At 43.2% G+C, this 131,701-nt stretch overlaps 3 protein-coding genes across 10 annotated transcripts; all 3 read right to left on the bottom strand.

The window, feature by feature from the left end:
• Positions 1 to 18,192: 18,192 nt before the first annotated feature.
• Positions 18,193 to 44,635, bottom strand: HPRT1 (hypoxanthine phosphoribosyltransferase 1). Of its 2 annotated transcripts, XM_050964443.1 has the most exons (9): positions 44,534 to 44,635; positions 40,677 to 40,783; positions 38,869 to 39,052; positions 30,550 to 30,615; positions 29,173 to 29,190; positions 25,543 to 25,625; positions 22,824 to 22,870; positions 19,970 to 20,046; positions 18,193 to 19,349 (listed from the first exon to the last, which is right to left on the bottom strand). In XM_050964443.1, the coding sequence occupies exons 1-9, from the start codon at positions 44,558 to 44,560 to the stop codon at positions 19,302 to 19,304; spliced, it is 657 nt and encodes a 218-aa protein (XP_050820400.1). In that variant the 5' UTR covers positions 44,561 to 44,635; the 3' UTR covers positions 18,193 to 19,301. The 2 variants fall into 2 exon arrangements, with proteins under 2 accessions (XP_050820400.1, XP_050820401.1); XM_050964444.1 differs by lacking the exon at positions 18,193 to 19,349 and having other exon boundaries at positions 19,990 to 20,079.
• Positions 44,636 to 59,598: 14,963 nt separating this feature from the next.
• Positions 59,599 to 98,474, bottom strand: PHF6 (PHD finger protein 6). 3 transcript variants are annotated; one of them, XM_050964433.1, is made up of 12 exons: positions 98,333 to 98,474; positions 93,925 to 93,995; positions 91,958 to 92,140; positions 91,638 to 91,739; positions 87,411 to 87,544; positions 87,094 to 87,137; positions 72,276 to 72,442; positions 71,969 to 72,112; positions 68,143 to 68,247; positions 66,768 to 66,901; positions 64,307 to 64,436; positions 59,599 to 64,020 (listed from the first exon to the last, which is right to left on the bottom strand). In XM_050964433.1, the coding sequence occupies exons 3-11, from the start codon at positions 92,093 to 92,095 to the stop codon at positions 64,307 to 64,309; spliced, it is 1,098 nt and encodes a 365-aa protein (XP_050820390.1). In that variant the 5' UTR covers positions 92,096 to 92,140; positions 93,925 to 93,995; positions 98,333 to 98,474; the 3' UTR covers positions 59,599 to 64,020. The 3 variants fall into 3 exon arrangements, with proteins under 3 accessions (XP_050820390.1, XP_050820389.1, XP_050820391.1); XM_050964432.1 differs by lacking the exon at positions 93,925 to 93,995; XM_050964434.1 differs by lacking the exon at positions 93,925 to 93,995 and having other exon boundaries at positions 72,276 to 72,439; positions 98,333 to 98,473.
• A 23,277-nt stretch (positions 98,475 to 121,751) lies between these two features.
• Positions 121,752 to 129,286, bottom strand: CCDC160 (coiled-coil domain containing 160). Of its 5 annotated transcripts, none has more exons than XM_050964426.1 (3): positions 129,000 to 129,286; positions 127,343 to 127,517; positions 121,752 to 124,729 (listed from the first exon to the last, which is right to left on the bottom strand). In XM_050964426.1, exons 2-3 carry the CDS (start codon positions 127,451 to 127,453, stop codon positions 123,740 to 123,742), a joined length of 1,101 nt encoding a protein of 366 aa, XP_050820383.1. In that variant the 5' UTR covers positions 127,454 to 127,517; positions 129,000 to 129,286; the 3' UTR covers positions 121,752 to 123,739. The 5 variants fall into 5 exon arrangements, with proteins under 5 accessions (XP_050820383.1, XP_050820384.1, XP_050820385.1 ...); XM_050964427.1 differs by having other exon boundaries at positions 121,752 to 124,804; positions 127,343 to 127,398; XM_050964428.1 differs by having other exon boundaries at positions 127,343 to 127,398.
• Between the last annotated feature and the right edge of the window lie 2,415 nt (positions 129,287 to 131,701).

Below are 131,701 nucleotides of genomic sequence, written 5' to 3'. Positions count from 1 at the left end.
GGAGTGTAGTAGAGCCTGTTCTCTTGGGTAGCTACCACCCTCTATGAGGTGGGGAGCTGAGCCCCAGAGCTGTGCTAAGGGCCAAACAAAGACACCAGCCAGCTGCCTATGGGCTCAGTTTGTTCCCCGAGGGGCCGGGGGGGCAGACGCTGTCTGTGGTTCCCAGGCAGCCTCGGGCTCAGGGGCCTGGTCCGCTGGGGAAGGTATCCGGGAAAACGAGGCTGCGAGCTCCCCGGGAGCCGCGGGGCCCCAGCAAGCTGCTAACGCTACATGCCCCGAGCGGAGGGGGCGGCTGCTGCGCCCCCGCCCGGCCTCCCTGTAACAGCAGCGCCGCCGGTCGCTCGGAGGGGCCCTGCAGCGCAGCCCGAAGCCGCCAGGAGGCCCCGCGGGTAGGGGAGCGAGCACGTGTCCCCGGGATCCCGGCCCGTCCTCCCCCGAGCTGCCGGCTGCACCGCCGCTGGCTGAGTGCCCGGGGGGGGGTCTAGCCTGCTCCGTCCATCCGCCGTCCCTGGGGGAGGAAGGGGGGCGCTGCTCCCTTCGGGCGGCACCTGCACGGGTCCTGCCCCGGGGGCTCTCGGCCAAAGCCTGGCCCCGCTCCCGAAGAAGCCGGAGCCCAACCCCGGCAAAGGCTCCGGCCGGGGCGCCCCGCGCTGCAGTCGGGGTTTGGGCGGCTGCGCAGAGCCCATGGCCCCAGGTTGAGCGGGCCCCGACCCGGCCTCTGGCCCCTGCTCCCCGCGGCATGGGGGGAAACGCAGCGGGGCCCCGGGGCCTCCCCGCGCTTGCAGCAGCGATGCGGGCGGGGCTCGGATCCGCTTCCCGCCCGTTCACACCCGCCACGTGCTCGTTGCCGCCTCGCTTCGGCGCCCAGAGCCGGCGAGGGGGGTCCGCGGGTCTCTGCGGGCGCCCGGGGCTCGAACCAGACCCGACCCGACCCTCCTGCGGGGGAGGCGCCGCTCTCACCCCGGGCCCTGGCGTGGGGGACGCCGCGAGGGACGTGACAGCTGAGCCCCGACAGCAGAGGCGTCGGGCAGGCTCCTGCCCAGGGCGCGCCCCTGGCAGCGTGTAAGGCGGGAAATCCTGAACCCAGCGCCCGAGCCCCAGTGCGCGGGGACTCGCTCCTTGCCCTGGAAGGCTCCGACCCGGCTCCACCGCTCCGAGTGCAGCGCCGCGGGGCGCTCTCGCCTCGCTTCTCCAGCCCCCCGGGGAGCGGCCGGTGCTGGGTGCGCTCCTCGGGGCGCCCCGGGCAGCAGCTGCCCGGCCTGGCTGCAGCCTCCGGAGCGCCGACGGGCGCGGGCTGTTTCCAGAGGAAGAAGGTGGAGAGCAGAGCAGCAGGGGCCGGCGCTGCTGAGGGAGGTGTGGGCGGGGGAAGCCGGGAAGTTTCTGCTCTCAGAGGAGGCGGGAAGCCCGGGGGAGCAGCGCATCCGAAAGAAAAGGCGGGAACCTCCTCCCAAGTGTGACCCCTCAATCGCGGCCGGGGTGCTCAGTGCCGCTGAAAAGCGGGACACCTCGGAGGGACCCGGATTTCACAATTTGGCCAAAGCGTCCAGTCCTGAGCGCCTGTGTGGCAAACTCCTATTGAAATGAATGGACCGCTCTACTGCCGTGGTAAGGCAAGAGTAGAGAAGAACTCAGCTTGGCTTTCGGGTGCCGGGTAATATTTGCTGGGCTGGTAGAAAAATATCGTTTTTCACAGGGAGTTTATCGGATCTGGAGCCTGATTCTGCAACCTGCCTTCTCAAGCCCTGTTTTTGTAGCTATTTTTTGAAGCACACCAGCCACTCACCTTTCAGGAGCAACTTGTGGCACTTTCACCTTCAAGCTACCACTGCCTTGCCCAGCACCTCTCAACCCTCCACGTTCCTAGGCTTCCCATCTGGCATGGTGCTTTTACCTGTAGCCAGGGGGCAGCGTCTGAGCACTTCCCAGGAGTGCATTAAGCAATCTGAGTAGCACCTGTTACTGGTGGTTCTTTCCCATCCTGCCTGGTGGCCAGTGGTTGGTCACAAGAGGAGCTGGTCCCCTTGGTGGTTTGTGGCTCTGAGAAGGGATCTCCCCTTGCTAGGGTGGGGAAAACCACAGCTAGCTCTTTAACCTCCGGGCTGGTGTCAGCAGGCAGATAGATACCCGTGAGAAGTTTCTGCAGCTACAGTCGTCGCCCACTTGTCCTCAACTACATCGTTCATTGATCAGAGAAATGTTTCCCGCATCTTTGCTGCAGCGTGGGTACATCATTCCAGCAGAGCAGCTTTGCCATTCTAACCGCTCACACTTCAGCCATTTCTTTCTCAGGCTTTAAAATGGGTTGGGTAAGTTCTAGCTTTGCATATTAACATGAGAAAGAGAACAGGGATTTTCTAAACCTCCTGCAGCTTCCAACAAACACACACACACATATGACAGTTTTGTAACTTCTCTTTGTTTTTTCCTTTAGTCATTTCTGAAGAAACCTAGTCACATACTAATCATGAAAGTCAAGGTAAGCAATGCAGTGGGTTCCATAAGTGAAATTGTTAGGGCTGTTGAATATTCATACTTTCTTGATATGTACCACAGTAGCACCCAGAGGCCACCATCAGGATTGGGGCTTCATTGTAGTTGATATTGTACTGACATACAAAAGAAAGCAAGCCCCTGCCCTGAAGAGCTTACGCGGTCTAATCTTTCCTTCTGGATTTAGATCTGTTATCCACAATTTACATTTGGGTCCCTCTGCAGAATACATCCCTGCCGCTGCAGGGAGCAGTTATATCCCTTCAGCCAGCCAAATAACCCATTCCTCCAAATGATTCCTATTTATATTCAGGACACCAGGAACGCAGAGCCTGCAGTATAACTGAGAGCTAGCTGGTGATGTTACCCCCCAAAGGAAATGGTGATTAGCTCAGGGTCCTCTTTTGTGGGAGGGTAGCTGGCTCACAATCTGAGGGGCTTGTCAGATCTCCAAATCCTACGCACCGACTAGCATTTTCTGGAGCTGCTCTTTAATCACGTGCATCTGGAAAGGAGGTTGCAGCTTTTTCCTTCAGATGCAGCCCTCAGATGCACCAGAGCCCCACCTGCTGCTTGTCCAGGAAGGGAGGATGGGGAAAGTAAACAGGGGAGGGGGCAGAACAGAGATGGTTGGCGCCACAGTCTGGTTGCTAGGGCCCCTTCTAAGTATGGGTCTGGCGCCACTGTAAACCCAGTACTGGGTCAGGTGAAAGGCCCCGAGGTATGGGTGAAGTAAACATCTGTGGGCTTGTGAGATCAGATCTGCGTGGGGCAGGAGTGGCAGCAGGGGCTCTGCTGCCAAGTGTAGTAGCCTGCGGAACCAGTGCACGCGGCATGGAATAGTTAACTTTCATGTGTCCAGTAGTTCTGACTGTACTGCTGATATTCCACTCCTGGAGAATAGCTCTGGAAAGTAAGAGATAAATAGAAGAATTTTCAAAGGCATAAAGGGCAGGTAAGCACCCATCTCCCATTTTTTTTTTAGTCAGTTTTAAACCCATTTAATGTGTGCCATGTTAATTTTATATCATTTTAGTTTTTTAAGCCAAATGTCATGTGGTTCTAAGTCAAAACACTTACAGAAGTCTTAATATATTATTTCAACACTATTACCTTTATCAACCAAACTTCTAATCTCATAAAAAAAAAAGTTAGTTTACAGGATCTATTTTCCATATACCCGTATTGATTTAATTAAATTAACCTCCTTTAGTACTTTATTAATTGCATCCCATATCAGTCACTCCATTATCTTGCCCAGGATCAATGTCATGCTGACAGCCCTATAATTACCAAATCATCCCAATTATCTTTTTTAAAAATATATATATATATTGCAATAGCAGGGAATTGATTAGGTAAGGTGTACTCAGATGATCCCGGCAGGCAAACCACATCACTTGCTTCTGGGGAAAGCAGGACAAAAGAAAGTCCTTGCCAATCTGACCCATGGGAAAATTCCTTCCCAACTTCAAATAAGGGAGTGAGTCTGACCCTAAACATGTGAGCAAGACACACAGCCAGGCATCTAGAAAGAGAATCTTTTGTGCCACCTTAGACCACTGGTCCACCCTGAATGATGTTCCAGTTCTAGCTGTAGCCAATCTAGCCAGCTATAACATCAGGGGAAATAATTCCGGCCTGATCACTGCAGGAAATGCTGAAGTCCTAAAGCATGAGATTTAATTATATAGAGCTGCAAGTGTTATGAGCATCATGAGCACACAATTATGAAGTGTAGCAACATAGCTTCCATATCCATCTCCCATTAGAAGGCAGTGGGATCTAGCCACCTTACCCTTCTGTGACTTTTGAAAATTCCCTTTCAGTCTACGATTAGGGCAAAGTTGTGGTATTAATGTACCCCTATAATGATGATTGATTATTAATTAGAAACTGAGAGCTGCTGTAATATAATCAGTACGTGCAAGGCTTTCATATGAAAGCAACATCTTGATTCTTCTGCATAACATCCACCTCTCAGGGTACAATTACAGGGGGGTAGTTAAGAAGTGCTTGTGAGAGTCTAAATATTGTATGTTCTGTAGAATAAAGTTGAAAAATGCAAGTAGTTCAAACTGGAAGACCACAATTACTAGACACTTTAGCAATTAAAATTCAACATTTCAAACACTGGGTGAAAGCTATGTTGATAACTTTAGAATCCAGTTTCAAAGGCAGAAAATGGGCTAGGAGACATGGCAGGTACTATTATGGTAAGAGATCTGTAAGAGTAGTAGAGCTTTTGGCAGTAGGTGAATCATGCCATAAAGATAAGGGGTTGAATCTTTCTCACAGTGCACATGGGAGAAGTCAGTAGGATTACTTGCATGAAGCAAGCAGTCTTTGGTCCAGGCTGTAGTAATCTTTAGATGTATTTCCCTACTAAGATTTGTGGTTGAAGGGAAATAGCTTATTCTCTACATACAATGACTGACAGAAATATCACAATACTACATTCATTATTTAAAAGCTTTAGTTTAAAGCTTGTAAATTACCACCCTAAAACACTTTTCAAATATTTGGCATAGCATTAATAAATCAAGTTAAATAATGGATAAACAGAAACCTTCATAACAGTAAGGGGGAATGTAATCTTCTTCTTTACACACACACTCTCCAAGTATAATTTAGATTAACTCTTTCACTTTACATTGCTAGTCTCAGTACTATTGAGTGCAAATTTTGTTAATACCACAAAGCCGTAAGTATTACATATAATATGAAAGAGAATCAAAATAAATGCACACAGTTGGGACTTGATTTTAAAGAGGCCTTACTTGACAATTTTACATGCAGAGTTTTGTGCCCAAAATTAGTTATAGGTACAAATTGTAGTGTTGGGACATCTAGCTACCTGATTGCAAGAGCAAATCAGGCAGGTATGTACAGCCTTTAATTTGCAAGTAAGAAACTTCTGGAAAATCAGGTCCTTAATCACTGTGAAAAACTTATTTCCCTGCTAGTCATTTCACTTGAACATAGCAAACAATCAGAACTGACCATTTAAAAGTGGAATTTGTCAGAAAAGTGATTACATAATTCTGAATTTCCATATTTCTTCACTCCATCAGATTTGTTTGGTTTTCAAGTCAAAGGATGTTTTGAATTAGCAGTCCTACCTATTGGGTCTGGATTTCTTAAATAATCATCCCCTGATAAGGCAGGGAGAGAGAGCTCAGTGGTTTGAGCATTAGCCTGCTAAACCCAGGGTTGTGAGTTCAATCCTTGAGGTGACCATTTGGGGATCTGGGGCAAAAATCTGTCTGGGGATTGGTCCTGCTTTGAGCAACAGATTGGACTAGCTGCGGTCCCTTGTAACCCTGATATTCTGCAATCAGAACTTGTCAATTTTGTTCAAGATATAGGAGGCAAAATCCACTTTAGTCTTCCAGAGCTGTAGTTGTTTCACAGCATTAACTCAAGCAACAAATTTATCAGTACAGGAAGCAACTGTGACGAACACAGGGAATAGTGTGGTGTCACGTTTCTGACCATGACCAAACTTTAACTGGCAAACTGAAGCTTTACATTTTAGGGTTATACACATTGAGTCTAAAAGTTACAAAATATAAGGGTCCTGTTAGCTCACTGAGTCCACTCGCTGCAAACAATCAATGTAGTGTGCTCAAAGGGGATATTACAGGTTTAATATGATATTACACTTGTGCTGATCAAAAAGGATAAGAAGCTGCAAGAACTCTGAACAAGCAGGTAATTTTAGTGGATAAATCAAGCCAACAGGAAATGCCGTACCATAGTTAGTACAATACAGCCCTCATAAAAACCAGTTTAATGGAACATATTTACCCAATTAATATGAACATCTCTATCTAAAAGACTAGAGCATAATCAAGTGGACGCATGATTTGTCATGAGCCACTGCGCCATTGTTTCAGAAATTGGATGTCAGATAGGTATTGTCAGACCCGTGGTGCGAGCCCCCGACATGAGCGCAGCGAATCAGGAGAACTGTTAGCGCAAGATAGCTCCCTGACTGGTATTTATATACTTGTAACTTCACCATGAACTAGGCACTGTACAAACACATAGGACTATATGTAGTACCTGCTTCAAAGAACTGAGGGTATTTCTAAGCATAAGAATATTTGTGCAGTCACAGCAAGGAGAACGTAAGGATGTTTCTGTGCCTTTGGTCTGTTGAAAGGGATGGATTGGCAGGGGGCCATGGGGCTCCATGTGCTGCCCCCGTCCTGAGCACTGGCTCTGCACTCCTATTGGCCAGTTCCCAGCCAATGAGAACTAGGAGGAAGGAGGGGGGCCTGCAGACAAGAATGTGGAGTCGCGTGGTCTGCAGTGCACCCTGGCTGAGCCACCAGAGGTACGTCTGTGCCCGCATCTCAATCCCCTGCCCCAGACCTGAGCCCCTGTTAACCCAGAGCACCTCCTGCACCCAACCCCTCATCCCCAGCCCAGAGCCCTGACACCCTCCTGCACCCCAACCCCCAGCCCTGAGCCCCCCCCCTCAACCCAGAACCCCTTTCTGCACCCCAAACCACTCATCTCTGGCCCCACCCCAGAGCCTGCACCCCCAGCCCAGAGCCACCTCCCACACCGTGAACTCCTCACCCCCACACCCCAACCCTTTGCTCTAGCCCTGAGCCCCACCCAAACCCTTCATCCCCAGCTCCATGGGGTCACGGGCATCAACAATTTTCTTCAACTGGGTCCCCAGAAAAAATGTTTGAAAACCACTGCTCTAAAACATAACCCTTCCTCCTACAAAACATTAGCAAATTCGCCTCAGGTCAGTATTCCAACAGTCTGCTTGACAGCAACACCTCCAGTCCAATAACAATGACTCGTTTTTTAAAAGGTTAAACCAGGGGTTGGTTACCTTGCAGAAGTGGTGTGCTGAGTCTTCACTTATTCACTGTAATTTAAGGTTTTGCATGCCAGTAATACATTTTAACGTTTTTAGAAGGTCTCTTTCTATAAGTCTATAATATATAACTAAACTATTGTTGCATGTAAAGTAAATAAGGTTTTAAAAATGTTTAAGAAGCTTCATTTAAAATTAAAATGCAGAGCCCCCCGGACCAGTGGCCAGGCAGTGTGAGTGCCACTGAAAATTAGCTCGTGTGCTGCCTTCGGCACCTGTGCCATAGATTGCCTATTCCCGGGTTAAGCCAATAAAATAGCGTGAGAGTTGATCCAGCATCATGTTTATGAAGAGCTGATGGTCACAGTGTACTGCACCAGACTGATCTTATATAAGAAAATGTGTTGCTACGGGGATCTTTGGTTTTATATTTATTTTGTTTTCAATACTTGTCTTTGATTTTAATGAGTGTATGTGCATTAATCAGGTGAAGCAGTCCCAATACAGGTTTACAAAAAATAGGTAAGTCTGATGCCATGGAAACATCAAAGTCGTGCGATTTTATGGCTGTGGAATAAGATTCTTTAATTTGTCTTAATGATCAGTTTATAAAGTTGCAACCTTGAGGTACTTTATGATAGGTTAATGTACATCCCACTATGTTGCTTCCATTTAATTGCTGGGTTTAGGATGTAGGGTCCAGACAAGACAATTACCATGCATGGTTTCACTAGTCTTTGATCCAGACTGAAAATCAAGAGACTCCTTCCCCTCAACTTCTTATTTTAACAAGGTAATATTATGAGATCCATGTCAGATCTTCCCCCCATCTGCCAAGCTGTCTCATTGTCCTCCAACTCCTTTCATAAGACTCTCCTTTGCTGGAGTACCTATAACACCCCACCCCCCCGCACACACACACTTGACTATGGTCAGGCTGCTGGTGTGCTGCTACCATTGTCTATCATACTGGCCTATCTTGTCTCATTGCATTCCCCATCTACCTGTCTATATTCATCTGTTATCTTGTCTTATACGTAAGCTCTTGGGGACAGAAGCTGTCTTTTTGTTCTGTGCCTGTGCAGCACCTAGGATGCTAGGAACCTGGTCCCTGACTAGGGCTAGTTGGCAATATGGGAACACAAATAATGATTATTAATTGGGCCTTATTCCTTGCACCAGTGGGTCTGGGAGTGCTGCAAAAGTACTTGGAAAGAGTGAGAATGCAAGAAGTACCTCCTCTTACTAACTGCTGTGTCATAAACAGATAGTTAAGGGTTAATGTCTCTTTTACCTGTAAAGGGTTAACAAACAGGGAACCAAAAAAAAACACCTGACCAGAGGATCAATTAGGAAACAAGATACTTTCAAATCTCGGTGGAGGGAAGCCTTTGTTTGTAGTTTTTGGGTTTTCCATCTCGGCTGTACCTCTCTATTTCCTCAGGAACACCATCTAAGAACTGCTCCATTTGTATCAGGAGGTGCAGCTCGTCCATATTGTTAATCTTTGTTTCTGATATCCAGGCCTCATAATTCTTTGCAATGTGGTAGGTGTGTCGGGGGAATGACACATCTGGGTTCCATTTTAGGGTTCTGAACCGCCGACGGGCATGTTCAGGTGTTATCCCCATTTTGTATCTGGCCTTGGTTTGAAAAAGTTTATAGTCGTTCATGTTCTCCTTAGGCATTTCAGCCGCCACCTCTGCTAAGGGGCCACTGAGCTGTGGCCTCACCTCTACCATGTACTGGTCTTCAGAGATGTTGTACCCAAGGCAGGCCCTTTCAGAATTTTCTAAGAAGGCCTCAGTGTCATCACCTGCCTTGTAGGTGGGAAATTTCTTGTGATGTGGAACAATCATTGGCGCAGGGTTGTTAGGACTGGCTGGAGCATCCTGCCTGGCCTGCACCAAGTCCATTTCATGCTCTCTCTCTTTTTCCCTCTCTTCACTCTGTTTTTGTTGTTTTTCCAGTTCTTGGTAGTGTTTCTCCCTCTCTCGTTGGTGGGCTTCCTCTTTGGCTGCTTGCTCTCTTTTGTAGGCTTCCTCTTTGATTTTGTCTTCTCTTTCTCTCAGCTCCACCTCTTTTTCTCTTATTTCTATTTCTTTTTGTTTTCTTTCCATGTCTCACTTGTGGTCGGTGTCTCTGATGTGTTCCTCTGCATCCAGTCTTGCCAGTTCCTGTTTCAGGTCCTTGGTAGTCATGGTTCCTGCTTTCTTGTGTTGGGGTGCCCTCTGGTGTTTTACTGCCTGAACTACTGCTTCTTTGTTGCCTAGCAACAATGCCTTTCTAACTGGCCTTCCTGGATAAAACTAGAACAAAAAGAAACTCTTCATTTGCATGTGTGTTGCCTGTCCCAAAGTCCAAAAAACAGGTCCAATCCTTCATAGGCTTGGCTGGGTATTACAGGCGATTTGTACCACACTACAGCCAAATCGCTGCCCCACTGACCGACCTGACCAAAAAGACCCAGGCGAATGCAGTCAAGTGGACTAATGAGTGTTAAAAAGCCTTAACCCAACTTAACGCAACGCTCATGTTGGACCCTGTGCTAAGGGCCCTGGACTTTGACAAACCATTCCTAGTAACCACAGATGCATCTGAGCATGGTATAGGAGCAGTTCTCATGCAGGAAGGACCAGATCACAACTTCCATCCTGTCGTGTTTCTCAGCAAGAAACTGAGAGGGAAAGTCACTGGTCAGTCAGTGAAAAGGAATGCTGCGCCATCGTGTATGCCCTGGAAAAGCTACGCCCATACATTTGGGGACGGCGGTTCCAGCTACAAACCGACCATGCTGCACTAAAGTGGCTTCATTCTGCCAAGGGGAACAACAAAAAACTGCTTCGATGGAGTTTAGCTCTCCAAGATTTTGATTTTGAAATTCAACACATTTCAGGAGCTTCTAACAAAGTAGCTGATGCACTCTCTCGTGAAAGTTTCCCAGAATCCACTGGTTGAAATTTGTCCTTGACATGTAGAAAGTCTTGTAGTTTACACACGTAGTAGATATGTAAAGGTGCATGTGTTGTATTAATCTGTTTATTCTAAAGTTCTAGGAAGAAATCACGGCCAGTGAGGTTCCCCACTGTCTGCGATTTGGGGGGCGTGTCATAAACAGATAGTTAAGGGTTAATGTCTCTTTTACCTGTAAAGGGTTAACAATGAGGGAACCAAAAACAACACTGACCAGAGGACCAATTAGGAAACAAGATACTTTCAAATCTCAGTGGAGGGAAGTCTTTGTTTGTAGTTTTTGGGTTTTGCTTTGTTCTCTCTAGGCTCTGAGAGTGACCACACATACCTACAGGCTCTCTAATCTTCTGTTCCAATTTTGTAAGTACAAAAGTAGAAAGACAGTTTAATTGTTTTTCTGTATTTGCAACTGTGTATCTGGCTGGTAGAGTTTTAATGTGTATTGTGGTGAAAGTATTTTAAATTGTATTTCTGCTGGAGAAAGGTTTCTTTCTATTGTCTATAAGCTGAAAGACCCTGTAACTTTTTACCATCTAAATTGCAGAGATAAACCTTTTACTTTTTTTCCTTTCTTTTTTATTAAAAGTTTTGCTTTAAGACCTGTCTGATTTTTTTCTCCTAGTTAAGGCTCAAAGGAATTGAGTCTGTACTTTACAGGGAAGGAGAAGGGGGGCGAGAAGGGTGGAATCCTTTTGTTTTAGATTCACGGAGCTTGAATCTGGATTGCCTCTGGGGGAAGGTATCATTCCTCTTTGTGTAGTGATTCAAGGAATTGAATCACGGTAATCTCCTAGTGTACCCAGGCAGGAAAGATCTGGGAGGAGGTAAAGGTTTATTTCCCTTTGTTGTGAGACTCAAGGAATTTGGGTCTTGTGGTCCCCAGGGAAAGTTTGGGGAGACCAGAGTTTATCAGGTACTCAGAATCCTGATTGGTGGCAGCCTATCAGATCTAAGCTGGTAATTAAGCTTAGGGGAATTCATGCTAGTACCCATATTTTGGACACTAAGGTACAGATTTGGGAATTATACTATAACATGCTGCCTCTGCTTAAGTAAGATACCAACATGGCTGAGACCAAGAGGGCATCCTATTATGCCAGTTATATCAGCTGGAATGACTGTGTCCATGACATGCCACCATGAGAGCTGCAAAGTGAGATACAGCATCACGGCTTAAAGATGTGGAAGGCACACAAGCATCTAGCAAACCAGAATCCAAGTCAGAGCTTGTAACAATAAAGCTGAGCCCTCTACAGCAAGACTCCAATGACCTATTCAGAGAGTAAGTGGTGAAGGGTCTCCTGGATGCAGTGAAGACTGCAGGGGTCTTGGAAATTAACTCGCTGTAAGAAAAAAAAAGTACAACTTTAAATCTTACTTTTCTGGATTGAAAACTGCCAAGTATCATGAAAGCAGCAGACTGCACTTACCTTACAGAGTCTCACATGCATAAGCGAATGGTTTTCATGCTCAAACAACAAAGGAGGGTATTAAAAACTACTCAAGATACAATTCAATATTCAAGTTCAATATAAGTCTCTATATAAAAACTATCCAATATCTCAGGTCTCAATCTATGCTGTGCCAAACCAAATCAGAGCACACCTATGGCCTTACCCCATAAAATGAAAACAAATTACCTTTGAATGTGCATAACTGGCAGGAGGTGTATCAGACATGCAGAGAGGGGTGTGTGGAAGATACACAAAGGCTGGTGCTCTGTAGCAGACAGAAAAGCTAACTAACTTGTGCTGTCATATACCGCACATGACATTTCTAATACTAAATAAGTTTTCTTATCAAATCCCTATAAGTAATTTTTGGTGTGTTTGGGAAAGAGAGGGAGGAGAGAAGGAGGAAATGCCAAGAAGAGATGTTTAATGGACAAATGTCTGATAAATATATTGCAACATTTTTTAAAGGCGACCCTTAGTGAGCACCTGAGTCTGCCTGAGAGTTTGCAGTGCACAATGAAGCCTGCTTGTCTCAGGGTGGCAGCAACAGCTTCTAAAATGGAGTGGTTAGACACCAAATTGAAAATGACTTGGCAGCCAGTGTTATGTGGGGGAGAATCATTCTTTGGAAGGTAAATAGCCTCTGTTTTGCCCTAATGCTCTTTGCAGTTGTACACTGAAGATGGGCTTTTCAGAAGGGCTTAGTGAAGTCAATGGGAGTTTTACACTATCTGGAGCAGCCTTAGGCTGGCACCGAGCCCTGTGAAAATCATGCCCAAATGCGTGAGCATGTTTACAACAGGCACTGTCCAGCAGAGGGCGATCTCCTCTACCAAAGGCAGGGTCAAGATGAAAACCTCCTGAGACCCGGGGTCGGCAACCTTTCAAAGAAGAGGAGCCATTTTTTTTGTTTTTGTCTTTCACCAAAATATTTTGAGAGCCGCATCATATGCAAAGCTACTTGTAGAGTTAGAATTTAACAACTAATCATAATTGAACATATTAAAGTTATTACTACTCACCAACACTTGTTTTGATTGAAGGTATTTAACTGATCTATTTTATTTCTGACATTAAGACTTTTTCAAACCGCTGGACGTTGGAACATACTAGTAAATGCAGAGCACATCTGCTCTTTCACAAGAAATTCCAAGAGTTTGATTGGTAGACAACAGTTGCCTTGGTAATGAGCTGTTCGAATCTGAGTATAAAACGGGAGAGGGCTCCGGGCTGGGGCAGAGGGTGCAGGGTCTGGGAGGAGTTTGGGTTCAGAAGGGGCTTCTGACCTGGGGTATGGGGTTGGGGGGTGAGAAGGGGTGTGAGGTGCAGGCTCTGGCCAAGAGGCACGGTTCAGGCTGCCTGCCTGCTCGGGCCCCACACCGCTCCCAGAAGCGGGCGGCTACTGGCGGGGGTGGGAGGCAGCTCCACGTGCTGCCCCCATCCCCAGTGCCGTCCTCACAGTTTGAATTGTCTGGGAACCAGCCGATGGGAGCTGCAGCGGTGGTGCTTGCAGGCACAGGCAGCACACTGAGACCCGCTGCCCCCTTCCCCCCAAGGGGCATGCAGAGACGTGCCAGCGGTGTGGGGCTAAGGCAGCCAGGCAGCCTGCCTGAGCTCTTCTGCGCTGCCGGCTGGGAGCTGCCTGTGGTAAGCGCCTGCACCTTGCATCCCTCAAAAAACGGCTGCCAGCAAGGGGGCAGCCGGAGCCGCAGGTTGCCAACCCCGTCCTAGACCCTAAACAGCAAGGTTCAAAAAGTTAACAGCATTTACTGCACCCACACAATTTAATAGACTCTGGAGTAAAGGCATTTAAACATGTCATATAAAATAGAAAAAGCTACCACAGAAATAATAAACATTCTGATGGAAACTGGTGACTTTGGTTACTATTGACGGAGCAAGTATAAAGAAAAAGAAATTGGGCCAAATTCTGACCCCACTGACACCCTGTGGCAATCACAACAACAGAAGGTGTAAACTGGGCAGTGGGCAGATCGGGAGCTAATTACCTAATTGCAGAGGCCAATGTACCATGGACATGTGAGTTAAAAGTTGGACATAGACGTGGAGTTAAAAAGGGACCCAGCAGGACACTGCTGTTTATTTGGTTATTTTTCTGCTGCAGTTGTGAAAGGGCGGGAGGGTAATCAACACTGTGTGCTCTCACAGGAAGTGGCTAACTCCTGGGAAGAGGCCTTTTCTAAAGCCACGGTTTATCATTCACAAATAGGCAACTGATTGTCTGCAAACTGAAGACACTCAAAAATCACAGGCAAGTGTTTTTCTGATTGTAGCTGGAAAGGAAGAAGCCAAGAATCACAATAGCAATTGCAAGGAAGGGGAGGATTCAGCTACATCTGAACTAACAAGATGCTGACGGCCTGCTGCCAGACCTGCGTTCATTTTAGTGTAATACTAGAGAGGTTTTTCAGCATCAGAGAACTCAGAGCGGAGTCAAGTTAAAGAAACCTGTTCACCCTAGCCATCCCAAGTAGCTTTTTCTTCACCCGCCTGACAGTGGCAGCAGATACTTTTGTTACCCGACCACTGCTAGTATGTTCCCTCCCTCAGCAGCTCCCCTAATAAAAGACTCCCTCACCTTTACCTCTGTTCTTTTCTTCCCCCCACTCTTCACATGGCTCCTGATGTGCTTCAAGAACTAGTGTCTTTATTTTCAGGCATGCAACAGTTGTAAGCGTGGTGGATCCTGGTGCCTTAACAGAATCAGGAAACTCTCTCACAAACAAAAGTGCTTCCCCCACCTTTTTGCCTGTGAAATAAAGTGATTTTCAGACCCTCATAAGGGTTTATGATGGTAGAGGGGAAAAAAAGGAGTGACAACTGCGTAAGAACATTGTACCTTCTCCTTTCACTAACAAAAGTGTGTGCACACACTTTCGAAACCTGATCCTGCGAGATGCAAATGGAATGAGCAGTTTGCACCAAACAAGAACAGTCCTCTGGTGAACCCTGGGCACCTACTTACTTACCAGGAGTGTCAGATTGCACCGTTGATCTACTATAGAAACGTAAAGGGACTTTAGAGCATAATTTAAGATGCAATGCAACTAATGTCTAGTTAATCAGTTAAATGTACAATTACAAGGCAATTTAAATGTGTTTGTTCGGCTGGATCCTCAGACAGTAAATTTTCTATTGCAATCGTATCCAAAGATGAAACTGAACGAACTGCAAGCACTCAAACTGTATCAAGACTTTTAGTCAAGCTTCATCAATGTGTTCTCTAGAATACTTTTTCAGTTCAGCCTCATTAATGCTTCATTGATCTTGAATACTTTAAGCTTCACTTTATAACAAAGACTGGAATTTTTGTTTTTTTCACACACAACAGAATTGTAATTTGTAGATCTCAGGCAGCTAAAATAAATGTGTTCCATGGTTTGAATTATCCAGTATAAAATTATAGATGCATCAGGGATTGTGTATCACCTGTAAGCATTCAAAACCAAGCATTCCCCCCCTCCCTCGCCCATATGCATGGCTCCTGTAAATGAAGCAGGTTGAGTGCCCCTGTGCCAGAACAGGTGCTCCCAATTTGGTCAATTCAAGAGGATGGGGCAGCATCTGGGGCCATAATAAAAATCAGGGAGATCTGGAGAGTCAGGGCTTTCTGAGGGTCAAGTCAAGAAAAAGGTAGTGATAGCTGCCTGGGAGTGAGCAGTTGGCAGGTGAGAGCTGCCAGAGCCAGTATGTGGCTCCTAGGGGAAAACAAGAGAGCAGCAAGGGGCATTTCCAGCTGACCTCCCCGATCCAGGGCCAGAGCAGCAGAGGGAGTTACCTGCTGTTGTCTAAGCCAGAGAGCCAAAGCTGCAGGCCAGAGAAAGTGAAAGGCAGGGGAGCAGCAAAGGGGCATTCCTGCTGCCACCTCCACACTGGAAAGGTAGCACCAGGGGAATGAGGGATGCAAGCACTGAGACGGGTGGGGGTTTCCCCACTGGGAAAAGTGGGGATTTTAAGGACTACATACACTGGCTGTGAGAAATGGCCTTTTGCTGGAGATTATTTGAACTATGTGTTGGGAATAAACCAGCCCCAAGGAGGGGTATTAAGCAAGAGAGCCTGAAGTGGAATCACTGGGAACAAACTGGAATCTGACGCAGCTGAGCCTGCTGTACCACAGCCACCCATAGGAGGGCGCTCAAGGCAAGGCTACCCTATGACAAATCTCTATTTGGGTTACAGAAAGAGAGAGTTTAACCTAAAAAAAATGCCACTCAACCCCCAGCCCTTTATACCACACAACAAAGTAAATTATTTTCTATTTCTTTTCAGGCTATGACTATGTCATTTGTATCTATGTGGTACATTTTAATGTTTAAAATTAGACAGCAATAATTCAGAAGTGTTCTACCTAGGACAAAATAGTGTACAATGAAGTTTCTTATTATGAACAATATTTTTATATCAATAAACTTTTAAATCAGAGCCCTGCTTCCTAAGGATGAACAAAGTTCATCTATGATGTATACACAATTTTATATATGAAGTGCAAAAAAGAAGGGTCTCTTGCTTCCCAGAATTCTATATACTGAGAAACTAAACAAAACAGATTCAGAACAAAATGTTTCACAACTGTTATAATTTATCAGTCCACGCATGACACTGTTTTTTTAAAGCCTACAGGCTGTTTGACCCTACAAAAGAATGGAAGAACGGTTTTGTGGTTAAGCCAGTTTCATGGAACTCAAGAGATTAGAGTAATTCCCAGTTTTTCCACACCTCCTGCATGACCATGAGCACGGCACTTAAGACACATCTACGCTGCAACCAAGGGTGTAGCTGTACCCAGGCTTGCTTTAACCCAGCTACCTTGCTAAAAAGAGTTGGGAGGGTCAGCTTGCTTGACTCTCTCTGGATACGTACCTGTTTATGCAGCTTGCGCCACCATATCCTCACTGCTATTTCCAGGGAGCTAGCTGGATTAAAGCCAGCGCAGGTACGTCAACATGAGCTGCAAATCACAGTCCTGGCTGTAGTACAGGCATACCCTTCATCTTCCTCTGGCTCCGTTCCCCATCTGTTACGGGTATTGGGGGGATAGTAGATTCATTTGTTCGAGACACTCAGACAGCACAGTGATGGGGTACGTGCAAGGACCTAGAGAAGAATACTTCAGGACACAGACTGCTTATGGGCCTAATCCTACAATGTGCTAAACGTCCCTGACTCTCATTTTTTGTCTTTTACCTAAGTAGGTACATACATTTTCCCCTCCAGCCCACCACTGTAGTATCTGAAGGCCTTAGAAACATTAATGGATTTACTCTCAGAGCATCCCTGGTGAAGTAGGGAACCATTACTCAAGTCAGTGGGTCCTAGGTATTTTGAAGGATCAGGCCCTAAATGAAGCCAGGACTAAGGCTTTGTCTACACTAGCACTTTTGTCAGTCATGGGTGTGAAAAAACTCCCCAAATGGGCATAAATTTCACCAACAAAAGTGCCGCTGTGGACAGCGCTATGTCAGTGGGAGCCACTCTCATGCCAAACATAGCTGCCGCCGCTCCTTGCGGCTGGTTTAATTATGCCGCTAGGAGAGTTCTCTCCTGCTGGCTTAGAGAGGCTACACGGGAAACCTTACAGCGGTGCAGCTGCAGCGGTACAACTGTGTCACTGTCAAGTCCATGGTGCAGACATAGCCTAAGTCAAAGGCCAACTAGGTGAACTGATTTTGGAGGGTTTTATGCATTTCTCTCTTCAAATATTTATTTTGCTCCTAGTCTCCTTTTCTTGGCATTGCCAAGTATACTGGATACCACATATACTCAGCAGTTGAAGGGCCAATGCCTGACCTTGAAAAGACATATGCAAACACCATTTTAGATCCTAAGACAAAATGCTAAATAGTCAGCTACTGCATAGTGGATTTAGAGGAACTCTTTGGAATATTAAATATAAAACTCATACCACTAAAAACATTTAAAAATGCAGTTCAGTCACACATGACCTGTATACTATTCCGGAATGACTAGATTCACAAACAAAAGCCTTCTATTGATTATGACCATTAAGACTAAACTACATTTTGTAAATAATGCATGTTGTACTTATGCCAATTACCATACAGCTGTACCAGAGCACACTAGGCATGGACAATATATCTCAGAGAATGTGCACTACTAGGAAAAATTATGGAAACAAGTTACACTTCAAAAAGGAAAACAAAATGATCCAACATATGCTAAAACATTTAGTGGATCTTGCCTGGAAAGAAAACAATATGTATTATGCCCTGAATTATGTAAAGTCCTGAAAAACAAGGAAGGAATCTAAGTATGTTGTACAGGAACTGTGAATGTCAAGAGACTAAAAAAAGTGACCGAGATGGACTCTGTACATCCAGAATAATACCAGTATTCTTCAAGGTTTCTCCAGGGCATAGACAAGTCAACAAGACAAAACATAAGGATCACTCACAAAGTATTTGTATATTTCCATATGAATGTGTTTAATAAGCAATTATCTTCACTATTTACCTTGTCAAAGCAGACCAAACAACAGTGTTTAAACACCATATTCTGTGAATCTAGTTTGGTGTAGCACATGGAAGCATTTCTATGTTCCCCCCCAGTGCTATATTTTTTCTATATATGGTATACTAGAATTAACTGATGTCTTTGAGAAACTACCAAAGGCAGAGAGTCTGCCTTCCTGCTGGAAAGACTTAGGACCAAATATAATTAGCAAAAGAAAGCACATTTCAAGAGCATTTTAATGTATACAATGAGGGTGTAGGTGAATAGGTTTTATTTTAAAGAAACAGTCTTTAATTTAAAGTACTTTGCTCTGTGGATCTTATAAATATTACCATATTTTTTCACAAATGTAAAATATATTATAGCTGTTTAGATTTAAAAGGCAATTCCCACTGGGTGATAAATATTTTTAAAAAAATATTAACCTACAAGAAAAGGGCAGCTCGGTGAGAACTAGTTTTTAAACCTTCAGTTGTCAGTCCAACTGGCCCAAGCTGACATTTTTCACTCAGCCTTCCTTTAATGGCAATAAGGCTACTTTGCAAGCCGTGGCAATTATAGACACTGTAACGGGCTGCTCCTCATGCTAACACCCCAAGAGTGCACTTATCAATAATCACAACTGCGCAGTAAAATAAAATTTACACATTTCAAAATATTGTTAATAGACATCTCTATCTTAAAATGGCTTCCATTAACAGGACTTTGAATTATTTCAGCTGTGTGTTGATTAGGTTTAAGCAATTCACCACTTCACGAGTGCAGCTCACAAACAACACAACCCACCAAGGGGTAGCGATAGTCAATAGGATTCATAGTGCAAATGAAAATCAGAATTGCTCTAAATTATCTGACATTTCAAAAATATAAATGAACAAGACAAGTTTCTTATACTGTACACGCAATAAGCTATAGTGAGCATACGAAAATGAGGCTGGGACATTCTACACAGTTAGCTGGTGTTCCAGACTTGAATCTGTTCAAAGACAGGACTCAGTAAATAAAATGTTGCAAAGCAATGTTGTTATAGCACTTGAACTATGCTCTCAAGCTTTGTATTTCTGTTTCCCAGTCTCACTAATCACACAAATATGCTGAAACAAAACAGAAAGCTCATGTTAGAAAACTAACATCTATGAGTCAAAGAGTGAAGTTTCACACATTTATTCAATAATGCAATTCGGGGGGGGGGGGAGTGCATCACACATTTCCATGTTATTAATCACTAATTTAATGAGTTGATTTATATAGAATAATTTTAAAGTCTTGTTTTTGTATCAAAATGTTAATTCCCCCATAGCCCACCTGATCCCTGCCAAGAGACTTGCGCCACCCAGAGAACAAGACTCAGGAATGGGCAGGAACTCAAGGGCAGTTCATTCTTTATTCCAGATTGTCCTTTTGTTGTTAATTGTGAAAAAACCTGCTAAGACAAGAAACCCCCCACTACAGCTGTTCCATTCTTTCCCATCTCGTCAATAAGGAGCATGTAAGGCTCCTTTCTCCAGAGCTAAGCAGAAGATCCATGTTGGCCTGACTAATGAGAGTTGAATGGCTGCTCTCCTGCTAATGTTTTCCCCTGGTCACTATATTACTAACAAAGTGATCAGGCTTGTACATGAAAGTACAGTTGAAGTAGGAAAAAACTGAATTATCCTATTTCCTCCTCCCTAGTTTTGAAAGAGTAAAAAGTATTAACAAAAACATTACTTACATTCAAATCTCGAAAGTATTCATTATAATCAAGGGCATAACCCACAACAAACTTGTCCGGCACTTCAAATCCAACAACTGAAAAGGACCATAATTCATCATTTTGTTAGACTTCATGTACCAGTATTTAAAAAAACAAACAAACAAAAAAAACAAACTGTCAGTTTAGCATATATATTTTTAAAAACCCAAATGTCCTTATTTTCTCCTCAAGCATCCTCAGTTTCTAAACGATTTAACAAATTTAATTGACTTTTCACTATCTAGTCCATTAACTTCATTCATTTCACTCATCTTAGAAATAAAAACAAACTAGATAATTTCATTTTCTGGTTTTCATGCAGTAGCACAATGCTGCAATGTATAGCTTACAAATGTTTGCTCCAAATAAAAATCTATTTGTACTGAAATTCATGAATGCATTTCTACTAACCTAGGTTTTATTTTAAGTTTCATACACAAAAGTTACTTACTCTATAGTAACCATGGTCCTTCAAGATGTGTTGGCCACATGGATTCTACTTCTGGTGCACATGCACCCTGTGCAGACAAGATCAGATTTTTTTGAACAGCAGACTCTGCTGAGGCCATGCCTGTAACCCTGCACCCAAGGGCATAAAAGGCAGAGTGGGTCAAACTGACCCTCAATTCCTTCGCCAGGACAGAATGCAGGTAACTACAGGATTCCATTGTGGTGGGAAAGAAGGGTGGGTCATGGAATACATGAGGTCAACACATCTCAAAGAACCACAATTACTGTACAGTAAGTGACCGTTTTTTCCTCCTCAGGCAACAGTCCATGTGCAGCCCACTTCTTGTGATTCAAGCGGTGCCATGGTAGATAGGAAATGGACGCTTGAATTGCATCTGAATACAGACTACTGGGAAACGCTGCCAAAGTGGGCATCAGATCTTGATGCCTCCACTTTGTAAAACCATAGACTTTTCCTGCACTACTTCTACAAGGATCTCAAGAGTGTCTGCCATTCAGCGCAGAAATTCCTGGAACATCTTATGGTTGTCAGGCTGTGAAGATGTAAAGGGCACTACTGCCTTGTCTGGTGAGGACAAGGAGATAGCTGCGGTTCTTCATTTTCATGGTCCTGCTGCTGACAGCGTGAGACACCTGTGCCTTTGCACAGCCCTAGGGGATCTTGTAGCGGAGGGAGACGTAGCCTTAGAGAGAGCAGTAGAAGTTGGCTTTCTTGTTGCCTGTGCCTCAAGGGGCCCATGCAGAGCCAGGAATGACCCTGTAAGAGCGAGGGCAAGGGGCTACAGGGGTGGGCACCACGAAGAATGCTCTTCCCTAGATCCCCTCGGTTTGTGTGTGCAAGAATAGGTCCTAGGTGCCCTGTCTGACAAATAGGGGTCATACGAACAGGACCATGGTAGGAGGGCGGAGGACGCCTCCCTGCTGTGCTCAGAAGCTGAGGAAGCGAGTACCCCTCTTCTAGATGTGGGATGGCTTTAACAAGGTTCCCAGGGTGAGCTATGGGCTCTGCTCTTGCCAGGATCAAGAAAGTGCTCGGTACTGTAATGGCACTAGCGGTCAGCACCGCAGAAGGCACTCGCACCACTGAAGACAGTAGTGGTGATTCAGGCTGAGCAATCAGTCAGATCACCTGCTACCAAAACTGGCTTCAGTGTCTAGGTCAGTACCGAGAAGAGCTGTACCGCAGTCATCAGCACGGGAGTCGTAGGTGCTGAGGCTGTCAGCACCAGGTGCACCGAGGTAAGCGCTGGGCGAAGCACAGAGCTCTGCTTGAGATGGTACTCTTGCCTGGTGCCTGGTCTCTGTGATGGATGTCAGAGGGATCCCTTCTGGGCCATAACCTATCCTTTGAGGAAGCAGGCTGAGGTGATCTCCGCCTCCTGCTACTAGGTCCCTCTGAAGGGGACCTAGACCTGTGCTCTCTAGAGGAACCACGTTCTTCCCTACCCCTCTCAGATGACTTTGCTACTTTGTTGGTCTTGGCTGACGCCTTCTTAGATCAGCGAGATCTAAGATCTGCAAGATGACGGCTGTTCAAACCCAGCAGGGCCTTTTTTCTCCAGATAGAAGGAGATTGTTCTAACCACAGGCAAGTCTCTTGCCTTTTGTGTTCTTTTATGGAAAAATGGCAGATAATACACAATACAGCAGATATACGCCTCCCTGAGGCACAAAGACACCTCAGGTGTCCATCCTTCAGTGGAATAGCTGCATTGCAAAAGAGGCAAGTTTTGAAGCTGTGCTAGATCCCTGTACTTGATAAATCCCTATCTCGAAGATTTTTTTGTTGCTTTGTCTGTCTTATAGTCCACAGGTATCAAATACTAGTACTAACTCCACTAAACTGTCACTACCCTGTCTATATTAACATGCTCATTATTTATAAAATAAGTCAGGTTTTAGGTTGCACAGTATGCAAGAAAAGCAGAACCTATCTAGGGGTCTGGCTTATGGCTACAGGCACTAGGCAAGAATTGAGGGAGGTTTGGACCTACTCTGCCCTATCCCAACAGACACTGCTGGCCAAAATAATCCAATCTTGTGTGCATTGGGAACGTGTGCATCAGAAGTAGAATCTATTCGGACAATCACTGGAAGAACCACCTGTATTTTGGACATACCTACTAGACAATGTCCCTTTAACATAAAGTGTGTCACAATAAGGTACATTCTGCCAACATGTAGTGTAATGCACTAAATAAATCAGAGTACATTACCCAAGAATTATCAGAAAAAAGTGAACTGCAGACAAACATTCCAAATATTCTTACAGTTTGACTATAACATTTCTCTATACTTTGATAACATATTTCTTGGTTAATTTTAAAATATTTATTGATGATTGGCAGAAAGGGTCACTTACAGTCAGGCCGATATCCCACACTTCGAGGAGTTCTTTTTACCAACAAGCTGTCAATTAAAACCAGTAGAAAATTGAAATATGGAAATCAGCAGCCAGAAGGTGTTCAAAAAAACTAGACAGAGAATTAATTACTAAAAACCAAGCCAGTCTTGGACTTCACTGACACTGAATGGGTGTAACTGAAGGCAGAATTTCATCTATTAAATACATCCTGCACTGATCGGATCAAGACTTCTGGTTGAATCACAAACAGTTGACAATCTAGCTAAAAGGACAAGAGTCAAACATGTGCCTGAGGCAGAGAGTAGACAAGTCAGCCAGGAGTTATGGTAAAATTCAGTTCTGAAAAGTGATTCTGTAAACTGACATAATGAGGCTCCATGTTCACTCTGTCTAAGAAACCTCAGCTACAATGCTCTGCTCACAAGAAAAGAGACAGCTTTTCTAGTTATCACACCTGCAAATTCAGCCTGTGAGCTGAGAGCCAAACTGGGTTCCTTCCTTCTTATGTACCATCACTGGTAAATAGAAGTTCTGCAGGCCAAATTGCATCCACCTTTACAACAGTACGTCTTCAACAAGTTTGCACACGTGCTCCTGATTATCTCTGTTAGTGGAATTTAATAAACATTCCTGTTGATGAGGCACATCGAGGCATGGAATCCAGCTCCCCCTTTCTCAGCTGCGGTGACTCTGCAGAGCTAACAGTATTGTCACTAAAGTCAGCAGATGTAACCGAATCCAAACATGGCGCAGATTTGCCAAGACCAGATAGTGACATTTTTACTGTCACTTTTCAGAACAAAAAGGCACTTTCCAGGAAGTAGAGAGAAAGGAGAACAGAGTGAGTGTTCTCATACTTTTTGCTCATCATCATATATTGCGGTACTATTTCAGTGACTCAGGGTAGTCCATGGACGCTCCTACACCCACATAAAGGGCCATTGTGGTGTCTGGTATTTAGTTGCAATTGTTTGGGGAAGGCTTGTGGGGAGAAAAGAAAAGAGAAAGTCCCGTGTCTGATGGATGAACACTGGAGACAGCTCAAGCTGATTATGTACTCAAAAGTGTCACCTACTTCAGGGAAGAGGCTCTCTCAGAAGAAGATGGAAGAAGAGGCCCTGCTAAGCCCCATGACCTGGTATCATGATGCCTTTTGTCCTTTCTCTCAGGGATACTTGCCCTCTGGTCAACTTTTCACAAACCTCTCTGTATTCCCCCATACGCCTTTTCCTACCTGCAAGTCAGCTACATTCCTTAAGGGTGGAAGAGGATCTGCCATTGCCTATCAACATAACACTAAATCCCTTTGTATCTCTGAACCCAGCGTTCAGCTGGGTTTCTGAAAACTTGTCAGCTTTCAGACTTTGTTGACATTTGAGGTTTATAGAAGTTTTGGCTGGATGACTTAATTTTTGAAGGCTGTTATCAGTTTGGGATTTGACCAAGGAACCTCAAATCCAACTTGAGATGTGTTGGAATCTCTGCACAACATCTGCATCACACAGCAATGCAAAACACACAAACAGGCAAGTGTTTACAGGTATAAAATGTAAAACATCTTCACCTTTATGCCATCTCTGGTATTTCCATATTTATGGCTTAGATGTTTTGACAAATTTTCAGTATTACAAAAAGCTTTCTTCTCTTTTTTCAAAGTTATATGATGTGACCAGAATGTAGTTTACTATTACACTATATGTATATGATGTAAAATGTAACGGCAGGGCCCATGGGGCCTTCTTAAAAGGGCTTATCAGGCACACTCTTCAAACTCCTCAACATGTTGTCATGACCTCAGAGATAACGAACCAATAAGAAGTCTGTACCCATCTCACCCTCAACATGTCACTCCAAGATTACCAGCAAAAGAGGCTACCTGAGACACGTCTAACTGCCTGACTAGATGCCACCTCCACCCCTCAGTTATCTACAATTCCTATCAGTCAATATACCTTTATTGTGAAATGCATATAAGACTCAGTTTGACAATGAAAGAGAGCAAGCGATCTGAAATGTAAAAACCATTAGGCTTGACAGCTACTTTGTTAGTAACATTAAATTATCATCAGTTTTGGTTGTTTAGTCATAAGTTTTTTAAACAAAATAAGTCTTAAAAATATTTTGACTAAAAATTTAAAAATCCTAAAAAGTAAAACCCAGCAGATGATATGGCCTGATTATTCTTGGGCATTTGATTGTTATAGCCAAATTACACACAGTTACTGCAGGCTAACGGCAATTTTAAAAATTGCTAACCAGGGTTCCAATTTTGCAATCAGATCCATGTGCACAGGTTTGCATCCAACAACATTAAAAAAAAACCCTTAAGATTAATGAGAAAGCCCAGAGCAGAAACATTAGGAGGCTTTTAAAAAAAATCCTAGGGTAATCAAGATAAAATGCATGCCCAACACACTCATACACACAGACCCAGTCCGTACATCCTTCTTTACTATTAAATCTCGTAAGCAGTAGGAATACAAATAATAGAAAAGTGCTCCTCTCAGTCTAAATAAATGCACCTTTTCACAATGAACAGACCCTATACTAGAAAAAGTGAGACCATGCACAATACCATGAAAGGTGTTTTCATCTTTGTGTCATGGGGAAAAAAAAATTCCCTTCAAATATAAAAGCATTCTATAATCCTATTTCATTATTTTTATAGTTCTTTAAAAAGTAATACATAACGCGAGCAGCCATAATCACAACTCACCTGACTACTTTCACCATCTTTGGATTGTACTGCTTCAGCAGAGACAGCAATGTTTTCATTGTTTTACCAGTGTCAATTATATCCTGATGATAAAAAAGCCACGTCAGAAAACTATATAAAAGTTGTTAAAGTAGCACTTCCAGATTCTAATCATAGAGCCCATGTCATATTGAGTTGCGCTGACATGAAAATAACTTGTGAAGTGGAAATCAGGCTTTTCCTGCACATAAACAAATATAGGTGTTATTCCCTACTGCACTGTTGTGGCCATCCTTTATGTGTAATAGTTAATTTCTATCAGCAATAACCATCTATTTCTATCATATTAATAACCATTGCAATGAAAGTGTTACCACTGAAGCATCAGAATCACTCTCCACTTCCTAATTTGGGTTGGATTAACACAAAGCTACGAAGTTCCTCCTAGAGAAACATTCTTCTCTCTGGTCTGAAGTCTGGTGTACATAAAGAAGTAGGTGGCACTGAAGGCAAAACCGATTGCTGCATCTTATCTTTATATAACTTCCCCCTAAAAACCCCCAACCTACCTCAGGATTATGCCAGGTTGTATTTAACTGGCGCTTCAAATCATGGATATTAACACAAGTCTGGGCAAGGGCCCTGGGTGTGCACACTAAACAGATCAATGCATGGACAAAGGTAACCAGGCCTAACTGCCATATCAGTAGCTTTTAAAGTCGAGAGAGAAATCAGCTACATCATTGACCTGTCACTGTTTGACCCTGTGGTTACATATGGCAGATCTGTTTTCTAGAGTCTTTTTTGCCAGCCACAGGAGGCACCATATGAAAAATCAAGGTACTATCATATATAAGGAGATAAGTTATAGTAGAAGTTATTTTTATTGTTTGATTGATTGACAAGCAGAATGGTGATTTGTAATGGTGTTCATATTTTACAAGAATCTGCCATGTAGAAGATATATGTCACTGAACAGATGAGAAACTAATTTATTTAGCTGCCTGGTACTCAAAAGACATAAATTAGTTAATCTGAAATGGGACCCATATAGAATTCAATGTACTTGCCCTTCAGAAGTAAAATCCACTTCAAAAGAGACAATGATCACATATGTGACTGAAATGTTTGTGTGGAACAACAAGCAGGAAAGTAAAAATTGATGCACACATACTTTGGGAATGGGTGCACCAACACAGAATATATAAATGACAGACTAGACCAGCCTTCCTGGATCAAAGCAGGATCCTGTGTAAAAACCCAGGATTCCAAGATAGGAACTTTGGTCTGACAAAAGGAAGTTCTCACTCCCTTGTGTCATAAAAGGATCAGTTTTAGGAAATGGCTCTTAAATGACAATCATCGTTTATTTACGTGAAAAGAAGTTGATATGATTTTAAGTCTCAAAACACTGTTTGTGTATATAGGAAGTTGTTTACTTGTTTATTGCCACTGCTTCTCTATCCTATGGTTAAAAAATAAGGCCCTACTTAATTTGCAATACTGCGTAAATTGCGAATCCCATAATATTAAGCTTCCACTGCAATTTGCCAGCTGTCCGGGGCTGACAGTGGGAGTCCGGGTTGTCAGCCCTGAGCGGCTGGGCAGTCCCGCTATTAGCCTTGTGCATTAATGACTGTAATATAGTTGCAGCAAAATATCTGATCATCAAAAAAATAGCAGGCATAACATAATACTTGAATGTTTATATTGTTCCAGCAAATTTTTCTCAAACAAATAGGTCTTCTTTGGCTTTTCCAAATTCCTGCAATTAATAAAAGGTCCTTGATTACTTTTCTGCGATTTTCCATGTCTTGTCTGCAACTCAGCTGCAATTATTTGATAATCGTTCCACAGTGCAAGTAGGGCCTTAGTTATAAACCTTGTTCAAGAACACTATCTGCAAATAAATCAATATTTGTTCCTGGGGGCATTCTGCACCAAAAAATTAAAAATTCTGCGCACAATATTTTAAAATTCTGCAAATTTTATTTGTCAAAATAACACTACATAATAAACCAGTTTCAATTATTTTGGTAATTTATTTCAAAATACCTGTCAGCAAGTATGTCTGTAACAATACAGAAACATACAAAAATTCCCCCAGGAGAAGAGTGTTAGAAAAACCCTTACAATAACCCAGTCCCTGTTTCTCTATCCTACCCCCCACCCCCCTGAGCCAGACACCCAAGACCCTTCCTTCCCATAGCCCAGCTGCAGCCCTTCCCCTCCCTCCCGAGCCCAGCCACGGGTCCCCCTAAGTGCAGAAACCCACATCCCCTCGCCCCCCCAGAGCCCAGCTGCGGGGCCTCCCCAGGCCCAGATACCCACTCTCTTCCATCCCAGAGCCCAACCAAGACATCCGCCCCCCAAGAGCCCAGGGATCCAGAGGGAGAAACAGCCTGATATGCAATCCCAGTTTTGCATGGAGTTTCCTGCGCACCGTCCTGTCCTTCCCTCAGGGCATGCTGGGAACAGCAGCGGTGTCAGGAACCCTTTAGCTCCCTGCTCCTCCCCCTGGCAGTATCTTCTATGTGCGAGCTGGGCTCTGTTGGGTCCAGCAGCACCTAGAGATGGCCAGCAGCACCGCAACCCATTTCTGTAGGGGAAAGGAAATTCTGTGCGCACAACATTCATTTCTGCAAAATTCTGCACTGCACAGTGGTGCAGAATTCCCCCATGAGTAAATATTGACTGGATAGAACAAGCCTCCGTCCATCAATGAAAGGAGGCATAATATAAGAACTGATTTATCTTAACAGCTAGGAGTCAGATTAAATTATATTCTGCATATTAATGTCCAGTGGTGCATGATGAGCAGTAGGTGAGACTCTTTATGCAACAAAAATGTATTTATTTTTAGTACACAAATGATGCGTGGAAACATCAGGCACTATTGAGTGCTTTATATATTTTCAGATATTCCTAATAAGAATCTTTTATCTATAACTATTGCAGTTTAAATTCTTGTCTGTGCATTAACAAAGTGACAGAGATCCTTAATTTCACTTCGTTCAAGTTCCTTTAGTATATAAACCAGTATGATTAAATAGGATCCCAGCAAACTGAAAGTAACAATAGCAAAACTTTGACATGGACATTCTCTCCCTGCAGCTAAGGGCTCGTCCACACTAGGGGGGGAAAATTGATCTTAGATACGCAACTTCAGCTACGTGAATAACGTAGCTGAAGTCGAATATCTAAGATCGGATTACTCACCCGTCCAGACGGCGCGGGATCGATGTCCACGGCTCTCCGTGTCGATTCCGGAACTCCGTTGGGGTTGATGGAGTTCCGGAATCGATATAAGTGCGCTCGGGGATCGATATATCGCGTCTAGATTAGACGGGATATATCGATCCCCGAGCAATCGATTTTAACCCGCCGATACGGCGGGTACTCTGGACGTACCCTAAGTAAGAGGAGATGGGGCCAACCTGGGGATTCAGATCCAGACTTCACACACTCCTAACTTTGAGGGTATGTGGGTCAGCTCATTATGAAAATTAGGGGCCATTTGCAAAATTCAGACCTAGATTCAGGTTTCACAGCTTGCTGAAATATAGAGGTGTTCACATTCAGGACAATCTCCTGTTAAAATGTTATCACAAATCACACATTACAGAAATCAAAGTGAAACATAATACTTACTTCTACAATCAAGACGTTCTGGGGGGGGAGGAGGGAATAAAAAAATCCATGAATATTTAGTTGGCGATTATGTTGATTTCATTAGCAGTTTTCTGTTAAATTACTTATATTATCAATGCACTGAAATATGCTTATGTCACTATTTACAGAATTTCACATTCTCAATAGCTGTAAACTGTAGAAAAAAAAATCTGCAATATTACACCCAATTCAAAGATATTATGCAACACTGCAAATTCTATTTAGTTAACATTTCTGAAGTGCTGGCAAGAAGATTCTCATTGATAACAGTCTATTGACACATGCAGAATACTAACTGGTCTGTAGAATTCTTAGACTTTGAAAAACAGCATTATAAGTATGCAAAGTTAGATCAAAATATAAGAACCTACACATTTTTGCACGCTTTTAATGAAATATTCATCATTAAAATGGCATCACACTTTTCAAGGGTTTATGATTCTGGCATTAATATCTCCTCTATTTTGAAACTTTGCATGCATTTTCATTTACAACACATACACGTCTTCACGACTGATTTGCTTATATGTCTAGTTGTAGGGGAAAAAATGTGTTTTGACACTCAGAATATTCTAACCTTTTTGGCATTCCACTAATCTGCCAGTTCATTTTTAAATATGAAATTTTGTAGATGATTAAATCCACACACCTTCTGGTTACTAAAAAACACTTTAAAAGAGTGCTATTGCAAACATGGAATAACTGCTTTATAAATGCAAAGTTATGGAACTGTTGTGACAACAATAATGCTAACGCCTCATGATTTCACAACTAGATATTGCATATTGCATATTGTCATGGTAACAGCTTCACAATAGGTAGCAGTATCCTGCTATGGAATATACCATAGTTTTAATCCAGCTACAGTATCAGAGTCTGTGCTGATGTAAAATTAATTATGTAATTAATATGGAGATACACCTGTCTCACAGAGCTGGAAGGAACCTTGAAAGGTCATTAACTCCAGTCCCTGCTTTCACAGCTGGACTAAGTACCATCCCTGACAGATTTTGCCCCAGATCCCTAAGTGGCCCCCTCAAGGATTGAACTCATAACACTGGGTTTAGCAGGCCAATGCTCAAACCACTGAGCTATCCCTGGAAAACTGCTAGGTGATAATCTCTGTCAAAGCCAGAAAACACAGAACTAACTGCCCTTCCAACACATAATATAAAGCAATTATACAGTGGTAACCTTTGGAATGCCATTACCTTAAGTTAGATCATTAGACTAGTACTATATGAACATAGTAAGTCTTAAAAATAAAGCTATCTTGAACAGTTTAATTAGAAAAATGATGCAGAGCAGCTTAAATAGGTGTTATTTACATCTTTTGTTTCACACTAAAAGACATACTTTTCCTGTCAAGGTTGAGAGGTCATCCCCACCAATTACTTTTATCTCTCCAGTTGACTCGTCATTCTAGTTAAAAAGGGAAAAAAACAACAAGTATTAGTGTGATTAGAAATAAATAAAATAGCTAAACATCTAATCGACTATCCAAAGTTGCAAGAGATGGTATTATCCAGTGAACATTATCACACAGAACTATAGCACTTTCAGAGAGAGCATCTATGAGCATCTCTCCACTAACCAGAGAATTACAAGTCACTCTGACATTTAAATTAACATTTCTGATCACACAGAACATATAAAGTAATAGAAATGGACCCACAGCTTTGTCACTCAAGGTTATGGCTTTATGGTAAGTATGAGTGAGGGTGGGTGAATGTGTGTGTTGCGCTAGGAGAGTTGTGTGGATGGTGAATGAAAGATGTGGGCTACGGTGACAAACAGTGTGTGTTTGGGGTTATCATGTATGGTGTTTGTGTCTTGGGGGTTGTACTGGGAGAGTGATGTGAGTGGCAAATGAGGGCTGTGTTTGTCTGCAGTTATTGTGTATGCTGGTTGTGGTGTTGCGTGGCTGTTTGTGTTGATTTGTATCTGTGGGGCTGTGCTTAGTGATTTGTGTTCATTTGTATGGATGGCAATTGGGGACAAGGGTGTGGCAGTTGGGCCAGGTAATACATCATCTGTGCAAGCTTCCTCACACAACTAATTAAATGATTGCATGCAAATAAGCTGTAAGAGTAAGGTGATTGGTTGAGTAACCTCTGGTATCACAATGGTCTAGGACTATGACACCTGCCTTACTGTAGCTGTACGGTGTGTGGGCATGATTTCTAAAGTCAAAATATTGTATCGGAGAACTTAAAAGTTGGACAATAACAGATCACTAAACCCAGTGATGATGCAACCTGGTGATATTGTGAACAAAAAGAGCTCTCAGCCATGCTTGTAGCTACTTCAATCACTTCACACCAACTCAAGACATTTTAGGTTGTGCAGTGACAGGGTGACATTCCGAGCACCTTCTTACATAGATGTCTAGCAGGAGAATTCATATGAACCTATGAACATGCACTGTCCATCACACTATGAAATAGGGATTCACGTGGTCAGGTAGGGGTTAAACTGAGTACACCAAAATAAATGAGAAAAAGTACTTTAATTCCTAAGCTGTATTCTGCCACAAAGGTCTGACAATTTATATTTTAAATGGCAAGACTTTATTTGTAAAGTATTATTCTTAAAGACTAAAGAATTCAAGTTGGTAACCAGGCCAAACCACAAGGGTGGAGACTAGGTATCAAACAATAATTACAACCACAAGTAGTTACAGTGTTTAACATCAGATCCCAGCAATGAAAGCTCCAATAAGAGTTTTGCTTTCTGTAATGAGGTAGAGTGGCCTCATTCCAGCACAGAGGGGGTTAACTCACCCTGTTGGGCTCAGCTAACTCCACCCTATCCATCTGACAAGAAGTGCAGGGGCGGGGCAGGTCATATAAGAGCAGGGCCCTGCCTGCAGCTCAGTTGGAGCCCGACATTCTTCTCAACTGCCAGCAGAACCCACAACTGGCTGTGGCGGGTGATGACCCTCTGCAGCCAGCTTGGAGGGAAGGCAAATCACTGCCCCAGGAGACTGAGAAACCCAACAAGGGAGCGGAGACCTGGCTGCCTGACAAGGAGACTGGGAACCATGCCCCAGCAGCCGTGGAACATCCCCACCACACACTGGTTGGAAGTAGTCAAAGGAAAAGAGATACTGGTCCGGTTGTGTTGCTGGGAGGGCCTGGGCTGGGACCCGGCCATCAAAGGGGGTGCCCTTGGCTCTGAGATTCAGCAATGTTACACTTTCATTGAAACAGTTATTAATATATTGTTAATGGTGATTTAACCGTAACACAGGCTATTGCCATACTAATAAATTACTGAAACAAAATGCCATACAACTGAACCTCAAACTACAAAAAGAACATACAACCCAACATGTAGGGATAAAGTGAGAAAGGCTAAAAGCCAAGTAGAGTTGAACCTTGCAAAGGGAATTAAAACCAATAGTAAAAGGTTCTATAGCCATATAAATAAGAAGAAAACGAAGTGGGACCGCTATACACTGAGGATGGAAAGGAGGTTAAGGATAACCTACGCATGGCCCAATATCTAAATAAGTACTTTGCCTCAGTCTTTAATAAGGCTAATGGGGAGCTTAGGGGTAATGGAAGGATGACAAACGGGAATGAGGATATGGAGGTGGATATTACCACATCTGAGGTAGAAGCCAGACTTGAATAGCTTAATGGGACAAAATCGGAGGGCCCAGACAATCTTCATCCGAGAATATTAAAGGAACTGGAGCATGAAATTGCAAGCCCGTTAGCGAGAATTTTTAATGAATCCGTAAACTCAGGGTTTGTACCGTACGACTGGAGAATTGCTAACGTAGTTCCTATCTTTAAGAAAGGGAGAAAGAGTGATCCAAGTGACTATAGGCCTGTTAGTTTGACATCTGTAGTATGTAAGGTCTTGGAAAAAATTTTGAAGGAGAAAGTAGTTAAGGACATTGAGGTCAATGGTAATTGGGACAAAGTACAACATGGTCTTACTAAAGGTAGATCGTGCCAAATCAACCTGATCTCCTTCTTTGAGAAGGTGACAGACTATTTAGACAAAGGAAATGCGGTAGACCTAATTTACCTCGATTTCAGTAAGGCATTTGACATGGTTCCACATGTGGAATTATTAGTCAAATTGGAAAAGATGGGGATCAATATGAGAATTGAAAGGTGGATAAGGAACTGGTTAAAGGGGAGACTCCAACGGGTCATACTGAAGGGTGAACTGTCAGGCTGGAAGGAGGTTACTAGTGGAGTTCCTCAAGGATTGGTTTTGGGACCAATCTTATTTAACCTTTTTATTACCGACCTTGGCACAAAAAGCGGAAATGTGCTAATAAAATTCGCGGATGACACGAAGCTGGGGGGTATTGCTAACACGGAGAAGGACCGGGATATCATACAGGAAGATCTGGACGACCTTGTAAACTGGAGTAATAGTAATAGGATGAAATTTAATAGTGAAAAGTGCAAGGTCATGCACTTAGGGATTAATAATAAGAACTTTAGATATAGATTGGGGACGCATCAGTCGGAAGCAACAGAGGAGGAGAAGGACCTTGGGGTATTGGTAGATCGCAGGATGACTATGAGCCGCCAATGTGATATGGCCGTTAAAAAAGCTAATGCGGTTTTAGGATGCATCAGGCGAGGTATTTCCAGCAAAGATAAGGAGGTGTTAGTACCGTCATATAAGGCGCTGGTGAGACCCTATCTGGAATACTGTGTGCAGTTCTGGTCTCCCATGTTTAAGAAGGATGAATTCAAACTGGAACAGGTTCAGAGACGGGCTACTAGGATGATCCGAGGAATGGAAAACCTGTCATATGAAAGGAGACTCAAAGAGCTTGGCTTGTTTAGCCTCGCCAAAAGAAGGCTGAGGGGGGATATGCTTGCTCTTTTATCAGAGGGATTAATATCAGGGAGGGAGAGGAATTATTTAAGCTTAGTACCAATGTAGATACAAGAACGAATAGGTATAAACTGGACACTAGAAAGTTTAGACTTGAAATTAGACGAAGGTTTCTAACCATTAGAGGAGTGAAGTTCTGGAACAGCCTTCCAAGGGGAGTAGTGGGGGCAAAAGACATATCTGGCTTTAAGATTAAGCTTGATAAGTTTATGGAAGGGATGGTATGATGGGAGAGCCTAATTTTGGCAACTGATCTTTGGTTATCGTCAGATAGGTATGCCCAGTGGTTGGTGATGGGATGTTGGATGGGATGGGATCTGAGTTACTGCAGAGAATTCTTTTCTGAGTGCTGGCTGGTGAGTCTTGCCCACATGCTCAGGGTTTAGCTGATTGCCATATTTGGGGTCGGGAGGGAATTTTCCTCCAGGGCAGATTGGCAGAGGCCCTGGAGGTTTTTCGCTTTCCCCTGCAGCGTGGGGCATGGGTCACTTGCTGGTGGATTCTCTGCAGCTTGAGGTCTTCAAACCACAATTTGAAGACTTCAATAACTCAGGCATAGGCTAGGGGTTTGTTATAGAAGTGGATGGGTAGGGTTCTGTGGCCTGCTTTGTGCAGGGGGTCGGACTAGATGATCACATTGGTCCCTTCTGACCCTAGAATCTATGAAACATGAAAACTGGCAGGTGCTCAAGAATGAACTTTGAATTTCATTTTAGGCATCCAGCTGACTTTGATCACCTTCAGTTTTCCAGCAGCCAACATTAAGTGTGTGTTATTCCCATTACTGTGTAGACTACAAAACAGACTTGCCATCATAACCAATCACTGGGGGGAGGAGGGAGAGGATGGATAAGGGAACTGAAATAGTAAACATGGCCTTCCCTTTTTACTTTAGTTTTTCCAATAGCTTAAAGAGTTCTTACATACAATTCATCCATCAAAAGAGTATTTGAAAGTTGTAAACCCAAAGGAGGGAAAGTAATTATTTGGGGGACGCACAATGGGTTATATAACTAGAAGTATTGGGATGAAGTTAAGAATGAAGATTATTTGAAAAACGTTCTGACACTAAGATCTGTTAGGCTCTGGAATATTCTCCACAAAAATATTGAAAGTTCAATAGCTGGGGATGTGAGAAATGTGACTGGATGATCTAATAAAATCATCCATCTCTAATTTTTAGGATACAGCCTCAAGCCAAGTAAGAACAGAAATCAGGGCTTTGGAGCGGAGCGCAGAGCTGCTCCAGAGCAGGGGAGCTGCAGGTTTCAAATTGGCAGTATTGGTACCTATAGTTTCAGACTATAAACCAATTTCCAGTCTTCTCCAGTGTTAAGAACTTTGTTACTTAATAATTAAACAAAGAATTTTCATTTCACATAAGGACACTATTTGAGACATTAGTAGCAGCATGGGCCCAGTGATGGACAGTGAATCAGTTTCAATATTGATTTAACATTCAGAAGAGATTTATTCTTTAAGACTGTCCCCAGACTAAACTCCTGCCATTGCCAAATGATAGCAGTATTTTACATGATGGAGGTCACTAGCTAATGGCTCAGAAATAACTTTAATTTTAAACAATTTAAAGTACATGTGCTGTAAAATACTTATCATGAAGTGTTTTTCAGAACAATGCGCTAAGCAGATTGCATTCAGTTTTAAAGCCACTTTAAGCTAAAAGAGGAAGCCCTGACAGTTTTCCTGGAACACTGACTAGTGGTAACGGTAACACCCCTCCCGCCTTTCCTCCCTCCCCCCGAAACATCTAGTGTTTTTGGTTCTTCTTCATGACTATGCAACTTGTTTTTAATTTCTAAATTTAGATAAAGAAGGTTTATGGGAACTGACTTTTGCCAGCGCAGCACAAAATAGTCTGTTAGAAAGGAAGAGTTCTTATTTTGTTCATAAATGCTGTCTTTCCATCCCAGGATGGCATGCCAGCTCACTCTAGAAGCATTCATTTGTAAAAACTGTGAAAGCAGAAGTTGTAAGTGAAGTTTAATTGCAATCACATTATGTTCTTTCTGTTCCAACATTCAGTAGCTGTATATTTCTATACACTGAAGCAGTCAATGAGACATATAAGAAAGTTATCTCACAATTCCAGAATAGTTATACAAAGTTCAGCTGTCTCGCCTAGCTAATCATGGCACTTTGGATTCCTTTTTTCCAGATTATAAAATCTGTATAATGAGGAAGGGCTGTGTGATCTAATAATTGTATGCAAGGCCTCGGTGTCAAGAGACCGCGGTTAAACTCGCAACTCTGCACTAGTTAGTTATGCGACCATGGGGAATCTACAAAGCCATATGCCTCAGTTTCCCCATCAAAATATGGATAGTATTTATTCATTTCTGTATTTGAAATCACTGGAAAAAAGCACTAAGTCCTGAGTAGTGGTAACATTAATAACAGAAAGTCTAGTCAAGCAGTTCCATGGATGTCTGTGTTAGGACAATCTTCTCCAGTCCACAGTGTTTTAATCTAAAGACCCTAGCACTGGATACTAATCACCATCCTACAGTGCCTACAGAAGTAAAATGCTAGTAAATTTTGTACTAATCTTGTGCATCAGTGACCAGACTTCCGCACTGATACAGAGCAGGACATACTTTTTTGTATGGTTGCCTGATAACTCCCACCCCTGTCCCCACCCCATTCCACAAAGAACCAACACCCCAAGAAAGCATTCTGTTTAGAAAGCTTCCCATCCAAGATATTCTCTGTACTTCTCTTCTCTTATTCTTTATTACTAAGAAAATCTGCATAAAAATAGGATCTTTATTTTTTTAAAATTCCTCTCTATGCTTTTCCCCTCTTAATGTCAAAGGACTGATATAGCAGAGGACTAAAATTCTGGAGCAGAAGAAGCAGAGATACTAAATAAATTGATGTAAATATGTCTAATAAACTAGGTAAGTGAAATACAGAAAACACACTACATAAAACCAACCATCTTTCAACAGAAGTTTTCCCAAGTGGTGTTACTGACTCTCGCTTTTTCAACTGCAGTCTTGTTTTTTAAACAAACCACAAAAATGAATTGAAAATGTCCCTTGGACTAAGTGTAAAACATATAGGGTTTGTTGTTTTTTTCTGCTCAGAAGAGCTGAGAATCATTATTTCTTCTTCTTTTATTGTCCTTCTGTAACTCCATCCATTCAAGGAAATTAATTATCATAGGCCGAGTGTGTGTGTGTACACTCCTGTTGGTGGTGGTGGGAGAACTAAAATCTTTCAATGGGCACTGGGAGAAAAGCCTATAAAAGCAGCTTGTACACTACTTCATTCATTAAGGGGCAGGGTGATAAGGAGGCACATCCCTCACTTTCCCCAACCATGCCTCTCCTTTGCTTCACTGGCTGTAGCAGTCCACCATGCCTCATGTTCAGTGAGGGCAAATGCCCTGCCTAATGTTCTGGCAGCCCCCTGCATGTGTGCACAAGGTGGAGGAGGGGGGCAGTGTGCTCTCTCACCCAACTATACAACCGCATGGAGCAAATCCAGAATCAAGCACTTATATCTCGCTTTTTTTAAAACGAGATTTTAATGGACAATACCACATCAGTGTACAAGTTCATAAAGTCCTTCCACAGTCAGAACTCCTAATGTTGCAGTTTAATCTCTGGTTTCATGGTCTAATCAAATGAATGACAAAGTTATGTTTTCAATTTAATAAGCTACATGGATTTTTTTCTTCTTGTTTACTGGAATGGGCTCTCATTCATGATAAACAGTTTGGACTACTAATTGGTTCGTTGGACACAGAGCTAACAGAAAAACCTCCTGAAATAATTTATTTTTAAAATGATTTTCGGAGTTTCATCATTTTATGGTTTTATTTCCACACTAATTGCAGTGGAGTCGACCCAAAAAGCACTTTTTTGATTTATTTTGAAGAAACAAAACCAGGCTTTTGCTAAGTCAGAAAACATCTAGCATTTGTGGATGTAGACTCCTTCCTTAGACCTATGTAGTTTAGTCTTATGCTTTCTAAAGTTTAAACATAACCTTGTGCAGTGCTGCAGTCTCCATTTTCTTATAAACTTAAATGCTTAAATGTCAATAGAAAAACAGTCTTAATAATCACCTACAGCTGGTCTCTAGAGGGTAGAACGCCCTTCACCAGCAATTGATTGCAAATTAAGCCTTATAAGCCTCACGTTTTTCCAAAGCTAAAAATACTACTAGGTTTAGTTCTATTGGTTGATTCGGGTAAATAAAAGATGGGCAGGTAATGTTGTGGCTCTCAGCATATTCAGTGCAAATCAATGGATATCAGATGTAAATATTTTTATAGTTTTCTAATGTTCCCTATCCAGTCAGTAGAGTCCTAGCAATATAAAACTTTCCGTAAACGATGCCATAACTTGAGGAAAGATTATGTTATAATCACGGCTCTAGATTTTGGAGAGAAGCGGGGTGAGGGGGAAGGAAGTTGGATAGCTGGAAGTTACATAAGGAGTCACTTAGCTCTGGAAGATTTTCACGAGCTGGTGTGTTGGAGACAAGGGGGTTGTGTGTAATGGAACATATTTTGTAGCAAGATGTGTGAACAAGTAGCCACATGACCTCATTTTTTTAACTTTCCTCCACCTTACTTCCTATTTCCCCACTGTTACCATGTTGCAATATGTTTAAAGAGACTGAATCTGTAGCTTTAAACACACATAATACCTAGCACGTTTAGGCAATAATAATAATAATAATAATAATAATAGATTTAAAACCACCTTCATTTAATAACTTCAAGTTAATCAATTTTATACAAAGTCATGCTGTGTCAGCAGATATACTTACACAATAGCTCTTCAACCTGATGAAGTCCACGGTCATAGGGATAGATTTGTCACTGTTTCTATTCAGTGCTTTGATATAATCCAGTAAGTCAGCAAAAAACTTATAGCCACCCTTCAGTACGCAGAGGGCTACAATATGATGCTCCCCCATGCTCTTCATAATGTCTCGTGCCAATCTTTCTGTCCTGTAGAAAGAAAAAAGTTACTACTACTCCTCTGTTTTGTTTTTTAACTACAGCAGCAGCATTTGGTATTGGCGCCAACAGGGGGAATACACACACACCAAATTGGAAAACATCTTCCTTGCTCAAGGTAATACCTGCATACCGCTTTACAGCCGATTTTACTGTTTACTGGTCAGCAAGGCTTCTCTCACTTTTCAAGGTTAATGTAACAATAACACTACCAAACTTCCTCAATTTCACAGGTTACCATAGCCAAAGCTAATCTTAATTGATTACTGGATGGCTGCCAGAGATGTGAAGCAGACACTGTTTTGTTTTGTTTTTCAAGTAAGATAGGTTTGGTTTCTCAGACACAGAGCAGTATAAACTTATTTCCTAATACACCTAGCAGATACAGCAAGTCCTAGACAAATCAGGAAAGATCAAGATATTACTCAGATTTTAAACTAGTTCTTTATAGCCAGGTTAAAACACTAGAGAAAAAGACTTTACATTAACTCCAAAAGCAAGGACAATACAAAAAAACCAGATCACATAAATGATACCTTCTTTGAAAAATTACTGCTAAAAGTAATGTAATCTTCATTCCTAATTTATTTTGGAAAGTGCTCTGTATATTTACAGCACACCATCCAGCAACACACTTCCTAGGAAAAGATTATAAATTCAGCACTTCATTTAATAAAATATTACTCAAACAACAGGTATTTTATCTGGATTTTATTTCATATTGGAAGCCCATCAGTAATTAATGTTAATGCTGGAGACAGATATAAAAAAAAAATCCAGTCAAGTCATTGAGAATTCAAAACCACAATGCATACTGTAGGTGCATCCCTATCTTCACTTCAGTCTTTTAAATCAGAAAGATCTTTTCAGAACTACAAAACTACTTATTTAAAAATGGGAATGGGAAATAGATAACAATGCAGTACTCGCTGAAACAAAATGCTTCATAATTATACTACCCCCTTCTCTGATCGGATGCAAGATACAAACTTCATGACCTCACCACGGATTTCAGGAAGTACAGAAATGAAGAACTAGTATTTTGCATTTCACAGCAAGGAGGAGAATGGAGGATGTTAAGTCTGCCTACAATACTAACTTGAAAAAAGATCTGAGACAACAAATGTCTTCAATAACTTACGTTCATGACATTAGATTTATCTTCTGATGAAATTCAGGAGGCTACACCACTTCCACTTTTCAGTCTAAACTAATGTGATAAACATAATGTGCCTTTTACTTAATTCTTTAGACTGCAAAGGGCCCTAGAACTATTCTGAAAGAGGTCATGTACTATATATATTGTACAGGATCTCTTGATAGCTATGCTGTAGTTTTGAAACAGACGACAATAGCAAATGTGCCAATTCCTAGGGTCTGCCATAAGAAAGTAATTTAAATATTTCTTAGTGTTTGCACGTCGCTCTAGAAAGGAACATGTGGGTCCCAATTAAAGGTCTTACATGTGGTCCTGCACTTACACCATCTCCACCACCAGAAATCAAGAGAGCTACAATTCTCTTAACACTTATGACTGTTACGAATAGAAACATTTTAAAAACTATGATTTTCACATAATCAATTTTTGTAGTGTATTATCTGAAGTCAAACTAACCTGTCCATAATAAGCCCGTGAGGAATATAGACTTTTTCCAAATCATCTACATAATGTTTAGGTATGCAGAACAAGTCCAGATCATAACCCTTTTCATCATCACCAATCTAAAAAAAGAAATATAGAAGATGAGATTGGGTACAATGCATAAATCCTTGCAGAAAAAAACATGATCTAGAACCATTCAGGCACTACAATGATCTGGGTAATTTTATCCTTCCCTCACCAAGAAGACACCAATATATTGAACACAATGCAATGTATAGGTTAGTAGTTATCATCTATGGTGCGTAAGAGTCTCCTCAGACATTTCCTGAGTAGTTACTTAATAAAACATCAAACATGGGGAGACATTTATTTAAAATTCTAGCAAAGTTCTCTGGATCAGAGAATAGGAAATGAAACTATACCCCAATTTGGGTCTCAATTCCCTGCAAACCCAAAATCATACCTTTTTGAAAAAAAATTCTTCATTTCTAATAAGTTCAGTATTTCAACTATACAAGCAACGGATCAAGTACTCTTTATAACATGGGAAGCTTCCAAATCCGTACACTACCAAGTCACACCAAATCCAGGACTCAACTTCTAATACACACAAAACAGTTTTATGAATATCACTAGTTATGCTTACACAGAGAAAAAGTTCGACAAGTTTCTAAGGTTCTGCAGGTTCTCAGCGTCTCTCAGGATCAGACCCTAAAGGCCCAATTTAACAAACTGTTTTGCACAGGCAAACTGTTGTATGGTATTGATTAGGATTTGGGATTAGTATATATGTATATCATTAGACCAGACATTGCATTTAGGTTCAGGATATATCCTTATATATTCATCAAGATCTGGGCTTTCATGCATCTTGATGTTAATAAGGTAAAGTTTATTAATCGCCTCATTTTTGTTTTCAAAGTTTAACACCATTATATGTAAAGCACAGGTAGGAGCCTACTGAGAAAACTGAATCCTATTGCTGGTAATTCAACAGTGTATGCATTTGCAGGGTCCATCTTCAGTACTCAGAGTAGCAGCCGTGTTAGACTATATCCGCAAAAAGAAGAACAGGAGTACTTGTGGCACCTTAGAGACTAACAAATTTATTTCAGCATGAGCTTTCGTGAGCTACAGCTCACTTCTTCAGATGCACAGAATGGAACACACAGACAGGAGATATTTATACATACAGAGAACACGAAAAGAGGGAAGTATGCATACCAACAGGAAGAGTCTAATCAATTGAGATGAGCTATCGTCAGCAGGGGAAAAAAAACTTTTGAAGTGATAATTAAGATGACCCATAGAAGGTGTGAGGAGAACTTAACATAGGGAAATAGATTCAATTAGTGTAATGACCCAGCCATTCCCAGTCTCTGTTAAGGCCTGAGTTAATTGTGTCTAATTTGCATATTAATTCGAGTTCAGCAGTCTCTCTTTGGAGTCTGTTTTTGAAGTTTTTTTGTTGCAAAACTGCCACCTTCAAGTCTGTCACTGAGTGGTTAGAGAGGTTGAAGTGTTCTCCTACTGGTTTTTGAATGTTATGATTCCTGATGTCAGATTTGTGTCCATTCATTCTTTTCCAAAGAGACTGTCCGGTTTGGCCAATGTACATGGCAGAGGGGCATTGCTGGCACATGATGCTGAACTCGAATTAATATGCAAATTAGACACAATTAACTTAGGCCTTAACAGAGACTGGGAATGGCTGGGTCATTACACTATTTGAATCTATTTTCCTATGTTAAGTTCTCCTCACACCTTCTATGGGTTATCTTAATTATCACTTCAAAAGTTTTTTTTCCCCTGCTGACGATAGCTCATCTCAATTGATTAGACACTTCCTGTTGGTATGCATACTTCCATCTTTTCACGTTCTCTGTATGTATAAATATCTCCTGTCTGTGTGCAGGACCGGCACTAGCGTTTTTAGCGCCCTAGGCGCACGGCCATTTCGCCGCCCCGCGTGCTGGTCCTGCGGCTCCGGTGGAGCTGCCGCAGCCTTGCCTGTGGGAGGTCCACCAGAGCCGCGGGAGCATCAGACCGTCCGCAGGAATGCCTGTGGCAGGTCCACCGGAGCCACCTGCTGTCTACCCCCCACCCCCGGCAAAATGCCGCCTCCCAATAATCCTGGCGCCCTAGGCGATTGCCTAGGCCACCTAAATGGAAGCACCAGCCCTGTCTGTGTTTCATTCTGTGCTTCTGAAGAAGTGAGTGTAGCTCACGAAAGCTCATGTTGAAATAAATGTGTTAGTCTCTAAGGTGCCACAAGCACTCTTGTTCATCTTCAGTACTGTTATTCCTATGGAATACCCAATAACTTTTCAATGGCAGATCAAGCTCCAAGTTTTTGCTGTGCTACCATTTAAGGATCATTTCACACAGGAATTTGTATTAGTACAGCTTATAAACTACTAGAATTTGTATGACTAACCTGTACAGCAGACTCAACATTTAGTTACTGGATTACAGATCTCTGGAAACAATAGTAAGCCTATCAAGTAGTGAGATAGCTCTCTGAAAACCTACAGACTTTTCCTAGGTTTCAACCCTTGAATTATATTTAACAACGTATTTGACAACCCACTCTTTTTTTTGTATTCAGAGAAAGAATGGGTCATTCCTACAATTTTAGGATGTGGATTCTTACTGAGATAGCAAATTATGTACAGTTGTGGGGGAGGAGTGGTCACAACTCCTACAGTTAAGCAGAATTTTAAAGCATGGAACAAAATACAAGCCGCAAAGTACTGTAGTCATCCATGGACACAAGTGGTTGTCGTTTTTTAAGAATCTGTAATATCCTGAGCAGAAATACATTCTAAACAGACAAGAAACTCCTAGAGCCCCTTCAAAATAAAGTTATTCATTTCTAACTATATTATATCATTGTAAGTAGCACACCACCCTCCAGCATATTATACCATTATATGTTAGTTTCCATATTACAAACAGAGACAGACACCCGACTTTATTTCACTGTATAATTTGGGAAGGAAAGCAGAGTCTGACTATCCTCAGGAGGTTACTCTCATGGGCTTTTTTTAAGGTCTCTAGCAAAACACTTGTCTGTAATTGAAAACAGGGCATTCCTCATGTCAGTGCAGGGTACTGCCATCGCTGGGGCCCCTTTCCCCCCACCAGCCCCAGAGCCCCCCCATCTCCGGGGTCCCCCCCGACACTCTCCATTTCCGGGGTCCCTTTCCCCACACCAGCCCCAGGGCCCCCCCATCTCCGGGGTCCCCCCCGACACTCTCCATTTCCGGGGTCCCTTTCCCCCCCACCAGCCCCAGAGCCCCCCCCCCATCTCCAGGGTCCCCCCCGACACTCTCCATTTCCGGGGTCCCTTTCCCCACACCAGCCCCAGGGCCCCCCCATCTCCGGGGTCCCCCCCGACACTCTCCATTTCCGGGGTCCCTTTCCCCCCCACCAGCCCCAGGGCCCCCCCATCTCCGGGGTCCCCCCCGACACTCTCCATTTCCGGGGTCCCTTTCCCCACACCAGCCCCAGGGCCCCCCCATCTCCAGGGTCCCCCCCAGACACTCCATCTCCGGGCCCCCTTTCCCCCCCCCATCTCCGGGGTCCCCCCCAGACACTCCATCTCCGGGGTCCCTTTCCCCGCACTGGCCCCAGAGCCCCCCCATCTCCGGGGTCCCCCCCAGACACTCCATCTCCGGGCCCCCTTTCCCCCCCCCATCTCCAGGGTCCCCCCCAGACACTCCATCTCCGGGGTCCCTTTCCCCGCACCGGCCCCAGAGCATCACCCCCCCATCTCCCGGGCCCTTTTTCCACCCCAGCTCCCGGGCCCTTCGCACGGCTCCGGGGAGGCACTGGGCAGCCGCCTCGCCCCGTCCCGCCGCACTCACCACGATGTAGGGGCAGGAGGTCGCCATTGAGCGCGGCTCTGCTGCGCCAGCTGCGTGGGGCTGGGGCGGGCGCGGCCCGCGTCGCTCCAGGGAGGGGCCCTGGCGCCGCTTCCCGCCTCCTTCCTCCGCCGGCGGCCAGAGGGGGGTCCGCGCGCCGGCCCCCCGGGGTCACCCCATCCCACGCCGAGTAACGCCCCCCAGGGGTCACCCCACAACAGGTAAATCCCCCCGGGGTCACCCCATCCCACGCCGAGTAACGCCCCCCCGGGGTCACCCCACAACAGGTAAATCCCCCCGGGGTCACCCCATCCCACGCCGGGTAACGCCCTCCCGGGGTCACCCCACAACAGGTAAATCCCCCCGGGGTCACCCCATCCCACGCCGGGTAACGCCCCCCCGGGGTCACCCCACAACAGGGAAATCCCCCCCCAGGGGTCACCCCATCCCACGCCGAGTAACGCCCCCCCGGGGTCACCCCACAACAGGGAAATCCCCCCCCAGGGGTCACCCCATCCCACGCCGGGTAACGCGCCCCCCCCCGGGTCACCCCCCTGGGTATTGTGTAATGTTCCCCCCACACACAGGGGTCACCCCATCCTGGGTATTGGGTAATGTCCCCCTCACACACACACACACACACACACGGGTCCCCCCATCCCCACACGGAGGGGTCACCCCACCCCCATGCTGGGTAATGGCCCCCACACGGCAGGGTCACCCAACACTGGGTAATGGTGCCCCCCCACACACACACAGGGGTCACCCCATCCCACGCCGAGTAACGCCCCCCCGGGGTCACCCCACAACAGGGAAATCCCCCCCGGGGTCACCCCATCCCACGCCGGGTAACGCGCCCCCCCCGGGGTCACCCCATCCCACGCCGGGTAACGCGCCCCCCCCCGGGGTCACCCCATCCCACGCCGGGTAACGCCCCCCCCCGGGGTCACCCCATCCCACGCCGGGTAACGCCCCCCCCCGGGGTCACCCCATCCCACGCCGGGTAACGCCCCCCCCGGGGTCACCCCACAACAGGGAAATCCCCCCCGGGGTCACCCCATCCCACGCCGGGTAACGCGCCTCCCCCCGGGGTCACCCCATCCCACGCCGGGTAACGCGCCCCCCCCGGGTCACCCCCCCGGGTATTGTGTAATGTTCCCCCCACACACAGGGGTCACCCCATCCTGGGTATTGGGTAATGTCCCCCTCACACACACACACACACACGGGTCCCCCCATCCCCACACGGAGGGGTCACCCCACCCCCATGCTGGGTAATGGCCCCCACACGGCAGGGTCACCCAACACTGGGTAATGGTGCCCCCCCACACACACACAGGGGTCACCCCACCCCATGCCAGGTAACAGCCCCCCACATGGAGGGATCACCATACTCCCACCCCTGGTAATGGCCCCCCACACAGAGGGCTAGCCCCACCGGGTAATGGCCACTTATGGAGGGCACCCCTACACCCACTAGATAGTGGCCCCCCACATGAAGGGTGCATCCCTACCCCCACACTGAGTAATGTCTCCCTCATGGAGGGGTCACCCCACCCCCTCATGCAACACCCCCTCACCAGGTAATTCCCCCTCCCAGAGGCGTTACACACCCCGCTGACACTATGGGAGGTACCTGACATGCACATTCCACATGTGCAGGGGGAGAGTTCCACCAGTGTTAGCAATGCTGGGAGCCCTAACATAGGCTACTAGCTGCTGACACTGTTTTAATCACTGGTGAGTAGCCCGGCTTGGAGCAGTGTTACATGCCACTAAAATGGTGAGTGCAGCCCAGCTGCACTAGAAGACCTCCCACTGTTGCTAACACCCTAATGTAGACACAATCCTATATTTTTCACGTAAAGGCAGAAGCGTTACTGTCTCAGGCTTGGTCTACAGTTAAAACCTATATTGGCATAACTATGTCAGTAAGGGCTGCGGGAAAAACATCTTTCCTGGTTTACATTAACCGTTTGTATCTGTGCAGCTACACTTGCTACTGGCCACCAGTGTCTGAAATGAGTCCTAATTCCTAGTGTAGACAAGGCATTGGTTCACATCTTCAAGGTTATTTTCACAACAAGGATAACAAGACAGATAAGGCTTTTTTATTTTATAATAAAAATGTACAATCTGGAACACAATTTTGTAGCAAGGGACAAATTCTATGGCTGCAGAACATAAGTAGTGCCCTATTACATTCACACCATGAAAAACACATCATGGACTGTGAAATCTGATCTTCCCCTGTAAAATCTGGTCTTCTGTGTGCTGTTACCTTATACTATACAGATTTCACGGGGGAAGACCAGCATTTCTCAAATGGAGGGTCTTGACACAATAGTGAGTTGCAGGGGGGTCGCAAGGTTATTTTAGGGGGTTACTGTATTGCCACCCTTACTCCTGGGCTGCCTTCGGAGCTGGGTGGCCAGAGAGCAGCAGCTGTAGGCCAGGTGCTCAGCTCTGAAGGCCGCACCCCACCAGCAGCAGCACAGATTTAAGCCTGACAGTACTATACCAGGCCACCCTTGCTTCTGCACTGCTGCCTTCACAGCTGGGTGGCCGGAGAGTGGTGGCTGCTGACCGAGGGCCCAGCTCTGCAGGTAGCAGCGCAGAAGTAATGGTGGCAATACCATACCATGGCATCCTTCTGCACTGCTGCTGGTGGCAGCTCTGCCTTCAGAGATGGGCTTCCTGCCAGCAGTCACTGCTCTCCAGCTGCTGAGCTCTGAAGACAGTGCTGCTGCCATCAAGCAGTGTGGAAGTAAGGGTAACAGTACCACAACCCTCCCAACAATATCCTTGCAACCCCCGCACAGCTCCTTTTTGAGTCAGGATCCCTACAATTACAACACAGTGAAATTTCAGATTTAAATAGCTGAAATAATGAAATTTACTATTTTAAAAATCCTATGACTGTGAAATTGACCAAAATGGACTATGAATTTGGTTGGGCCTTAAACATAGGGACTGTACCAACATGTAACTATAAATATATGTATTAGATACTGTAAGCCATATAGATGTTTTAGCTACTGCTTGGGTATATGTGTCTCAGATCATTACCTGAGTGACTAAGGTAAGACAATGCCATGGTGGAATGACAGAACTATGGTGGGTTATCCTAGTGCAAAGAGCATGGGGACTTTCGTGTACCCTCAGTACCTCCCCAGTAATACAGGAAATGTCTATGACAGGGCTGGTAGGAAGGATCCCTTGTGAATATCACAACTAATGCTGAATAGAAGGCATAAGTCGTGAGTGAGGCTTCAGATTTTGTTATTGTTCCTAGGATGCAGGCACCCCCGTGTCAGCTCTTTTGCCTTTGAATGGCACTGCATGTCATCTCTTAAATAGCCCGGAGTGAGACACCATCTACTCTGAGAGGTGCTTGTAGATATCCTGATTCATGTGTGAATTTCTTAGGCCAGGTCTACATTACAAACTTTTGCTAGCATAGTTATGTCAGTCAGGGTGTGATGAGGTGTGATTTGAGACTGACATTACTGTGCTGGCAAAAGCCACTAGTGTAGACAGAGTTATATGGCAAAACTATGGTTTTGCCAGTCTAGCTTATGTCAGTCAGTCATGGGGCTGGAAGAAGCTATCTCAGCAAAATCATAGATTTGCTGGCAGGGCTGGCTCTAGGTTTTTTGCTGCCCCAAGCAAAAAAAATTTTGGCTGCCCCTCAGCCCAGCCCTGGGCTTCCGCCCTGCACTTCCCTTCTGCCCCAGCCCTGGGCTCTTCCCCCCAGCCTGCACCCTCCTGCTGTCTCAGCCCTGGAACACTGGTCACTCGCTCCCAGGCTGGGTCATTCAGCAGGAATTTTGGATGTGCACAGAACACAGACAAGATTGGTTCCCATATGGTTACAGAACTGCAGTAAAGTGGAACAATTTTCAGCTTGTGTGACTGGAGGATATCTGGATGCATATTATAAGACTGTCCTACATAAATGAGTTGAGATGCCTTTATTATTCTTTTGTTTCACTCTTTTTTTCTATGGGGAATTTGCCAATGCAATATCACTGTCTTCCTTTTAAACAAATAAAACTTAAAAAAAAAAAAGGAGGCAATAGCTGTGGAAAATAGCAATTCCAGTCCTGAAAACCACTGGGTAGCATTTCTTGCTGCTTCCATTTCTTATCCTACTTTTTCTACAGTAAATTACAGTGGATCAGTATATTTGATTTGGGAGAAAGGAAGTAACAGCTGCTCAAAGTGCGCTTGAGCACTCCTGAATTTTGAGGGTGTTCAAATCTGGAATGCAGGTGCTACATTCCCTTTCTGAATATTAGCTAAATCTGGAAAGGAAAAGTCAATTTCTGCTTCCATGGCTCAAAAGTGGAAATCCTCCTACATACCTGGTACTGTATCTAAAGTTGCTGAAGTCCCCTAGCAAAGCCTCCCCTCCCTTTTCATTTTAAATTCTAGTGGGCTCCATGTACCTCCCTTGCTAGGCTTCAGATAGGTGCACTATCCATTTTGTCCACCCAATTCCTTCTTTGGGGGCTGCAAGGTGAGGTCACACCCGTATCCCTAATGCATTCTGGGGAAGTCTTCTGAAGGGGATATCTGGGCCAAAGCCTTCTACTCCTTGGGCACACTTGTTCCCCATTTGCAGTACCACCCCTTTTGACTCACAGCATGGCAGAGCTACCTCACTCCCTTCCCCTCCCTTTCCTGTTGATAGCTGCCAAGGGATTGCTGGGAAGTGTAGTTCTTTCCCTGCTCCAGGGCAGGCTCTATAGGCAGGGAGCTAGGCAAGGAACTACAGCTCCCAGGCTGGATCCCCAGCTACTCCGTGGCTTCGCTTCTGCAAGGTTGTGAGAGGGGAGGAAGTGAGATAAAAAAACAAGGATGGCCAAAATGCTGCCCCCTGGAAATGTGCCATCCCAAGCACCTGCTTGTTTTGCTGGTGCCTGGAGCTGGCCCTGTTCGCTGGTATGTTGTGTCTACATGAGGAGTGCTTTGCCAGTATCATATAACAGGATAGCTACAGTGGCAAAGCCTTCCAAGTGCAGAGTTGGCTTTAGTTGTGCCTGCACTTGCTCTTTGCTTCAGAGCCAGCAAAGTCAATGGCTTCCCTTCAGGCCAGGTAGACACACAGGACATTAGCGCACTTTTGGTAAGAAACAAAATGCTTTTGAAGGCTTGTTAGCATGTCAGTAGTTTGTTTCTAAAGTGTATGTGTCTTAGCAAGACCTTTTCAATTAAAGCAAGGGTGGACTTCTGGTCAGTATGACCCCAGGGAAGTGCCGTCAACAGTTACCAGACAAGTTGACTGCAGGAGCCATGCAGCCACAGTGGATGTAGGTGGCTATATTAGGACTCTTATGAGATAGCTCCCACTAGCGTAGAGTCGTGCTGGTTAATGAAAGGGAAACAAGTACAGCTGAAGCCCATTTATCTGAATTTCAACTAACAGCCTGGATCAAGTGTGTCCCATCTCCCCCGTGTAGCCCTGTGTTAGTTAATCACCTGCTGATTAACAAACATTAAGGCTGTGGGAACTGTGATTGGGAAGAGGAAGGAAAGAATGGAGATTAGCCAAAGGAGCCAGGAGCACTTCACCATTTCCTGGCACTGGCTGCCCCAGGAACAGGAGCTAGCTATGTCCCTCACTATTGGTACTGGCGCTTACAGAGCACAGGGCTGTCAGTGCAGGGAAGTGCTGAAGCAGAACCAAGATGGCTGTCCCCCCCCCCCCCCAAACACATACAGGCCTGTTACTGCTAGGCCTAAATAACCTGACATTAAAGTTAATTTTACTTTCTAGTCCTGAGCCAAGGGGAAGACTGTTTTGGCCTGGCCCTAATCTTCTTGAAAGTGGGATGGCATAGTGCTGGGTACCTAGACAGAGTGGCTGAAGTTCCAATGTAACTTCCCTTGTGGATGCTGTTATTCCAGCATACGAGTGTCCACAGGGGATGTTATATCAGAACGAGTCTAAGTATGCAAGTACTGTAAATGTGCCCGTGAAGATAAGCCCAAGGATAAAAAGCTGGTTTTTTTTTTGAGAATGATATGGTAGCTAGCCCAAGTTTTCAAGAAGGGGGCGATTGGTGTGGGTAATGGTAACAACACATTTACTTTAAGAGCACCTTTCAGTCCACACTTTCAGAACTGGTGTTTCAAGTGGTCTGCAGCTAATGGGAGGTGCAGGATCTCTGTGCTGAACTTGGCCCAGAGCCAGGGGCGGCTCCAGACACCAGCACACCAAGCATGTGCCTGGGGTGGCAAGCCACGGGGGTGGGGGTGGGGGTGGGGGGGGGAGCCTGTGGGAGGTCCACTGGTAATGAGGATTCAGCGGCATGCCTGTGGGAGGTCCGCCAGTCCTGTGGTTTTGGCGGCAATTCAGTGGCAGGTATGCTGAAGGCCTGGGACTGGCGGACCTCCCACAGGCATGCTGCTGAATCCGCGTTATCAGCAGACCTCCCGCAGGCATGCCGCCGAAAGCTGCCTGACCGCTGTGCTTGGGGCGGCAAAATACATAGAGCTGCCCCTGCCCAGAGCCCACCTGAATGGAGAACTGCAGCTGCCATGACCAACAGAACAGCTATTTGTTATGTCTTATTAAAGTCTGTCTGGACAGTAGGTGCATGGACAGTATGAGGCCAGAGCAATGCCTCCATGAGAGCAGGGACAGAGCAGCGGCTGTACCATTCCTGAAGAGGGTGCAACCTGCCCTGCATCCTGATGAGTTGTGAGGGGGCAGGGCAGGGAAGGGACATGATTCCCTCTGTCCCCAGCATAGGTTAGCAAAACCAGTTTTGCAGACGGGAATATAGGGACTGAGGCTGTGCCCATCCCTGCACAGGAACCTTGCACCCCTTTGTAGAAGCTGGGAACAATTACACCCTTAATTCCTTAACTGTGAATTTGACAGAAATGGTTTTGGTCCCTGGGGAAGAGCTAGTATGTTGTACTTCCCAGTACAGGCTCAATCTGATCCCTTGGTCTAAGTGGTTGCCATGTGCCTCTTGCATTGGCATATCACATGGAATGAGTTACTTGGCTTTAGTTATCACTTTCTCTCACTGTATCATTGGGGTGGGGAGGAGGATGGGAAAGCTACAAAACTGGCCCTCTCGGTCCCTCACCATTGCATAAGTTTTAAAATGACATTTGTCATTGCATCTTTGTGAAGATTCTCTATATGCACATGTATTTCCATAGTAGCCTTGCAAGAGGGAATTAGTGTTCCTATTTTTAAGTGTTTGAATGAAAATTCTGTTCTCGAAGTAAAGCAATAAAGATTAAAAAAATTGTAGCGTTCCAGGGTCTGAAATGAGAATGGATTTTGGAACTGCAGAGACAACACCAATATGATTCAGTGGGTCTGGAATCAAGGGACGGATTGGTTAAGAACTGTGCAACGTGATGTGGAAAATTACAATTTTTTAAACAATACTGAAGCAATATCAAGAATCTATCGAGACCTTTAATTGGTGGAACAGAGTCCAAGTACTATGTTCTTGCAGAGTGAATGCCAGTGCAGAGCAATGATTTTCAAATTTTTATTAACAAATTGCCAAAATAATCCTTCACTCCCAAGCCACACACAAGGAGAACTTATGGTGTATCCTCAGCATTATTATCACGTCTATTCATGAAAGATGATGGCTATGTGGGCTTGAGTCAAATTGACTGTAACTTTTCTTGAATAACCAATTTGACCAAATCTGCTGGACTTATTAACATTACAGGAACGGGGGTAACAGCTATATGTCCAGTAACTATTTGCGTGGGTGACTGTGGCTTGGCAAGGGTGAGCATTTGTAATATTGTAATAAAGCAGCAGAATGAAGTGGGACCTGCAGCTCACCGTCACCAGGGGTATGTCATGATTGGCTCATTGCCAGCGCAGCAGCAGCTGCCCTGGCAAGCTTGCCTAGTCCTTTGACTGTGCTGGAGAGTGGGTGTTAGAAAGACATTTTTCTCTCTAATGTCCTGGGACCGGCCTGGCTACAATTACACCAGAGAGTGAGTGGCATTCAGAGAGTGATTATTAAACCACAAAAGGACTTCAGGTGCTACTTTTATTTTAGTCACTGATGAAGTTTTCATTAATAGCTGATGTATTACTTATAAAAACAATGTAAAATTAAACCATTGTGACTGCAGGTAAGATTGTTGGCATTAGTTCTGTGGAATTTCTCCTGAGTGGACAAAAGAGTTAGTCATCTTTTGCATTTCTGGTTGAATAATTTGTTTTTCCTGCCAAACAGCAGATTTCCAGATCCCAATCATTCCTGGTGCTGCTGGCTCAAATTTGAGAGGAAAGGACAGACATACAAAAGCAGAAATATGTGCTGAAGTTACAGGGAGTTTGTTAGCCCACTCAGCAGGGAGATATTTACCACTCATGGTCCAGTGTCACCTTACGTACATAAGCTACTTTATGATGACAGAGCACTGTGGAGAGAATTGGTGTGTATATCTTCTCCCCAAGGGCCTCAAGCTCTGGATGTATTCCCTATTCATTCCCCACTCTGTGGAACTAAAATTGATGGGCATTGCAGAGGTATTAGAGGTAGGTTGTGTGGAGACAGAAGCATACATTACATCTTGAAGCCTGCCCAAGGAGCACTACATTTGAATCAGCCCTGATACTAAGGTTGAAATCTGAGCAATTTAATTGTCTGGAAAGCAATTATCTGTTTAAAATAGTTATTTTTGAGCTTGGTGTTTTCCAACAGGAATCCAGCATTTGGCGGATCCGTTGTGACTCAGGCTCTATCTGCACTGTGCACCTTACAGTGGCACAGCTCTGCCACTGCAGCCACGCCATTGTCAGGTGCTCCGTGTAACTGCTCTTCTATCGCTGGGAGAGGTGCCTCCCGGCAACACAATGAAACCACCTCCAACAAGCACGACAAAAGTACCAGTGTAGACATAGCCTCAGTTAACTATTGGGCCTACAGTAGCTTTTATAATATGAAGGTAAATGTTATGGGGCTGGTTATCCTTCAGAGTTTTCACAATGCTAACTATTTGCTGTAAGTCTGTGCAGAACCCTTGCTAACACACCCTCCTGGAGCTGCCAGCATTTAGCAGAGAGAACATCATGTAGCATGTTAAACTCCGACAAATAATAAAAAGGAAGAGTAAGGCCAAGACTGAGCATCTTACCCACCAAACTCATCTCACCTCACATCTTCTGGTTCTCCCTCCATGAATGGCCCAGAGATCCATTCCAGTAGGCAAAGCAGCTGGGCTGAGATCAGTTGTGCAACGTGACAAACTGTACCCCACATTCACCACTTTTACAGGACTATGATAAATTTTGTTCAAAATGTACCTTGTGAGGTATCATTGGAAAATGCTAAACATTATTGTCCTTCTCGAATATGTGTAGCAGCATTGTATGTAAAGTTATAAGATTCTGCTGTATAACATTGCTGTAACCTGCTCCAAGTTAGAAAGGCAGGCCCAAAACAGTTCTTCAGAGACAAAAGAGACACTATTCCCCAGCCAGATATCAACATAATCAAATGGACTGTCATGGGCTATTTCAGGTGAGGTCTTAAAGTCATCCTGTCTTTATAAAAAAACATGGTGGCCCTGCCATGAGACCTTGTATCTCTCTGACTCTCGTGGCAGATATTATTGCTAGAAAGCCTGTTTTGACAGAGATGAATTGGAGAACATATAGCTAGTAGCTCAAAGGGCAGGCCCATTAATCCCATCAGTACAATAGTTAGATCCACAGGGCATGGAGGTTCCCCGACTGGGGATATACATGCATAAAGCCTTTCTAAAGGCAAATTATTGTAGGGCATGGAAATGTAGAATACTCCTGAACTGGAGGGTGGAAAGCTGAGATGGTTGCTAGGTGGACCCTAAGGGTGCTTGCCGAAAGTCCAGAGTTCTTCAGTGATAGAAGGTACTCTGCTATGTCTGGTATCTGAGTGAGAAACAGAGATAACTGGTGGTGTGCCCAGATGATTAGTCTCATCCACTTGGCAGAATAATGTAAGTCTCATAAAGTTCTTTCTACAGTGGATGGAAAAGTGCAAGGCACGTGGATCCAGATGAAGGAACTGACCATCTCTGAGATATCTCCTCTGGCTGGAGAGGCAGTTCAACAGGAGGTTGAAGAGACAGATTAATTCTTCAGGTCCAAGAATCAGAACTGTCTCCATCATAATGGAGCTAGCTGAAACCTCCCTGAGCTTCTTGAGTACTCTTGGTTCAATAGAATTGGAAGGTAAGAATACACTGGATCAGGGCAACAGAAATGCATTGTACAGGAATCCCCAAATCCATCCTACCTTGGATCAAAACTTCTGACACTTCCTGTTTTCTTTGGTGGCAATAAGTTCTCTGGCTGCATGACATCAGTTGAGGAATGTGTCTTGGATAATAGTGTCCTTTACTTCCTATTCAATGGTCATGCAAATTGCTGAGGTGATCATCTGTCAGCAGATTCCATAACCATGAAAAGTGCACTGCCCTCAGAGTAATTCCATGCCTGACGCAGACGTTCCAAAGACATACACCTTCGTGACATAGAGGGGTTGATCTTACTCTCCCTTGTTTTATATAAAACATGTCTGTAGCGCTGTCTGTCATGATTTGAATTCTCAGATCTTTCAGACCTGTGAGGAAAACTGTGCTCCCCTGACAAATAGACCTTAGCTCCAAGACGTTTATATTTAGTCCTTATGCTCTGAGTTTGAAGATTGTCTTAGTAGTATCATTTGCACCAATATCTTTGATCATAATGGTGAAAAGGGTATTCTCTTGCAAAATTTCAGAGGGTCTTTGCCACCAGTTTGGTGATGACAGACATCTGAGGGAATGTGCAATGTCGTATCCAGGTGATGCTTGCTTGGCTGACATACAGGCTTCAACAATCCTTGCACAGGATGAAGGTGAACTCTGGCAGGAAACCAAGGGCCCTAGAAGTCTGAGACAAGTTCTTATTGATATCTTGGGATGAACTTGTAGGTGGGTGGACAGAACCATGGCTTGGAATCTTTCTTGAGGCAGACAGGCCATTGCCATTGTAGAGACCAACACCACCCCTATAAACAATACGCTTTGAGCTGGAGTTCGTATTGATTTTTCTTTTTTATTCTTAGACTGAGAGAGGTGAAAAGTTGCAAAGTCTGCTGCGTGATGTCGGTTACCTGTTGATGAGACTTGGCACAAATGAGCCAGTTGTAAAGATCAACCTGGACTTTTTGTTTCCTGGGGTAAGTGGCCATCCCAGCTAGGCATTTTGTGAATACCCTTGATAGTGCTGATATGCCAAATGCTAGTATCTTGCACTAATATTGGGAATTGCCTGTCAGAAATCTCAGATATTTTATGTGGGCAGGGTGGATTACTGTATGGAAATAAGCATACTAATGGTAAGGAGCTGCATACCAGTTATGTGGATCCAGGGTTGAAGTTATCAAAGCTAGGTACGATCCAGAACTTGAGCTTGAGAATGAAGATGATAGAAGATTAGGGTTGGAAGAGACCTCAGGAGGTCACCTAATCCAACCCCCTGCTCAAAGCAGGACCAACCCCAACTAAAACTTCCCAGCCAGGGCTTTGTCAAGCCGGGGCCTTAAAAACCTCTAAGGATGGAGATTCCACCATCTCCTTAGGTAACCCATCCAGTGCTTTACCACCCTCCTAGTGAAATCGTTTTCCCTAATATCCAACCTAGACATCTCCCACTGCAACTTGAGACCATTGTTCTTTGTTCTGTCATCTGCCACCACTGAGAACAGCCTAACTTCATCCCCTTTGGAACCGCCCTTTAGGTAGTTGCAGGCTGCTATCAAATCCCACTTCACTCTTCTCTTCTGCAAACTAAATAAGCCCAGTTCCCTCAGTATCTCCTCGTAAGTCATGTGCCCCAGCCCCTAATCATTTTTGTTGCCCTCCGTTGGACTCTCTCCAATCTGTCCTCATCTTTTCTGTAGTGGTGGGGACGCAAAACTGGACGCACTACTCCAGATGTAGCCTCACCAGTGCCGAACAGAGGGGATTAATCACTTCTCTCGATCTGCTAGCAATACTCCTACCAATGCAGCCCAATATACCGTTAGCCTTATTGGCAACATTGGCACGATTGACTCATATCCAGCTTCTCATCCATTGTAATCTCCAGGTCCTTTTCTGCAGAACTGCCGCTTAGCCAGTCAGTGCCCAGCCTGTAGCAGTGCGTGGGATTCTTCCATCCTAAGTGCAGGACTCTGCACATGTCCTTGTTGAACCTCAACAGATTTCTTTTGGCCAATCCTCCAAACAGTCTAGGTCACTCTAGATCCTATCCCTACACTCCAGCGTATCTACCTCTCCCTCCATATTAGTGTCATCCACGAACTTACTTAGGGAGCAATCCATCCCCATCATCCAGATCGTTAATGAAGATGTTGAACAAAACTGGCCCCAGGACGGACCCCTGGGGCACTCCACTTGATACCGGCTATTCAGTTGTCTCAGGTCCAGTGTAAGGGACCAGCCCTTTCTTTCTGGGAATCTAAGTAACGATAGTAAAACCAGTTCTCCCCATGTCTTTGATAACGATAGTAAAACCAGTTCTCCCCATGTCTTTGAGGTACTTATACCACTGCTCCAAGATTCAGAAGTGATTGCACCTCCTGATGTAGCATGTTTTTATGAGAGGCGTCTCTGAAAATGGATGAAAGTGAGTGGAGATTGGAGAAGGTCTGGAATTAGATAGAACAGCCTAACTCTATGATTTTCAGGATCCAGCGATCTACAGTGGTGGTGTGCCAGGCCCTGTGAAAATGAAATGAATGATTCCCAAGTAGAGGTGATAACCAGAGGAACAGAATTTGTACACTGCTCCTGGGCAATGAAACAAATCTGCTGCCTTGAGGATGATGAGGGCTCATGACCAGACAGTGGTGGATGCAGAGAACTTCCTCCTATGGAATTTTTTGATGCTTTGTAGATGGTTGCCTACACTGTGTATAGAATGACTTGAAACTTTAAATGTTCCCACTTTGGTGCAGGAGTATTGACTCCTAAGGATCTCAGTGTCACCTGAAAGTCCTTCAGAGAGCGTAAAACTTCATGTGTTTTCACATTGAGAAGTTCATATCCTTCAAATGGAAGATGCTAAATTGTAACTTGTACCTGGTTAGGGATTCCTGATGGCTGAAGTTAAAAGGATCTCCTCATGGTAACTGAGGTAGCTATGGATATAGGACTGCATGTGTCACAAGCTGACCTTCAGCAATCAGATTTAAACTTCTCTCCATTATTTTGAGGAATGTCTCCAAATTTAGATATAGAATCCCAATGACAATAATCATATTTTAATAGCAGGACCCAGTAATTGGTGATTCTCGTTTGGAGACTTGATGGAGAATAATTTTTCCAGTCAGATAAATGTCATTTCTTGGGCTCCTTGTCTTGAGATGTCACTTTGTTGCCTTCTCATTCGCCGCAGTCATAACTAATGACGCAGGCACACATAAAATTGCTCAAAGCCCTGGTTTGGTTCAGATGCCCCTAGCCCCATGGCACAGGAGCCACCCTTCCAATCTCCACTGCACGAGGCTGAGATTAGGGTTGCGGTGCCGGGGCTGAGCATGTTGCTGCAGGAGGTTGGTGCTCCCTTTGTGGGGTGAGGAGGCAGGAAAGGACACTGGCCTTTGATTTTGGGCCCAATGTGTGTTAATCCAACCGTGGCTACTCTCAGGGTGCCTGGATGTGACAGCAATGCTCAATATAGCTCAGACTGCTTTCCCTTTACACAAAAACAATGTTGTGTTGCAGTTACAGGCTTTTGAAAACAGTGACTAGTTTCATACACACACACACACACACAATACGTGCAATGGTGGGCTGCACAAAAGGCAAAACGCAGCTGGTGAGTCACCTTAGTAAAAAGTGTGGCAACTGCTGTTTTATGCCCAGCTGGAGCCACAAGGCCACTCAGGATATGTCTTCACTGCAGCTGCAAGGTGTGATTTTCAGCCAGGATAGACAGACTCACACTAGTGCACTAAAAATAGCAGTGTGGATGCAGCAGGATGGTCAGCAGCTCAGACTATCACCAAAGCGTGAACCGAAGGGATCAGGTGGGCTCGACTTCATTGGCTAGTCTGAGCCACCACCCATGTTCCAACATCCACACTGAGCTAGTGCAAGTCTACTTGCATCGGGACTCATACTTCCAGCTGCAGTGCAGACATCTTCAGAGCCCACAGGCAGCCCCAATGGATGCTGCTGGCCAAGAGAATCCAAACTGGAGTTCACTGGGCATATACACACCACCAGTAAATATTTAGGAACAAGCACTTGAAGAACAAGTTTTGTTTGCAATATATTCAGCTTTGCAAACCTGAATTAAAGAAGAAACCAAATTTGAACACAATGGGTGGATATTCTTGGGCTAACCGTGAAATCCACAGGAGTAATAGTTTCTCCTTGGATTTAAGTCAACAGTTGCCTCAGTAAGGACTGTATGATTAAGCCTCTTTTCCTCATTGTGTACTTGTTTAAAAGTTGCCAAAACAGGTCCACCTCTACCCTGATACAACGCTGGCCTTGGGAGCCCCGAAATCTTACTGTGTTATATTAAACTTGCTTTGATCCATTGGAGTGCACAGCGCTGCCCCTCTGGAGCACTGCTTTACTGTGTTATATCGGGTCACGTATCAGGGTAGCGGTGTAACATTTATTTTCAGCAAAAACTTATGCAAGTTTTGCATTTAGCAAATCCCCCTCATATGCAGTCTGTCTGCAATATAGCTTAATGCTTAGAAACCACTGAACACACTTGCCATCTTACTCCAGGCAGTTATAAAATCCTGGCACTTTGAAAATGAAAATAAAAAAAACCCTCTGATTGCTGATGTTGCTGCATCTTGCATTTCAGCCTACAGCTGAAATGTGTATTTCCTCCTGCACATGGCTAGCTATTAGTTTCTGCAGAGGACTGATTATTGTAATTAAGTCTCACTAAGTAGCTCATTATGAAGTAATATATCACTAACAAGATACATTGCAGTTATGCATGAAAGTGACATGCAGAAGTGGGCAGTTTTAACATTATGCTTTCATAAAAAGGAGAGCTACACAAATGAAATTCATAACTCATTTATTTATATATGCATTGATACCAATAAAAAACTAATACTGCAAACTACAACTTTGGAAGTAAAGCCAATATAACAGGAACAAAATATACATAACATTGCAGATAGGAATGTGTTTACCCTCTTTATACATTCCTTGTCTTTACATCTGGTGTAAATGTATGCAAAAGCTGGTCTAATCTGAGTGCTTTTCAATAAGCAACAGTCCTCCAGAATCCTTTCAGGGTTGAGATGTCTCTGCTGACTAATGAGCGTGCGTACATATGCATACATAGAAACTGCTTCAGCAAGTATATATAAATCAAGAGCTGAGCTCTGTTAACCTCCATCATTACTATGGTGGAATCAGTTTTTAGTGAAATGGAAGGAGAGTTACAAATTGTTGCAATAGACTTTCAGTCCTCTAGTAGTTAAGTTTCGCTGTGCTGATAACGAAGGTTAATTTCACTAACATATTGGTTCAACTTTACTAATCTTCTTGGATTATAGCAATTATCACATCAGATAGGTGTGACATTTCAGGGGGAGAGGGGAATTATCACCTCCTCTGGTCTGGTATAAGAGAAGTTACCCCTTCCTATATGGAAGGACAGTAAGAAGCAATTCCTGGCTGCTGTCCACTAGAACAGCGGTTCTCAGCTGGGGACAGGTGTACCCCTGGGGTACACAGAGGTCTTTTAGGGAGTACATCAACTCATCTAGATATTTGCCTAGTTCTACAGTAGGCTATATAAAAGCACTAACAAAGTTACAAACTAAAATTTCATACAGACTGTTTCTACTGCTCTATATACTGTAAGTACAATATTTATATCCCATTTAATTTATTTTATGGTGAAAATGAGAAAGCAAGCAATTTTTCAGTAAGTGTACTGTGACACTTTTGTATTTGTGTCTGATTTTGTAAGCACATAGTTTTTAAGGGAGGTGAAACTTAGGCTATGCAAGACAAATCAGCCTCCTGAAAGGGGGCACTAGTCTGGAAAGGTTGAGAACCACTGTACTAGAAGGTGAGACTTAGGTCCAAATTCAGCAAAGCTAGCACATGGAGGTGTAATTATGCCTCCCTAAACTAGCAAAGTCCTTGTACAGAAGGGAGATTCATCTTTGTGGAGTGTAAGTGGTGCATTCACTGCTGCCCTCCATGGGTTTTGGCAGGTGGAACTCCCACCAGGGCTCTTGGAACAGGTTCTTCTGTTGGCAAACACCTGCTGAATGAGTGAACCCTTTAACCACAATGTCCATGTCCCCTTTCCAGCCAGTGCCACCTACACTGGTGCTAGGTTGACCCTTTATGGCTTCCCTCACAAATAAATTTGTGGCCCCTTTGTGCCACCACCTGGAACCTCTTCAAAAGTGTATAAACCAGAGTCTCTGGGAATTTTGCCAATAGCCTTTTAGAGCCCTTCCTCCCCCAGCTGCCAGTACCCTATAACTGCTCAGGTAGACAGATCCTGCCAGCTCTCCTGGGAAAAGAGCAGTAGAAGGGATCTTTTTAAAGGCAAGCCCTTTGCTGATATGATGAAACTATTTAATATATTATTTTGTGGGGAAAAAAAAGTCTTCCATGAGTCTCTTGAACAGAGACACACTACTCTTGTGAGCAAGAAATGCCAAAAAGGCCGAAAGTAACTAAATTCAGTTAAATCAGTTTCATAAGACAAGTTTTCTTAAATTCGAGATTGTTTTCTGATCGTGAGATGAAAGCAAAAGCTGCCTATTTGAAAAAAAAATGCCAGGAACAAATAAACCTTATTGATTTAGCTAGTTAATTTAAACAAATCTATTTTACCTATAAAGCATGTTCGTCACTTCTAACTTCTGGGAAGGCAGTAAACGCTGCAGAATAATCTTCAGTATATGCTTGCAAAGATTACATTGCTTTACAAAAAAAAGACACTGTCCAAAATTTCAAGCTAAAATGCACATAAAAAGACAGTAAGGGCAGTATTTAGTCTTTAAAAAATGATGTAAATGTTGTATACCTCTCATACATTTTCATGCGTATTAAAACCACAGTTAAAGACATAGGAGATGTACAGTCAATACACTGCTGAGGTACATTTCTTCTAAATATTAACACCATGACAGAATTACTCCTCAGCAAGTGATACTACTTGGGAACATATAAACACATTTTTTACACTGTAAGGCACTTTTACCCAGCATACATGACAAGAAGTAAATTATAACATGAATTTGAGGCATATAACAAAAATCACTTTCGGTATTGACTTAGTTTTCATGAGTTCTGAATTAATGATAGTTTAGTCAGCCTCAACACGTAGCCAGCCACTTGCTCTTCTGCTACTCAAAGGAAAAAGTGTTGTTATGGTTGCTAGTGGCATGTGGAGAAAAATGATTTTACCCATAATGAATTATGAGACTATTAAATCCAGCAATTGACACAATGTGGATTAGAATTTAGTGAAAAATACAATGATTATCTTGGCAAATCTACCGCAATGTATCTTTCATCCTTCCTTAACCAAAAATACAGTAGTTGCAAACATTAAAGTGCCTTTATTCCAGGGGAAGGCCATGTCTGAGGCACACAATCTAGAACCTAATCTAGGCAGTGTGACAGACATTTTGCATTCTGAAACTGTTCTGTGTAGCTGAAAAATGTTCATATTCTAGAAAAAAGCAAACACCTTGGTAAACAATCTCAATCAATCTGTCATTGCAATTCAAGTCATGCCTTTAATTTTGAAAGTTACAAATACAAAATAAGAATGATCAATGGCATGTTTAGAGCAGTAACTGAGTATTTTCTGTACACAGTAATATTTATACTAAAAACTGCATTTTCCCCCAAAACAGATTGAATTCTAACATGGTAAAATGTTAGAAATTTAATATACAACAGTTGAGTCCCTTGAAACATTAAGGAAACACATGAAAAGACAATGACATGTTAATTCTTTTAAAAATACAAGTAAAAATGCTACAGAAACTTGTTACAAATGAACTGCTTCTTAGTATCAACTGCAGATGAACCTTCACTGTTTTTAGTCAAATTGTCAGAGTATCTTGCTTGCTGCTTTACTTCAAATCTAAATGGTTTATTGGGTATTCAGAAAGAGAGTCAGAACCCCTCCTAAGCAATGAGATGCCCTGGATGCATTAGACAGACTTACTTATTAAGATTTTGGTTTTATTTTAAATGAATCTGCTAATGTGCTTCAATAGGACCAGCAGAAGATGCTATTTATTAGCAATTAGACATGCCAGACCTATATTAAAAAGTTAGGGAACTGAGCTGTTAGATTTGGTATAATCTAAACCTGATTATTCTAATGGAACATTGACCTCCAGGTATATGAAATGCCATGGCATGATTGTTGATTTGACAAGAAAAATCAATCAAATGCGAAAAGCATTAAGAATGGTAAGAAAATCTTATATAGTGGTCACAAGATTCAAAATAAATACTGATCTTAAAAAAAAAAGTTGATTCCTCCTCCTTACAGCATGTGAAACCTGTATATGTATTTTGGACAAAACATGAAGTGTTCCACGCAACACAGAGTGCTTGAGGTATGGGTGTCAGATAAGGTGGCTAAATTCCATAGAAGTTAAAGTAGTAACTCTTCGAAATCTAAGAAGTTGGGTTGCAGCTTCCAAAAGTTAGTTTGAGTCACATTTAGTGAGAGGTTCTTGGTACATTAGGAATATAGAGGAGGTGGACTGTTGGGGAAAGAACAAAACTTACAGCCCTTTGGCATGAGTACTGAAGCTTGCAGCTTGTAACCAACAGCTGCTCAAGTAAATCTCCAGCAAGGAATGCTGGGCAGTAGGAACAATCACAACAGGAACAAACTGAAAGTTTCAAGCATGCTTCTGCATGCACTGAGTTCTTTTTCTACTGTGTGCTTTGCAAGCAAAAACAGAGAGCGATTCCCTCCCCGCCCCACACACATTTATCCTCCATATTTTTTATATAAAGAAAATGCAAAATTCATGAGTTACCAGATTGTTGCCACCATGGACTTGTGTGTCCATGTTGTGAATTAATCTTACTAAGACTTTCCCTTGGTGCATGAATCCACTAAACAACTTACACATTCCAAATCTTAGATTTTTATTCAGTCCAGAAATATAGAGCTTACTTCATTTCAATGTCTGCCTTAACTTTTGACACTGTACATATTACATATCATTTATATAGTGTTTCATTTGTTTCCAGACACTGCAGACTACAAACTACATAATATTGACATGTAAAACTCTGCCACTTATTGAAGGCTCACACACATGAACGTTTCAGGCAGTTCAATGAAATTTCTAACAGAATTGGGTCGTAAAAAGTTACTAACCCTTTTCTGATCTTAGAAAACAATTAAAAAGTATTAGTAGTTATGGATGTCTTATTCATTCCCAGTTCTCTAACTCTGTCCCTTGAACCTGTTTAAAAAATGATGAAAACAACAGTAAATTTAAAATCATATAAAGAAGAGCAACTAACAGATCTGACATTACATCTATATTTATTGACAGATGTGAGGCCTCCCTAATAATATATTAAAATCAGCTGAAGTTTAAAAAAAGTTCCCTATTCTTCTGCAGTACACCAATAAAAAGAAGTTATCTACATATACTAGATTTAAACATTTTACTGTGATTAACTACATTAAATGTATGTTGTGTTTCTCAGTCTCAGTAACAGAGCTGCCAGGAGTAACTTCCATACCTAGTTTCCATTGAGTTGTTGCTGAGGAATGCTGCTATGGTCAGAGCCTGATTTCCCACGACTTTTGCTTTCTCTTTCTTCATCCTCTTCATCCCTTTCATCGTTTCCACTATGGTTTTTACAATAGAGTCTACAACAATAAAAGAAACAATGGAGGATTTACCAGGAAACAAGTAACAGTCCTATATATTTTATAAAATTCTGGGCTTTCTCCACTAGTAAAGAGGCTCATTTTAAAAGTGTGTTGAATTAATGTACAAGGCACCTGTCAGACATCTGACATTAGAAATAAATATTAGCTAGCCTGACTAGATCCCCGGCTAGAACCAAGGGCTCCTGTTACAGGGGCAAACCCAAGACCACTAACCAAACAAAAAAGGGAACAATTCCCAACTGACAAAAGATAACAAAGAAGGGTTAAACACAAAAACAAAGACAGAAGCCCCAAAAACAGTCAGCGGTACCCATGCCTATAAAAGCCACTGCCTTGTGTCCTAAAAAAGCAACCAAGGAGGAACACCAGCAGACCTCCTTCTGAGAGAGTTCCACCGCCAAGAACCTTAGACTGAGAAAGCTCTACTGACCTGTGCCAACCAACTGTAACAGCTGGGCTGAGAGAATGATTTAGTTTATGATAGGATCTGCTAATGCTAACAAAGCCTATTTACTCTCTTTTTCCTAAAAAGTAACCACTGCCTATTACACTAGCAAGCTTGTTCCAATATAGATAAGGCTGTGACAACATTTTCATTACTTTCAGTCAGTTTTCACAGGCAAGATGTAAGCCATTGAGATATACCAAGGCATAAGCATGGGACAATTTAAAAAAAACCAAAACTTTAAAATACAAAATCAGTTTGCTTTTGTCTAAAATGCTGTCTGAACTGTCTAGGTGTTCAATGATTGCATATGTAAGGACCTACTTTCTCTCAGCTCTACCATAAGAGAATGAACATGGTTAGTAGTACCAGTGAGTTTGAAGAAGTTTTGCGATAGATTTTCTGTCTAAAATCTACACGATAAAATGGATCAGAAACACTGTTCTCATGAGCATTTACATAACAAAAACAAAATAGACACTCCGAGGGAGAATGGGCGCTCAAAAAAAATTGTGATTTTGTGTGTGTCAATTTGTAATCAATTTCATTTGTTCATAGCTCTTAAGCTATCAGTCGGAAATCAATAAACAAGTTGAAATAAGCAGAGGAAAGCCAGGCTCCAGTGCAGTCTTTATAGACTAGCACAGGCAAAAAAAAAATTTAAAACTGACCAATTCTAGTTCTCAAGAAGCAGTATGGCTATCACACTGCTCACAGAATGCCCCCTTGTGGCCAAAACGAGATGCAATCTGTCAACTTTAATTGCAGTAGGTCTGTGGTAGCAACTGGGAAATGAGGTTGGAACAGTACAGAAATAGGAAAAAAGATAAATCAGTTATCCCTAAGAGAGTATAACATGGCAGGAGTTTACCTGTGACTTCAGCAATTTGAGTTACAAATTTCACTAATCAGAGAAAAAGAAATTGGTTTTGCTTTTTTTATTTTTAAAATATTTCATGTATTTTTAAGTGGGTAAATGGAGGTTCTGAATTAAGTTAGGATCACTAAAAATATTTTGTTAATGTTTGAAAGTTATTTGAAAATTATGACAGTTATTTTAATTCGCACAATATTTTTCATGTTTTATAATAAACAACAGAAATACCTCCACTTTTGCATATGTATTTATCCTCATCTGACTTGGTAAAATGAGCTTAAATAGCTTCAGGTTAAAGAGAAAAAAATATGAAGTCAGTCCAGTGGTCTAGTGTCAATGATCTGCAATGCCACGAAAAGCCATGGTGTGTCTATTAGTGGTCTGGCTCTATTGCTCCCTGGGTTATTAAGGGCTAAGAGCATTCCGACAGCAGTATGCTGAACCTAACTGGAAAGGAAGAATCTCAGAGCAGTCAAACAGCAATCAAGGATGGCTGCTGACAGGAGCACCCATCTAATTCTCCTAATTTGTTTGACAGTGATGATGCAGGGCCTTGGAACAAATGGAAATTAAAGTGAGAAGAATACAAAGATTCTCTGAGCTCTGTGCAGATAAATTTATTTTTCCCACTGTGTTGTAGGATAGGATTGCTTTAAAAAAGTTCTAAACTTTCTCTGCATTTATAACAGAACTTGATTTAATTTATTTTTCTACAACACTCAACTTGAACAAGGTGTTTGAAGTACTAAAACCGATTGCACAAGCTTTTACCTAACTAGCTTTTGAACTGCAACAGTCACCTTATCTGAACTTCCAAAAATATATGATAGTTTTGCCTAGTGCCTGCAATGCAGTGGAGTGATGTGTTAATCAGCATTACTGTGTGATCGGAATGTTTTATCTGAACAGAAAAGCAATTCTTAAAGTCATCTCAGAGGAGATCAGAAAAAATTGTTATTACAGAATTAACTGTTAGAGTTCTTACTTGTAAATTCCTCGAGACATATTCTCAATATATTTAGCTTTGTCTTGTACGCCACAGTGGTAATGGTAAGTCTTGATACAGGCTTTAATTTCACATCCAATAGTAGCCCCAGGCTGACTGCACAGAGTGCATTTCTGTTGAGGGGAAAAAAGACAGTGCTCTAAGTTATGGTGTTAATCCATTTAATGTCTTGTCACTTAATGCTCACTTTGATGTCCCCAAATTTTAGTCATAAATATGAAGTAATTTTTCTTGTAGCACAAACTTATCTTTATAGCAAGCCAGAAACAGTTAAATCTGCATCAATCAATATATATGAACAACAGAGTACTGTTTTGCCTCTCTGCTGCAAAAATAAGTAACAGCAAGATTTGCACACATTGCTGCAGTTCCAAGTTCTATTTTGTTGCTGCTGTTGAAGTTGAAGCTAGCTTTTCCAAGTACCAAAACTCACTGAATATGAATTCTGTTTTAGGCAATGATTTTTTTCAGATGGTAATGGAGTTCCATTGTTAATGAATTCTAATATGCATGAAACAGTGTGCCATATTTTACTTATAAAACATACCTGAGTGCCTGCCACATACCCTGGGGCCCTTATATGATTTAATTTTCACACTAAAATGTCATAATATACTGCTCAGACCATTCAAAAATAAATACGTGAATCAACAGACATAAGATGACAAAACACCTCCCAAGCAAGCATCCTCATCATCATGAAAAGTCCCTCCAAGCTTCAGCCTAGCTCATGTCATGGGAGAAAAAATGAGCCTTGCAGATGCCCAAGTGATTAGCAAATCTGGCCCTGGACCAACCAAGGGGATGTGAATTTGAATCCAGGAGCCGTGCTACTAGTTGAAGACTTGAATAAGGCAATATAGTTAGGGCCTTTGAGACCCCAAAACAAGTATTTAAAAGATGCAATTCACCAGAGATATGCATAGGATTCATCTTCCTTTAACTGACAATACAGAGATTCAGTGTCCTTTTAAAGAGTGTTGAGAATGAACTAGCCACCATTTAAAAAAACAAGTTTGAAGTCAGTCAATAATTACACAAATTAACTCCCATAACCTATTTAGCAATTTCATGCCATACAGATTCTGTGGTATGGAAAAACTGTCAATTCCTTCCTTTCTATTATGGTCTCCAAAGGGCCAACATACTGCATTCATAAAGTATGCTGTAGTTAAAAAAACCACAGTAATTGTTGAGACACTTTATATCCTGATACTTAGTAGTGATAATACATTTAAACTGTTTTCTAAAAAATTAAGTGAAAAGATTTGTTCAGATAAGGAAAAAAAGAGAATTGCAATATACTCCCAACTGATATCACTGAAGCATTCCTTACAAACCCAAAGACACACACCATTCTTTTTCCTCTCTTGATCTCCTGAAGTACAGTTTTAATATCAAAATCACCAAACTCTGCCCTTGATGTTGTTGTTAGCTGGACAGTGCCAGAAGAGAACAACTGTAAAGCAAACAAATGCACAATAATGTTAGGAGGTTACAGATATGTGGCCATAAGATGACTAAGGAGCAGGAACAACAGAAGGGGATGCACTGTACTCAGTTATCTGCTGGTAAACTGTGCTTTGCCAATGAACTAGAAAAACTGCAGATTGAGCGTATCAGTAATTTGGATATTCCTTCCAATGCCCACTTGATTGCTTCAATTATATGTGATTGCATTTCAGAGGATTTTTTTGAATGACAAAGCAGTAGTTAAAGGATGATTATGATAATGGAATATACGAAGCAATAAATGAGTACCGCAGTCAGTTAAGGCACTGAAGACATGCCTTGGTTCTGATAAGGATATTTCATCTCCACTCACTGCCCCATCTACATAATTCAGTTTACTCACACTGCCAACACCAGCCCCTGGAAAGCCAGAAATGGTGACAACAGGACATTTCCAAGTAGTCTCAAATCTCTCATGTTTTCATTACCTGCAGCTTTTATTGGCTGAATGCATTTCCTTTTACAGTTAGGCCAACATCCCTCACAAGACTTCACCTATATAGTATATGCAGTAAAAGCTCCTGAAGGACTTCAGCTAATTTGGACATTCAAACAGAGGTGGGGAACGCAAAAGTCCAGCTCAACTTTCAGATGAGGTAGTTCTTTTCTGCTTACCTGCTATCTCAACTGGATGTGTGCCTCTATTTGTAGGATAGGAAAGACCGTCTTTTTGCAGGTACTGGGATAGTGGGCTCAGGCCCATCCGAAACTAAAGACCAGCCCCCTCAACCAAGGGGGAGGAACCGCCAAATCCTAGCCACAACTCAATTTGGGGGACAACAAATGCAAAAACAGGAACAGGAGTGTGGGTTGAAGGTTCATAATCACAGTTTTGGATGGGGACACTTGCCAGAGAACTCTGGGCAGTGCCCACTGCTCCTCAAAGTCCAAGGAATCACTCAACGCCTCCCAGAGGAACTCTCATAGACTTTAAGATCCAAAGGGATCATCGTAATCATCCAGTCTGACCTCCTTCATGTTGCAAGCCACAGGACCTCACCCACCAACTCTTGTAATAGACCCCTAACTTCTGGCTGAGTTACTGAAGACCTCAAATCATGGTTTAAATACTTCAAGATACAGAGAATTCACCATTTTCACTATTTTAAATCTGCAAGTGACCCATGCTGCAGAGTAAGGCAGAACTCTGCCCAGGTATGTGATACAACAAGGAATTGGAAACAGATCACACAGTTGCACAGCATTCCCCTCCAAGCAAGCTTCCTCCTCCAGGTCTGGTGGATGACCACCTTGGCTAGCGCCAGGAACAGGTGGACAAAGTCTCATGACTCTGTGGGGCCCTGGGTAGGATGCTTGTATATAAGCAGGAGTGGGAGAAAAGTGCAACCAGAACCTTAACAGGAGGTTACAGAGGAGCCAGAAAAGGGTCTGCAGTCTGACGCCCTCTACGTAGATATGTGCCAGGTGTCCCTGTTGCCGCAGAAGACGTGGATGTCAGGAAACTCTATAAACCACACCAACTACATACTCGTGCTCACAGCACCATGGAAGAGCCACCAAGTCTCATATCCTAGGGGTGTGAGAGAGCAGACTAGATTACAAGCTGGCCACCGGAGTTCCCCTCAACTCCACAGGTTGCAGCAGGTCCCACTACTTTGTGTCAGGGGAGGACACGAGGGCGAAGAAGTGGGTGCCATACAGAGATGCTCATGTGATACAGTCTGGAGATGGACCAGCTGGATGGTGTCCAGCTGAGTCAGGTGGTGCATCACTGGCATCTGGGGGTTGCAGGGTAGGGGCCTGATGACAAGTTCTAGAGGGCCAGGTGTGAAGGGTGTGTGGCACCCTCTGCAGGATCTGCCCAAGAAAAGTGAGAGAAGTGGGGGTGGGGGGCAAGGCTGCACTCACCTCCTTGAGCACACAACAGGGTATGTACAGGGTGGGCAACCCCATATGCTCGCCAAGCACCACAGGCTAAACTCATTTCCTCCAACTAGCCCAAGTGGTCTGATTCTGGTGAGAGCAGCCAAGACCAGTCTCTGGTGCATCAAGGGAGATTCCAGCACCCTTACATGAAGATTAAGGTCGTGTACCAGGAGTTCAAAAGCCAGGAGGTTTTCCCCCTCAGTAGCTGCTACAGACCTGGTTGCTGAAACTAGTTTCCGGGTCCTGTGGAGGTCCTGGTAAAATGTAGCATCTCAGAGAGGTCTCAGGGGAGACCTCTTGGGAGGAAAGGTGGCCTTATGTTTAAGGCAGCAGAATGAGATGCAGCAGGATTATATTCTGTTCCTACTCTGTCATGAACTATGTGACTTTGGGCAAGTCACTTCATCTCTATCTGCCTCTGTTCCCCATCTGTGAAACGGGAGATAAAACTGAGAGGGATAAGAGGCTCAGATTCTATGACTAGTGATGGAGGCCACAAAACCACATAGATCAGAGGTTGTAAATAGATGGACTGCAAGCCAAATTTGGATCATCAGAAGCTTTTCAACAGGCCACAAAATCTTTTTATTTACTTATTACTGGGGCGTGAAAAATGTTTCTCTGGAGTCTGGACCTTGACCAAGAAATCTGGACCTTGACAAAAAACAATTGACTACCCCTGCCAATCTCCTATCTCAAACCATATTGTCTAATATTACTGTATGCTATTAAACAGCTGTTTTCACCCAGAGATGGATGCATCAATTCCTTTATGTGGTGTTTTGTGAACCTTTTGCATGAAATTAGCTGTATTATGAAGGTGCCAGTTTGGGCTTGAAATTTAAATGTGAGTTGAGTTTTGCACTCAAAGCACACATCTACTCTGTTATAAATGAAAGTTAGAATATCACTGTATTTTCAGTTTAATCTGCTTCTCAGCATTGCAGCTCTTCTTTCCCAAACTCATGCATACTATAGAGCAAAGAATACTCTAAAGCGACAAAAGGTGTGGCTCTCTGCTTAATGAGGCTAGCCCTACGGAGAAAATTACATCAAAAATCTACCAGCTGCATTGGCTAGTTATTCATTTCCAAGTACAACTCAAGGTGCGGACTTTGTTTTGTACAGCCACACCTGGATCAAGGACCTAGCCATATGAAAAACTGAATTCTCTACTTACATTCTTCAAGAGCCACTGAGATCAGTTGATGCACATGAGTTAAGAGTTCCCTAGATGTGATCATTTAGAAGTAGGGAGTTTACAGTGGGGAGCCACTTATTCCGGAGGTCATTTCCCCATCTCTTTTGACACCGCCTGAATCAACTGATCTTCAAAGCATTGTGCAAAGCTCATCTGTTTCTGCAAACGCTTTCTTTTTTTTGTTGGGGGGGGGGACCCGGAGGCCTGGGGGCAGAGGGCAGTAGTGGTATTTTATTTTGGGGTGTAATCTTTTAGTTAAAATTTAACGTTATTGAAGTTATATTTTTGTTTTTTAAACATTGTACATACACGCACCAAGGTACAATGGGATTATTTTTATGAAGCTGAAGAGTCTACCTGAACTAATTCCTTCATCTCTGAACAGTAATTATCAACAGTGCCTCTGGTGAAAATAAATGAACTGCTCAGCTCACAACACTTTAGTGGTCAGAGAGATAACTGGAAGCACAGGCTGTATTAATATATAACTATGTGTTAGGGCACTGTACTAACAACGTATCATATAGCAGGACAGTTCAGAAGAACTGAAACCCCACACTAACCCAAATATTCTACTTACCATGCACTTATAATGTGCTGCTGCCTTTTTGGCATTAAATATATGAAGCTTTCCTCTAGCTTCATTTTCTTCTTCACCTGCATGACAGAATCCACATTTAGGTTTTGTATCACTGGGACTGCTTCTGTGGGGAGACCTGTCTCTCTGAAAGAAAAACATTTTACTAAAATATACTGCTGGGTTCCAAGTAAGGTCATAATTTAACAAGTCTCTGGCCACCAGCTGGAGACTCAAATGCTAGTTTTAATCAAAATCTTTAATTTCAAAGAAACTTTCTTCTAAGAAGTTTAGCATATTTACTGCTTACATAGGAACTACTTTCTATTTCATCTGTGCCATGTGAGGATGTAGATCTAGTGTCTTCTGACTGCCCTTTGAGATTTGTTTTTCTTGGCTTTCCCTTCCGACCCCTCTTTTTTCCTTTGGGAGGTGAAGGCTCCAATTCGTGTTCATTGACACCTTCTTCTAAATCTGCTTAGAAATTAGAAAACATCAAGTAAATCTCAAAAATGAAAACTGTTTTACAAAAAAATTATATAAGAAAAATGTTTATCATTTTTCTTACCTATGTTTATAAAAATTATTTCCAATTCATTAAAATTTTGTTTTACAATCTTCAACCATCTACCATTATCTTAATGTATATTAATATAATTGTATTGTATTGATGCATATTAATCTAATACATCTCTGAAAACTACTGTCTAAAATGCTTAAAGTTTCTTTACAGTCGTACACAATACATTTAACATGTCGTCAACATCCCATTTCAGAGCTAAAATCTGACTTTAGACACACTTGCTAATCTCCCGCTGAAGGTAATGGGAGCTGAGCAAGTATCTGAAAGCAAGAATTGACCATGTCCATTGGTAACCTAATTTACTCTAGGTAACCTGCTGCCCTCTATGAAACAGCCGAACTTTTATTTTGAACCACCAAGTGTGCTTTGCCGGAATGAAATTTGATTTTTTTTAAATGAGAAGCAAACAACAATGCAAGTCACATTCACTAAGGAATGCCTCTCTCTCTCCTTGCTTTAATGCTTGAAATCTTCACAGCTTGTTTAAAAGGAAATTCCAGTGAAATGAATATTTAGAACTGTAAAAATCATTTATCTCCATGAATAAATTATAAAACAAATTTGAATATAACATTTTAGTTACAACATACTTTTAAGTCTACTGATAGTGGCAGCCATCAGCTAGCTGGAGAGCAACCTCCTGACACTGGAAATATTACAGCCCAAAGACTTAAGTGGTTTCTATAAATAGACATTTTATATATTATATATATTAGCACAAATATGTTAAAGCTGGTTAATGTTAGATTTTCATGGTCTTTACATTTTTTGATCCTCCTCTCTTGACATACAGGTACTGTCTGTTCTCAGAAACTCAACTATCTTATAACTACTTTATCAGAAGAACTTACAGGTAAAGATTCCCTTAAAATGATAAAGTACTAAAACTTTTAAAAATCATGTGTTATCAGATATTAAGGCCTAGGTTCTTCGAAGGGGCCTAACGGAGTTAACCATCCAACTTCCTTTGGCTCCTTGGAAAACATCAGGCTAAATGTTTAATTGCTTCAGCCAGCTGTAATCAAACACTGAACAGCCCTCTGATTATTCAAAATGTGTAGTTAACACAGACCTAGGGCAAGCCTTTCAGGCTTGTTTACTTTGTTGCCCAACTGACTTGCATTTAGTATTAAACAGCCAGTTCTTATGCTCAGTTGCTAAGAACTTTCCTGACAGTCAGCCATTTCTAGACCAAAATGCAGATTCTACAGCTGGATTTTTCTGTGGAATCATGCGCTGTACACATTGCTAGACAAGCTACGCTTCACAATCCAAAAACCAAAGATGTAGATGAACCCCGAAGTGGAATGGAGTCCAAAGTCAGAAGGTCTGCTCTCCCACTGTTTACAATAGTGACAAATGTAGTGTTTCTTTTTATTTAGGCATTACGAGGACACCTATCACCAGGGTACCCTAGCCGCAATATCTAAGCAGGATATTCCTGTTTCAGGACTGAACACTGTACCACAAATCAGAAGATTCCAATTTACACCATTTTTGTTTTTTTTCCCAGTTCTAGGATATGACGAAACCTAGTTGCATGTTATTCTACCCTGATGTTTAACCTAGTGTACTTAACCAAGGCTTACAAAGATCAATTCCTAACCGTTGGATATACCCCACTGCTATCATCATCTAGCATAGATGACAAAGCCATTGGCCTGAGACTTAACATATAAGCCATTCCTATCTTACCCTTCCTACTGTAGCTGTTGCCAGTCTCCAACAGAATTAGACACTTGCACTTCTCTTAATTCAGGAGAAAAGACTAATCCACATGCTCCCACCACAGGTTAAATACAAGCTCAAATATAATGCCTAAAAAGCATTTTTCTGTTATATGTTCTGAAAGAGGCTAAAATTTGAGAAGCTATGTAATTCTCACAAGTTTCTGTAAATCAATTTGAATTAGATTTGCCAGGTTTATCAACAATACACATTTTTCTCAAACCTCTACGTAAACTTAATGAGTCAACCTAGCTCAATAGGACCTACTTTTTAGCAGGTAATATGTTTTATTGAACCAACCTCTGTTGGTGAAAGAGAAAATTTCAAGCTACAAAGAAGAAGTTTGTTGAAAGCTTGTCTCTTTCACCAACAGAAGCTGGTTCAATAAAGATATTACCTCAACCACACCTTGTATGCATCATATTCTAGGAACACCACAGCTACAACGCTACAAACTACTCTTTAGCAAGAATATATGCCACATTCCATAGTTTAAGATACAGAAGGGCAACAGAGCAGCACATTTTCTTTAGTGTGTATATTATATCTATCTATCTCAGGACCTCGATTGTGCAGTGAAACACAATTAACAATTTCATTGTTAAAGAACAGTTTGAGAGCCACAAAAGATGACTGCCATATTAGCCTAGTTTATTTTGCATTTCAGATTAACTGTTAAATAGCCACAATCAATATGGTTATGCAGTGGTGAAACCCAAAGGAAACATCACTCTCCACATTGGGTGTGACAAACTGAGTCCTATACTTCTGAGAAACACTTCTAAAGAGTAGAACCCTGTTTTATCATGTCCTTCCTCATATGCATGTAATTCTGGGTCCTCCGCTAAAATACTAAAGTCTTTCAAATCCTAGCCTTAAATCTTTCATTTATAGTAATCATAGGTGTTTCTTGTAACAGTAGGTAAAAAAATTCAGACAGATATGTAAATTGGTGTCCCTTTAATAGTATCAGTGTTTGAAAAGTTCAAACTGTTCCTTCCAACGTGCATTTGTCTACACTGGATTTCACCCACCATAATGCTGTCCATTCACCTAGCTCTGTTAAGTTTTACCAGAGTCCCTCAATATTTTTTCAGTCTTGACTAACCTCAATAGTTGCTTGTAAGCCACAATTTTTTCTACCTCTAAGTCCATCCTCTGGCCCCAATAATTAACAAACACTTGTGACACTGCTCTGCTCACTACTGTCAATGCTGAAAACAGGACTATCAGTAATTAGAAGAAAATGAACATACATGATGAAAACCAACTTATTTATAAATAACTCACAGGCTCATGACAGAATCCTTTCTGAAATACTTATTTTGTAGTTTTTGCTCTCTTGTAATAGTTGTTTTAATACTAAAGATTTAAACAGTAAAAAGACCATACATTTAAAAAAATGATTTTATTATTAATATACCAGAGGAATCCTCAGCTTTCTTCAAAGAACAGCCCTTTCTGCCCCAAAACCAGTATCTCCAACAAAGTTCAGAATTCACTGAAATCCACACACTGTGTGTCCCTTTCCTGAAGGTTGATCTAAGTAAATAAAAAACATCCAAGAGAGATTTAAGTCCCAATCCTACACATAGTGTGAACCTGGGGACTGATTTCGAAGGGACTCTTGTGCTAGCACATCTAGTTTCAGGACTGATTCCTTGGAAAATTAGTTCTTCTCTTATTAACAGCACTGTGAACTAGTTTAACAGTACAGAAAATAAAAACCTGTAACCAGGTTTAACACAACAGCGCCTTGGATAGTCTTTGCTATTTAATAGACAATTTGGTTTGTGCCCTATCCCTCCCCTCAAGCCCACTGCCAAGCTTACCCTGTTTCCCTGGCATCTGATGGTTGGGTGTTTCCAACTTCTCATGTCAGCTTGAACTAAGGGAAACACAAAAAGTTGTTCAACACCTCCCTGACCATATGAAGTGTTATCATGGGCCCCACCCATATTGTGAAATCCCCTAAGGTTCCCTAGATGCTCTTCAACTGCCCCCCCTCCCTGCCCCATTAGCCTTTCATAACAAATTCTTATGTCAGATAAGCTGCCCTCAAAAGTACCTAAATTGCTGTATCTGAAGAAGGGCGTCTTACACGCCTGATCCAGTGTGCGCTCTCAGAATAACGTATTCCAGAGAAGACATTCTGCATTTTCAGATGCACTTAAAAATGTTTTAATCAACATACTAACTTCAGATCAGCTGTGACAAAATCCAGGAGTGAGAGAGTCCCATATTTGTAGCTTAGAATTCCACTATCAGTACCAAGCAGTATAAAAAGCGGATTTATATAACAATTGACTCCAGGAGTTGTCAGCCTGGAAGTCCCAATTCTTAAGGGGTTGAGGGAGTATCCCTTTTTTTATGGGTAGAAGGAAACTGGGTCCTGAAACTTTTTCCTGTTGTAATGTGGAGTCATGATACTGAAGAGGTTGAGATCCACTAGTTTATTCTTTATTGTGTGATTTTTAACTATGTTGGGGATTTCCTCTCCTTCTTTAAAACCCAGTGTTAAAGCAAAGTAACACAAATAACTATATTAAAGTAATTTTAAGATGGTGACAAACTAATAAAAAGAGGACATATAAAGTGGAGGCTAACGCTGCTATATCTAACTACCAAAGGGGTCTCTAGACTGCAATACATAGCACAGCAGAGCTGTTACACAGGAGGAAAAGAGACTCAAGATGATAAAATAAGGATGGTACTAAGCAAACCTGATTGGTAGTTTTTAGAAAGGGGTATTGTAGATACGTGATTCAAGTTTAGATATTGTGGAGATGTCTCAGTGTGCTTACTTCTATTAAATCTACACAGAGTATATACATTCTGGTTTAAAATTGTTAAAGTGCATTACAAGTAAAGAAGGATTTCTAGAAGTCAGAGCAAGTCAGTATTAAGTTTTACAAAATAAAAGGGGTTTAAATTAAGAACAAAAAAGTATAAGGATAATAATGTTAAATATTCTTTAAAATATCAGAGGACTGAAAAATAAAAAACACAAGGTGACAATGTAATTATTTTTACTGGAAAAGAAATGGCAGACATACTAAACAGTTTCTTTGCATCTGTATTTGATAATGAGAATGAGACTGCACCCACAGATACTAGTAAGGATAAATTAGGAGAGACTGACATAAATGTAGTGGAAAGTAAGTATTTGAATACATGGACAAATCACCAGGTAGCAGTAAATTACATCTATAAGTGATGTGAAATTACAGATGAAAATGTTCAACTGCTTATTTTCAGGAAATCTTTTTGATAGTAGAGAAAGACCAGATCAGAGGAAACTATCAATATGATTCTAAAGCGTAGAGATTTTCAGGGGAAAAGGCTTAAAATTCCACACCTGTAAGTCCAATTATTATTTTATATTTTCAAGTATACTAGATTCCACATAGAAAACAGTAATGACATGGACCTTGACCAAAAGAATTTATAGTCTGAACAGCATTTATATTAGGAAGTGTTTGAGATTCTTTCTGCATATAATTTAAAGATGCTTTTGTAAAGTCTGACACGGCTGACCATGAGATACTGCTGTCTCACCTGAGAGAGGTGGCAGGAGACTAGGGTAATGTGTTAAAATTATTTGAGTCCTTCCTGAAAGGACACTCCCAACAAGTAATGATGCCCTGCATCTCCACCAGTAGGCCCCTCACTTGTGGACTTCCACAAGGATCAGTTCTCTTTCTGGTCCTTTCCAATAGCTACATACAACGACTAGTCACTCACCACAGACTCGAGTGCCAGCACTATGCAGATGGCACACAGCTATGCCTATCCTTCATCACATATAACCAGATCACTACCAACATGATGGCCCAATGCTTGCGTGAGATCAGGTCATGGATGAAGTATACCTAGCTGAAGTTGAACTTGAGCAAAATAGAGGTGATGCCAGAGGGAGGAGGGATGTATTTAGAGGAGTTTGCAGGCACAGTACAGTCTCCTTGGTTGAAGGCTCACATCCACAAATGGTCATTTCAGTCTATAGTCTAGGAGTACTATTGGATTTCTCACTGTTCCTGAGCTCTCACACTGCAACATTTGTGAGCAATGGTTTCCATCATCTCCAGTTGGCTACAAGACTCCACCCCATCATGGCAGAAGAAGAGCTGGCTTCAGTTATTCATGCCTTCATCATCTTTCAGCTGGACTACAGCAATGTGACATACCTGGGCATGAAACCTTCAGCACTTTGGAACTTCCAACTACTATAAAACACTCCAGCACAGTCTCCTCAAAAACACAGGCTACTATGAACACATCCTACTCTCTAAACTGGCTCTGGATAGAATTCGGAATCAAGTTCAAGGTATTGATCCTTATCTTCAAATTGTTCCATGGCCTGGGCTCAAGATACAAAAGAATCTCAGAGTTACGAACGCCTTGGGAATGGAGTCAAATATCAGAGGGGTAGCCGTGTTAGTCTGGATCTGTAAAAGCAGCAAAGAGTCCTGTGGCACGTTATAGACTAACAGACGTTTTGGAGCATGAGCTTTTGTGGGTGAATACGAGGGGCATTGCTAGCATATGATGGCGTATATTACATTGGTGGACGTGCAGGTGAATGAACCGGTGATGGTGTGGCTGATCTGGTTAAGTCCTGTGATGGTGTCACTCGCGCAGATATGTGGGCAGATTTGGCATCGAGGTTTGTTGCATGGATTGGTTCCTGAGCTAGAGTTACTATGGTGCGGTGTGCAGTTACTGGTGAGAATATGTTTCAGGTTGGCAGGTTGCCTGTGGGCGAGGACTGGCCTGCCACCCAAGGCCTGTGAAAGTGCCAGCAATGCCGTACATCGGCCAAACTGGACAGTCACTACGGAAAAGGATAAATGGATACAAATCAGATATTAGGAATGGCAATATACAAAAACCTGTAGGAGAACACTTCAACCTCCCTGGCCACACTATAGCAGACCTTAAGGTGGCCATCCTGCAGCAAAAAAACTTCAGGACCAGACTTCAAAGAGAAACTGCTGAGCTTCAGTTCATCTGCAAATTTGACACCATCAGCTCAGGATTAAACAAAGACTGTGAATGGCTTGCCAATTACAGAACCAGTTTCTCCTCCCTTGGTTTTCACACCTCAACTGCTAGAACAGGGCCTCATCCTCCCTGATTGAACTACCTCATTATCTCTAGCTTGCCTGCATATATATACCTGCCCCTGGAAATTTCCCCTACATGCATCTGACGAAGTGGGTATTCACCCACGAAAGCTCATGCTCCAAAACGTCTGTTAGTCTATAAGGTGCCACAGGACTCTTTGCTGCTTTTGGGAATGCAGGTTTTTCGTAACTCTGAACAAAACATTACGACTGTTCTGCCAAAAGTTTACAATTGAACATTGACTTAATACATCTTTGAAACTTTACTACGCAAAAGAAAAATTATGCTTTTTTTTTTTTTAGTAGTTTAACACAGTAAGAGCAAACCTTATCTGTGAGAGAGATAGATCCTTCATCAGGACTGTTTGGAGACTTTGGAATGAACTCTCCCACAAACTAAGGATAATCACAAATCTCCCTATTTCCCAATCCAAATGCAATGCACATTTATTTGATCTTGCCTTCCCTAACAAACACACAACAGGTATTTTTTAAAAATAAGTTTAAAAGCCCCTACTAAAACAAGTCACTACTGCACACTCTTGTCCCTCTCAGGAAAGGATGAGAGTACAAATAGCATGTGATATATGTAGTCTCATTACTTAATGCACTGCTTGAAGGCACTCAGCTACTACAGTGATGAGTGCAGTATAAAAAGTGTCACAGATTCACACTGAAGAATTACATAAATCTTCAATAAACACAATGCACTGTTCCAATATCAAGGTAAAAGACACTTCTTTTCCGCTAGTTATCAAGTGGACTTTTTCCATAGAGAGAAGTCTTTGCAAATCAGAGTATTGAAACAGTTGCTATGAGGATGTTTGTTCAGACTTCTAGGATGGAGTAACTGCTTTTTGACATAAGAACATGTAGACATTTTGGGCGCATATTTAGAGGAATAGTCTCCAGAAGATACAAAATAAGGTGGCTCTGGTTAGTTGGGCCTAATCTGTCTTCCGCAGAAAGACTATGCAACCTCTCTGCAGTAGGAATGGAAAGACAAGAGGACCAGACCTTGTGAGTTAGGATGCCACTGTGGTTTTTACATGTGACTAGAGAAGTGTTTGCCTAGTGAGGCAACTATACAGTGTGAAACGCGTAGTGTGTGCCTGACAATAAAGAAAATGAGCCTGTGTCAAGAAATACTCTTGACTAAAACGCAAATCTCATCCCAGATGAATTAGAACATTGTCTAAATCTGATCCCAATATGTCTTCGATGTTTCTCCTGTTGTCATCTGGTTTATGCAGAGCATGGAATAAAATGATTGCTTTGGTACAGAATGTGCTATTTCTGAATGGGTTTGCTAGAGAAATGTTGTCCTCACTCAATTCCATGAATTACGTGAGATTAGATCAAATATGAAGTTTGTAAAGAAATAAAAAGCACGACGACTAAGGGAATCTTTAGATTTCCATTTGTGGAAAGACCATTCCCTTTAAATCCCTGAGAGCTTTGGGTGCAGCAACTGTGGTAATTATGGACACTTCATTTTCTGACCTCACAGCTTCCAAGCATCTGTTCCAAACATTAACAAAGTGTACAGTCATATGGGCTCTTATTATTCTCCATTTGATTAGTATGTAGCAGATGTAAAAGGAATGAGATGCAAGTGTTCCTTTCTTGAAATATTCGTCATCAGTTAAGTAAGGACAGTTTGGAAGGACTAAGACAACCCCATTCGGGGAACTGAAGGATAGAGTTAGTTTTTGGCCATCAATTACTTCTAACAAACAAGTATGTTTAAAATCATAACTCAATAACGTATCAAAGCTATAGGGCCAGATCTTCAGAAGAGCTCATCATACAGCAGCTACTGTTCTAAGTGGGATGCTGAGCACTTTTTAATATCTGGTCCATACTCTGGAATGAAGAGGGAAATTTACCATCTTTATAGTAATACTAGCAATTAAGGCTATTGGCAAGGAATTCCTCTGAGAAAGCTCTTGTCTAGATTCCGAAAGAAGAGTTAAATTACTGAAAGTTCTTTTCTTATTCTTGAGGATATTCACAACCAGGTACTTAAATATGTACTGATATTCAGTAAGCTTTACTTTAGCACCTCAGCTAAGTATTGCATAAACCTGGGACATGACCAGGTACTTCTCTGCAAGAAGAGAAAGTGATATCTGTGGGCTGGTTGCATAAATTAGAATACCAGTAGCATACAAAAAGTGGACACCTCCACTAATGCCCTGAAAGTATTAACTGGTTCTAGAAGTAGGCTGTCAAGGATTCTACCCCAATGGCAAAAAAAAAAAAAAAAAAAAATCAGACAAGGGACAAACTTGCAAAAAGCTAAGACTGATTATCCAATATGAAGTAGAGTATCGACAAAAATTCTGTTAATCTAAGAATGAAAAAAGTTTAACATTTGAAGGACCTGTAATTGCCCTGAGAGTAAAGCATACAACTGACAATCTTGGTTCTATTCCTGGCATTGACACTGGCTTACTGAGTGACCTTCACCACATCATCAATTCTATGTCCCTTAGTTTCCCCAGTTCACTTGGAGATCCTCAAATGTAAGGTAAAGAAAAATTATTTTTGAACCACACCATAGAAACAATCAAAATGACTGACCAAAATTGCAACTAATGAAGGAAATAAGTATGGGTCAACTTCAGTCCCAAACTTCAAAACATAAGTACAATTGTGCCAAGTTGCATAACAATTCAACTAATGAAATGCTATGATATCATTTACAAGCCAAACAGAACAATGATAGCAACTCCCACATGATGTTGGGTGTTGAAAAAAAAAAAAAAATCAAAGAGCCCACTGGGTTTCCCAAATAAAATGCTTAATTTGGAGTTGGATTTTATTTCATTTTCTAGATAAAAGATTTCTAAGCAGTGAGAGAAATTAAAACAAAAATCTAGACAGCTTAGAGGACAGTGCACTTCAAATAGCTCTCAATCTGCTCTTCTGAACAGCAGCCTCCAAACTACTTTAATTGACATGCTCTTCTAGTTAGCAGGAATACTGCATATAAGATTCCAGCTTGGTCTCTATGCCTATGCAGTAACAACTAGTTAACCCTTGAGTTGTTAGATTAAAGCTACTATGTAGAGGCATGCATCTGTCTGGTGTACCATTTGGATTTTATTGCGATTACTTCTGCATCTGACTTAAGAGAAGAAATAGATTCATCACATATAACTCTGATGTCATGCGAATGCTGGACATTAAAGAAATATTAAAGGAGATCAACAATTTTAGAGAATGACTAAGTATGGCTTTTTGTGCCACCAAGCTAAATTTATTAAATTCAAAAACAAACAGAAGACACTTCATACTCCTGGGGGAATTCTGCACCACTACTCATGTACAGAATTTATGTCCCCCACAGATTTCTTTGCTTCCCTGCAGAAAAGTGACTTTCTGATGGGGAAGCAAAGAGAAGCCACAAAAGCAGTCATGCAACCCTCCCTAGCAGTATGTTTCGGGTGCCCAGAGGAGCCAGCAGAGAAGTAAATCACTGTGGGGCAGAAGGTGGGACTAGGGAAAACCCAGCTGGTGGTGCCTACCCTGTACTCAGCAGCTACTCCTGGCTGAGCTGCGCAGGACAGGACATCCTCTTCCCCTGCATGACATCCAGGGCTAGGTTAGACCCACCCCAGATTTCTCTCCAAACTGCAGAAAGCTCTGCAAACTCCCCCCATGCGCACACACCATCGCTCCTCAGCTGCCAGGGGAGGGATCCCTGTACAGGGAACTGCTCCCCCATCTGCCCAACCCCCGTGCATCCAGACCTTCCCATGGAGCCTCATCACCCAGCACCCCATCCATAAGCTCGACTACTCTTGCACCTGGACAACCCTGATGAGCCACCCGCACCTGCATCCCCACTCCCCTGCATCTGGACCCCCTACTGAGACCACCACACCCAGACCCCCCTGCCGAGCTCTATCCTCCCCACACCCAGAGCCCCCCCCCCCGACTTTCCTCTGGACCTCCCTACAGAGTACCATTACTGTTGTACCCAAAACCCGCCAACGAGCCCCTGTGCATCCAGATTTCCCCTGCACCAAGATCCCCCACTGAGTCACTCGCACCCAGATTGCCCCACACAAAACCCTCTCAACGCACACCTGGATCCTCCCATACTAAACTCCTCCACACTTGGATCCTGCTTTGCTTAGCCTGCATGCCCACACCTGCGGCACCTGACATGGAGGGGTAGGGTCCTGGGATGTTCTGGGGCAGGCCCAGTCCTTGCACTGTGTGAGGGTTGGGTGTAGCCTCACCGCTGAGTCCATGTCTCGGGAGAAGGAGGCTGCACAGTGATCTATCACCTCTGTGCAGCCAGTGGCCTGTGCTCCCCAATGCCATGCTGGAACTTCCACATTTGACAAATAAAATTTGCAGAATTTTAAAGTATTGTGTACATAATTTTTAATTTTTGGTGCAGAATGCCCTCAGGAGTAACTTCAGCATCTCCTTCCAGACATTAAATGAATAAGATCTTGCATTAACTCATGAATTGGGCCTGGGGAGTAGGGAAGCATTCAGCATAATGAATTCTTGCCCCACTTGGGCTTCATGAGAGATTTGGACATCAAAGAGTAAATGTTCATTAGGGTAAACAGGTTTTTAGCTGTTCAACTTTAATTCATGTTAAAGTAAGTAATTTAGCCAAATCTCTGTGCACCACACTGAAAGTTTCCCCCAGCAGGTACTGGATGGCATACCATTCCTCCAGACGGGAGAAGGGCTTGGTATGCAGTAACATATTAGCCTCTAACAGCTATTGGCCCACCAATCTGGAATTGCTAACAGACACAACAATACATACCTCTCAGGCTTTAGCAAGAACTCCAAAGAGAACAACCATTTTCTAGATAAGGTAGGAAGAATAATTGCTGGTCTTAATAGATATTTTGGGGCAGCACTGTCCACAGAATTTAAGTCCCAATGATTCTTGACTGTCTAAACCTGACATGACCCAAATGAGAAACTATTCTATTAAAAATATTCTATTCCAACAGCTGCTTCCAAAAGAGCTAAAATAAAAACAACAGAACTACTGCAATTAGGACACACAACCAGAACTGCTCTACACTGATCAAACCCCTCTCCCACAAAAACCCAGCCACCAAGGGGCAGGGTTCATATCCTTCCTTCGCATCTGACTTTCGATCCCAGTACCCCACACAGAAGCTGTGAGGCACATGACCACAGATTAACAGCATTAACTGTTCTGGTATGCAAACAACCCCAAGTGTGAAATTCATGGAAACAAAATATATGACAAAAAAGTTATTATAACAGCATTTGATTATTCAGTCCAATTTGTTTACTCTTCTCTACTTGTCTTTTCTAGTGTGCCAAGCCCTAGTTTCCCTCTACACATTCAACTCCCTACTTGACACTCACTTTTTCCATGCTGGCCACAAAAAATAAGCCAACAAAATATGTAAGAAAAACTCTTCTGGACTTCTCATTGTGCCATGTTTTTGTGACAGACTCCCTATGTGCCCGTTCCAGTCTTGAGCACAATGTCAGCACTTAAATAGTAAATAACACAGGAGATCCTTTAAGCCCCTTCTCAGAGTGCTGAGGACCACCTGATATCACATTCTTTTGAAGACATAGCAACTATCTCTCAGGATACAAGTATCTAGCAGCATACATCATTCTGTAGCAGCAACATTTGGGTAAGGTGTTTCCTCGCCAGAGACTAAATGTGCTTGTTTTGTTATATTTGTACATGGCCTAGGAAAACAGGCCCCTGGCCTGGTAGGCACTACCAAAATACAAACTATGAACAACAGCACTGTTCTGTCAGTATAGCATACTCAGTCCCCAGAAGCCTGAGAACAAAGTGACAAAGTCAGATTTTCAAACTTGGGACCCTCACTAAAAAGATCACACACACTATGGCAACATACTATTGACCCAAATCCTCCATTTCGATTCAATGGACCGAAAAATTAAAATCCAAACAAGATATAATCAGATTTTTTGTCTTCAACAACTCAGATAGACTTAAACCTATTTTAAAAACCAAAACTGTTATAGAAAACACTGCTTGTGTGTTTTTAAAAAAACTGCAATTATCTGAAAAAACAGCTCTTGCTCTTCAGCAGTAATTTTTTCATGTCCTTTCCAATACAAATATCCATATGAAAATACAGAGCTCCTCACAGTAAAGAGTGACATTTTAGAATAAGCAGAAACAGCTCTTGCAGACTCTCAAATACTAGCATAGACCATGGCCCTGCAAGGAGCTCCACAAAGCAGCAGAGGTCCATTCCCATGGAACAACTTGCAGGACTAGGATCACAGGTAGGTTTTTCAATAGATGGCAATAGCTATGAGCCAACAGTGCGTATATGTACATTGTGTCTCTGTCTAAAATAACTATTTACATGAGAGACTAGTCTAGTCCTTCACTCCAAAAATCTTTCCATAATACAATACTGTTTATAAAAAACCCCAAACAGAAATTAAGACACCAAACTACAATAAAGTAACTAGGTCTAGTCTATTTTAAATCCATTAACTATTAATACAAATTCTATGCTGTTTTTCCAGTCTCCTTAAATACAGCCTTGTTAGTTACAGAAGTCATAGTGTGCAGTGCATGTTACATGCAGAGTGCACTACGATATTTAGGTATGACTGGATAACAAAAATCCAGTTTTACCCTGGAATTTCTGATTTACATTGTGCAAAAAGACTGCGGGGGGAGATTAAATTAAATCTCTAATATTAATATAATTTAATATGAATGGCACAATATATATGCTAAATAAAAAGCATTTGGCAGAAACAAATGACAATTTACAAGCAATTTAAAAACACCACTAAACGACACAGTAATGAATTTCTCCATTGTTTCAATTTGAGGTTACATTTCAATTTAGAATGATACAAAGGTAAACTAATTTCTACTTACCCAAATTCAAATTCAATAGAAAAATGGCAAAAACTACCACCACACAAAATTGAGTAACGGTTTTGAATGTCAAAAGACCATACAACATATTAAAGCTATTTTTAATGTATTGTCCAACTGCCTCATCCATTCCAAAAGTCTCCCCTCAGTTATGAAACGGTTGCATGAGTGCTTTCATACAACTGCTTGTGTTAATCAATTCATCGGTCAAATAGTCAAAGGGAGCATTTCAAAGGGTAATCTGACCACAACCCCTTAAATATAATATCAGATCTCTTTTCTAATTTATGACAAAATTATCAGGAATATTACGAAAGGAACACCTAAAGCTTAATCTTGCAACAGATAAAAAATACTGTAGTTTTGTAGGATTTTGTTACAAACAGTTAAGAATAGCCATTGCCTGACAAAATTGACACATTAAAAATGTAGAATACTTACCTGAACATACAAATTAGATTCTTCCTAAAAGGGACCGTCTCTTCCCAAGAGGGAACACATTACCTTCACAGAATTTTTATTATGACAGAGCATCAGAACTCCAGAGCATTCTGGGATTTAGGTTTTGTTTTTTTAAAACCAGATGCCTACCTTTTAGCATCTTAACGCCATACGCAAATTCCCTATATGTTCAGATTCTAGATTAATTCTTTCAGAAACGCATCTAATTCTAGTCCAGTCTAGTTTGCCCAAAACATTTATATTTTCCACAAAATTTAAGATGTAATCAAAGTATCTGTTGAGGTGGGGTGGGGTGGGGTGGAATTACATTGAATAGTTTTACCTTCAGAGTTACGTGTTGTTTTCTTGTGTTTTCGGCATAAAATCCTATAAAACAAAGTAGTTAAACTATCAGATAAGTCATGATTCAGAGCTTATTTAGTTTAATTTAAATAACAGTACATTTCACCCCATTTACAAGACTCTCTACAATTCCAATTTTGCAGTTAAAAATGTAGACAGTCTAGCACACTGTTATATTAAACTCCATATTCACCATTATAACTTTTTTTTTAAACCCAAAATGTTTGTATTCCAATGATAGTTTTACAAAGAGGGTGAAATATAAATACAAACAGAAACATGATAAATAGTACTTACATGTAAATGCCTTGTGAGGGTTTCTCTCTTATTTGAGCTTTATCATGCAATGCACAGTAGTAGTGATATGTCTTGTGACACGTTTTCACATCACAACCAATGGTTGCTCCTGGACAATGGCATAAAGAGCACATCTATAACAGAAGGAGAGAGAAAAATAAAATTAATGCTAGCAATAGTTTAATACTTTTGGCTTTGGAAATAATTGGAACTAACAGGCATAAAATAACTCCCCTCCTCACCAAACAGTTGGCATTACTGAGAGCAATGTACTCAGTCATACGGTCTTTGTCCACATTTTTCCCAAGTGTCATTTTTAATTAATTTTAAAAGGAGAGATAGATGTGTCAGCTACTCAATTTATCATCTTAATTATTAATGCAGTGGAAAAATAATCCAATAACTTTAGCTAAGTAAGAAGTGCCATACTGGAACAAACTTAATTTTTCACTTAGATGTTATGCTTCCAAGAGTGGGCTACACCAAACACTGATCAACTGTGGATTATACTATTAAAGAAGGAGAGAAAAAGGACTTTCTTGCTGACCTCAGTTGGCAAATCAGTCCTTATGATTCAGAGAATAAACTGAATGCTTTAAATTTTACCTTAGTTAACTGCAGCTGCCTGCCATTTTTTCCCCTACAACTGTCTAATCCTCTTTCAAATATACCTCTACCTCGATATAACGTGACTCAATATAACATGGTAAAGCAGTGCTCTGGGCAGGGGCGGGGCTGCACACTCCGGTGGATCAAAGCAAGCTCGATATAACGCTGTTTCACCTATAACGTCGTAAGCTTTTTGGCTCCCAAGGACAGCGTTATATTGAGGTAGAGGTGTAATCTGCTTCAGTCATATTCCATGACACTGTGGTACACAAAAGGAATTTCTCTTATTTGTATTAATACCACCACCTTTTTGTTTTTATGCTGCAGAAAAGGCTACAACAGAGGGTTATTCCTTTACTCTTCCTTTTCCAAGGATAGACACTTTCCATACTAATTTGTAATGGGTTCTCATTTGAGAAACACCTCTTATGCTTCTAAACATTTTCATGGCCCTTCTTCATGTGCTGAATTAAAGGGGAAGACATACAGTCAATGTATATAATGCCATTAATATTCATTATATTTTTTCTAGATTCTTAAAATTGCTCAAACTCTTACTGAGTTTTTGACTGATTGAGGTATGTTTACTGAGCTATATATTTACATCTACTTTGCTTCCTGAAAGGTTATAACATTCAAAACCCATCAGCATACATAACCAGTTTAAATTGTTCCTTACAATATGCATTACCTTGCATAAGTCTATCAAGAGTAAAATTACCCATCCATCATCTTGCCTGTCTTGCCTATTAGGTCCTTCTACAGATCTTCCAATTCTGCTTAGTCTTAACTAACTTAAATAAACGTGCCATCAGCAAGCCTTGTAACCCCACTATTTACCCCATCTTGAAGTTAACGGAATAAAACAAAACAAAAAATGAGCTGAATCTTGGATCATTCTGCTATTTACCTCCCTACAAATTGAGAAAACTGCTCTATTCATACTGTTCCATTGCTCTTAATCAGTTTTTAAATCCATGGTAGGTGTTTAATCAACCCTCTGTATTTCAAGTTTCCTAAGTAACTTCTTGTGAGCAACTTTATTAAAATGTATTTACACATTAAAAATAAACGTATCTATCAGTTCCCTTTTATCCACCATTTTAATTCTTTCATATATTTTAAAAGGTTAGATGGGCACAATTTACTCTTACATAAGCTGTGAAATCTCTCTGGTGAAATGACAAACTGTAAGAATCTTTATATCGATTTACTGATCTATTTCCCATTGAAATAAGTTTTTTAATTTGTTGGAATGATTTTTGTTATCTGATTGGCTTGTAACAACACGTTTAATTCTCTAGGTACATCAGGCACATGGAAAGTTCTAAGCACAAAAAAGACCAATTGTAAGAATTTCTTCTCACATACAGCTAATAGAAGCAATAATGACCTCAGATCAGCGCATTTACTGGAAATTAAGAACAAGCTGATATTACTGGTCTATCATTATAGCTCAACCCCTCAACTATTACCAGAAATATTCTGCATTTCTCCCATCACTGCTTTAATATGCAGAAGTAGCTTCAAGTCCTCAGTGCCTATTTGCTAAGTATCAACATCTACCAAAAGAGGACAACTACTTAAACTCTGTCTGCAATTTAGTAAAAACTACCAATATGACTATTAGATTTGGAGAACCACATTGAGTGCTTTACTGTGTCTCCTATAAAGGACCAGTCAAGAATGGAAAGCAATCACTAAGTGCAACATGTTTGAAGAGAGTGCACATTCAAGCTTATCAGGACAAAACCATTTAGCCTCTTCATATAAAACTTGGACCCAGTTCAAGTGCCGGGTTTCTCTAGATCAGGGGTCAGCAACCTTTCAGAAGTGGTGTGCTGAGTCTTCATTTATGCACTGTAATTTAAGGTTTCCTGCACAGGTAATACATTTTAACATTTTTAGAAGATCTCTTTCTATAAGTCCATAATATATAACTAAACTATTGTTGTATGTAAAGTAAATAAGGGTTTTAAAATGTGTAAGAAGCTTCATTTAAAATTAAATTAAAATGCAGAGCCCCCTGGACCGGTGGCCAGGACCCGGGCAGTGTGAGTGCCACTGAAAAGCAGCTCGTGTGCCGCCTTTGGCATGTGTGCCATAGGTTGCCTACCCCTGCTCTAGATGGTGTGCTTTAAGAATCCGTCCTCTTCCAACATGTTACTGATAGAACTAAAAAGATTCAGAAGCACAAAAAATCTATATTCTCATGAATCCCTAACATACAGATCTCATAAAACCATTTAAAAAGCTGTAATTGTCAAAAAGTGTCTTGTTGGCCCACATAGCCATATGCTACTCTGCTCTTTATATATATCAAATCTCCAATCACACCTATAGTCTCCAACTAGCATAGCTCAATGAAGACATAATATAATTAGACCAAATAAAACTCCACACTGAAAAAGACTAAGCAAAGTATTGTACTGTTTGGTGACAAGGCTGTAAGTATAATGAGGTGCAACATCATGTAACTTCAGCCTCCAAATAAAGCATCCCTGGTAAAACCTCTTTCAGACCCTCTCCCCCATTTCTCCCCAAAAAAATGGAAGTGTCTAAGGACTGTTTTAGTTATACCGTATCACTTGTTAGAAAATATTTGCAAAACCAATATTGTCCCAGATAAGAAAGATGATCGTAATACCACCTAGCTCTTATATCAAACAGAAATCTGCTTAAAAATTGAGGAATGCCTTGCAAACAAACAGCAGTCATATCACACAGTTCCACAGCAGTTTGGTGAGCTATGACTAAACTAGTTTTCAGTATGTGCATCTCATGAAAAACCTGCATCCCAAGGCTCTATCAAAACATTAAAAAATGGAAGCAATAAGTATCTTGGCAGTAAAGGACAGTTTTTGGCAGTGAAACCAAATGTTGGTAAAAGAGCAGAGTTACACTTGCATAGCTCCCTGGAATGTGCTTCCATTGTGAAATCTGTCAGAAAATATTAAATAGGAAAGTAAATTTAAGAAATGCTGGTTTCTCTTTGTATGCAGCCCATTAAAAAGAAAATTTATTTTGTTAATGAGTTTTAAAACTTGACTTGAAAAATTATGCCACATATTCACTATAACCATCTTTATTTGCTGATAACATAAGGACAGTGCTAGTGAAAATATTAAGATTTGCAGTTCATTTTTAGGAATTCCAAAAATATTCCACGATCTCCAAAATAACCTATTTATATATTTAAATTAGACTATACACATTATGATTAAAATAAAAAACTGATTGCTTTAAGAAGCTTCTCATCATTAGTCATTTGACATTTAGAACTCAGTCCTATTCCTATTAAAATCAACTGCAAAATTACTATTGATTTCAATAAGGGATCACACACTTGTTGGTGGCTAGCCATCTAGCTACTATCCTATCCTTTCTCTGAGATCTACCCTCATTTTTAAAAATGTGTGACCGGTTTTATCTTAATGACTCCTCCCATGGGTTAATTACGCATTACACTAGAGTTCACAGACACAGGGAAAACATTTCTTAAAAAAAGATTGATCAATGGATAACTTCAGTGGTAAATTGAATTACTTCATTAGTTACTTTGCAGAAGTTAATAAAATGCTACTTTTCCATTTTCAAGAGGCAAAATTACAGACTTACCAGTTTAGTGCCTCTTTTTATTTCCTTTTGAACATCTTCAATAGAAAATCCACCAAGACTCTCATTATCAGAGTGTGAAGATACCAATGCAGACGAAAATAGCTGCAGGTTGTGTAAAAATAAAACTTAATTTTAAAGGGTTTCCAGTAATATGGAATAATTATATTTGTAAAAAGGAACAATTTCAAAATAAAAATAAACAGTGGTATTAGTAACATATACCACTGCCACAAGTGGGCTGAAATCATTCAGGATTTCGTTTGTTTACATAATGTAGTTAACAACTCACTGCTTTAACTTCCTTTTCCTCTGTTACTTACCATACATTTGTGATGTGCTGCCACCTTCTGGTTTTCAGACATCAATAATTGTCCACATTCATTATCTTTATTAGACCTACAAAAACCACACTTCCGTTGCCTTGAAGACCCTTTTTTCTGTCCAATTGAGCTTGTCATGATTTTTAAAATGGCTTTAGAATGACACTTCAGTCCTCACAAATGCTACAGAGAATAAAAATGTCCAATAGTGATGTTAATTTCAACTTAAATCAATTTAAATTATATTTACTCAAGTTACTTTGTGTTTCTCTTAAAATACCTGAAACATCCACCATGTCTCAGAGTGGAATAGAATTTGTCTCATACACACAGCTAGAGTATAATATATGAATAAACATGTATACTGCAAAAGCTGTATTTCCCAAAGTCTTTATAAGAATGTGGCAACAAGGCATATAATGGTCCCCAAAGTAAGAGAAGTTATAAAATTTATACCAATGTAAAGGCTGAGAGAGGGGAGGGAAAAGAGGAAATTAAAAATATAACAAGTATAGCAACCATTAGGGCTCTTAGGGAAATCCTGATGCAATACTGTCATATTCCATTTTATTTTTATTTATTCCAGAAGCACATTGCACAGGGGGAGCTTTACCTTAGCATACAATAAAACCCATTCTACTGAACTACTTCAGAAGCAGCAATAAAAAAAACTAGGTTACAATCCATAAAAGCTAATAAGTACTGAATTTAAATACTCATCTTCATCTTTACAAATATGAGTAACTGTCCTCAGGAGATGAAAAGATAAAATGTTACCATTTTAGGTATTACACAGATACATTGTGGCTAGTTAAAGTCACAAAGTTTTAGATGTGAATATTTGTGACTAATATGCTGCAATAGAAACCCTTTAAGATCCAGGGCTGTTTTTCACAACCTTATCCTAATTCTGAGTAAGTGCATGACAACACCTGTTCTTATCCTAAGTAATTTAAAATTAAACTCCACATAAATCACATTTTTTTTTTATGTTTTACAAGCAACATAGTTAAAAATACAACACCAAGGACCCAGTTCAGCAATGAGATTCACATAGATGGATCCACTTCAATGAGGCTTCATACACGAATCTGCCTGTGTGGATCTCATTGCAAGTTTGGGCCCTAAAACACCCAATATTCAAGGATACACACTTTCTGGACCCACTCTAAAGTTGAAGTTTGTGTCCATTCACCTTTACATCTCTAAAAGAAAAAAATGTTATAACATAATATAATTTATATAATTAACATGGTCTAATTCAAGAACCTAAGTAGCATGCTTGTTTACTGCTTTTGCTCTCTGAAGATCTGGATCTCAGTATCTTTCTGGTCACAAAGGCAACGAATATGGCTCTCTCACACTTTGTCCATTAAATCAGGAAGACCACTACATTAGTTCAGAACTTCTACTAAAAAAGGTCCTTGGCTACAGTGGCAGAGGTGTCATTGGTCAGGACTGATTTGCAGTTACACAACTGACTGGTGAAATTTGCATAGCCGAACTCTGCCTGGTTCTTGAAAGTGCTACAAGTTCCTCACTCTCCTAGACACTAACATCACTCCTTATTTTTATTACAGAAAGTTGAGGAATAGTGCTAAGTTTATATACCTTTATATGTAATTCGGTTAATGAAGATCCTTTCAATTCTCATGTAGTGTTATTCACAAATTTTCATAGATATAAGTTAAAAACATTTTTTCTTGCCATGCTTAATACAAGATACATTTACATTTTGATGTGCAAACATCTTATCTCTAGTGCTTGTTCTTTTTACTGTTTCATTTACTTCCACTTTTAACTATAAAGCAATTTACTAGATTGGTGACACATATTTGTAACAAAAATGCGTATGTTCTAGATCTAGCTGATTTACACACAAAAAAGTGCCAATGTGAATAAATGAGTCACACCCTTTTGCAGTGGCAAAAGAGAACCCTTAAATGCTAAACAAAAACTTTACTTACTATATTCTTCTAAAGAGAAATCAAAATCAAGTAACTCTGCAGTCCATTTATTAAACAGCAAGAAGGGCTGGCTTTTGAAGAAAGGAAAGAAAGAAAGACTTTCAAAATGTTCTTTAATTCTTTCAAAATCTAAATGAGATTTTGGAAGCAGGAAAAAGAGCTTCAGAAGAACAGAAGGAAACTATATAAAAAGATTTTTTGTTCTTGAGTCACATTCAAAAGCTTCACATAAATCATGCAATAATGGGTTGGAGATACTGTAACAAAATTTAAAATGCAAGAATAACTTCTGTTTGGATATAATTAATATTGCAGCACTTATATATATACACACACATGTACATAAGGCTAAGTGCATTCATTGTGCGTTAGCTTTGACTTTTTTTTTGTTACATTGCATTTAATTTTTCTTACTTTATTTTCTTATTCAGGAACTAATTCTTGTAGCAGCAACAATGACAGCCCTTATAAAAGTAACTTAAGAAATTTAAAGTCAAATTCTGTCCTTGGATGTGTGTTCACAAGTCCCATTGGCTAAAACAGGAGTCATACACACAGTCAAATGGAAAATTTGGTTTTAAGTATGTCAATCGCTCTTGCTGCTACATCAATAGACTCTCCCTTTTACTCTCAATCTGAATGGCAAAATAAGATTTTGGAAAAACTGAGTAATTCATAACAACCATGGAAGTCAAAATGATTGCTCACTAATATTTTGCTTCTTGGAAGTTACTGATAAAGAAATATGTTCTTCACAGGTGGCTGAAGTCACCTAGTCTTCAGCATTATGTTGTACAGTGCATCTAACTCACACATATAACAAGGTTTCCGGTTAATAGGGTATGTACTATTGTTTATATGACCTTACACCTTGAAGTAATTTGGTATTTTTTATAACTTAGAAAATGTATGTTCCGTTCTGTTAGCATAGCAATGAAAAGATGCAACTAACTGCCTGAAACTGTGTTCTGGCATGCTTATTCAAATACTTTACAAGATTTTTTAAAATGCAAGTACAGCAAAAAGCAAAGATTAGGCCAGAAAGGTAACACACATTCCTATTTTATTATTCCCAATGCATTTTTAAAGGAAACCTAAAAATGCTAATTTTGTGCTTTTTGTTTGCATGCGTTTTCTGTATACCTAGGCATTTGTAGATTATTTATACATTTTTAGGGTTCGCAGAAGAAATTGATTAGTACAAGAAGTATTTTATCCATACTACTGACTTTAAGTTACATTTGTTCACCTATGATGTATATTAACCTGTTTTCATAGCATATGCCAATCTGGTACGTACTGGAAATCCTTTCCTTCATATCATAGGGCGCACTTGGCATCCTTTTCACATGTATATTTTTTGCATAAATTCATATCACAAACCACCACAGAATGTATATTAACATAGGTTAAGAACGAGCAAACTATTTAGCAGAGAAAAATTGCTAGGTTTAGGTTTTCGACAGAGTATTTACAAATAAGAAATGTATCTGACAGTGTTTCAGAAAAGCAGAAACCTTTATTTTTAGCTCTATTTTAGCTAATTTACATTTTCTGAAAACAGTTAGAACCAGTTGCCCTGCCACATTACAGATCCATAATCCTGAATGCAAACATTTAAAATCTTGCCATTTAATTTCTTATTGAAAATAGTTTAAGAATGTCTAATCCAGACTACTGATTAAACACCAACCTACTTCTCACTTGAACACCAAAACAGGTAAAATTAAAAATCAGCAAAATATTCTTCCAATCCACTTTTAAAAATAAAACTATAAACAGGGTGGTTTTTTTTTAAATAAAATAAAAATGTGATGTGTACATATATCCTTGGACTGAAACCTTACTCACCAAGTTTCAGTCAAAGGCAAGATTTACAGTTAGGCTATAAACCCTGTAAACAGAGGAATATCATAGAAACATTGACTATGGAAACAACTATCTATAGCAGTACTAGGCAACCTATTTAAAAGACACAGATGAGTGTGTGTGTGTGTATATATATATATATTTTTATTTGCTGTACTGACAATACTAAGATCATGTCAATATCTTCCAAGATCCTATCTAAAGGGGTACCTAATTCCACAATAAAATCTCTTATAAAATGAAAGCTGTGATAAGAGATTCTCAGCTACAGAAAGGGATTCTTTTTGTAATTCTCTCTTCAGAATTGTTCATCTGTATAGTTCAACTGATGCACATTAAGACAGTACTCAAGCTCATCTTTCCCTTTTTGATTTTTTTTTTTTTGGCAAGAGTTTTTCACACAAGCTACATTAAGCCCAGCACTCTAGTTTTATTGCCATCTTCTATAGGACTAATTCTAAATGTGCAACAAACAGGCATACTCCTGCAAAAGATGAGCTTGAATTCATAACTTTGCTAGGCACTAAAAATCATGGCCTTAATAAAGACATTTGATTTACCACTTATTACAACAATCTGTAACTCACTAACACCCCCACCGCCCTTTTTGTCCTATGTATACAAGGATGTTAACAGGCCACTTTGCCTTGAATGGTCCCTTCCAATATGTGCTAATGACTTATACTAAACTATTTGATCAATCTTGCATTCAGCTGTGACACTGAATACCTTTCCCAGACCTGAGAGTGAGCTCTGTGTAGCTTGAAATCTTGTCTCTCTCACCCCATAGAAGTTGGTCCAATAAAAGATATTCCCTCATCCATCTTGTCTCTCCAATATTCAACACCTCTCAGGGGACACACACAAAAAAAAAAAAAAAAAAAAACAACACACACACACACACAAGGAGGGCACTATCCCAATATATGAAACATTACTCAGCACTGAGGGAGGGAAAGTAAGATAAGAAAAAAGAACAGTACTTGTGGCACCTTAGAGACTAAAAAAATTATTTCAGCATAAGGTTTTGTGAGCTATAGCTCACTTCTTCAGATGAAAGCTTATGCTGAAATAAATTTGTTAGTCTCTAAGGTGCCACAAGTACTCCTGTTCTTTTTGCGAATACAAGCTAACACAGCTGCTACTCTGAAACCTAAGATAAGAAAGTATCAGAAGGGTAGCCCTGTGGCACCTTATAGACTAACAGACATATTGCAGCATGAGCTTTTGTGGGTGAATACCCATTTTGTCGGAATATAAGAAAGGAAGTTCAAGAGCTTTTCTTCATGCTCTATTTCTTTGCTAAAGTCAGGCCCAAGCTTGCTATTTCTTACATAAAATACTGGATTATAGTTTATATGCAAGGCTCTCCATAGGAAAGTTTAATTGTTTTGTTAAAACTCTGGATTCTTCATGACTAGAGGTACTATGCAAACACAGGATTGTTTGGGTTTTGTTTTGTTTTTTAACATGAAACAGAATTTGAGACATCTGGGAGAAGCACAAGAGAAACGTGCCTAGACATTTTTTATTTAAACTTGTTAGAAAGTGATTTTGGATACTTTCAGATGAAAACCAAACAAAAAACATATTTAGGCAAGTATTTTTACAAGTGACTGGTGATTCTGGGTACTCAATTTGAAGTACTTTAAAGGGGCTAATCTTCAGAAAACACAGATTACTCATCCTCTGCCAATCAAGCCCCTTTAAAGTGTCTAGTTGAACAAGGAGCACTCAAAATCATTAATCACGTGAAAATCTCAGCTTTAAGGTACATGCAAACAAGCTTTTACATGTACTTCATACCTATAGAAAACACTCAAGACTCAAAGAGAGGTTGGTGTAACAAGCCTACAGCAGATAAATTGGATTTATTTTCAGGAAAGTTTGGGGTTCCCACCCAGGAAGGGGGCGTGGAGACCATGACCTGGGGCATCCACCTCACAGAAGGAGCGTCAAACCCGGGCTTGAATAGTTTGGTGGGGAGGGCAGCTAAGCCACAGAGCTGAGTAGGGTGCCCCTCTCAGAAGGAAGAATCTCCCCTGCCGTAGCCGGTAGTGTCCCTGCAGTGGGATCCTCAATCGGAAACCGATCCCTACGGCTCCGTTCAAGGCAGGGGCGCTTCCCAGCTGGATTATTAACGCCAAGAGAAGACGGGGGCCCTGAGAGGTGGGAGAACAGTCTAGGCTTGGAGGAAAAGGGCCCCCAGTTTTGGGGTCCCCTTACAGCAAGGGCACGAATCCCCCCGGGCGCAGGGGGGGTCGTCGGGCCCTTCGGGAGCTACCCCGGGAAGGGCAAGGGTCCGCCCCCCCCCAGAAGGGCGAGCCCCCGCGAGGCTTAGGGGGCTGTTCGCCGGGCGGGCGGGCTCCTCAGGCCTGAGCCCCGGCGGCCCCGCAGCTGAAGGGGCGCGCGCCGTGGCGGGCTGGGGGTCTCTCCTCAGGCGGAGGGGCCGGGCAGGGGCTCCGCCGCCGCCCACAGGCGGCTGGGCCGGCGCCGAGCGGTGCCTCCCTCAAGTGTGCGCGGCCGCTCGCTCACTCACCCAGGTGGGCGGGGCGCCGCGGAACGAGGACTCGGGGGCCCCTCGCCGCTGGGCACTCAGAACCGCTCGCTCGCTGGCGCTGGGACCTTCCCTTTCATTCGGGGCAGGGGACGCTGCGCCGCCGCCGCCGCCGCCGCACGCACGTCTTCGCGCTGGCGCCAAGACGTCACGACGTTCCAACCGGCGCCTGATTGGTGCACGAGGCTGCGAGGCGCGGCCGACAAGGACTGGTGCCGGAGCGGCCCGCGGTTCCAGCGCAGGCGCACACGAGCATCCGAAGTCGTCGGCTGCCGGGGAGGACGGGGGCAGGGGCGCGCGCGCGCGCGCGAGAGAGAGAGAACCTGGGCGTGCGCAGTTGGACTTGACAGCTGGCGGGGATGGGGAAAATGGAGAACGTGTGCCTGCGAAGGTGACCCGCGCATGCGTACATATCATTTCGAAGCCTGCTGTGGGTAGAATGAACTGGAGGTTGGGCGGCTGCGCGTGCGCATGACTGAGCTGGCTCTGCAGAAGGGCTGGAGAGCATAGGACCTCACATAGCGGGGCAGGGCCTTGCCTGCTATATTCACACCACCAGACCCCCATTAGGGCCTCAGGGCAGGGGGTGTGCTCCACAAAGACAACCCCTGCCTCAAGGAGTTCACAACAAGCCACCCATGGCTCTTGTGTCACCTGCTATGGCTGGTTACATTAACACAAAAGCTTTGCTTAGTGACAGATCCATTGCATCAGGACCCAGCCCACCAACTCTTAAAAGCGTGTCAAGAGGGATGTAGAGGGAAAATCTGCTTGCGTTGCCTGCCTCCTGCTCTGTTGGTAACATGCACTAGCATTGGGTAAAGGTTTTATTTCCATCTCCAATCAATAGCTACCAAAAAGCAATACATACCCAAGCTCCATCAAACCTGCACTCTGATGCTAACCCTTAACAGTGACTTCAAACCCTCTTGCATCAGCAGATCAGCACATCTAATGATCACATTTCCTGGGCATTTGGGAGGTTATTCTGCCTTAACATTGCTGAGGTGGCCATTAAGATTTGGTCTTAGAGTGCAAAGTTGATGAAGCTGGAATAATATTTGTTGGTAGTTGTGTCACCTGTGTCTGCCCCTGTGACGCCTACATTCAAACTTGCCAATGTATGACAAACAAGTGAAATAACGTATGCATCACACCATAATACAAAGATGATAGTAGTTTTTAGGTTAAAAAAGATGTTTTACTGCATAAATTAAAATAAACCAAAGTAAGTACTAGTACATACAACTCCGCTGTGGGCTGTTAACAGGGTTTAACTCTGGGCTTTGAGACTCAGTTCAGTACACTTGAACTACAGGAGTAATTACTAGAGGACCTGACACACTTTCAGTGCGTTGGTTGCACAGCTATTTGTTAGTAGTAGAATGGAGGTCAGGAATCCTAGGGGCAGAGCCACAGCTGGTGTACATTGCACTGAAGTCAATGGAACGATGACAGTTTTAATCAGTCGAGGTCTTGTCCCTGGACTCCACCCTGGTTCTGGGAGGACAATGTGGTGTAGTAGTGGTTAGAGATGAGAGAACCTACATATGGATGAATTGATCTGAAAAGCAACATAGCTAAAAGTCAAGCCTAACCCCCTTCAGAGCTTGTCTTCACTGTAACAGTTAGCTCAAGTTACTCCATTTGAGCTAGCCTAGGTGGAGTGAAAGTATCCACACTGTGAAGCTACACAGAGTGATTAGATTAGAATCACAAATGTGCTAACTCAGCTTATAGCCAGTAGCTGCATCCTCACTGCACTGCTAGCTTGGGCATTAGCAGCACTCAAACTTCAGTCCAGATCCCTTGACTGACTAGCTAGCTTGAGTTTAAAGCACCACTTCACTTGAGCTGGAGATTTTTGTGTGCGGACAAGAGTCAGAGTGGGGTAACACCGAAATTCTACCTTGAGCTGACATTACAGTGAATACAAGACCTCAGAAACTTGAGTTGTATTCCCAATTTATTATCAATAATAATCATGTTTACTGCCATAGTGCTTAAGGGACCAGCCTAGAATGGGGTTCCATTGTGCTCAGCCAGTGGTGGGCAACCTGCAGCCCACAGGCCGCATGCAGCCTATCAGGGTAATCTGATTGCGGGCTGCAAGACATTTTGCTGACATTGACTGTCCGCAGGCATAGCCCTCCCCTCTGCGCCCGGTGGCTGCAGTTCACCGTTCTTGGCCAATGGAAAAGATTTTGAGGGATGAGCAGGAAGAGGGTTGGAGCAAACAGCCAATCAGCACAGGGCAGAGAAAGTGCATTCAAAACTACTATTGTTCAAATTAGCGTAAGTGGAGTAATGTGTAAGACAAAGATCAGATCCCAGGAGGTTACCCATTTTTGCCAAAAGAGATTTAAAAGAGGTGAAACACGGCATGGATTTCATAATGCAGCATTCTGTCAGATCCATAGGCATTAAGATTGGTGATCTCTCGCTCTCAGACCTTGACTGTGCAGATGATGTTCTTCCAGTACGAAGCCCTGACCGCAGAGGCGGATTAGAGATTTGTGGGGCCTTGGGCCAGAGCAAGTGGGGGCCCCTCCCCATCCCTTCCACCTGCAATCCCCCACTCCTCAACTGCCACCCCACAGTCCTGCTGGGGAAACAGGGTCAGGGCACGGGGGCTTCCCCTGTCTGCCTGGCACTCCTGCTGGGAAGTGGGGTCACCGTCAGAGCATGAGGCTTCCCCACTCTGCCTGCCTGGCACTCCTGCCAAGGAGCGAGGTCAGGGTGCAGGGGCTTGCCCCGCCCTGCGCACCCTGCACTCCTGCCAGGGAGTGGAGTTGGAGCACAGCAGCTTCCCCTGCTTCTGGAAGGAGAGCCAAGCGGGCGGAGCAGGTCAGGGCACAAGGGTGCCCCAATTATCCAGGGCCCCTTGGCACAGGCTCCATTGGCCCAGTGGCTAATCTGCCACTGCCTGACAGATTTCGCAAGGCACTCCAGCAAATGGAGGAGGAGTCAGCTAAGGTTGGCCTCCACATTTCGCAGTAAAGGACAAAGCTGCAAAACCTAGGATCAGGTCCACCCTAGGGATTTAAATATTGGTTTAAAAAGTTATCCAATTAAATGATTAAAATTATATTGTTTAACTGGTTAATCATTAACCAGGGTCGCTCCGGCTGGCCTGCTGTGGCAGGGGCTAGGGTCCCGCCGGATCTGCAGGGCTGGGGTGTGGCTGGCACAGCCAGGGCCGTACTGGGCCTCCCGCTGCTGCTGAGGCTAGGGTCCCGCCAACATGGCGCAGCCAGCACTGGGGTCCCACTGGCACAGCACAGCCAGAAATGGTCCAGCATATCCAACGCAGCTGGCGGTGGGGTCCCGCCGGCACGGCACAGCTGGAGCTGGAGTCCTGCCGTCCCGGCACAGCCAGAGATGGTCCAGCCTAACCAACGTGGCTAGGGTTTGGGTCCCGCTGGCCCAGCCAGGGCTGGGGTTGCTCTGGCCTGGCGCAGCCGGGGCTGGCTTGGTGCTGGAGCTGGAGCCCACCCGGCCCGGAGTGTCCGGGGCTGGGGTCCTGCTAGCTCAGCTGGGGCTGGTGTCCCTCTGGCCAACTGGACACGGCTGGGTCTGCTCCGGCTGGCTGGCCCAGTGCAGCCAGGGATGGAGTTCCTCTGGCCGGCCAGCTAGGCCAGCCAGCTGCTGGGGTTAACAGTCAAGGTCCGGTTAGCAGTAAGCCCAATGCTGACCTGTTAACCATTTAACCTTTTACATCCCTGGTCCACCCGTGACCCCAATCTCTTTGAATAATGAAATTGTCAAAGAAATCTCCAGTTTTTACTGTTTGAGTTCTATTCTCACCAGTTCCTCCAACTCTCATATGGAGGTTCTCCACCGGATTGGCATTGCAGCATCTGCCATGGGTCATTTACAACTATTCTGTGTGTATTAACCCCAGGTGCAGCAAATCAAGATAAAAAAATCAAATATTATGTGAATTTTAATGTCCGTGTTTCATCCACTGCCACTTTTAAAGCGTTTCTTAAAAATAAAGGTTCAACATTCCTGTCAAAATGAAAATGATGGTGCAGCCTTAACTGTGGCATCACAATCCTGCCATTATAACATTGTCTTAAAGAAAGACTCCATGTGAAATCTCCCAGGGTTGCTGTTTCCTTCAGGAGCATGAGTAAAGAGGTCTGGCATAACTGGTTATAATCAAGCAGAAGAGCTTTGAAACCAGGCATAGCTGGAGTTGCCTTGAGATTTACCATCGAGTCCTAGCTTCCCTCCACCAGTCCTCTAAAACAGTTTTTTAATGAAGACTAAAGTGTACTCCTAGCCCTCCTGCAGCTGCAAACAACAGCCAAAGAGCTGTCAAAAGTCAATTAAAAACCTGTTTCTTTTTTGACCTTTACATGTTATGGGTTACTATGATCAAAATGTGCTAGAGGCCTCGTGTAATACTGAGGCCTTGAATTATTATATTTTATAGTTGCTTCAGAAGCAAAGTTTTTCTGAGCTTAGATTATATAGCTCAGGTTCCTGAGATGCCTCTACTATACTCCAGCATCTCCAGGCACTTTGGGGTGGAATGTAAAAGCAGCAAAGAATCCTGTGGCATCTTATAGACTAACAGACTTTTTGGAGCATGAGCTTTCGTGGGTGAATACCCACTTTGGGGTGGAATGGAGAAACATGTGCAATTCCCTCCCTTGTGTAATTGCAACTACAGAACCCAGAAATCTTATTCCAACTGATGCTGGAGGCTCCTGGGGATTATACAATTGCCGAATAGAACTATTCTACAACAATTCGCAGTGGTGAATGCAAATGCCACTAGACATTACTTGAGGTCATGCTTGATTTCTAACTCAACCAGTGAAATGCAAACCATTTTTTTGCTTTGCATTGATATTATCCCTGTAAAGCTCCATGATATTATTCCTAATTACTCACTCCTTTTCTGAAATATACGTCATTCACTGGGGTTTATGTTTATCATCTGCCTACAGACTTTGTTTTACTTTGAGATTAAGTTCTTCAGCAAAGACCAAGTTTGTTTTCTTGGCCTTTCTCTGATTTTATGACGGAAGGGACCCACAGTACGTCTTTGGTTAAGCCTATTAACCAAAGAGAGGAGAAGCAGTAAATTAATTCTGCTGGGCAAGAGGGGAATCTAAGGAGCAAACTCAAACTGCTGCTTTGGTTTTGGGTGTGAGCCTGGAATTCCAAAATGCATGGAAGTTGGACAGAGACTATCCTACAGCACAGGTTAATCCTCCATGGAAAGGCTTTCGACACAGACCTATATGACATTTTCACAAGCAACCTGGGAAAATGTGGTCTAGATGAAATTACTTTGAAGTTGGTTCACAGCTAATTGAAAGACCATACTCAAAAAGTAGTTATAAATGGTTCTCTGTCAAAATGGGAGGACATATCTGGTGGGGTCCCACAGGGGTCTGTCACTATTCAATATTTTTATTAATTACTTAAATAATGGAGTGGAGAGTATGCTTATAAAATTTGCAGGTGACAAACTGGGAGGGATTGCATGTATTTTGAAGGATGGGATTAGAATTCAAAATTACCATGACAAATTGGAGAATTGGTCTGAATTCAACAAGATGAAATTAAATAAAGGTAAGTGCAAAGTACTTGACTTAGAAAGAAAAAAAAATCAAATGCACAACTACAAAATGGGGAATAACTGGCCAGCTGGTAGTACTGCTGAAAAGGATCTGAGGTTATAGTAGATCATAAATTGAATATGAGTCAACAAACCAATGCAGTTGCAAAAAGAGTCTAATATCATGCTGGTGTACATTAATAAGACATGGGAGGCGATTGTCTGCTCTACTCAGCACTGGTGAGGCCTCTGCTGAGTACCGTGTGCTGGGTGCCACACATTAGGAAAGATGTGGACAAATTGGAGAGTCGAGAGGTGAAAACAAAACTACTAAAACATTTACAAAACCAGACCTATGAGGAAAGCTTTAAAAAAAAAAAAACTGAGCACATTTAGTTTCAGTTTAGAAAAGAAGCCTGAGGGGGGACCTGATAACAGTTTTCAAATATGTTGAGAACTGTTACAAGGAGGACTGTGATCAGTTGTTCTCCCTGTTCACTGAAGGTAGGACAAGAAGATTTAGGTTTTCTAACCATTAGAGGAGTTAAGTTCTGGAATAGATTTCCAAGGGAAGTTGTGGAATCCCCATCATTGGAGCTTCATAAGAACAGGTGAGACAGACAACTGTCCAGAAAGGCGGTTTACTTGAGACAAGGTGGGTAAGGTAACATCTTTTATTGGACTAACTTCTGTTGGAGAGAGAGACATGCTTTTGAGCTTTCATGGAGTTCTTCAGGTCTGGGAAATGTATTCAGAGAATCACAGCTAAATACAAGGTGGAACAGATTGTTGAGTGTAAGGCCTGGTCTACACTTGGGGGCTGGGGGTGGGTAGGAAATCGATCTAAGTTACGCAACTTCAGCTATGTGAATAATGTTGCTGAAATCGACATACTTAGATCAACTTACCATGGTGTCTTCACTACGGTGAGTTGACTGCTGCCACTCCCTCATCGACTCCGCCTGCGTCTCTCATGGTGGTGGAGTACAGGAGTCGACATGAGAGTGCTCAGGGATCAATTTATCACATCTAGACTAGATGTGATAAATCGACCCCCGCTGGATCGATTGTTGCCCGCCGATCCGGCAGGTAGTGTATACATACCCTTAGTAGTTAACACATACTTCAAGGGACCATTCTCTCTCTCTTTGGCACAAGTAGTCTTAAAACCTTTAAAATATATATGACAGAAATGACAGTTGTTATGATGGTCTGCTTCAAGTCCTGCACAAGATCATAGTATACATCATGATGCTATATAGTCCAGGCAAACTTGGGGAAAAAAATGGTGCCAGGGAGTCAATTAATTTCTCGTTCCAGTACAAAAGATGAGATTCAAAGGTGGAGGGGACATTTTATGTGCTGATCTCAGGCTGTTATTTGGCCCTATTTTATTTTAAATTTTGCAAACACTAGTGTCTCTACCTCTGTTACTAAAGGAACTTCAAATTAATATAGCCATTTGATTACTTTCTTATTCTGCAGCATTTAAGAGCTCTCTTTGGACACTTGAGCCTTCCACAAGTAGCAAATTCTGACAGTTTCTTTGAGAAGCTCAGCAAGGAGAATGAATGAATGAGTTTTGGAAATAACATATCCAGGTGGCTTAATATTTTATAATCTACATTTTCAGAGCCAGAGATTTTGAGAGTGATGGTCATGTGAAATAGTGTTAACAAAGGTAAATTTTTAAGTTGCTAAGGCTACCAGACTATGGCTGACTGATTGATCATAATAACTACATGACAACACAAGGAGATTCTAACTTTATGTTATCATATATTGACTGCACTGGCCACGAGCCCAGTGAGCATTAACAACAATTGGATCTTCTAGAACTTCTCAGTGTATCTGACAAGCTCATTGCACAAACTCATTTATTTACTCTCTCCCATTTCAGCAGAAGAACAAATGTCATAATCAAGCATCTAAAAGGAGTTAAATTATAAGGCAGAGCTTGTCATTTGCTCACAGACATAGCATTAATCCAGTTGCTGTATACACCACAGATTTGTATAAACAACATTCATCTTCCATCAAAGAGATGATCAGTTTCTTTGGATTTTCTATAGGCCAGCTGTAGGGGAATACATTTTACAAGAAATCCAGTGTGTATATGTAACTTTTGATTAAAACAATGGGAAAGAAAGCACACTTTATTTTCTTCAGAGTAATGGTCGATTTAAAGAAAACCCCATTACACAAGTTCCTTCAGAATATACCAGAAGAGCTGTTAAAAGATAATCTTAGAGGTTCAATCAGCCTGAAACTGTTACAAGTATAGATCTACTTAACTGAAATAAAACTGTGAGCAGCTGGCTTCCCCACCATGTTTCAAATACAGTACACATAAATGTCAGTGGATCAAATCATATCCCCATCTGGGATTTGGCTTTTTTACAAGAGGAACTTGAAATGAAACATCAAATCCAGCCAAGCCTTCTCTCCAAGGCTGGCAGCTCCCTAGGCTCCTTCTCAAAAACTGCTTGTCCCATAACCTAGGTCCTCATTATAAAGCACTTCTGCATCCTTTGTATGAGTATCAACAGACATGCAATAACAAGCCAGCAAACCTCACTTATCATTTTCCTGCCAGAAAAGGTGTGTTCTTAACTCAAGTGAGCTAACTCTAGTTAACAAGCCTACTTAACTAACTCAAGATAAAATCCTTGTAAAGACAAGCCAGTTTGTAGTTTGCAAATGAATTAGGAGGTCAAGTTAAAGACAAGCACCCTCACTAAATTTCCCTGAATCTGGTATTTTCTTTTATAGAGTCCCATTTATTTACAAGGAATGTACAAAGTCCTGCTTCACCAAACGCAGGAAGCACTAAAAACAAGGGATAGTGACTTCGCTTAGGGTATGTCTACACTACAGCTGTGGAAAATCTGCTTTACAAGAGGAGGCTCAAAGAGTTTGGCTTGTTTAACCTAACCAAATAAAGGTTGAAAGAAGATAGGATTGCTCTCTGTAAACACATCAATGGGATAAACACCAGGGAGAGAGAGGAGTTATTGAAGTTAAGGGTCAATGTTGGCACAGGATCAACTGGATATAAACTGGACATTAACAAGTTTAGGCTTGAAACGAGACAATGGTTTCTAACCATCAGAGGAGTGTAGTTTCGGAATAGCCTCTAGTAGAGTAGTGGGGGCAAAAAAATCTAACTTGTTTCAAGACTGAGCTTGATAAGTTTATGGAGAGAATGGTATGATGAGGTTGCCTATAAAGGCATATGGCCCATCCGTGACTGGTATTAGCAAATATCTCCAGCTGCTGGAGATGGGACTGTAGTTGGGGAGGACTGAGTTACTACAGAGAATTCTTTCCAGGCATGTGGCTATGCAGGGGGAGGGGTTTCACTCACATGCTCAGGATCTAATTGATTGCTATATTGGGTCAGAAAGGAATTTCCTCCAGGTCAGATTGGCAGAAACCCAGGGTTTGGTTTGTTTTTTTTTGCCTTTCTCTGCATTGTGGGATATGGGTCACTTGCTGGTTTGAACTAGCATAAATGGTGGATTCTCTGTAATGTGAAGTCTTTAAATCGATATTTGTAACTCAGCCAGAGGTTATGGGCCTATTACGGGAGTGGGTGGGTGAAGTCATATGGCAGGAGTGGGCAAACTACGGCCCGCGGGCCACATGCGGCCTGCCAGCTGTTTTAAGCCAGCCCTTGAGCTCCTGCTGGGGAGTGGAATATGGGGTTTATCCTGCTCTGGTGCTCCAGCTGGGGCACAGGCTCGGGGGTCGCTCCACACGGCTCCCAGAAGCAGCCGCATGGCTCTGCTCCAGCACTCTAGCCAGGGTGCAGAGTCAGGGGCAGCTCCTTGAGGCTCCAGGAAGCCATGGCATAGCCTCCCTCTGGCGCTCCAGCCGGGGCACAGGGTTGGGGTTGGTTGCATGCGAGTCCTTGAAGCCACGGCATGTCCCCCCTCTGGTGCTCCAGCCAAGGAGCAGGGTCAGGTGCCACTCCACATGGCTCTCGGAAGTTGCCACATGGCCCACCTCTGGCTCCTATGTGCTCCAATGACCCCCCTCCAATGGCCCCCTCCAGCACTCCAATGGGAGCTGGAAAGATAGTGCCTGTGGACGGGGCAGGGTGCAGAACCGCCTGGCCACACCTCTGCACAGGAGCCAGAGAAGGGACATGCCGCTGCTGCCAGGAGCTGCTTGTGGTAAGCGCCGCTCAGAACCTGCACCCCTGAGCCTCTCCCCATGCCCCAACCTCTTGCCCCAGCCCTGATCCCCCTTCCGTCCTCTGAACCCCTCGATCCCAGCCCGGAGCACCTTCCTTCACCCCAAACCCCTCCTCCCCAGCCCCACCCCAGAGCCCATACCCCCAGCCGAAGCCTGCATGCCTTCCCGGACCTCAACCCTCTGCCCCAGCCTTGATCTCCCTCCCGCCCTCCGAACCCCTCGGAGGGGTCTTTTGTAGGTCTTGCATGACCTACAAAATAAAAAGGAGTCATACAAAAAATGGAAACTAGGTCAGATTACAAAGGATGAATATAGGCAAACAACACAGGAATGCAGGGGCAAGATTAGAAAGGCAAAGGCACAAAATGAGCTCAAACTAGCTATGGGAATAAAGGGAAACAAGAAGATTTTTTATCAATACATTAGAAACAAGAGGAAGACCAAGGACAGCGTAGGCCCATTGCTCAGTGAGGAGGGAAAAACAGTAACGGGAGACTTGGAAATGGCAGAGATGCTTAATGACTTCTTTGTTTCGGTCTTCACTGAGAAGTCTGAAGGAATGTCTAACATAGTGAATGCTTATGGGAAGGGGGTAGGTTTAGAAGATAAAATAAAAAAAGAGCAAGTTAAAAATCACTTAGAAAAGTTAGATGCCTGCAAGTCACCAGGGCCTGATGAAATGCATCCTAGAATACTCAAGGAGTTAATAGAGGAGGTATCTGAGCCTCTAGCTATTATCTTTGGAAAGTCATGGGAGACGGGAGAGATTCCAGAAGACTGGAAAAGGGCAAATATAGTGCCCATCTATAAAAAGGGAAATAAAAACAACCCAGGAAACTACAGACCAGTTAGTTTAACTTCTGTGCCAGGGAAGATAATGGAGCAAGTAATTAAAGAAATCATCTGCAAACACTTGGAAGGTGGTAAGGTGACAGGGAATAGCCAGCATGGATTTGTAAAGAACAAATCGTGTCAAACCAATCTGATAGCTTTCTTCGATAGGATAACGAGTCTTGTGGATAAGGGAGAAGCGGTGGATGTGGTATACCTAGACTTTAGTAAGGCATTTGATACGGTCTCACATGATATCCTTATCGATAAACTAGGCAAATACAATTTAGATGGGGCTACTATAAGGTGGGTGCATAACTGGCTGGATAACTGTACTCAGAGAGTAGTTATTAATGGCTCCCAATCCTGCTGGAAAGGTATAACAAGTGGGGTTCCGCAGGGGTCTGTTTTGGGACCGGATCTGTTCAATATCTTCATCAACGACTTACATGTTGGCATAGAAAGTACGCTTATTAAGTTTGCAGACGATACCAAACTGGGAGGGATTGCAACTGCTTTGGAGGACAGGGTCAAAATTCAAAATGATCTGGACAAATTGGAGAAATGGTCTGAGGTAAACCGGATGAAGTTCAATAAAGACAAATGCAAGGTGCTCCACTTAGGAAGGAACAATCAGTTTCACACATACAGAATGGGAAGAGACTGTCTAGGAAGGAGTATGGCAGAAAGAGACCTAGGGGTCATAGTGGACCACAAGCTAAATATGAGTCAACAGTGTGATACTGTTGCAAAAAAAGCAAACGTGATTCTGGGATGCATTAACAGGTGTGTTGTAAACAAGACACGAGAAGTCATTCTTCTGCTCTACTCTGCGCTGGTTAGGCCTCAACTGGAGTATTGTGTCCAGTTCTGGGCACCGCATTTCAAGAAAGATGTGGAGAAATTGGAGAGGGTCCAGAGAAGAGCAATAAGAATGATTAAAGGTCTTGAGAACATGACCTATGAAGGAAGGCTGAAAGAATTGGGTTTATTTAGTTTGGAAAAGAGAAGACTGAGAGGGGACATGATAGCAGTTTTCAGGTATCTAAAAGGGTGTCATCAGGAGGAGGGAGAAAACTTGTTCACCTTAGCCTCTAATGATAGAACAAGAAGCAATGGGCTTAAACTGCAGCAAGGGAGATTTAGGTTGGACATTAGGAAAAAGTTCCTAACTGTCAGGGTAGTTAAACCCTGGAATAAATTGCCTAGGGAGGTTGTGGAATCTCCATCTCTGGAGATATTTAAGAGTAGGTTCGATAAATGTCTATCAGGGATGGTCTAGACAGTATTTGGTCCTGCCATGAGGGCAGGGGACTGGACTTGATGACCTCTCGAGGTTCCTTCCGGTCCTAGAGTCTATGAGCCTATGAGTCCCAGCTCAGAGCACCCTCCTACACCCCAAACTCCACATTCTCAGCCCCACCCCAGAGCCTGCACTCCACTCCCCCGGACCAGCCCAGAGCCCCCTCCTGCATCCTAAACTCATTTCTAAAATGATCAGCAATTAACTAATTTAAACCTAACAATATTTAACAAAATTGTTTGAGTTAACAATCCAGTGAAATTAATTGGGTGGTTCTTACTTCTCCAAGCTATCTATGGCCTCAAAAGGACACCATTGCATCATTTTATGGGTGGTACATATTGTTAGGATTATCTTCACAAACATAAGGGCTGGGAAAATTATTTAATTAACGCTTAGATTCTGGAGACCATATCTGCAGTAAGGGATGGATTCCACCGCTGTGAATTTGTGGAATACACAGGGCCCTGTGTTTAAAAGTACTAAGAAAATGGTTTTATTTTCCTCACTGTAAAGTATATATTTTAGACAGACTATTATGACAGCAACATTGATGTAAAAAATTAAAATCAGACCCAAAGTGTCTCAAGTTAAGCATCCAAATGTCAGTGGACACCTCTGAAATTTTTGGTCTAAGCACCTTGACCAAGGTCACAGATCTGGGACTAGAATCCCTAGGGCAGATCCTCAGTTGGTGTAAATGATCATAGCTCCATGCTATGATCACTTTCACCAGTTGAATATCTGCTCCCACATGTCCTAACTCCCAGTCCTGCACACTAACCCTAAGAGTTACTGTATACTAGTACAGGACTAGACCCTTCACCCTGTCACGGAGTGTGGGGGAGTCCGGCCCTGCACCCCTCTTCCTGGGACCCACAGTGACTCTTAGCCAGCCAGTAAAACAGAAGGTTTATTGGACAACAGGAACACAGGTTACAGCAGAGCTTGCAGGCACAGTCAGGACCCCTCCACCGAGTCCTTCTGGGCTTTCAGGGTGCTTGGATCCTAGCTAGGATACCCTGAATTCCGCCCACACAGCCCCAAGCCCAAACTCAAACTGCTTCCCTCCTGCCACTCCCTTCCTTTTGTCCCCTTCCCGGGCAAAGGTGTTGACCTTTCCCCTCCCTTACCTAGCTCAGGTTACAGGCCCTGGCATCGTCCATCCCCTAAAGTCCTCCCCTGCTCTCCCACTCCCCACACAGACAGTCCCTACTGCATCACATCTCTCCCCCCTTCGAGACTGAACTGAGCGGGGTCACTCTGCCCAGTGACCTGGGGAAGTTCAGGGTCCCCTCTCCGGGACAACGCATCCGCTGTCAGGTTGGCACTTCCCTTCACGTGGACCACGTCCATGTCATAGTCCTGCAGGAGCAGGCTCCACCTCAGGAGCTTAGAGTTGGCTCCTTTCATCTGGTGCAGCCAGGTCAGGGGAGAGTGGTCGGTGTACACGGTGAAGTGTCGCCCAAAGAGATATGGCTCTAGTTTCTTAAGGGCCCACACCATGGCCAGGCATTCCTTCTCGATGGCCGCGTAGCTTTGTTCCCGGGGTAGCAGCTTCTTACTCAGGTACACGATGGGGTGTCTCTCCCCCTTTTCATCCTCCTGCATTAACACCGCCCCCAGTCCCGTGTCTGAGGCATCGGTGAACACCATAAAGGGTTTGTCAAAATCTGGGTTTGCCAGAACTGGACCACTAACCAGAGCCTCCTTCAGCACCCGGAAAGCCTCCTGGCACTGCTCAGTCCAGATCACCTTGTCTGGCTTCCCCTTTTTGCACAGTTCAGTGATGGGGCCGGCTATGGCACTGAAGTGGGGCACGAACCTTCGATAGTACCCCGCCATCCCAATAAAGGCCTGGACCTGCTTTTTGGTTTGGGGAGCAGGCCAGTCTCTGATCACCTCCACCTTGGCTGGTTCCGGCTTCAGGCAGCCGCTCCCCACCCGATGGCCCTGGTAAGATACTTCAGCCATCCCCACCTTGCACTTCTCAGCCTTTACTGTTAACCCAGCCTCCCGGAGTCGGTCCAGGACTTGATTAACCGGGGACATGTGGTCCTCCCAGGTCTGGCTGAAGACGCAGATGTCGTCAATATACGCCACGGCAAAACTCTCCATCCCCCTCAGTAGCTGATCCACCAGGCGCTGGAAGGTGGCCGGTGCTCCCTTGAGGCCGAAGGGCAGGGTCAGAAACTCATAGAGCCCCAGAGGGGTGATAAAGGCTGATTTCAGCCTGGCATCTGCGTCCAGTAGCACTTGCCAGTAGCCTTTGGTAAGATCCATAGTGGTGAGGTACCGAGCACCTCCCAGCTTGTCTAGGAGCTCGTCAGGCCTGGGCATAGGGTAGGCATCAGATACGGTGATGGCATTGAGCTTTCGATAGTCCACACAGAACCGGATTGACCCATCCTTCTTGGGAACCAGCACCACTGGCGAGGCCCAAGGGCTGGAAGACGGCTGGATCACCCCCAAAGCCAGCATGTCCCTGACCTCTCTTTCAAGATCCTGGGCAGTTTTACCAGTGACCCGAAAAGGGGAGCATCTTATAGGGGAATGTGACCCGGTCTCCACCCGGTGGACAGTCAAATTAGTGCGTCCAGGCTGGTTGGAAAACAGCTGTCGATATAGATGCAGCACCCCTCTGATCTCAGCGTGCTGGCCCGGGGTCAGCTGATCAGAGAGGGGAATCGCCTCCAGGGGGGAACCAGCTTTTGTCCCAGGGAATAGATCTACTAAGGGGTCATCTCCCTGCCCCTCCCAATGTCCACACACGGCCAACACCACATTCCCCCTGTCATAGTATGGTTTCATCATGTTCACATGGTACACCCGATGGTGATGTGCCCGGTTTGACAGCTCCACCACATAGTTTACCTCATTCAGTTGCTTGAACCTTGAAGGGCCCTTCCCAGGCGGCCTGGAGTTTGTTTCTCCTCACGGGGATGAGAACCATCACCTGATCTCCAGTGGCAAAGGCACGGGCCCGTGCCGTGCGGTCATACCAGACCTTCTGCCTCCTCTGGGCTCGGGCCAGATTCTCCCTGGCCAGGCCCATGAGCTCGGCCAGTCTTTCCCGGAAGGTCAGGACATACTCCACCACTGACTCTCCCTCGGGAGAGGCCTTCCCCTCCCATTCGTCCCTCATCAGGTCTAGGGGCCCCCTTACCCGCCTTCCATACAACAGTTCGAAAGGTGAAAACCCGGTAGATTCCTGGGGCACCTCCCTGTACGCGAACAGCAGGTGAGGTAAGTACTTGTCCCAGTCCTGCGGGTGCTGGTTCATAAATGTTTTTAGCATCATCTTCAGCGTCCCGTTGAACCTTTCTACCAGCCCGTTGGACTGGGGGTGATACGCTGAGGCCCAGTTGTGCTGGACCCCACATTTCTGCCATAAGGACCGGAGCAGGGCTGACATGAAGTTGGACCCCTGGTCCGTCAAGACCTCCTTGGGGAACCCCACCCGGCTGAAAATTGTCAGCAGCGCATCTGCCACTGTGTCGGCTTCGACAGAGGACAAGGCCACCGCCTCGGGGTAGCGAGTGGCAAAATCCACCACCACCAGGATGTATTTCTTCCCTGACCGGGTCATCTTGCTGAGGGGTCCCACTATGTCCATGGCCACCTTCTGGAAAGGTTCTTCTATGATGGGTAAAGGCCTCAAAGCCGCTTTCCCCTTGTCCTGGGCCTTCCCCACCCTCTGGCAGGGGTCACAGGATTGGCAGTACTGTCGGACATGGGTAAAGACCCCAGGCCAGTAAAAGTTCTGTAGCAGCCTCTGCCTGGTGCGTCGGATTCCCTGGTGCCCTGCGAGAGGGATGTCATGGGCCAGGTACAGCAGCTTTTGACGAAACTTCTGGGGAACCACCACCTGCCTCCTGATTCCCCATGACTCTACTTCCCCTGGGGGAGCCCATTCTCGGTACAGGAACCCCTTCTCCCACAGGAACCTCTCCTTGCAACCTCTCCTCATGGTCTGTACCGCACTAAGGTCAGCCCGGTCCCGGTGCTTCCGCAAGGAGGGATCTTTCTGCAACTCGGCCTGGAACTCAGCAGCTGGGACAGGGATGGGGACCGGCTCTCTCCTGCTGGCTGGGTCTGAGGCCGCAGCCTCTCTGCACCGTGCCCCTGGGCGTTCCCCGCTCCCTGGGTTAGGGTCCTGCACCTCGGGTCGAGTACCTTCCCCGTTGTCAGGGTGCAGTGCCCTTTGCCGACTCTGACTACGAGTCACAACCAGGGCACTCTGGGTGTTACTAGGCCAGTCCTCGAGGTCCCCTCCCATTAACACGTCAGTGGGCAAATATCGGTGTACCCTCACATCCTTGGGGCCCTGCTTGGCCCCCCACTTCAGGTGTACCCTTGCCACGGGCACCTTGAATGGGGTCCCGCCCACGTCCATCAGGGTCAGGTAGGTGTCGGGCACCATCCGATCTGAGGCCACCACCTCGGGCCGGGCCAGCGTCACCTCTGCGCCCATGTCCCAGTACCCAGTGACCTTCCTCCCATCTACCTCCAGGGGAACAATGCACTCCTTCCGGAGGGGCAGCCCCGCGCCCACCCGGTAAACCACAAACCCGGAGCCTGGCGCATCCACAGGTGGTATGTTGCCAGCCCCCCTTTCCTGGGAACGTAGCCCCTCCTCCGATTGGGTTTTTACCCAGTCCACCCTCTGCGGGTTGGGTCTGCTTGGTCTGTCCCTGAGCTTGGGGCACTGGGCCCGTATGTGACCTCGTTGGCCACAGCGATAGCAGCCCATGTCTCGTGGGTCCCCTTGAGTGAGTCGGAGGGACCTGCCGCTGGATGTTCCCCTTTTGGGGGGGTTCTCCATAGGACCCCGCTGGGAGGTCCCATGATGACTCTCTCTCTGTGTTGAGGCAGGCTTGCTCCTTTGAGACTCCTCCCTGCCATCCCCTGCCCGACTGTCCACAAATTGGTCGGCCAGCTGGCCTGCGTGCTGTGGGTTCTCCGGCTTCTGGTCCATCAACCACAGCCTCAAGTCGGACGGGCACTGCTCGTACAGGTGCTCCAGTATGAATAGGTCAAGCAGGTCCTCTTTAGTTTGGGCACCAGCTGTCCACTTGCGGGCATACCCCTGCGCCCGGTTGACCAGTTGTAGGTATGTGACCTCACGGGTTTTACGCTGGCTCCGGAACTTTTTCCGGTACATCTCAGGAGTCAGCCCAAACTCGCGGAGCAGGGCCTGTTTGAACAGTTCGTAGTCCCCTGCCTCCGCCCCTTTCAGTCGGCTGTACACCTCCACGGCTGTGGAGTCCAGTAAGGGGGTGAGAACTGCGATCCTGTCTGCAGGGTCAACCCTGTGCAGCTCGCAGGCATTCTCAAAGGCCGTCAGGAAGGTATCTATGTCCTCCCCCTCCTTACGCTGGGGCAGCAAGTGCTTATCAAAGCTCGTTGTAGGCTTGGGTCCCCCCTCACTCACCGCAGCCGGGGCCCCACTGCTCGTCAGCTGGGCCAGGTTCAGCTCATGTTTACGCTGTTTCTCCTTCTCCTCCCGCTCATGTTTACGCTGTTTCTCCTTCTCCTCCCGCTCATGTTCACGCTGTTTCGCCTTCTCCTCCAGCTTTTGCCTCTAACTCGAGCTTCTCCCTTTCATATTCCAGCCGTGTCCGCTCCATGGATGCCGAGCGTTGCCGGGAGGATCCCCTGCTGGGGGGTGGGCTTCGCCGGGCGGATCCCCTGCTGGCCGGGGGTGTCACGGTGCCCTCGGTATACACTGGGCTCCTCCCCGCCCTTCCCCTAGGCCTAGGAAGGGGGGGGGTCTCGGGAAGCCCTCGTCCGCTGGCTGACCACTCCCAGTGGGGACAGACACTGGTGCCTGCATTGCATCTGCCCGGCTGCTTCCCTCAGAGACAGGGCTCCGTTCATTCATGCAGTCTCCCTGCTCCAGCTGGGCAATCAGCTGGTCCTTGCTGAGCCTCCCTGGGTGCAGCCCCCTCTGCTTACACAGCTCCAGCAGGTCACACTTGCGCCGCTTGGCATACATCTTCCTGCTGACCACTCACAGGCAGGGGTGCTCGCCGCTCCCCACGGTTTCCAGGGGGACCCCTAGTGCACCAGCCCTTCTTGAGGTCACCACCTCTCTGCCAGGGTCGAGCTGCAGACTCCTCCGCCCCTGGGACCGCTCGCTGCAATCCCCCAGGGGACCCTGTTACTGCAAAGTCCTTCTCACTGGGCACACACTCCCAGGGGTTAATCACCCCTTCGTTTTACTGCTCCCCAGTCACTTACTGCAGGAAGCGCCGTCCACGGGGTGCAGTATCTCCCGCCGCTGCCACCAGTTGTCACGGAGTGTGGGGGAGTCCGGCCCTGCACCCCTCTTCCTGGGACCCACAGTGACTCTTAGCCAGCCAGTAAAACAGAAGGTTTATTGGACAACAGGAACACAGGTTACAGCAGAGCTTGCAGGCACAGTCAGGACCCCTCCACCGAGTCCTTCTGGGCTTTCAGGGTGCTTGGATCCTAGCTAGGATACCCTGAATTCTGCCCACACAGCCCCAAGCCCAAACTCAAACTGCTTCCCTCCTGCCACTCCCTTCCTTTTGTCCCCTTCCCGGGCAAAGGTGTTGACCTTTCCCCTCCCTTACCTAGCTCAGGTTACAGGCTCTGGCATCGTCCATCCCCTAAAGTCCTCCCCTGCTCTCCCACTCCCCACACAGACAGTCCCTACTGCATCACACACCCACACAAAAGGGCCATGTCCAGCAGGTAGAGCAATGGAGTCCCATTTATTTTCTAGGCTTTCCCATAGACTTGCCAAGTGTCCTTGTACAGGGCACTTAAATTCTGTGCCTCAGTTTCCCCACTTTTGGTACGGATGTAATACTTAACTTATAGGAATGCTCTGGGCCAAAATTAATTGGGACAGATTCTCAGCTGCTGTAGCCCCACTGACTTCAGTGTAGTTGTGCATTTGAGAGCAGTTGAGGATCTAGTTCTGTAGTATTGTTCTCTGCTACCACCGAGATCTTCAATTAGTATAAATTGTCATACCTCCAGCTGCAGATATTTCCCCTGGATTGGACAGTGGTAGGTGTTTCAGAAGTGCCTTGATTGGTGCAAGTGCTGTAAGAGTGTGAAGTATATCACTGAGGATTTGAGTTCTAAAGCCATTTAATATTCAGCAGCTATGTAATTCAGCAACGCGGGATCCTCTTGGAGAATCAGAGCTGTTGAGCTGTGGTTTTAACCTCACTGTATCTTTTCCTTCTGTTTACACTAAACCTAGAAAGAATGTATTATACCTTTATTTATTCACCTTAACGTCATGGAGTATTTTCATAACATTTTAAACACTTTCTGGCACAGGTCTTTACTTTTGTAGTTAGTATGTAAAATGTATAGGTTTCATAACTGTAGCACTGGACTTTCTAATGTGTTGCACCAATACTATTGTATAGCTTTATATTTTACTGCGAAATACAATGCTGTTGTTTCCAATCTTTGTCCGAAACATTTCCCCACTTTAAAGGGCACTTGAGCAGAACGGCCAAAAGCTAAAATAAGGGGCAGCCTCCAGTCTTCTGTTTATGTAGAAAGATTCAGAAGTGGATATCATCAAGAACTACTGTCTGGCAAGCAGCCAGCCCTTTGATAAAAGGTGCATCTAAAGTGATTTTAGTCATCTCTGATAAAACTCCATAAACAGCAAAATAACAGTCTGTGGGCTAAATCTCACTGATATTTACACGCAGTATCATATACATCATGTCAAATAATTCAGTGAGTTCTCCAACATACTATAAGAACATTATAGTTTAGGCAGCCCACTAGACAAAAGATTAAAAAAAAAAAGTAATTTCAATGCAAATAAACTGTGAAATACATATGAAAGACAATGTACTAGTTACAAGTGACATTTATAAGCCTACTTCTAGCAATAAAGATCATGCTAAAAATATGGCATTTGGGACTTTGACAATATTCAAGCTCAATATACTCTAGCCTGAGGCCTGTAAGGAACGTTAGGATACTAAAGGCCTATATAGTAAGACTATAAATAAGGTTTTCAAAAGTGAAGCATTTTGAATAAATGTTAACATTAATTTTTCAATTGTTAAACCAATACTAATAAAGGATTGATAGTGGTTTAAAGAGTGGAGGGCAGATCTTCAGCTGGTATAAACTGTCACAGCTCTGCTGACTTCAGCAGAGTAGCTGCCCCTCTCCGGCACGGCCACAGAAAGACTTCAGATTATTAAGCTAAGCAAAATTTGGGGCATTTTGCATTAAAATATTTACTCTCTGTCATGGGGCACATCAATCACTGCCAGACTGGCACTTCCTCCTGTTCACTCTGGGAATTAGCTCAAGGTTGACACCCACATGTGCAGTCTGCACGTTATCACTTCTTCTCTGCAGTCTGCCTGCAGCCCCTCTCACAGCATCCTCTTCGTGACTCAGCCCTCCAGCCATGTCCCTATCAATGTTCCCCTGACCGGGGGAGTTTAGCTCCTAGTCCAGCCACTTCCCCAGTAACAAGTGTAGTCAATTATCTTGCCACTTCCCCAATGGTGAGTAGGGGGGGACCCAGGCCCACCCACTATTCCAGGTCCCAGACCAGGTACTCTCCAAATCACAGTCACTCACTGCATTCCTTTGCTTCTACTATCACTGCATTTCCCTCGGCCACTTCCCTACGGCCACAGCACCCTCCTCAGTCCAAGCAGACCATCCGGAGCTCCTTCTCTTCTCCCCAGGTTCCTGCCTATCCAAGATGCGACAGGGCTGCAGCTTACTCCAGACACAATCCTCCCTCCTCAAGCTCCAAGCAGCTACTGAGCCTGCTGTGTCCTGAGGCTCTTTGGAAGATACAGGAATTGAGATAGCTGACATGAGAGGTCAGGGCTATGATAATAGTGCCAACATGAGAGGAAAGAACAGAGGAGTGCAGATACAGATCTGAGAGTTAAACCCTCGAGCTTTTTTTGTCCCATGCAGTTCTCAGTCATTGAACTTGGTGGTCAGTGATGCAGCATCAGCTTCTTGTGAGGCTGCTCAATTTTTTAATGTAATTCAAAGCATCTATGTATTTTTCTCTGCATCAACTCATCGATGGCAAATTTTGAAGCAACATCTGGGAACATCCTCTCTGACACTGAAACCACTGAGTGCCACATGCTGGGAAAGTCAAGTGGAGGCGATAAATCCTATCAAACACCAAATTGGGAAGATAGATGATGCCATAGTTGCCATTATGGAGGATAATGCTATGACAGGAACTGTTCGGGGGAGAACAGTGGCAGAGGGAAATGGAATCACCAGAAACATACATAACTTCAAATTTCTGTGTGGCTTAGTGTTGTGGCATGACATACTGTTTGAAATAAATGTTGTAAGCAAGAGACTCCAAGGTATTGACCTTGATATATCTGGAGCAATGGAACAACTGGACAAAGCAGTCATACCTACTATATTAACAGTCAGATAAGGGATTTCAAAACGTTCTGAAGAATGCACAGAAGTTGGCAGAGGAACTTCAAACAATCTATTTTCCCACCCATTCAAGAATACAAGAGTCTACAATACCGCAGAAGAAGAAGAAGAAGATGACATTTTGATTATGAGGCACAAGATAATCCCATAAGAGACCCCAAACAACAATTCAAAGTTGAATTATTTAACCAGGTGCTAGATTGTGCAATACAGTCAGTTAAGAATGTTTCATGCAGCTCAAGGAACACAGCAGTATATTTGGGATGTTGTATGATATTCCAAAACTCCTCATTGTACCTGAAGAAGACCTACACCAGCAATACAGGGCACTAGAGACAGTGTTGACATATGATGATATCTGTGATATTGATGCGAGTGATTTAGGTGATGAACCGAAAGCCCTTTCAAGATACATTTCAGCAGGATCAGCTCCAAAGGCTGTTCTGGAATATATGTGCACAAATAAGATGACCACCCTCTTTCCAAATGCTTTTTTGCTCTGTGCATACTTGTAATACTTCCTGTAACAGTTGCCAGTGGAGAACGCAGCTTCTCCAAGCTGAAGTTAATAGAAATACATCTACGCTCCACAATGACACAGGAGAGGCTGGTTGGCCTTGCAACCATCTCAACAGAGCATGAGCTGGCCAAGACTGTGGCTCTTCAGCAGGAAGCAGTTAAAATCTTTGTAACCAAGAAGGCATGGAAAGCACCACTTTGATAATTTAAACAGATAAAAATGCCGGTGTTTACTATGCAGACAAGAAAAATAAAATTTGCTGTTCAGGCATTTGAAAGCCAAGTGTTACTTAAAAATTTTGAACAGGGCATTTTAAGCTGTTAGTTCTCCTTTATTGGGGTAGGTAGCAGAGCAGTACCATGAGAGGAGACGAACAGGAAGAAGGCAGAATTGAGACCTTTCAAAGTTTTGGCCCAAGCAAGGGAGTATGGGGGCGTCATTTGAGCTCCCTGCCTCAGGTGCCAAAATGTTGTGGGCCAGCCCTGGACGTGGGACAGAGTACAGAAGCCCATGGAACATATCTACATTCACTCCTCAGTCTCCCTCCCACTTCCAAGACACCAACCCATCTCCAACTTGACTATTCAGGACAGCCACCAGAATCTACATGATTAAATGCCACTTTCCTGGACCAGGTTTTTGATTCTCTCAATCTGCTGGACAGCAGGGTTCTTCCCAGCCTGCTTTGGAAGTCTGGGAAAACCACTCAGCCCCCATTTACAAAGACATAGCATCTACCCTTAGAATGAGTTGCTTCTATATTTTTACAATTTATTTATTTTAACTAATTATTCTAGTACTTAAACTAGGGAATGTTTCTGCTAATTTACTTAAGGTGGCTTTCTGCACCCTCTCTAAGCTATTCATCCAAGGTACAAAACTGTGTTGAAACTTTGGGAGTTGAACGGACAATTCCAGTAGAGATTTAATTTCCATTAAATTCCTCAGTCAAAATGCACTCTTAGAACAGAGAGACAGGCAAAACCTGGCCAAGACCTTTGAAATGGGTTATTTTTAAATGTATCCCCCCATATAAATATCAATCATGGAACAGAAGCCCAATAGCCTTTAAAATCACTCATCTCCACACATAGTCGGGGGAGGGGAGGGTTCTTCTCAACCATGTGCTTTAGGTTCTTGATTAATATGAATCGTGTAAACAAAACTTAGTTTTAGTGCTTATCTCTGCAGCAGACTAGAAGCAGTCTGTCAATCAGCTTCTGAGTTCTCCCCCTTTGAAGGAAGGTCAATAGAACACAGCCTTCAAGAGAATCTCGCAGGTATCACTGGTGATAACTTCCATACAAAGAGGACAGAAGTTAAAAAATTAGAGGGAGCAGAGTGAAAAAGAACTTAATTGGTTGATGTAAGAAGGCATTTGTCTCCACAATCAAGGTCTGCCTCTACCGATGATAAGACACACAAAATGGCAAGAATTCTGCAGTCCCCGCAAACAATCCCATTCCCCACTAGGAAACAAACCTACTTATCACAAAATAATAAGTGTTGGAGATGCATAATATAAAGTACTTCACACTTTATTATAATGTGCATTATTATACATTCCAGCTACATATTTTGGGTTGCAGATATACTTGAGAAACAAAAGGTCAGAGTTAAAGGAAGTATTTTTTTTCACAGAATGCACAGTCAACCTGTGGAACTCCTTGCCAGAGGATGTTGTGAAGACCAAGACTATAACAGGGTTCAAAAAAGAACTAGATAAGTTCATGGAGGATAGGTCCATCAATGGCTATTACTCAGGATGGACAGGGATGGTGTCCCCAGCCTCTGTTTGCCAGAAGCTGGGAATGGGGAACAAGGGATGGATCACTTGAAGATTACCTGCTCTGTTCATTCCCTTTGGGGCACGAGGCTTTGGCCACTGTCAGAAGACAGGATACTGGGCTAGATGGACCTTTGGTCTGACCCAGCATGGCCGTTCTTATGTTCTAACTTTCGGGGTGTTACAATATTTAAACAAGTAATACTTATTGCTTGGTTGAAGGTTTAAATTAGCTCAGTTCAAATTACATACCACTTGCTTGACTGATATAAGTTACATTTATAACTAGACAAAGCATGACACTTTTCAGGGAGAGTAAATATATTTAGATTTATAGAAACTCCTAGCCAAAACAGGTAAAATGCTATAATAAATTAGATTTTAGATGTAGCAGTACCTCAATATTTGACATTCTAAAAACACATATGGCAACAATTAGTTAATAGTCATTTCATCATTTGGAGTGAATAGACCTGCATGATTCATTTATTTACCCAATTAAAATTCAAGAAAAATGTTACAATGAAGAGGTAAGAAACTATAGGAATTATCCTACACCATTCTAGATTTCTACACTTCTGCTCTCAGGATAGTTTCTGGAATTTAGTTTTTTCAGTTTTTGAGAGGAATCCTTTTGAACCAAAATTAAAATGAGAATTTAAGCCACTGTGTATAACATATACATCAATAATCAATTTATTAATAATACTGTATTAAATAAATCATTTATATTCATACCTTCAGTAGAGAAAGACCGTAGTTATAACACACAGACTGTTTAGGAAAAAATCACTAGCTCCTCTCACATGCAGGTGCACTATTTAATAATTACACATTTAGTAGTAATATTATTTCAAATTAAGGTATAGATTTACAACCTTCTCCAAAAATCAACACATAATTTTAACATGAATTTCCAAGAGATTTTAAAGAGAAAAATCTTTGTTACAACAGTTATGAGCAACAATATAAACTGCAAACTAAATGCTACAGCAACAGCAACATGATTTTTAGCAAACTGTAAGAAAGTAAAATCTGGGTACAGCAGAATTTAAAGGTTCTAGTGGGATTATGCTTCAGAGCTGTGTAGACAGTACACCCTGCTGGGTAATCAAAGGACCTGCATGTGGTATTGCCTAAACTAAAGGATTGGTACTGTGACAATGGATACACCCGTTCAGACATGAACTATCAAAAGCAGACCAAACAGAAAGAAAATCAGAGATACAAGTCAAGACTATTATATTACGTTATTTCTTTTAGCATTTAAGATGACTGGAACATGTCAGAATTTGTTTATTCAGCATATGTCAATTCATACATCTAAAGAGTGAGGGATATAGAACCCGACATTCAAATTAAGTATCAAAGCCATGATTTAACTCAATACAAACTAGTGTTTCCTCTCTACAAAGCCATTCTCCAGGGGAAAGGAGATGCATATTACTGCAGGAAGGGTATAATGGAGGTCAGTGGCATGAAGACTCACAGGGACACTCTTGTCAAAGAATCAACCTACAATTTCACTCAAACAAAACTCTGAACAAAGCTATTTTAAAACTAGATAGTGTTTTACTGTCACACTTGACTGCCTTAAAACTTAACAATAAAAGTCCAACATTAAACCAAGAAGCATTTGAAAAGTACAGTCAAGTACAACTGCAAATATAGTTACTAGGGCTTTTTGACTGCAACTAGCAAGGATTCTCTCTCCTTGCTTTATTTTAAAGAAAATCTACTCTCAGATTGTCAAATATATTAGATAATGGTTGGGCTGAAAAATGTTTCCTAAGTATTTCTAAAGCCTTAACATTCTTAGCATGCAAAAGCTTTTCATCACTCAGCTCACTTTTAACATCCTCCAGTTCTTTTTGTATGTTTCTTATTTTTAAATCATAATGCAGTTTCACCTTTTCTATGCAGGCCTTATATCCAAGATCATGTTGCTGTTTTAACTTCTTAACTTCTTGTTGTAAATCCTTGTTCTTTAGATCCAAACTCTGAATCTCTTTTCTTGCCTGAAGCAGCTCTTGATTTAAGCTTCTTATGTTTGCTGATTTTTCATGTAAATGTTGTTTTAAGGCTTGAAGCTCAAAATCTTTTTTTAAGCTGTCCTTTTGAATCTGCTGTAATTGGGTATTTTTGCAGCGAACCTCTTTTTTGGAGTTTAGAAGTTCTTGTTCAGCATTTTCAAAGTCCACTTGTATTTTTTTGCATTTAGCTTTCAGTTCCACTAACTCTGCATTCAAGATGGACAGCTGAAGTTTCAGAGAAACTCCTTCCACATGGTTCTTGTGCATTTCTTGTCGCAAATCTGCTAATTCCTTTGCATTCCAGATACAATGACCCTCTATTTTCTTTAAGCTTTCTTCAGTCCCAACATCTAAATTACCAGCTCCACAGCAGGCAGAATCCCCTTCTCTTTCCTTCTTTGAAATGTTTATCTTTGCACCTACTATGTTTGGTTCATATTCTCGTACAATGAGTTTGGAAAAACATTCTTTCCTTTTGAGCCTTTTTTCTTCTTGAAAATTTTTAATTGCTCTCTTGTAGATTTCTTCCACTCTCTTTGCTCTCGCTAAAGCCAATTTTTCAAAGATCAGCGATTCAGGCTGATAGACTTGACTAAAAAAATCTTGTGCACTAAAATGAGGAGAAAATAACTTCTCCACCCAATGTTTACCTTTGTTCTCCATTTCTAAGGTTTCCATTGCCTATTAGCAGAAAAATAAAATCAATAGCCGAAGGAACACATTTAAACTTTGATGTGAAGTTTCATCTGAAAGAAACTAAAATTATTAATAATTATAATTTGTAAAAATTTAGAGGGCAAGCTTCAGGTACCTTCAGCACCTTATTCACGACTTCAGTGGGCCTACTTGTGGAGTAAGGTGCTTTTCAACATGAATAAGGGTATCAGAAACTGGTCCAAAGTTACTAGTGTCAGAACATACTAACTATATGGAAGCCCTGCTCTGTTTTAACTGTCTATATGAAATTAAACTACTGGTAGATTGCTTTGAGGAAATAGTTTAGAGATTGATCCTGTTAAAGAAAAGCTTATACTGTTCTTATATGGGGCAAATCCTAGTTTTTAAACCAGGTAAATTTTCTATTGCCTGTAATAAGAGATTTGCCTGAATGTGGATTGAAGGATATGGATTATATTTTCTTTGTAAATTTTTTTTTAAAACTCTATCACTAAAACTCTTTAAAGGTGCTTATTCAGTTAACATCTAGACAAGGATCTGAATACGTGACACACCACAGTATGTAAATGTTATGTGTTTAAAAATTGTGGAGATGTCAGTGCTTATTAAAATAAATTACTGAAAAACTGCACATAATATGGAGAGACTATACATAAGACTTCCTCCTGTAACTCTGACAATTGCCCTGCAAAATTTCTGATATTCCAGTCCTTATCCTCTCTGAGCACAGACTATCAATTGTGTAGCAATGGTTAGTTTTGCTATGAGAATCAATGTTTTAGGGACAACAATAAGATTCCCAAATACTTTTCACTAGAGATTAAATCAGAATTTGACTCAACATCACCAGAGGTGAAAGATTTATGTATTAATCCACTGTGCTATTTACTCCATGTTTCCCTGCACTATCCTCACTGAACTAAGAAGATGAATCAAGGATTACGCATGGTGCTAGGAATATTTAAGACAGTTACCATTTTTATTTGGATTTACATTTAAATCTAAGAACAATAACATGACGCAAAATATATTGAAAAGAGATTACGTCAGTTAGCTTCTCTAATGATTTGACTGTTTAAAAATATTGAAGAGTTTTATAAAACCAAGAAGGAATATAAATTTAATATGGACAAGCTACGTCTCAGGCACAAGGGATAATTTGTGAAGTAAGAGGGGTAATAATGATACTAGAATAGTAAAAGTACTAATATTTCACTGATTCAAATTCAGAACAGCTCAGCGATGACTGAAAGATCCCCCTAATTCAAAGAGTCTCATGTCTCAAGGATTTTCTCATGGAGTCACACTGAATATGACAATAAGGTACTGAATACATAATAAATTGAAGCTTACTTACTACATGAAGGCTGTATTCTGCACTTTGTACAACCTCCCACTGACATTAGGCCGCGATGTGCCATAGATTGAGGCGAGTATGAAGTTGTAATTTTTTATCTTGGCTCAAGATCCATAACATGGAATCAGGCCCTCTCCAAATAAGTATGACATTCATGATCTAATGGCTATTTGATGACCTATGTGAAATGAGCTTGGTGGCCTCCGTCTAGTTCCTTGTGGACAGATGTCCATGTCACAGCAAGATGATCGCTACAGCTGTTGCCAGTGACTAAAATAACCTGGAGAGAGGGGACAGGGATTGACACAAAGAGGCCAGCAACTTTATAATCATGGAGCCAGTTACCCTCTCATTTAAGGTTGTCCCTTATCAGTTTGAGGTACAGTGGCAGGGCAGTTTGGGTAGACTTACTACCCATTCTGTAGATAGAAGTCATCAATCTCTAGGATTGGCAGCATGGGAAATGGGCGACAGGGAAAGGATCACTTGATTACCTGTTCTGTTCATTCCCTCTAGAGCACCTGGCATTGGCCACTGTCGGAAGACAGGATAGGGGGCTATATAGATCTTTGGTCTGACCCAGTATGTTCATTCTTATGTAATGAATGCTGGGGGACATAAACCTGTTTTGGATAATTGGGAATTTCACATCTTTGAAACAATACTGTATCCTACACTGAGGATGAAGAATTTCATGCATATTTGTGTGATATTTTAAATCTCTCTTTTTTTAACTCCTGTGTTAAAACGTCCCATGTTTAGCACCACTGAGAATCAATGCAGCACACGACTGAAGAGTAATTATTATTTACAAACTGAATGAGTGCGTAGGCCAGATGCGGGGAGGAACGACAAAGGGGACACAAAATAATATTGTTGGACTCGATGCAGTGATTTTTTAAATTGTTGGGGAAAAAACTGGGTAAGCCATACAGATGTACTGAAGCTGCAGACAAAGGTAAATCACAGGCCATCATTAAGGCCCCAATGCTCCAAACTGCTCCATTCATGCACATATGAAGCCCCTTTGAAGTTAATAGAAGTCTGCTCATGTGGCTGCTCAGAGGATCAGGTCATATTTAGCAAGGGATCATGAGAACCAGGACTTCGGAGCAGATCCCAGAGCTGGAACATGGAGCAGCTCCAGAGCAGTGGAGCTGCAGGTTTTTGCCTGGAGCTGGAGCAGAGCAGGAGCACAGCTCCAAAACCCTGATGATAATCATATAAACTATGAAGAAAGAGAAAGTGGGGAGTATTACCTGGAGCTGAGAGAGGTGAATTTTCCTGGCATTCCTTTCTCCAACAATATAGGAATCTTTAGGACAGAGACCCATATTAGCAGTTTGTGAGAAGCCAGAGGGCTCAGGCATTCCAGTCCATTTTAAAACTAAACTGAGTTTGCACAGCCATAATGTTTGCTCATATTTTTATTCCCTTTAAAAGATAAACAGAAACTGTTTGTTGAAGAGGTTCAGTGGGGGAACAAATGCCTCCTGCAGGTAACTGGGTCTGTCCTCACCCTGTGGTTACACATCATGAGTTTGAGGGTGATAACTGACCCAAGTTCAGGGGATACCCAATGTCACTGCAGCACCATCCAACATCAAAGGCTGTAACCACAGCAGGACAGGGGGACTACTGCTGCAGAGGGGCTACCCAGCACTCCACATGACTAGGACTCAGAGTTAATAGAGCCATAATAATGGTAGGAACATCAAAGGTACAGAGTGCTACCCAGTGCCCCAAGCTGTAGGAGAAGCTAACTTGATAAGATTGAGGCACCCTCCAGCACCCCAGGCTATAAAAGAGGGGGCACCCAGCATCCCAGGCTGCAATTCCTTGGGGGGGACCCAAGGCTGTAACCCCTTAGAATGGGGGCACCCAGCACTCCAGGCTGTAACACCTTAGGGTGGGAGCACCCAGCACCCCAAGCTGTATAATTCCCAGGCTGTATAACACCTTGGAAGGGACCCGAGCACCCCAGGCTGTAACCCCTTAGGCTGTGGGCACCCAGCACCCCAGGGGGCTGTGTAACTCCTTAGGGTGCAGGCACCCCAGGCTGTAACCCGTTAGGGTGGAGGAACCCAGTACCCCAGGCTGTATAACACCTTGGAAGGGACCTGAGCACCCCAGGCTGTAACCTCTTAGGATGGGGACACCCAGCACCCCAGGCTGTAACCCCTTAGAGTGCGGGCACCCAGCACCCCAGGGGGCTGTGTAACTCCTTAGGGTGCAGGCACCACAGGCTGTAACCCCTTAGGGTGGAGGGACCCAGTACCCCAGGCTGTATAACACCTTGGAAGGGACCCGAGCACCCCAGGCTGTAACCCCTTAGAGTGCGGGCACCCAGCACCCCAGGGGGCTGTGTAACTCCTTAGGGTGCGGGCACCCAGCACCCCAGGGGGCTGTGTAACTCCTTAGGGTGGGGACACCCAGCACCCCAGGCTGTAACCCCTTAGAGTGCGGGCACCCAGCACCCCAGGGGGCTGTGTAACCCCTTAGAGTGCGGGCACCCAGCACCCCAGGGGGCTGTGTAACTCCTTAGGGTGCGGGCACCCAGCACCCCAGGGGGCTGTGTAACTCCTTAGGGTGCGGGCACCCAGCACCCCAGGCTGTAACTCCTTAGGGTGCGGGCACCCAGCACCCCAGGGGGCTGTGTAACTCCTTAGGGTGCGGGCACCCAGCACCCCAGGCTGTAACTCCTTAGGGTGCGGGCACCCAGCACCCCAGGGGGCTGTGTAACCCCTTAGGGTGCGGGCACCGGGCACCCAGCACCCCAGGGGGCTGTGTAACTCCTTAGGGTGCGGGCACCCAGCACTGAGCGGACACCGGCACTGTTGCGCGCGCACTGTGGGGCTCTGCCCACGCCTGGCACCGCCGGCAGCTGCGGGGAGCGGCAGCCCAGCCCAGCCCTACCTGGTGCCGGAGGGCGGACTCACTCTTTCCCGCGGGGCAGCAGCAGCGGCTGGTGCGAGCCAAGCGGCCCGGCGCGAGTCCCCCTGGCAACGCGGCCTAGAAAAGCGGGGCCGCCAGGCCTCGGCTCGCGGCCGGCTCCGCCCCGGGGGGCGGGCAGGCGAAGCGGCTCCCCTCACACTAACCGGGGCAGGGACATGGCGGGTGTGCCCCCGGCCGGGCCGGAGAGGAGGGGCTGCCGCCCCGGGACCCTCGTCCTGCCCCCGTCCGTGCCAAGAGCGGCCCCGAGTGCAGGCACCGGCTGCCCCGCTGTTCCCTCACTGCAGGACCCCCGGCCTAGCCAGGAGCCTGGCCACCGTGGGGGAGGTGTGAAGCCCGCGGCTGGGCCTGGGCAGAGGAGAAACCCAGCGCTTGTTTCTAGCCTCCCGCCAAGGGCTCCGCACCCAGGAGACAAATAAAGAACCCAACAGGGAGGCTTTTTTTTTAAATTAACCTCCTCATCCTTTCCCAGCGGGTCTGGCGCTGCCTCCCGGGCTCCCCTCATGACTTCTGAATGCTCGGGGCTGGCGCCTTGCTGCAGGGGGTGATGCCAACGGCTCCAAGCAACGCTCCAGGGCAGGCGGACCGACTCCTTTGTGTGGAAATGGGGGCCCACGAGTGACGACAGGCACAGCCTGTGCTCAGCAGCGGGTTGAACTAGATCAGTGGCTCTCAAACTTTTTTAGTGGTGCCCCCTTTCACATAGCAAGCCTCTGAGTGTGACCCCCCCCTTATAAATTAAAAACACTTTTTTATGTATTTAACACCATTATAAATGCTGGAGGCAAAGCAGGATTTGAGGTGGAGGTTGACAGCTTGCAACCCCCCATGTAATAACCTCATGACCTCCTGAGGGGTCCCGACCCCCAGTTTGAGAACCCCTGGACTAGATGACCTCCTGAGATCTCTCCCAACCCTAATCTATGAAGTTGTCCAGGGCCCTGTTTATGCAGAAATGCAGCCACACTACTGCCATGCTCAGACAGTTCAACTGGCTCCCACATTCAGTTGAAGATTAGTAAGTAATTACTGTTTCCTAAAAACTTCTACATGGATTTGCTTAGCCCTTCTCATCTACTCATCTCATATACTCATCAGCTCATCTAGTCCTGGTAACCTCGGTCCCACCTCACTAGGTTCTGTTGGAACTGAAGAGGCCTCCTCTTTTACAGCCTTCTTGTACCTTGACCTCAGTGATTCTCCATCTTATTTCCAAGAACCCATTTTTTTCCTGTCATTTCTAATTTCCCTTTCACTCTGCTTATTTAGCTCTGCAAGCAGTTTTTTGAAACATACAGTACAAGACAGTGTATCACAATATCCAGATTGAATATCAAGCCGTGTCTACACGAGGTCTCAACCATCAGTGCCCATCCACTGAGGTAGCTTCCCCAGTGCAAATTCCAGTGTAAGCAGAGAAGACTGCTATAAATAATGATTTGCATCAGTGCATTTTAGCCCAGTTTCAAACAGAAATAAACAGCATTGATGCAAATTGCTTTTAGCAGTTTATCTTGTTTACACAAGGGGTGCAACTATACTGGAGGCGGGGCACTGATGGTTATAACAGGGACAAACTCCCAGTAGAATTCTTGTACCATCATGGTGCCCTATCCACACATCTACATATGGAACTTCTCACTTCTATATTTTCTACAATCCATTTAGTGTAAACAACTTTGTGAAATCAGAAAACATCACTATCTTGCTGTTCACATTCTCCTCCAAATATTTAAACAGCACCAGCCCCAATACCAATGGAGGCAAAGCGATTACTCTCCATTGTGAGGAGCAGCCATTCTGTATGACTGTTTCCTATCACTAACCAGATTTTTGATCCACGACAATACTTTGCCCTTTACTTTGTCATCAGTTTATCTTCTCTAAATCTTTTATGAGAGCCCTTAGTAAAAGTTTCTTGAAAATCCAAGTATGTGTTTTATTCCCTAGGTCTCCAGTACTTACTATTTTATTAACTTGAATCAAGTCAGGGAGGCATAATTTTGCCTTTGAAAATCAGTATTGGTGTGATCTTATCAAGTAAGGCTTATCCAAGTATTGGACTATTTTATCCTTAGATTCCAAGTACCAAGGTAAGGCTCACCAGTATATAATACCAAGAATTGCCCCGTCTTCTTTTTTTTTTTTAGAGAATAAGTACCCTGTTTATAATTTTGCAGCCTTTTGGAACAACTGTGGGATTTTAAAGATTTATTACATGCTTTAGCTGTGTACCAACTATGGCTGCAGCTGCTTGCACTGGTTGTCTTGGAGTTCACTCAAGATGAGCAATGGACTACCAAACAAGTATCATTATAATGATACACATAAATGAGTAGAGGTCAACAATATGTAGCAAATCTGATCTACAACATATAAGCCCTCTGAAGAAAACACTAATGGCTTCAAATAGCCCATTCAGGACCCTTTCTTGCCTTTTCAAGGACAAATGAATCATAAAAATGTAGTCTGGAAGGGACCTTGATAAGTCATCAAGTCCAGCCCCTGTGTTGTGGCAGGACCAAGTAAACCTAAACTATCGTTAACAGGTGTTTGTCCAGCCTGTTTTTAAAAATCTTCAATGATAGGATTCCACAACCTCCTTTGTATGCCTATTCCAGAGCTTAATTACCCTTGTAGTTAGAAAGTTTTTCCTAATATCTAAT

The sequence above is a fragment of the Gopherus flavomarginatus genome, chromosome 8 (genome assembly GCF_025201925.1).
Source record: "Gopherus flavomarginatus isolate rGopFla2 chromosome 8, rGopFla2.mat.asm, whole genome shotgun sequence".
NCBI lineage: Eukaryota > Metazoa > Chordata > Testudines > Testudinidae > Gopherus > Gopherus flavomarginatus.
Note: the sequence above shows the minus strand (reverse complement) of the source record. Positions and strands in the feature narration are given on the sequence as shown.

What these genes read in the sequence shown, in the direction of transcription:
- PHF6 (XM_050964433.1), bottom strand. Translation starts at nt 92,095, where the DNA reads ATGACAAGCTCAATTGGACAGAAAAAAGGGTCTTCAAGGCAACGGAAG. An exon ending in TCAAGAGAGGAAAAAGAATG is followed by an intron (nt 66,902 to 68,142) that starts GTGTGTGTCTTT and finishes TCCCCTCAACAG; the next exon opens with AAATGCACTCTGTGCAGTCA. An exon ending in ATGTCTCGAGGAATTTACAA is followed by an intron (nt 64,437 to 66,767) that starts GTAAGAACTCTA and finishes TTATTGTTGTAG; the next exon opens with ACTCTATTGTAAAAACCATA.
- HPRT1 (XM_050964443.1), bottom strand. Translation starts at nt 44,560, where the DNA reads ATGGCGACCTCCTGCCCCTACATCGTG. An exon ending in CCTCCTGCCCCTACATCGTG is followed by an intron (nt 40,784 to 44,533) that starts GTGAGTGCGGCG and finishes TTCTTTTTTTAG; the next exon opens with ATTGGTGATGATGAAAAGGG. An exon ending in TCAGGTTGAAGAGCTATTGT is followed by an intron (nt 30,616 to 38,868) that starts GTAAGTATATCT and finishes CTTTTTAACTAG; the next exon opens with AATGACGAGTCAACTGGAGA.
- CCDC160 (XM_050964426.1), bottom strand. Translation starts at nt 127,453, where the DNA reads ATGCCTGAGCCCTCTGGCTTCTCACAAACTGCTAATATGGGTCTCTGT. An exon ending in TTCACCTCTCTCAGCTCCAG is followed by an intron (nt 124,730 to 127,342) that starts GTAATACTCCCC and finishes TTCTGCTAATAG; the next exon opens with GCAATGGAAACCTTAGAAAT.